Below are 144,179 nucleotides of genomic sequence, written 5' to 3'. Positions count from 1 at the left end.
TGTGGGATATTTTGTCTTTTGTCCAGTTTGCAATTAGCAAGTTACCAAGGGTTACTATGACCATGATTATAGTTGACGGTTTTTCACACAAAACTCCTCTTACCAACACTTGAACCAAGGAAAGATTTCCCATTACCACCCACAAAGTTTGACTGACAAGCTTTAACTAATGTGAAGTGCAGTAATACAAAGAGTTTGAAAGAAAAAAGAAATGACAACACTAAAAAAGGGTGAAAAAATAATAATAAAAACAACTATTCATTTACCATTTGAAAAACAAATTTGAATTTGAAAGAAAACATTGTGTAGGAGCCATGAATTTTCTCTAACTTATTATTTAGTCTCTTGGCTCTTTACCATTCAATCCATTGCTTTGAATCACTTTTACATGTGTGTCTGAGAAGAGCAACAGAGGACCCACAAACAAAGCACTAACTGAAGACAAATGGTGCTTGTCATGTGTGAGAGTGTGTGTGGAGAGTTTCTGTGTGAACAAGCAGTGGGGAAAGTGTGGGCGTCGGAGCTTGAGGGGAGTGGGCCAACTTTCCAGGGGAGTGCACCGAGGTTTAGAAGCAGAACAGAAAACAAGGGCAGGAGTAAAGGAGTAGAAGATACACAAAGGAGGGGGTCAGGGAGTTGGATCAGGGATGTGGATTTGAAGGTAAGAGGGGGGAAAAAATGAGGGAAAACTGGATCTGCAGATCTAAATGTAAATATTGAGGCAAAGCATAAACTTGTGCGGGGGCGCCAGGGTTGAAGTTGACTATGATTAGAGTCATGAAGGGAAGAAAAGAAGCAGAAAAAGAAAGTTAGAAGTGCTTATTATAAAAACAGGTCATGTCCTTATTTTCTGGTCTCTATCACACACACACACACACACACACACACACACATGGAAGTAGAATAAGATAACACAGCTCTGAAAGTTACCACAAACTGGCTTTGTATTCTTTTGGTCCCCCTCTCCCTCTATTTAACACACAGATTTCATGCCACACGCCTCCTCTCAGTGGGCCGCACACAACCACATGCTGCGCACACATGGACAGCAAGAATCCAGATTTCAAGCCGTCCACCTATACGCACAAACAAAACACACACACTCATATCGCACAAACACTCTAAGTAAAACACTTAGAAATACCTCAGCCACTAACGCAAGCACCTAACTACACATACCATTTGCCAAGGTCAACAACCACAACCGGCCTTACACGCAGACACATACGCACACCTCCGCACACACTAAGCTTATGCACATATTTGCACTGAAGCTCGGTTTGTGGATGAGGGGATTTCCAGTCTGATGCAGCACAGCTGCAAGACAGCACCCAGCGTGCTGCCAACCTGACGCAGAGTGATGACCTCATCAGATGGGAGTGACTGAGAAAACAAATCGCACACGTTCAGAAGCAGAACTTTGACTTCATACTCTAAAGACAAATAGAGCATGCAGCATGTAAGGTCCACTTAAGAAGAAAAACAGAGAAATGTTACGATGCTTTTAGGTTTGTTATTTTTATTGACATTCCATTTCTCAAATCCCATATTTTTTTTTTTTACTCATTGAACTTTTAGCAAACTAGCTCCCTCCTGCATTTTGTTACCTTTTGTGTGCAAAGGTGAATCATGGGCACCTAACATCATCCTGACACATTGCTAATATAGGCCACTCAATAGACAACAACTTCATTTGGTTTTTAAAGTATAATACATTTTGTTTACTTTCTTCTTCATAATTTAAACTGATTGTGGCAGTATGAGGTGAGGAAGTGCAGTATTAACCAATCAGCGGAAGGGGGCGACGTATTTAAGCAGGCGAGGAGCCAGTCTTGGACAGGGTTCGTCTGGTTGGCAGATCGCCTGACTTCCGGCTGATTGGTTAATACTGCACTTCCTCACCTCATACTGCCACATCATCATGTTGCCTTTCTACATGCAGTCCATCTGAAAGATGCACTACAGAAATTTGGCAGATTTCCTCAGCGAGGCACCTTCTAACAACAGTTAATACAGCATCCATCTTGCGTCTTACCTGAAATCTAAACTCTCTCCAGTCAAAAGTCAATCTGACGTTAACTCTTGTCTTATCTCTTGCTCTGTCCCTTTTCTCTTTCCTTTCTCCTCTTCATCCAATTTTTATAAAACTTTTTATGAAACAATGCTTGTTCCAAATGGTCATTGTGTTGATATCCAGTTGCTGCCGTGTGATGCAGTATGAAACCTAGCTGTAACGTGGTGCAGTGCCCTGAAAGCAAGAGTTGTGAAGTGCAGTTTCTCAACCTCCGAATGCTGCTGAGCAAAAATGGCTCCAAGAATGTCCACAACAAATGTCAGTCTGCCATCAAAATTACTCAGAGATGCATATTGTTAAGGTCAGAAAGTTACACGGTGCTACTTTAACAAAGTTAACTTTACCCTTGTGCCCTCCTCACATTTGGCACCCTCTGGTGACCCTCATGGCAAAAAATGTCCACGCACAAAAACTGCTATAAAATCATCATGCATCAGTATTTTTTTAATACTTTTCTTTCACAAAACGTTTAAACAACTTCCGTCCTACTTAAAACTACCAAACATTCAGTCATTCATAGAATTACCCTCTAAATACCAGTTTTAATATTTGAATTACTGCTTCTTTCATTACAAAAATACATAAAAACTGAATGACTGAAAGATGATTCTTTAGACACATACATATGTCAAAGAGTAGCAACAAAACTGATTTGATTGCATTGTTATTTTTATGTAATGCCAGAAACTTCCTCTAAGGACCCCCATGGCAAAAATGTACCAACACAAAAACAGCTATAAAATCATCATACATCCATATTTTTCTGCAGGTATGCCAGGGGGGTGCAGCAAGGTTAAATAAAACTTAAAGTTTTTGCACTGCTAGCAACATAGGGTCAAATTTGTGAAAGTACCAATGGGCAAATGATGATGAATTAACAACAGACATTTCAACTTCCAAAAGACAAGACAAGAAAATATAATGAGGCATATCTTGGCCTAGGCTTGGCCAGGTAATGGTCAAGTAATGGTAAGGGTCAATGGTGGGTAATGAAGACAGACCACAGTGTGTTGCATGTCTCAAGATTTCAGCATCTGACAATATGAAGCCAAACAAGTTGTAACCCCACTTTGGAACTTCTCATCCTGAACACAAAGAAAAACCTGTTGACAACTTTAGAAACAGATTACCTAACTGCTGTTTTACTAAAGCAGCATCTGTCTCACCAAATGCTCAACTTACCTAAGGTATTTCCTGGGGATAAGGTTTCCTGGTTTAAACACCTCACACTATTGCAGTGGAACTGATCAATTCCCCTGTGGCTGACATGGTTTTAATTATAATTAATGAAGTAGAAGCCAATAAACTAAAGACTGTTTTGTGGCACATTTCGTTGTAAGTATTGGGGTGGGTGTGATAGTGGGATTTGGGAGGGCTTGACATTATTTTTGTTGATGAAAACGGGGCCCTGCAGAAATAGTTTAGGAACCACTGCTGTAGTGTGACAATCAAAATAAAATAAAATAAAATAAAATAAAATAAAATAACATAAAATAAAATAGTCCTGGTTTGTAAGATCCATGGTGTATTGTACCCCTTTGGGAAGAGTTTGCAAGACATTACATAACACTTATAAGTGAGAGTACTGTAGTAAAATAAGGCCCCTAATGAAGGAATAACAAAGAAAAGTACAATTATTGCTGCAGGACATTGTGCATAGTGTTAAGAGTGCCACAAAGGCCCATGGATTAGTCCCTGCTGTGATTCCCTCCTTTCTGCAAAGCATTACAGATGGTGCAAAGAAAGTATTCAGAAGTAGTAAAACGCAGCAACAAATAGCAAATATTACTGGGGCTGCAACTAGGCAAGGCAGTTTATTTGTATAGCACATTTCATGTACAGGGCAATTCAAAGTGCTTTACATAAAACAAAGGCATTACAGATATTTAGAAATAGTAAAAGTCATAATCAACACATAATCACAATAAAATAATAAATTACATTAAAATGATTAAAAGCAAGATAAGTTAAAAAGTTTCTGTGCAGATTTCATGCATAGGCGCATGAGAAAAGAAATGTTTTTAACCTGGATTTAAAAATGTCTACATTTGGTGAAAGTTTAATCTCCACTGGCAGTTTGTTCCACTTGTTTGCAGCATAACAGCTAAATGCTGCTTCTCCATGTTTAGTCTGGACTCTGGTTTGGACAAATTGACCAGAGTCTTTGGACCTAAGAGCTCTGCTAGATTTATATTCTCTGAACATATCACAAATGTATTCTGGGCCTAAAACATTCTGGGATTTGTAAACAATCAGAAGGGTTTTAAAATCTATTCTGTGACTGACTGGAAGCCAGTGTAAAGATTTTAAAACTGGTGTGATGTGTTCAGATCTCTTAGTCCTGGTTAAAACTCTTGTAGCAGCGTTTTGGATGAGCTGAAGATGTTTAATGCTCTTTTTAGGAAGTCCTGTTAAAAGACCATTACAGTAATCCAGCCTACTGGAGATGAATGCATGGATGGGTTTCTCTTGGTCTTTCTGGGAGACTAAACTTTTAATTCTGTTGATTTTTCTGAGCTGGTAAAAAGCTGTCTTAGTGGCAGCTTTGATGTGGCTGCTGAAAGTCAGGTCTGAGTCTATCAACACTCCAAGGTTACGAACTTGGTTGGTGATTTTAAGAGCCCGAGTCTCCAGATGTTTGCCAATGCTGACCCTCTTCTCTTTGCTACCAAACAGAATAATCTCAGTTTTGCCTTCATTTAATTGTAGAAAATTCTCCTTCATCCAGGTGTTTAATTGCTCCAGACACTGACACAATAAGTCTATTGGACTGCAGTCGTCTGGTGACAGAGACACATAAAGTTGGATATCATCAGCATAGCTTTTATAATTAATGCTATAGTTCTGTAATATTTGACCCAAAGGGAGCATATACAAGTTGAACAGAAGAGGTCCAAGGTCATGGCCACTCGCTCGGATTCATAGCTGCCCGTCATGGTTGCAGAACTGCACTGCAGAGCTGCAACCAAGCTCATCTCCTATACCTGCCCTGATTGTTCATTCTCCTCACCTGCTCCCCGCCCTTCTTATACACTCTCCACTCTCTGCTTCCCTGCCAGATGGTCAGCAGTATTACCTTGTTGAGATTACCTTGGATAAGTAACCTCACTCTGCCAAACTGTGTATGAACATTGCCTGCCCTGACTACGCCTTTTGGATCTGTGGACTTATTTTCATGTCTGGAGTTCATCTCAGGATTCTTCACTCATAGCCCCAGGATTGCCTGACCCTCCCTACGGACTACAGCTGGTTTCTTCACATTCACCTCCTGGTTCTAATAAACCTCATTCTATCCAAACCTACTATCTGTGTGTGGCTGAATTTCCGGGTCTTCAGGAGTAAAACATTACAGTTGCCGATCGTAACAAAATAGCTCCGGCCTTCTAAATAGGACCTGAACCAGTTAAGGACCGCTCCAGAAAGTCCAACCCAGTTTTCCAGCCTGTTGCAACAGGATTCTGTGATCTACAGTATCAAACGCAGCACTGAGATCCAACAGAACCAGGACTGATACTTGACCAGAATCAGTATTCAACCTATTGTCATTTAACACTTTAACCAGAGCTGTTTCAGTGCTGTGATGAGGTCAGAAGCCGGACTGAAATTTATCAAGATTTCCACTTTCATTTAAAAAGTCATTAAGCTGGTGAAATATAACTTTCTCAATAATCTTGGAAATAAAAGAGAGGTTAGACTAATGACTATTCTAATAGTCGATTAGTCACCGACTATTAAAACGACTAGTCGACCAATCAGGATTATGTATCTATGTATAAATTGATCTTATTTCACTTTCAGCTTTTTAATCTTACATGAGGTTCTTATGTAAGTCCAACGTTCCTCATCTTTAAATGTTCGAGCATTGTAGATGTACTTCCGTGATATGCAAGGTCCGCTTTACAAATCTCACATGTATTTAATTTATTTTGTAAGTTTAATTGAGAAGTTATCCCAGACTTTTGATGTCCTCTGCCGCCATTTTGCTCCCTGAACAGCCGCCATATTGTTCCCCTGGCGGACTTTATTGCACATGTGCAACTCTCAGCAGACATAAGAAAAGAAGATGATGCCTCACTCTCTAGTTTTTTTACCGACAATAGTCGACGGGTAAAGTCATTGTCAACTATTTTTATTGTCGACTAGCTCTGCTAGGTTTATATTCTCTGAACATATCACAGATGTACTCTGGGCCTAAACGGTTCTGGGATTTTAATTAATCAGAAGGATTTTAAAATCTATTTAATAACTGACTGGAAGCCAATGAAAATATTTCAAACCTTCTGTGATGTGTTCAGATCTCTTAGTCCTGGTTTACACTCTAGCAGCAGCAATTTGGATGAGCTACAGATGTTTAATGCTCTTTTTAGGAAGTCCTGTTAAAAGTCTTAGTGACAGCTTTGATGTGGCTGCTGAAAGACAGCATGACTGATCAGATGTGCTGGCTCTGTGGTGGGGTTAGAGCTGGAGTCTGTCGTGGCGGGTGCAGAGAGGAGGACATTGGACAAGCTTCAGACCATCATCAATGTCAGACACCCACTGCATCCTCTGCGTGCCACCATCACAGCACAGAGGACCTTGTTCACCCTGCTGTCACTGAGCTGTAGACTCAGGAAATCTCTGTTGCTGTCAGTTACAAACTTGACTTGTATACTGTTTACTTATTGTTAACTTATTTAGATACATCCTTATTTTTAAGGATCTATCTATCTATCTATCTATCTATCTATCTATCTATCTATCTATCTATCTATCTATCTATCTATCTATCTATCTATCTATCTATCTATCTATCTATCTATCTGTCTGTCTGTCTGTCTGTCTGTCTGTCTGTCTGTCTGTCTGTCTATCTATCTATCTATGGGAGTATGGCCAACCCTACTCTAACTAATGTGAAGAATAGATGTCATCACATACAAAAATGTAGGCGCCCTCGTCCAAGCCTTTAGTTATTTATTCCTTCCTGGAAACTTTAGTTACTGCTTACCTACCTTGCAAAGTTTCCTACATCAATAAAGATAAAATTTGTGTTGTGAAATGGAAATGCTACAGTCAGAATTATTATCCAAATGTGGCAGCAGAAATAGCCAAATGCCTCCCTTGTCGGCCTTAATTCCTGACCATTTGGTTTTCTCTCGGAGGTTGTGTAGAGGAATTCTCAACAGCCACATAAACTGCTAGCTGTGCCATTTGAAATGGATTTTCTTCACTGATAACTGAGAATGATGGATGAATGGCTGAAATACAGTGATAACAAAAATTTGGAGAGTTCATGAGTACAATCTGGGATCTGACTCAAGTTGAAGATGTTAAGAAATATGACAGAGGAAGGAGCAGAGTGAGAGTATACCTTTTGAGTAGGACTTAATAGATAAAAAGAGAAGATAAAAGGCTCACCTATTTAGTGATAAAGAAAACAAACATTGAAGCACTAGTAAAAAATTCCAGTGAAAAAAAAGAAAACAAAAAACTTCACCTCTCAAGTTCCATTTTGGCCAGTCAGTTTCCTTTTTAGTTCTTATCTTGCACAAGCCAATGCTTCTTGGACTTACTCAGCATGTTTTCATGAAGTCTGTCATTTGCTGCTCTGCTGTTTTGTTTTCAGGCACTGCACTCAAAGAGCTGCCAGAAACAATTTAAGTACTCACATATGTTTTACACTGGCTCAACGTGTCCACCTCTCACTGTGAGTTGCCTAACCATTTTACAGTGTGTGCAAATCACATCACATCCCCATCTGTTTGTATTAGCTTTTTCTGTACTAATTCAACAAATACATGCCTTTGATTAAGATCTTTCAGGTCTAGGGGTAGACATGTAAAAATACAAGGGAACGTGTTAATCAGCAGTTCATTGAGAAAGTTTTATATTAACCATTGGCAACATTATTACTTGAGGTGAATACTAGGTTTGATTATTGTACAAAATTTCCCAAAAAATATTTTTTCAGGCTTTTTACTCATGGATGTAGGTTTTTGTTAACCGCAGATTTTTTTTTTTATATGTTTGCACATTTCATTTATGCATTCTCAGCAATGGGGGTTGATAAAACTCAAGATTTGATGTAATGTGTTGGTGTTCTTAGCTAAGCTATTATTTTTTTATGTACTAGCTTGTATAACTACTAATTGGCTCACAAAGAATTGGCTCAAATTGATTTGTTTGCAAAGTGCCCTGAGATGTCAATATTGTAAAGTGGTGCTATACAAATGAAGCTAAATTGAATTGAATTGAATTGAATTGAATTGAATTGAATTGAATTGAATTGAAGTGATTTGAATTGAATTGAATTGAATTCAACTGAATTGAATTGAATTGAATTGAATTGAATTGAATTGAATTGAACTGAATTGAATTGAATTCAACTGAATTGAATTGAATTGAATTGAAAATGCAGATTTGGGCACTGAAATTAAATATTTTCAGTAAAAATCTTCCAATATGAAGATTTTCGCTGACTCTCACTATATCATTTATGTTTTCAGTGAAAAACCAGAGTTTTTGTCTTGCAACTTTAGGTTGTGCACCAATATTTCCTTAATCTAATGTACAAAAATGCGCAAGTGGCAACAGCTGACTCGCTGCTTCTGACCTTGCTAACAGGACCTTTTACATGTTTGCATATAAACTTCAAGTTACCAGACAATTGTATCAAAGAACAATCAATCAACAAACAATACTAATGCATTATGGTGCACACTGTTACTTAAGCAACACTCCAATGACGCAGAACCCAACGCCAACATTTTCAGTTTTGGTCCAGGTCCAGCTATATACTATGAGCAACAACTCTGAGACTGAATTGTTTTTTCCTCGGAGAGGTTCCATTAAAGCCTGCATTAATTGGGCAGTGCCCAGGAGACAAGGTAAGGTTGCAGGGTATTGCCATCCCCTGCAACCTGGACACGGGCTCGCAGGCAACCTTGTTTAGTCAGTTTTTGTGTCAGCGTCACATAAAGCAATGGCGGGTTCACTGTGCCGCAGATATTCCCTGGCTGTCCTTAAGATAGGCCAGTGGGCTTAACTTGCCAAATGTTGGCTACACCCTGTTGGACTTTGAGATCTGGGAGGTGATGGTGAAAGGAGTGGGATTATAGTGGAGGACCAGAGTGTCCAGGCAAACTATGGGATCCTGGGGATGAATGTTATTAGTCACTGCTGGGAGGCATTATTCCAGAATGGACCCCCTGGGCTGGCGGCCTTTAAGTCCACTTTGTACAGCATGGAGGGCAAGGCCTTGGAAAGAGCCTTCGGGATGTGCCATCTTGTGCAGGTTGTGTGGCCTCCCCAGGATTTTTAGGGAACTGCCTGGTTGCGGGCCCAGGATAAGGCTGTTTTGACTCTCCAGGCAGAATCATTAATATGGGCCTGGGATCACCAGGTGGCAAGGCTGCCTGGTGGACGATTTGGAAAATAGCTCTAGTGAGTTAAGGGTCAGAAGGACAGTGGTGATTGATGTTTCTCAAAAAATCTGTTTGCACATTTACACAAGTTCACTTACCAAAGTTTTTTGTACGATAGAGGAAATCACCATCTTTAAGTAGAAACAGATACAGGAGGTTGAAAAGTGGTTGCCCCAAAAAGGTTAATTATACAAACACTTACAAAGTGGCTGTTGGAATCAGTGATGTATGATGTTTCAAGAGTCTGCCGAAATTGAATATAAACTCCATCTATATACTGTATGTTAAACTCCAGTCTCTGCAGAAGGGCAATTTAGTGGCCAAGACTGTGGCTGTACTGGGGAACTCCCAAGTGCCAAAAGCAGGAAGATACTAAGATAAATAAATAAAAATACATGCAAAAACATGAACTACAAAACAAGGTCATTGTACAACACACGTTTCTCCTCTAAACTGCTTGTGCTGCAGCACAGATCAAACTGCTGGCTAAATGCCAAAAGTTTTCCATGCCACTGCATTTAGTAGCCATTAGAACTGGCCACTGCAATGATGAAAGGATTATTGGGGAGGCTTGTGGGGTAAATTGTTGGCTTTGGCTTGGAGTTTTACAGCAAGCTGAGACTAATGTTCAGTCTGGAGAAACCATTACCGGTCAGCAACCACAGGAGCAAGTGAGCAGAGAGTGAGCTGACTCAGAAAAATACCAGGTTTGTGCATGTTTTGTTTTTTTTTCAAAAGGCGGGAAAACTATATTACATCAAACATGAATACAGGAGAAAGAATATGAATAAACACTGAAAAAATGGGGACATTAAGAAATGCTTAGAAGTAAACTAGAAAGTTACGCTTTAACAATTTTAATGTGTAATTTACTGTCTACCTCAAAACCTTATTGGAAAGAGACATGTTTTGAACAAATAGGGCAATAGTGCAATTTAGGGGTCATTGAAGGTGGAATAATGAAAGTCAGAATAACTCTTATACTATAACACAGGGTTAAAGGCTAAAAGCATTGGTAAACTAGCAAGCCTAAGTGTTATTTGCAACATTACTTTTCCTGTCATAATAATTTACTGCAGTCACAGTGTCATTGTGTGAACATTTTGCTTTAGGTTTTTGTAGTCTTGTCATGTTTACCATTGTCACGTTTCATCAATAATCACGTGGCTTGCATGTCGACAACATTAGTGGGTGTCAAAAAGATAAACAAAGCAGGCATACTGCTTTGGGGTTCAGGTCCACAGCCAGCTTGTCACGTAAAAAAAAACAAACAAACAAAAAAAGCAAAAACAAAAAACAATATACTGTATTGGTACATCCATCTCGTGCCTTTGAATGTTCTAATTGACATCCCAAGACTGGGATTTTAATTTGCAGCCTGTCTGCTGACCCTGAACGACAGGCTAAGTGGGTTGTTTCCTTCAAGTGAGATAACTGGAAACTGTAAAAAAAGCTCAGCTTTGTAGCGAGCTGTCAGTTTATTGAAAATTTTGTTTCATATGTTTTCCAAGTCTACTTATGGTGGGCTGCTGGGACATGTTAAACAGTCCCAGCAACAGACAAATTAAACGTCTCAAATGTTTTCTCACAGTAATTGTTAGTAATGTTAACTCCTAAACCAGGATTCCCTAATTTTTACAGGGTGTTATTTGGAACTGCTGTTTTCTTACTCAGCTTTGACATAAAGTGGAAATACTTTGTTTAGGGCACTTTCCACAGCTGAAGATCTGATACCAATACTGCCACAAAATATTAATAAGCCTCTAATCTGACTTGTTGCTTTTAATTCTTCCCCTGTGAAGTGGGACTGTCGATTGACTATGTAGTTGTAAATGTCAAGGTAAGGTATATCAAGTAGCAATATCTTCATAAATTGGTCATTTTTGAGTTTTTTTTAACCAGGAATTTGGAACATCATATGGATTTTCAGCACCAAATGCATGTTTTGTTTTTTGTTTTTTTAAACTATCACTGTCTGACCTGACCACAGTGCTGAACCGGTTTGGAAAGTGGTAAGTCCGCTAGCGCCATCCCTGATGAGAAACAGTTAATAGTCACTATAGTGGTGAGAATGGTCCATACTCGAGTGTAGGGTAACAGCGTCATGTTGCAGTTTCTTTTCTGGATCTGCAGGTGGCAGAATGGCTGGTATCGGCTGGTAGATCCACAGGGTGGAGTTTCTTTAATGGTTCTCTTCAGTTCCGGTAAGTATTTACTGTTTTAGAACAGTGGTGACCAACATGGTGCAGTGTCTTCGAGAGATCGTGGAAGCAGACTTCAAAATGATCCATCTGGTGAACATTTTAAAAGTCAAATGAATGAGAAGAAGAAGGAGCCAAGCCAACTTTATTTACAAAGCACTTTAAATCAGTAATAACTGACCAAAGTGCTGAACAGTAAGAATAGTAAGAATACATAAAACATTTCAAAAAGACATAAAATAAATGTAAAATCATAATTAAACAATGTAAAATAAGACCACGACTAAAATAATAAAAACAATGTAAAATATATAAAAACAAAAAATAATATTAAAATAATGACAAAATCAACTTTCCTGCTGGGTCACAGACTAAAACAAATAAATGGGTTTTAAGCAGAGATTTAAAAATGGATAGAGGGGATGCCTGTCTAACATGCAGCGGCAGCAAGTTCCATAACCGAGAAACTGCCACTGCAAAAGCTCTGTTCCCTCTGAGCTAATGTCCCGTCCTTGGCACATCCAAGAGCAGCTGATCAGCTGACCTGAGTGACAGGGAGGGGGAGTGGACATGCAACAGCTCAGAGAAGTAGGAAGGGGCAAGACAAATCAATGTCTTAAAAACAAATAAAAATTTTTTTTAATGAAACCTAAAAGCAGTGAAGCTAAAAACAGGAGAAATATGCTCTCTCCTCCATGTACCTGTTAAAAGAGGTGCAGCAGAGATTTGCAACAGCTGGAGATGGGATAAAGATGACTGGGAAAGACCAACGTAAACTGAGTTGCACTAATCCAGTCGTGTTGTAATGAAAACATGGATAAATGTCTCAAAATCTGTTTTGCGAAAGGATATGTTTGATCTTAAATGATAAAAGCTGCTTTTCACCATTGCACAGACCTGCCTGTCTATATTTAGGGGATGTTGCTCTGCAGCAAGAAGATCCAAAAATCTAGAAACACATAATGGCAAACTGACCAATCACTATGGATTACTTCTGTGTCACTGCGTTCGTGTAGCTGAAGCCTCTGTGGACCTACATAGAGCCTTTGGCGGTGACGGCATAACCGTCCTGACGCAGATGCTGCACGAGCATAACTAAGCCTTTAGTTGTGAGAAACTGCCTGTTTAGCTGTGAATGTTTTTGCCACCAGCTTTAGCAATAAACACCACACAGCTTTTCTAGTTACAGCAGAGTCCTGTGTCTGCTTCACCACTGCTGGGTTAAAGTAAAGGGAGTTCATCCGAAGTTAACTGCAGCTTTGCTCTCCCCGTGGAGCAGAAACGGCATCAGGCTATGTAGCCTGAGCAGATGAGATGAAGATCTCATCATTATCCTTGTCCTCCTCCGATATGAGGAGCTCAAAGGTTATGTCTATGACAGTGTATAAGTGGGTGAATAAAGACAGCAGCCTAGCAGCCTTATTATCACCAGGTTACTATCTGTTTCTTAATTCAGGCACAGTGTGGAGGACAAAGCTGTGACACAGTAATAACAGTCTGTTGCTAAATCAGCTGATTAAAAAAAAAAAAACTAAATGACATTTTTATACAAGACAGAGCTAATAGTATAAATATGATAAAGTTTTGTTTTGGTAGTCCAAAGCAGGTTTTTCCTGATGATGTAATGCTGATCCACCATTCCGTTTGTTAGGAAAAATTTGGCCACAAGCCAAATTTAGTTGGACACACTCTCCCGTGCTACATGTCTTTTTTTTACATTGTAGTTCAGCCAGGCCAGATATTGGTGTTGTAGAAAATTATTATGTCTGCAGAAGTGCATTTCATAATGTGTGTCATATGTTTGTCTTCAGTCGCATTTACAGGATGTGTGACGGTTCATTTAATAGATGAATGGACAGATTGTCTCTAGTTCTATATTGATCACTTGTAAAATGTTAGAGACTCTTGTAGATTTTGCTGCTTTGACCTTTTGTTTAATCTTCTGTAATTTAATAATCTTATGACTGAGAGCGTGCAGCTGTCAGATGATAGTCAGGCTACATAAATACAGACTGTAGAAATTAAAACACTGATACAATGAAGTCTTGAATTTGAAAAAGCTGTGTTGTCTTAGTTCCCATTTTGGTAATTAAAAGAAAAACATATATGTTGGGGGTTTAGATCAAGTTATTGATTCTGGATTTTCTTTCGCTGTTTAGAAAATAACTTGCTTGAAAATGGCCGATGAAGCGTGGCAAGGTTGTTTTTTTAAAATGTGTTTTGTAGTGAGGTTGGCTCTTGTGTAGCAAATAGTTTCACATATCCCTACCTCATAGCAAAATCCATAAAGAAATTTAAAATAATACTGCAGTTCAAAGCATTTTTTCCTGAATGTAGAGAGGAGGGATAATATGCTGCAATTTAGTGCAAGATCACCAACTGTCCTGCAGGCTTAAGATGTTTCCCCACTCCAACACACCTGATTCAAATCAAATCATCATCAAATCAATCTTCATTTATATAGTACGTTTCATGCAGGACTGCAACACACAGTGCTTCACATAATGCTTCACATAATTGGAAAACAACAGTTTTTGCATCCTAAAAACATGAGCAGTCATACACCAAAGTTTATCACAAAAACAAATCAAAGCACACGTGCAGCTAAACACACTCTCTCACGCACACACAGATTAAATCAGGGATGTCAAACTCAAATACACAAAATGAAAAAATTGGAACAAGTTGAAGGCTCTCGGAGCCCTGAAGTTCCTTGCAATGGACAAGGGCCCTCTGCAATGTTTTCATTAAGCGAGCTGTGGTCATTCAGCTCCACTCCGTTCTGGGCACCAGTATGAGACAGGAGGTCTTCCACTGCACCAGATATTTTTCCATCTGAAGGCTCATATCGAAAAGCCTTTGAAGAGGGACTACTAGTTGCCCTGCACAGTCCTTTAAAAGCTTTGGACATACTCCATCTGGACCAAAAGCTATTCCTGGCCAAAGTTTCCTGAGCTCAGCTCCCACCTCTTCTGTTGTTATAGATAGGTGGAGCAGCCCAAGATGCAGTGGAGGGGGACAGGAGAGGTGGTGTTGGTGTCTATCACAGAGATAGAGGGTGCAGTCGCAGAGGTGAATGTACAGGGAGCAGCCACAGAGGTGAAGTAAGCATCCGCATAGGTGGAGGGAGCAGCCACAAGCGTGAAGGTTGAGGGACCTGGCAAACGTGGAGATAGAGGAAGCAGCTGCAAGATATGGAGAAAACCGCCACATAGGTGGAGGTGGGGGAAGCAGCCACTAAGGTAAAGGTGGCGGGAGCAGCAGTAAAGGTACCAGAAGCTCTACTGTCAAACCTGACGTAGTTAGGTGTTGGCTCTGTCTACATCATATCCCACAGATCACTGTTCTTTAGTTCGTAGCTATTGATGGTCAATGGTCTGCATTCTCCTTTACACCTCCCTGGTATCTTTGTTCTGTACTTCACCTTTACATCTCCTTTCTTGCTCTCATTGCACACTCCTCTGCTTTCCCTCATCCTTTTCCTGGAATGTCATCTAGCTAGTTAGCTGGAGCTTTTCCCAGCTGCTATCAGGGAAGCGGCAGGAACACTCTGAATTGGTTGTCATTCCATTGCAGTTCCAACATAAAGGCAAATAGGACAAGCAGCCACTCCCACTTATGCCAAAGGTCAATTTATAATCACCATCAGAGTTAACATGCATATTTCTGGACTGTTGGAGAAAGCTGGAGTACCCAGAGAGAACCTATACACAGGGTGAAGGCTGAAAGCCCCCAGATAAGATCCAAACCAGGAACCGTCTTGCTATTTACCCCACTGCCTTGCAGGCCATCATTAAAAATGCCCCCCAAAAAAATGTTTACCCTTGAACCTTTCTTTTTGTCCCCCGTTACCCAAACTTTTGCTTATTACAGAAGAAAATATTTCCAGGTTCAGAAATATAAACTTCAAGCATATCCATTATTTTCTAAGGCTTAAAATAGTATTTGATTGACTATGGTTGCCTTGGCTTACAGCACTTTTTGTTGGACTGCTTTATTATATTATTGTTTACATAAATGTGTAGTTGTACATAATGCACAGAAAAAGGCAGAATCTTTTAAAGCCTGCTAAAGCCAGCCTGGAATACACTGGATTTTGTTCTTCTTTATACTTACAGGAAATAAAAACACAGACATGTTGATGTATATGGCACATTTTGTAAAAGAAAAAGAAAGACCACATTTGACATGTTGAAAGGAATCCAAGTTAAACAACATGGGTGGTCTTTTAATTAGGTTTCATATATTGGGATGGAGAAGACTTGTTTCAACCCAGTACAAAGATAAAAGAAACTTCACCTACTGTCATATCCCAAGGCTACAGCGTATTTGCACATCTTTGTTTAGAAGTTGAAAAGAGAAAGAAAAAAACAGATAATCCAGAAGGAGATGGTGACAGATAAAATTCATCTGTCAGATTTGAGAAACACACTTCATCTGCACTGAAGAAGATAGAGCATAAGATACAGTTATTTTTTAGTCAATGGTATCAATGCTCTTAAAGAATCAGCCAATGTGGCTAGTAGATGCTAAAAATGAAAGTCTGAACAACTGAATAACATTTAAATGCAGCCAGATGCTGCTTGTGTTTCAGTGTATTAATTTCTTTACTTTTTATGGCATGCTTGCATTTAAATCCAGCTACCCAGTCATTCTCTGCCACTTTGTGAGACTGGCCTGTAACAAGGCAAGGCCTTTGCATAGAACATTTCATGTACAAGACAAAGTGCTTTACATAAAACATTACTGCAGGGGGCAGAAAGCAATACAAGTGCATTAAGAAAACGAAGATTAAAAGAAATAAAATTAATTAACAAAAGCAGAAGGAAAAGACTAAAATAAAATAGATAAATTGCAAGAAATAAAGTTCCAGTGTGGGGAAAGACAGCATTAAAACATGATCAAGTTTAAAGATTCCAGCTTAAAAGAACCAGATGCAGATCTGGACTTCTAAACAAATACAATTGAAATACAGCAGAGAACAGGTGGGTCTTTAACTTGGATTTAAATAAATTGAGTGTTTCAGCTGATCTGAGGCTTTCTGGGAGTTTGTTCCAGACATGTGGAGCATAGAAGCTGAATGCAACTTCTCCATGTCTGGTTCTGACTCTGGGAACTGATAAGAGACCAGATCCAGGTGACCTGAGGGTTCTGGTAGGTTTATACTGTGTCAAGAGGTCACTGATGTATTTTGGTCCTAAACCATTCAGAGCTTTATAGACCAGCAGCAGAACTTTCAAATTTATTCTCTGACGAACAGGCAGCCAGTGCAAAGACATCAGAGCTGGACTGATGTGGTCCACTTTCTTGGTCTTAGTGAGGGCTCAAGCAGCAGAGTTCTGAATGAGCTGCAGGTGCATAGATGATTTTTTAGGTTGACCTGTAAAAACACCGTTACAATAATCAAGCCTACTAAAGATGAAAGCATGGGCTAGTTTTTCCAGGTCCTGCTGAGGAATCAGATCTTTCACCCTTGATATATTCTTAAGGTGATAGTAGGCTGACTTTGTAATTCCCTTAATGTGTTTCTCATAGTGAGGTAGGAGGCAGGGTTTTATGTGGTGGAGGACCAGTTTCTCAAAACATTTCATGTTTACAGGGGTAAGTGCAATTTGTCTTCAGTGGCTGACCTTTCCTTTTTGAGGACCGGAATGAATGATGGTAGCAGATTTTAAACAGGATGGTACCACAGTTAGTGCAATAGAGATGTTGAAGATTTGTGTGAGAACTCCAGCGAGTTGGGCAGCACATGCTTGCAGAGCTTTACTGTGAATCCCATCTGGTCCAGAAGCCTTCCTGTATTTGATTGATCTCAGCACCCATCTCACATCTTGTTCATGCAGCTCTAGAAGGGGGTTCTGGTGTTGGTTGGAGGTGCATACACTGTAGTTGGAGTCCTGTTAGCCTCAAACCTTGCAAAAAAAAAAACGATTTAGCTCCTCAGCCAGGGAGGTATCAGTGAGCGCAAGGCTATCAGGTCTGCCTTTGTAGTTGGTGATGTGCTGCAGGACCTGCCACACCCTCCGAGTGTTGTTGTCTATTTTATTTTTTTGCAGGCCATTTACCTTCCTTTAGTAGATCAGAAAACCGTAACGCCCTGCTCTCTGGTCTTCCCAAGAAGTCCCTTTCGAACCTACAGCTACTTCAAAACTCGGCAGCACGAGTTCTGACGAGGACCAAACACATTACACCAGTCTTACAATCGCTGCACTGGCTCCCCGTGCGTTTCAGGATTGATTTTAAAGTTCTTTTAGTAGTTTATAAATGTCTTAATGGTTTTGGGCCCTCTTATTTATCCGACTTGCTTTTAGATTATGAACACTCACGGACCCTGAGGTCCTCTGGTAGCGGTTTATTAGTTGTCCCAAGGGTGAGGACCAAGACATATGGTGAGGCCTCTTTCCGTTGTTACGGCCCTCGTCTGTGGAACGGCCTGCCAGAGAACCTCAGGGCTGCAGAGACTGTTGATGTTTTTAAAAAAGAGGCTTTGTGTGTATATACATGCATGTTCCTGTGTGCAACTGTAACTTTTTTTTCCTGTTATGTAGTTTCTTTTTGTTTTAATATGCATAAATTGATTTTTCATGTAAAGCACTTTGTGTTGCTCCAGCATGAAAAGTGCTTTATAAATAAAGTTTGATTGAAACAAATCCTATTGAATGTTATCTAAACAGTCCTGGAGCTGCGATGCAGCCCCCTTGGGCCATGTTGTGATGGTAGTTATAGTTAGCTATTCTTTTACATAATACTATAATCCACCATTCCTAACACATGATTAGCCGCATGGTGTGTTCATCAAGCTAAAGTCCTGCTAAGCAGCAGTGGCTGTAGATGCAGCTTTCTTTGATGGGATTTGGCTCTTCTCGTTGGCTGCTTTACTCGGGCTTTACTCATTCATCACCTGCCAGAATGGCTAGTAAGTTTTTACTTATGCCAGACAAATTGAATTTTCAACACAAATTTGGTGTGTTGATGGGTGTTAATTTACAGCCCTGGATGGCATTTGCTATTAAAATTAGGTCTGGGCAATACTGCATATTTTGGTATTGATCAGATATCAAGTAATTCCAAGGAAAGTATTGCAGTAACTGATATGATACCAGTACTTTTTGGTTGAAATTTCCCAATCATTTAATGGTTTTAATTATTGATTTCTTTATGATCATAAAAAAAACACAGAACACATTTTTTTAAATACATTTAATAACAAACAGAATGACAGTAATGAGAAATTTTAATTCAAGCTTTTTTGTTTGTAAATAATAAAAATAATTATTACACACAATTGTTAAAGGTCCCATATTATGCAAAATTCACTTTTTAATGGTTTTGGAACAGTCATACTGGTCCCCCCGCATGTGTAGGAGACCCGTAAGTGTGAAACTCTTTCAGGCGCTCTCTCTCCCCCCTGCTCCACCTCTAGGGAAGTAAGCGCTGAAATGAGCTTGTTTGAAAGCGTATACGTTATGACGTCATAAGGGACAATAACCACTCCCCACAGAGCGATGGACCCGTCTACCGGCTCTCAAAGCCCGCCCTCTAAAAATCACCTAGCGCCCAGTGTTTTTCCCTCTTCGGCAACCCTCGTTAGCGGACATGGCTAAGCGACAGAAGCACTGTTCTGTTTGTGGCTGCATAAATGAACACGAAAACGTTTTTTTACTTCCATCCACTGAACCCACGAGGACTGAGTGGATTAATTTTATTTTTGGAGGAAATGTACCCGGAAAACTTCCAAAGGTTTTGCATGTCTGTGGCCAGCATTTCAAAGAGGACTGTTTTCACAACATGGGTGCATGGAAAGCAGGCTTCGCCAACCGTTTGAAGCTGAAGCCAGGTTCAATACCAACTGTCCGTGACACAGCTGGAGAGGTAAGAGCTGGTAGTTATTTTATCGTTTCGGCCTTATTAGTCTGAATGGGTTCCGGTGTTCCGGCGTTTGTTTATCCTTCACTACGCTGTAATCAGCGTCTAGTAACCGCTAAGGCCTAACCTGTCAATCACCTCATGACGGGCGATGCGATGGGCGGAGCCAACAGCTGAGCTGCTCCACCAGGGTTCCGCCCACCATAAACGGCACATTTCTGAAGCTGCTAAAAAGAGGGAGGTGAAGAGAAGCCGCTGCACTCAAACTGAGGGTCGATTTGTCCATACCATGGCGGAAATATTTCATTTAGATATTAATGAATGGTCTCAGATTGGGAATAAAGTGTATAATATGGGACCTTTAAGAAAGTCAACAGGTCTAATTAGATAAACAAAAGCAAAACTTATTGTTAGTTGGCTGTCATTCATATTCTTTGGCTTTTTGCCTGAAAAGCCTTCTGCAAGAAAAATATCGATCTCATCACACTGGTTTTGAACGATACTTTTGATATCAATCTGAGATATTAGCCATTCATGCACAAAAGTGGAGATGCTTTAGAAATGCTAGCCATATTTCTTGGAGCTGTAAGTGTTGGATCTTAATAAAATAATTATGAAAGGTTTAGATTTTTTTTTCTTGTTTTTTGTTCAGTTTTAAAAAGTTAAATGTTAGTATTTTATTTGTATTCATCTTCCATAAAGCCACGATAACTTCTTTTATTATATTTTTGCTAATGCATTAGTCTGTAATATTTTGGCTACCATTTTAGGAAAAAAAAAAACATAGAAAAATACTATAAACTGCAGGTAGGAACAACTTTTGGGTATAAATGGATTTTGGTACAGATTAAACTTGTAGTTTTTTTATATGATAGGAGCATATTTATTAATCTTAAATAAATCCATGTCCATCTCTGGGTTTTCTGAAGCAAGCAAAGCAAAGAAATTGGCCAGTGGAGAAGGACAGAGCATTTGTCAGTTAAAGCAAATGATATGTGTGGTAACAAAATGCTGCAAAGGTAAGTATATCTTTTAAATTCTTTGGCAGTGTTCTAAAGAGACCATCATTCATTCAACTTTATAGTCATCTGGACTTTGTAATGTAAAACTTTTCTGCATTATGACAGAATTTTCCAATATTTTGCTTAGCTATAAATGACAAGTAGTCATTTCTATTTTGTTTATAGTCACCTAAAACTGTTCAAATTGGAAATGGACAACTGTGTTCCTTCCAATATTTTTACGAGGCAATATTGCAGGTTTTTCTCCTGTATACATTTTGGTAATGAAGATTTGCCTTTGTGGTTTAGATTTAGATTTGGATTTAATAAGCTTAAGGTTGAGAAAGGAGCATATACACTGTGGTTAATATTGAATTTATGGTTAGGAGTGCTCACAAGTACAAAAACGTGCGTGTTTCTCTATGTCACATCTTTTCTCTTAAAAATTTAAAGTAATAAGACACAAAATCGCCAAAGTATGCTGTGAACAGAGTACCATCACATAACTAATAAACTGCATTAAATGGTTTAGCAGGGTTTAAAATTTAATTCATCACATAACTAATAAACTGCATTAAATGGTTTAGCAGGGTTTAAAATTTAATTCAATCAAGACTGAGAAAATTACAATTTGCAGATGTGTTTTCCCTACATAATGTTCAGTTTGGTGCCTGTGAGACTGAGCATCATAATTTCCACCGCAGCATATTTTAAAACTTTGGAGAAGCGTCGACCATATACAATTAAAATGTGTGGTTAAACTAAACAGCATGCTGACTTGGCACAAAAAGAAAAAAAGAAGTCTGAATTGATTACCTCACAGAATTTGAAATAAGATTTCATTTACTGTAGAGACAGTCTTGGTTATAGTTTGAAGAACAAAGTATTGAAATGTGAGCAAACTTGAAGCAGATACAAGATATATTAGTTTTTTTCCATTCCTGCATGGCTGTAGTTAGTATTAATCTTGTTTAGTGATGAAAAATGAGATGAAGACAGAGCGGACGAGACAGATCCAAGACTGAAGTCTGACATCAATTTATTAGTTTTCATGGAACACGTGGACACTCAAGAATTTCCTTTCCTCTGATTTTCTTCCAGTTGGTTGACACAAAAGGATAAATTCACCCCTGCAACAGAAATGAATTAAACCCTGAAAGAACTCTTCTAAGCTTAATATCATTAAGCTTTGAAAATCACACACAGTGTAGTGACTGTTCAGAGAGCAAGCAGCATTTGAACTCTTAATGTGGTACTGCTTTTCCATTTAGGTCTTACAGAGAGTCTTAAAGTAACCAAGATATTCAAAAAACCTCTGTGTTACCTTGGTTTTCTAATAACAATCTATCCCTTTATCAATATTCTGTGCCCACTTTTTGCTGTGGAGGGGTCCCCCAGCTATCATTGGGAGGCAGGGCATGTCCTGAATACAGTAGTTCACCATCCTCCTAATTTCCACTAATCACAAATTATAGCTAAAGCTTAGAGGAATAGTATTAGTTTGTCAGATTTTTGGTCTTTAATAAAAGTACTCTGAAGCTTTTGGCTAGATGTGTATTGAATAATAATAATAATTTAAACTTTATTAACAGCAGTTGGGACAATTCTTTCTCTGCATTTAACCCGCTGCTTGCATTACCAATCTGTGGACTTGAACCTGGCCCTTCCAAGTCATTCTAGGGACAATGGAACATGTATAACTAATGATATTTGCAGTAGACTTCTACTGAAGTTGTACGGTACAGTTTTCAGTAGTGGTAGGAGTGACAAAAGTACAGTTTCTTATCCAGTTGTTGTTAATTCTTTCAATTTTCTTGAAATGAAATTAGCTAATAGTGTCTAGTCAAAGAGTAGAAGACATGAGATATCTGGGCTTCCAAATATTTAAAAAATATATTCGTCCTCAACCACTTTTAAGAAAACTGCATACACGAGTGAGCCAGTTGATACTCTAAACAAGTGTTTCTCAGTCCTGGTCCTCAGGGGCCACTGCCCTGCTTGTTTTAACTCCAGTATACCTGATTCAGATTAACTGAACTGCTTTTCAAGTTTTTTGCAAGCCTGCTAACGAGCCATTCATTTGAGTCAGGTGTATTAAAGATGCACACCTCTAAAACATGCAGGGCACTGGTCCCCAAGGACCAGGATTGAGAAACACTGCTCTAAACAGAATGTGTGCTGAAAATATTATAACCATCATTTTTTTAAACACAGTATGTAACTCACCTATTTGTGGAAATGACCAACAGTGTGCACAGAGGAATAACCCTTCTTAACACTTTATTCCACCATTGTGGAACGTCATCAGAGAACAGTCTGGATTGGCTCTGAACTGTGCTACCAGATTATATTCCTGAGCGTGGATGAGGAGCAAGTCTGCATGGGGCTGAATTGAAATAGCTTGGTGCAGACCCCTCAGCCATTCTGTGCATTAGTGATTTTGTTAGAGTGCGATGTGTATCATAATAGACAATCTCTGCATGCATGTGGGTGAGTTCTTGCTTTCTGCCAGTTAAAAATAAAACTAGTGGAACCTCTTTTCTCTGGCAGTCGAGTGTTAGCAGCTTAACTGAGCAGGAGTGAAGGAGCACCATGCAGCAATCAGCGCGTTATGAGCATAGCCTGTCTCCTGTGTGCTTTATGTGTGAATGACAAGGAGTCATATATATATATGTATGACAGGGCTGGACTGGGACAAAAAGTCAGACCGGGAGACATTGACTCACTAGTAGGCCACCCCTACTCATATACTGCACACATATGCACACATATATGTATGCACAACCACAAATCCGTGCACCCACATATGGGTGAGTAATCATCAAAAGCCCCTTTTTCAAATTCATCCAAAGGTTCAGTACAACAGCACAGCAGGATTCCTGATGAGCTAAACATAACTTTTATTTTTTGTTCATTCTTTCTATGCCAGATTACTATGATAGATTCAATAGAAAATGAAAAAGTTGACTCAACTTAAAAAGATAAGACACAGTCCAACCTTATTAAGGGTTCCCAAACTTTTCAGGCCATGTTTGGTTCAGCAGAACCCACCAAATATTTCGTGACGTAAAACAAGCAATTTCATTGAAGAGTAATGTGAATATTTATTTGTGATCATACACCTTTTAAGTTCTTTAAATATACAATTTAATGATCAAATGGGACAAGTCCATGCTACTTAACCTCATGCAAAGTTCAGTGAGATTTTTAAACAATGAAACAAAAAAATTTCCACACAGTCACACATATTTTTGACTTAGCAGGTTAGCAGGTGACGTATCTTAGGTACAGAAATAAACAAGCAACTGGTAATATTGAAAATAAAGTGCTTTGTATGTAAAATAAAATATACATAACTTAACTAAACTTGGATCTCTAGCTTTATAAATATACATGCCACGAATAATACATACATAAAAGGCTCATGGAGAATCTCAACCAGTGGTCATCATAAAAGTTTGCTCCCAAACAACATGCTGCCCCCCCTGCATCTGTCATTTATTAAACGTTAACTCGCGACTGGTCACCACTGCTGGTGAAGGATTTGAAAGATTTCGGAAATTTTCCGGCATTTCCCTTTTCCTCTTCTGCTCCCCTTTCCTTTTTTTCCATCAGTCCATCAGTATCTACCAGCACCATGCTCCTCTTTCTCTATTGGTCCGCCTCCACGCGCTCTCATAATGAAAATAAAACTTGACTACTGATGTTTTTAATCAATCGCCAGTTAGTGAAGGTGAAAACTGATGAACACAAATCATTTTATTGGTGGGCGGGTGCCAGTTTCTGTAGACCAATGTAGTTTGCCATGATTCTTTTTTTTTTAAAGAGCCCAGGCCACCGGGAACAGTCCTACTGCTCCCAACGGCCAGTCCGGGCCTGATGTATGAGGAATGTTCACAGAGAATATGGGAAAGAGATCTCGGATCCAAGCTGACACACCCACTGCAAGTCTGCCAACAGATTTAAATTTGATTTGGCTACAAGAATATATATATGTATATATCTGAATGACATGATAATGTTGCTTGTTCAAGCAGCAGATGGGCTGTCACACTTTAAACCAGCTGTAAGGGCTTCACTTTACAAAGAGGACTGGGTCAGATTTTTTTTATTTTATTTTTTTTAATTAATTTTTCTTTTGTGAAGAGGCAAGCAACGTGATGAATAAACAGATCTAACATGATCAGAGCATGGTAATCTGTCATGATCTCTGGGTTCCTTATGTTTATTAAACAAGCTTTAAAATGATATGTTGAGAGAAATTAAGCTAATATTATTTTATCTATGGATATGTCAGAGAGACAAGCTGAGATTTGGGTGGAAATTATCAGTCATCTGGTGGGAATTACAAGGTACAGTTGGCTATTATCTGCATAGCTTTTATATGAAAAGCCACGTGTGTACAGCAAGGTTGTAAAAGATATGATTTGAACCAATGAACACTTGCTTAGGGGTCTGGGTTTTGATGCCACTCACCAACCCCCAGATTACCACTGGAGGGCTGTTTCTCCACATGGACACACTTCTAGTAGATAACAAGACATGATTGAGAAATTTGAGTTCCTGTGTCATTCTATAGTTATATATTCTTTAGTATATATCCAGTATATATTAAATCAAATGTTTAATAGTAAGATGTAGTTCTGAAAAACAGCTGATCATTCCTCATGAAAGGAGATCTTTTGACAGTATGCGGGTACACCAAGTGGAACTGACCAACCAAAGGGGGAAAGACCATCTGAGTGATGAAAGTGGTGATGGATGCAGCTTTGGGGTGTATGTTGAGGAGAGAGACAGACCTGTGACCTCCTGTGTGTGGGAAGGAGAGCATGTTACAGTCTCACCGCAGTAAAATAACATTCTGATGCAGATCAAGCATGAAAGGACTGACAGCAGTGGGAGCCGTCGTTATTAACAGCAACTAATAAAAACTCAACTTCATTTCTGTTTACTCCTGTAGGCTTTTTATGTAACATTGCCATTGGGGATTCTGAATGACATGATTGGTGTGAAAATAATTGCTCGGGTTAAGTCATCTGATCTCCACATCCATAGATTACCAAGGTAACAAAACTTTGACTTAGAATTCATGTTGCACACATTATTGTATTCATTAACAGGAATAACATGAGAGTCACAGTTGATTTTGTTACACTATAAGAACTTATATAGTAATAATGACACTAATAGCAAAGTTGTTTTCACTACTCATCCCAACCGATAAAGCAGATTCTTTGAGTCTCATTGTGTTAGAAGTTCATTCTGTAAAAAAAAGAAAAAGAAAATAGTTTTTTCTTTTTTTTTTCCAAGTGTTCAGCAAAATTTTTCAGATGTTGTCTGTACTTATAGAACCTACACATGCCTGCTCACATATCCATATAAATACATTTTAAAATGCCCACACAAACACATGCTTTCAGTTTTGTACATGTTAACTCCAACAAGGAAGCTGGTGGTGGTATGCTATAGGGGTCTGACCTTTTAAAGGGGGTGACCTGTATGGAGGTCCTGTCAAAAACAGGACTGAGGTGCAATTAGAGGTGAGGGTCGGTCTGGTTGTCACACTGCCTGCCTGATTAAGCCTGTCAGGGTTATGTGATGGCTTGACCTGGCTGTTTGCCTTGACAGGGTTTACTGGGGATTGATGCTGTCTCAGACCAAAATTGACCAACGCTTCTGTAATCATTGCCTGGAAATGAAGCAATGAATGTCTTTCTTCTTCACACACACATACACAGAGACAACACAGACTGAAATACACAAGAATCTGCACTTTTGGCTCTCACTGGCCAGACTCAACCTTCCCCCCTCATCCTTGTAGACTCACATTTCTCTTTACTATAATATATATATATATATATATATATATATATATATATATATTATTTACACCTTCCCACTGATGCTTCGGGGTGAGGCGTGATCACAGCCCCCTTACAAACACACATTTCTTCCTTGTTGCATGACCACACACGCACGTTCACACGTGCATGCTCACAAATGTGCTTGTCTCTCAATCTGCTTCTGACTAGATGTTGCTGATGTTTGTGTGTTGGTACGTTTCTCTGCAGGTATGTTTAATGACTACTGTACTTTTTCATATCATAATTATCCTATTTTTCTTTATGTATCATGTAGTACTGTGGTAGTTTATATTGTTTTTGTTTTTTTTTTGTTTTTTTTGTGGTGTGTTTAGGTAGCCTAGACAACTATTATTTACACCTTTTAATCCATTTAATCCACATTTAAGTCCTTTTCTCCCTTTTTTTTTCTTCACTATTCCTCTATCTCCCTGTCAGGTTCGGCACTGACATTTAAAGACTAAAGAAAATACGATTACAATAAAAATAATAAAAATATCAAGGGCAGCCATGTATATAACATGTCTCCCTTGGTAGAGCAAATCTGTCAAGCAAAATATGGCACACAGACCACCGTTCTGTATGTTAGGATGCTGGACAGGACAGGGTAAAAAAAAAAACAAATGGCTGCAAATAGCTGCAGAGGCCACAGCACAGCTGTATTGCGGCGCATACGCACCCTGTGGAAATTGTGGATAATACCTGGTTGATTGGTTACCTAATTTTGACTTTTGCACTGTCAGAAAACCAGACTGCTGGATTTTAATTGGAGCCTGTACTGTGTCATTAAACTCCTTGTTCATGTACTGTAAATAGAATGACAGTTTTAAGATGAAAATATATAAATTCACAGCCTGTTTACACCTTTTTCTTAAAGCATTGTAAGAAAATATGGTTTTTAGTAACTCCTGAAGGCTTGAATATTTTTGATTAGTAAGATGGAAAAATGAATTATTCCTAGCAGGGAAAATGCCTAACCTAAAGAAGTTCAACAAGACTGACAGAACATGAAGGAAATAGGAATAAGAACTTTAAATTATGGGGTAAAAATTGAACATATGAACAGACCCAACAATTATTTTGTCACACCTGAAAAAAGCATTAGATGAACAAATTATAAAAAGAGGTTTGGGTTTATTGGCAGTTAATACATCAGTTTTTTTTTTTTGTTTTTTTTTTTGTTTGTTTGTTTGTTTTTTTACCTTAGATTTACAGCAGAAACACACAGAGGAAAAATGCTTCATATTACAGTTTTATGTATCGTCACTTTCCAAATTAGGAAGTCAAGGAAAGCTATAACAGGTTTAGTCATTTAGTTTTCCACAGATCACACAGTTACACCTTCAAGTTTTTTGTTTTCCTCGAAATCCTCACAAGATTAAAAAAGAAGAAGAATATCCATCACCTGTGCTCATAATGCCTCACAAATAGGTTTTCATTAGTTGAGTTGGCATCGAGACATAGAAGAAAAGCTTAATGAGTATAAAATTCTGTGCTCAGCATTCTCATTTCCCTGTTTGGACTTAGATAAATCCAGCAGAATTTGGACTGCATTCTCCACATATTTGTAGTCCTCTCTGTTAGATGGCACAATGGTTAAATTTTCTATGTTCTATTTTATGTAGCTGGTGTCAGATGGCAGTGAAGCAAGATGTTTGTTTATTTCTTCTGTCAAACCTTCAAATGGAAGCAAAGTGTGTTTTACCAAAATGTTGGCCATCGTGAAAATCAGAGAGAGGTTTTACTGTACTGAACAGACTTTACTGTTTTTTTTGAGTAGGAGTAGAACTGATGACAGAAAAGAAGAGATGTGTGCAGGACACATGACAATCTTACCAGCTGGAAATTATACAAAAGTGTGTGACAGCTACATATATTTGTATGATTGTTAGACTACCAGGTATCATAAGAAGTCATTACTGACAATGAATAAACTGACCATAATTTATTACAATAATCCTAAAATCCTACATGTCGAACTTGATGAATATATGGAACAGCTTGGTCACCTATAGAAAATGCACCATCCATTTAACTCAACTCTATCTTACCTTTTACTCCCTCTTTATTTTATCTGGTAAATACCCTTGCTGTACCATTTTCCCATGAACCCCTGCCATGTATTTATTAAGACCTGCAACAATGGACGACACCCAAAGAATAATGGCTGATCATTTTCTGCAGAGCAAAGCTGGTCTGACTTGACAAGCTCAGAGGGGAGAGACAGCCAAAGAGAAAGGAATGATATTGGGAAGCTTGTAATATAATTTTCAAAAGGGAGTTTGATTTCATCTTGAAAGTATTTGGAAAGAAGAAAAGGAGACAGGCTCAAGGGATAAGGCTCTCCTTTGTGTAAACTTTCTGCTGTATGAAAAAGGGCTGCTTTAATTTCTGTTTGAGTATGCAGGAGGAGCTCTGGTGGAAAAGTTGGGGGCAAGTGCCGGGCATGGTTTTGATTAAAAGTTATGAGGTACTGCAGGAAGGTTTGCCAGAGTTTTTGCACATTTGTAATTCCGGCCGTCAGTCAGCATTCAGTCTGCCTTAGAGACCTCGTAGAGGCAAAGACAAAGACACCAAATGAGAAAAGCAGATCTGAGATTAGGTAGAGAAACATTACTCACATAGTAAATTAATCTCACTGGTGAACTTAAACTCTAGTAGAACAAAAAGCTGGAAAAGTACAAAATACTGAACACTACTTTCTGAGTTTGAAAATAATAAGAAAATATATACATTTGTGATACTGTCCTAAAGTAGTGAAAAAGATTATATTACACCATGTATTTATGGCATAAATTAATTGTGGGCTTTTTACATAGCACTTTTATGACAGGACAGATGTGTCTCTGTTGTGACATGCCTTGTTATATGTGAGTAAAAATTCCATGTAAATTATCTAAAGAGCTGCAAAAGTTCAGTGTCTAGACAAATGCATAGTTTTGCACCAATATTGTGTATAAATGACTAAAGAGAGCTGAGAGGAGGGAAGGTGATCTGGTATCACACATGTCAAATCATGCAAATAGACAATATTTTGTGACATTTTATTACTTTAAAATGGAATTTTTCTTCCTGCCTTGTGATTTCTTCCTTAAAGATGGCGTGGGGTTTGTCACCAACCTTACATTACAGCAGTGACAGGCCGTGTATTTTGTACCTGGGCCTTCAGTGGGGACTTAGCCGACTCAGTCAACTTCTCAATACCACCACTTTCACGTCTCAATTATAGAAACCATCAATAATATACAAAAACACAATATACCAAACCGTTGTATTACAGAAAGACGCAATTCGAGTAATGAGATTAAAACAATTATCAATAAAGCAAGAAACCATGTTTAGTCAACTACAAACCTCTACACTACAACCGCAGCTGTGCCATGTACATCATTTGGAGCAGTTCAGAATTAATATTGATCTTATAGAATGACAAAAACATTTTTTTAAATGAATAAAATACATCACACTCACCAGAGATGATTATTTATAAACATCTTCCTTATAAAAATCCATCCTTCTTTCTTTGCACAGGAAGTCAATGACTGTTGTAGAGTTGATCTCTGTATTTCAGCTCCTTCAGTCACTCCTTTTTTATAGCCATGGAGGACAAAGCTGCGAGTCGACTGCCCAGTCGTATTCCTAGCATACGTTTTTATTCTTTTGAGGGTAGAGAATGTCCGCTCGACACTGGCAGTGGATATAGGGATAGTCACAGTCCGATATGAAGGGCCGTTTGAGACACAGTCAGAATTACCCTCTCACAGACACGTGAAATTTAAGTCATTCACACATTATAGTAAAACCTCTCATACACTATACTGAAACTGCCTCTTATATGCTATACTGAAATTTCCTCTCACATACTATACTGAAATGCTCTCACATACTATACTGAAATACTCTCGCATACAATAATGAAATACTCTCACATATTATACTGAAATACTCTCGCATACAATACTGAAATCTGCTCTCATATGCTATAATGAAATCTGCTCTTATATACTATACTGAAATGCTCTTAAACACTACACTAGCCACCTAGCACAACTCGGCCATTGGGATATACAGTGCTGTAAAACGAAGACCTGTACAGCACTGTGAGGCATATCCTGGAGAATACTCCAAACGCAGGTGAAAAGTATGTTGTCCAGTGCCATCCAGGTCTTCCTTTGACAGCACTGCATATCTTAAGGGCTGAGTTATGCTAGGTGGCTAGTTAGCGTGTCCTCATTCAGACTTGCTACTGTCAGTTATCCGGTTGCTGTCGTGTTAGACCTAATCCTTCTAATAGTATCTGCTGAGGCCAGTATAGTATTGAAGAAGCCAGCTGCTTCACTTAGTCATTATAAACTCATGACCACATCAATAGAAATAAACAATCCCTCTGCCATTGAACAGAAGCTACACCTGCTATACTTTCTGCTGACAAGTTGAAAATGTCCGTGTCCCGGCCACAAATTTTAATATAACCGTTTTAATACAACCACACAGTTACTATCTGAGTTACATAAGCAGGGTGCTTCAACACTGACGAATGAAAACAGTAACATAGGGTTGAGAACTTCCTTTATCAAACACTGAGTCAAGGATGAGACAGGGAGCTGCATTTCAGTATAGTATGTGAGAGCTTTTCAGTATAGTGTATAAGAGCATTTCAGTATAGCATAAGAGAGGGAATTTCAGTATAGTATATAAGAGGCAGTTTCAGTATAGTGTATGAGAGGTTTTACTGTATAAAGTGTGAATGACTCAAATTTCACATGTCTGTGAGAGGGTAATTCTGAATAATGTCTCAAACGGCCTCTCATAGTCAGACATGCCAATCTGTACAGTTGTGGTATGCTCTCACTCAGATTTTTTTGGTGTAGGAAATCGAAGAAATCAGTGGGAGATTTCCCCTTAAAGTCTGTCATGCGTACATCACAATCAGCTCTGTTTTTAAACAGGACAGATCAAATAGTGTTCCATGGCTCTGCGTCAAGCTGGAGAATGCAGTATGTGGGAACTTTTTTTGATATGTCTGAAACTGCTGGTGGTCGAGGAGAGAGAGAAACATTAATTGTTCGTGATCTTGAAATCGATTCTGTATCTGGCAGCTCTGTTTTTAAACAGGACAGATCAAATAGTGTTCCATGGCTCTGCGTCAAGCTGGAGAATGCAGTATGTGGGAACTTTTTTTGATATGTCTGAAACGGCTGGTGGTCGAGGAGAGAGAGAAACATTAATTGTTCGTGATCTTGAAATCGATTCTGTATCTGGCAAAGAATGTTGTCCAGAAAACTGTTATGAAGTTTCTGGTAGTGACCGTGAACATCTCCTTGCGCTGGCCCTCTCCATGCACTCGGAGCACCTGAAATGCGCTCACTGGAGACGTAAATGGCACCAAACCGGCCACTCTCTCGTTCAATGGTGTCACAAAACTCCTTCACTCTTGTCAGACAAAACTGTACATTCAGTGATTTGTTCTGTAGCATTTAAAAAAAAAACACATCAGAATGCTCAAAAATCCTGTTTAATGCATGCAGCAAAAAACAAAATTCAAAGTCATTAAGTCCATCAGCACAAAACACGGAGTCATCATCATTTTCGTCGAGATGTTCTAGAATGTGGTTGAACACCTCTTTGAGGGCATCTCTCTTCTCAAAAACTGCATTAACCAGTCTTGAGGTGTACTGCCAACGAGTTGGTGCAACACGAGGAAGATGATTCTGGCAAATATCATCAGCTACCCCATTGAGATGGGAAAAAAAGATCTTGCATTCTTTAATCTTTGAGACCCCTTGAGTCAGAACTAAATTCAGTCGATGTGCATAGTGAATGAATAAAGCCATAGGTGCCCTCTATTTAATTTTGGCCTGCACTCCATTTAATCCAGATGACATCACTGCTGCACCATCAAAAAACTGTGCCACAACTTTATCCAGGCATTCTTATTCCTCCATGAAACAGATGATAAGTCTAGCAATGTCATCAGCTCACCTGCCACTTGTAATGTCCTCATACATGACAAACCGCTCCTTGACACCTGCCTCCGTCACATAGCGCAGGACTAGGGTGAGCTGCGCAGTGTTACTCATATCTGTCGTGTCTTTCACCGTAGCAGCGACAAAGGGTGCTTTTTGAACCTCATTTTTTATTTCCTCTCTCACCACGTCACCAATGGCATGGATTAGATCATTTTGTATTCTCCCTGATGTCCCACAAAACACTTTGTTCGTGGAAGTCTGCATTGTTTTCAGCTAGAAAAGAAGCTCCACATAATTCCCTCTATTTGTGGATCCAGGGCTTTCATCATGTCCCCTGAATGAAAGTTCCTGTTAACCCAAAAATATAACGCAATCTATCAATCTTTTCAATATTTCCCTATTTTTCTGCACCCTTTTGTTGTGGAGCACTTGTTCGTTCAGTTGGAGATTAACTCTGGCTTCCCCAAATGTTTTCAAAAGCACTGCAGCCTGCAAGTGGCTTGGTGTCGCCTCGCTGTCTTGGTCAGACAGCTCAAGTTTGCAAACCCTCTGTGACTCCAAACACAAAGTTGGTCACTTGCAAATAACAAACATTCCCAGCAGTATAATTTGCTAAGGTCTTTGGAGGCTGTAAGCCAGTGGTACCGCTCGTAGGCACTGGTTTGGAAGGAAACCCTTTCCCGGGCTGAGATAAGTTAGCTAGCTTCGGGGTTGGGCCACCTCTCCTCACAATGTCTAGTTTTTCTGGAAAAGTCCACCTTGAGAATGGATTTTTTAATATGTCCAAGACCAATTCAGTTTCTCCTCCTCCATCAGCCAATGTGGCCATGAAAACATTAACTCATATGTATTACTTACACAAGCCGATACGCTCCAGCACGCTACACGTTCTGCTAGTCAAACTTTACCGTAAAGGATTTACTCTAACCTACCAATCAGAGGATGGAAAAATACTGACGTTATTGTGGGCCAGCTAGCTGGCCCTGTGAGGCAAATTTGAAATCTGATTGGTTAAAGAAAAAATCCAATTTCTAATATAGTTTAAGTTATATTGGCCAGCACTAAAGAGGTTCATTTGTAAACTAGTGACAAAGAAAAAAAAATCAAATGTATAGTACTTAAATTAAGTGCAGAGACTAAATGGCACTAATTAAAACAAAAAAGAGGATATTTTTACCTGATGGTGTTTTTGACTGAAAGCATCACAAATGTGAGCATGTCTCCTCATGCTTATTGGATGTCGTGTGGTAAAGTCTTTGCCACAGTACCTGGGTTATTTCCATAATACTCAGCCATGGGGGCCTTAAAATGAGTGTGTCATGGCAGTTTTAATTTGAACTCAGTTTCCTGTTTGACCACATCAGTTTCTTCCACTGTCTGTCAGAGCAGAGTTGGCTGTATAAAATGACAAAAGACCGGTGGAAATTTTTTCTGTGGACATTTAACTGTATTCATGTGAGTTATGAAATCCAAAATGCAGCAAGATTTAACCTAATGGAGGTTCCTCTTAATGATTTTAATTAAATCAAACAGTAAAACAAAACAACAACAAAAAATCCCATATACCCCCAACCCTTTCACATTTCTCCCTTCTCAATGACGTATCTGTCTCATTGCTGTGTTTCCTGTTTCAACAGTTTAAACATCTTTGGCTGGTTTGTCCCAGACAACCAATCAATGCTGTTGTTGTTCTCAGTGTGATATTTTCTAATATATCCTCTCAGTGGGCTCCACATGATGTGCTACTGAGTTTTAATATTCAATCTCCCACCTGCCAGCTTTTCAGTGTTCACACAGCTCACAGATGAACTATACAAGCACATCTCATAATCTCTTTGAGATCTGTGTTGGGGGCCAACCTTTGATTGTATGTGTCAACTCTTCCACCAGCTATTACAAAAGGCATGGCATATCCTGCTCATTACACGTGAAAACTTTTTTAATTTTAAAAGAAATAGTCCTCAGGCAACAAAGTCAACTATTTTACATGTTTTAGTATTTAGGATAATGTGGTAACCATCCATTTCATTGTTGTGCTTAGTAGAATGACAAAAAAAAGCATTGGAAAACATATAAATATGGTTAACAGAAGCACAGTCAGATTTTGCTTCATTGTCACATACTAAAGGGCAGAGGAGCAAAGAACAGCTTGAATGATGATAATGTGTAAATTCAGTCTTTGAGTGTGTTTCTCTCACAGTGGAATGGTTGACCTTGTCTGTTCAGTCTCCAAGGTGAAATCATTGTGTCTTAGTCAGAGTGCACCTGCTAACTAAATCTCTGCAAGGCAGCATCTAACAAGATTAAATATTTCATCACAATCATTTCAGAAGAGATGAAAAAAGCGTTTTTTTGTTTGAGCAGGAAAGTCTCATATCTGAGAGGGTTACTCCTTTATTTAGAGGCCCTTGAGGACCTATGTGAAAGGAAATGAACTGGTGTCTGTCTGTCAACAAGCTTAAAGTAGCCAAACATGACTGAAGTGCAGATGTAAAAAGGGTAAAGTAATATGCCAATAAAGTGAAGGGAACAATATGGGTTTTATGAAATATTGGAGCCATGAGACAGACTCCACCCAGTATGAAACCAGGCATTTCCTCCTATTGTTAAAAGTAAACTTAAAAACAGTCTGCACAGAACACACTATACTGACCTATGATTCAGGCTAATCTTTTATTCCACTAAATTTAGTAAAAGTATCACTCATCTATTTGTCATTTCCCTCCTCACTTCTACATACCATCACTCACGGAGGGTGCAAAAGTGGCTCAGAAATCTGTAGTAGGAAAGAGTGAACAATAAAGGTAAGCCAAAAGTTTGGTTACAGAAGCCACACTGAATAAATATTACTCTCCCTGGATTAAAAGAAAGAAAGAAAGAAAGAAAGAAAGAAAGAAAGAAAGAAAGAAAGAAAGAAAGAAAGAAAGAAAAAGAAAGAAAGAAAGAAAGAAAGAAAGAAAGAAAGAAAGAAAGAAAGAAAGAAAGAAAGAAAGAAAGAAAAGGATTATGGTGAGTGACCATCACAAAAGCCACTGGAAAGTCCAGAGTATGTAACTCAACAGTATTTCATGCTATTTTGTGGCAGGTTATTTTTTTAAGGTTGAATAAAGGAAAGTGGATTTGTTTTTAATGGTTACTGAACACATCTTACAGGCTTCTTCAGGTTAAACATTTTTAAGAACCAAGAAAAACAAGTCCAGTTGCCTCAGATCTAGATGAGAAACAAGTCTACACCAATATATCGCCGTTAAAGAATTTTGGGTGAAAATGTGTTCTTCTGTAGGTATTTATGGACAATATATAAGATTGTTGGTTTTGGGCCTGGAGCATGGAGGCAGGTGAGCTTGGGGAGAAATTTTCTGTTGACTGTCATCTAACTGCACTGTTTTGACATATCTTTGCACATCTTGAAGATCATCGATTGAAGTAAGTGCTTGTTTCTTCTAACTGTGATATGGATATGAAGCAATAAAACATCTGGTTTAGTGAGACGTGTCTTCAGTGTAAATCCTCATAAATTTGCCTGCCACAGCATTTGGATAAAAATTTAAGTGGGCACGCCGCAATAATGCGGGTTTCTCATCATATTCTTTCATTTACGTTTTAATTGGTTTAATGTTTAATGTAAAGCACTTTTAATTATCTTCTACATGAAAGGTGCATTACAAATAAACTTGCCTGCCTAGCAGATACAGAGACACTGTTTCTAAACTTTGTTCAGGAACAGTTTTCATTGGATCTATCATTTCTCACGTCTGTTCTTTCTATTTTCTTTCTCCTTCAAACACAAAGTACAGTGTAATGAATCCAGTTCTAATATTCATCACTGTGCTAGAATTTAGATTCTTATTTTATTAACAAGTACACTTTTTATAAGTATTGATCGTGTTTACTCCCACTGGCAACTCACTGCATGGTTTTAGTGGTTTATAAGAAGTTGCACAATTGATATTCACATTTGACGGAGTGCAATGATTAGTGATGTGTATGATCATATACGGGCCGGTCTGGGCCAAAACGCCAGGGCCAATTTGTTGTCCTTATTCGCCCCTGGACTCAAGACGAACCTGTAGCTGGTAAACCTTGGATTTCCCAGCAGTTCAACACTGGAGGACACTTTCAGCTTTGGATCCATTTGTATTTAATTACATTCATTTCTTGTTTCAGTTCTGCTTTTGGATTGCTGAGAGAAGATAAAAGGAAATTATACTCAATTAAACCAGCAGAGGTTTATTGGCAGGAGTGTTAATGCAAAAAAGAACTAAAAGTCAATTGGAAAACTTTCAAATGGAAAGATGACATAATAAAGTGTCGCCTATTAGTAATTTAGCTTTTTCTTTGCTATCAATCAAATTTACACTGTAGAGCTGGATTTGTTCAAATAAAGAGTTTGTTGTCCTTGATATGAGAATTTTAACTTGTTTTAAAGGATGTGTTGAATCAAGAAAGATTTACAAATGTATCTATTTCAACTAAAGATTAATTTTATTAATGAAACACAATCAAAGGTGCATACCCTCTGTTTGTCTTGAAGACACCCACGAAAATGTTAATATTGTGACCCTACTCTGAAATTTTCCCAGCAATTAGTGTAATGTGAGCCAAATTACCCTGCCATAAAAGAAATCAACATTTCTACATCATTCGCCCCTCCTTGCCATCCCCTTCTTCCCCCTTCCTGTTTTCCTTCCTGCTAGGTCATGTTAAAACCTGCTTCACATCTGGCCTGAAAACACCAATAAAACAGGGCTCTTTGTAATGGAAGGCAATTCAATAACTCCATTGGCATGAGTTTGGTGAGAGGAGGGAACAAGCCCAGAGGCTTGCCACACATTTCTTTATACTAAGGAGGAAGAGTCAATGAGGGAGATGGAAATTATAAATTTTGAAAATAAAGAGGGCAGAAATTAACTTTTGGTTTAACTTATGTTTCCCAGAGAAATTATAAGTATCAAAGAGAAAGGAATAAAAAACAGGCAATCAAACAAGTCAACATGCTGAGTTGAAATAAGGACCAGAATAATAAATTCAAAGCAGAAGCAGAAAAGAGAGATAGAAGAATGAAAGACGTCAGTAATTGAAGCCGACAAGGAGATGAAATGTGTTACCAAAAATAGCTAAACTCTACAAACACACCCTTTCTTGTATAAGTGGACATAAAGAGGCTGGTCATGGCCTGTTCCTGCTGAGGGTCAAAGGTCACCTGTTAAAAGGTGAAAGGTCAAGGGGAACAAGCCCTCCAGCATAGAAGCATTTAGACAGGATATTTGTGTAGTAAAACTGAGATGAAGCATTAAAGGTTGCTATAACATCCAAATACTAAATGCTGAACCTTATGGCAATAAACTAACAAACTGACTACTGTTCACTGAATACTTATGGGCTACAGTCAGTAAAGGAATTTTAAGGGCTGAATACACTTCAATAAACTGTTGGAGGAATGGTTGGAGAAGCCTTCCAAATGCCATTACCTCATATTATACACAACAGCTGTTTAACGGTTAACAAATTGCTCCAAAACTGGTGTAAAGTTGAGATCCACTGATTTTGAAGATACTAGCATAATTCACATTATATCCATTAAACCATTCAATGATCCCCACTCATATGGGTGGGGGCCTTTTCATCCTGGAAGAGTCTACTCCCATTAGGATAGAAATTCTAGTCATTTAGGAAAAACTTGTTCATGTGGCCCAACACACACGCACACACACACACCATTACTAAGCTACAAAATCTCCTCGGTGCCTCCCATCTGTGATTTCATATAATTTTGTTATTTCAAAATTATCAAAAAAATCCCTTACCTTCTCCTTTTGATGTTTCTTTTGAACGGATGTGTGGAGCTGTCACCCAAATATAAAAATTTGGGACCTTATCACAATATATGTGATAATGTTATTGTAAAAAAATAAATGTGTCATGTTATAGTGTGATACGTTTTATAAGAACATAAATCAAAGGAGCCTGTACTGTATGCAGATGTTGTTGCGACCTATATTGAAATAAATGACATTTTTTTTGGAAAATATTCTCATCAAGCAGAAACATTTCAGTTTTTTTTGTCAATGATTAATTGTTCTACTCTGATTTATTGTTTTACACACAGAACTTTTAGGCAGTGACAGCTCTACGCTTCTTGCTGAAGTGCTTTTAATGTTTTATTTTAAGGCTTTTTGAGTTGTCTTGTAAAATGAAATGTAGTAAACAAATACACTTAGATTAAGAAAAGAGATCTCCCAGTCATTGGTTTGTCACTGTAGATCACTGGGAGCTTTCTTAATTCTTATCCTCTCCAACTGGCTTTTGAGCGACACTTTGGGGGAGTGAAAAATAAGTTAAACCAATTAGCCCATAAACTCTGAATCATCTTTTGCAGAGCAGTAAAAATGTGTGTTTACTTAAGAAGACTTGGTTATGTTAACTCCTAAATCCATGTCATTTTTATGCTGAAAATTAAATGGATATTGGTGAATCTGTTTTCTGTGAGCAGGAAATCACATATTTAACATTTTATTTCACCAGTTTTTATCATCTCTGTAATTGGTCTCTATACGTGTTTCCTATATGTCTGCATGCATGATTGGGACTTTTCCATGCTCATGCATGATTTATGTCGTTTGCACATCATATGTTTGTGAGCATGTGGTTTATAGACACGGATGCCTGAGCGTGGTGTAGTATTAGTCTTGCCTGTTGTGCTTTTTAGACAAGGCCTGAAAAAGTGCAAGCCCCTAGTAATCCCAACTCTGTGCAGTCATGTCATCTCCTATCATAACATGACCCTGCCTGGCCCTGAGGGCCTATTGTTGTGTCACAAAAATACCAGAGCTCAATAAGCCCTGAGCTGCTGCTCCAAGGTCCAACTAGACGTAACTTCTATCCTTATTACCGGCAGGTTATCTCTGCATGCACTATCCTTTCTTTTGGTTTTTATTGTGCATGGTTTTAACTTCAATTCTCTTGCTGTAATGAATTTGTTTTCTATTTTTCAACAAATCTGGACATCTTATGCAGTGTAAAATCATAAATACATTTTTAGGATTAAATGAAAAAGAAACCACAGAAACCTTCTAATAAACTTTTCTTCTGTTATTTATCCTGTTTTCTTCAGCATCATGATTACGTTTCCTCCTGTTACAGCATAGATGCCCAAACACTCCAGTCTGTATACTTTTAGAAAAAGCAATTAAGTGACACATTAAAGATTTTAGCCAAACAGGGGATCTCAGGTGGTCCAGAAGATGCTGTATGTTAGACTTCAATTTCACCTTCTGCTTCAGAAAGCATGGAAATCATTAGAGTTCAATGTAACAGGAGACTTTGAGTTATTTGGGTAGAAGAATAGCAATTAAAGCTAATTTAATTAAACCTTGTTCTGCAGTTCAAAAAGTAAAACACCCATTTGCAGATTTATCCATTGAGCTTTTCTCATGAGAATAAGAAATGTGAGCTCTCAACCCAGACGGTGTGGGAAAGCATTTTGGTGAGAACTACAAAGTCACTCATTTGGTATGAAAGCACAGATGTAAGGACACAGAATCTTTTTTGTTATTTACTTAAATTCCAGTCCTAATAAAATGTCAATGCTCTTTAAGACCATTTAAATCCAAATTAAAATTCAGAATAATGTTCAGGTATGTTTTTTGTTTTTCGTGCGACAATCTAATGACTTTTCCTCTGGCACCAAAGCAAGGTCTATACAGTGTATGTGGGCTTTGGTTAAAAAATCTCTACAACTTTCTGATGGATTACCATTGAGCTGTGCTCAAATATGGCCCCAAAAAGCTTCTATTACATCTTTATTTATGAAAAATTACAATCTTCTACAACAGATTATATTTCACTACATCGGTTTACCAACATGTTCTGACCATTTTTATCTATGAACAGTGAGTATTGTCTCACCAGTGAGACAAAGAAAGTCAGGACCAATTTCAAGTCAAGCTTCAGAATTTCTCAAATCTAAAATAAATGTGTAAATCTGTCTTAAACTGGAAGACATAAAAGAATGAATGAAGCATAATTTATTTAAACCTTCTGGCTATAATAACTTTACATAGAAACTCAAGGCCACACAACATTAATCCTCTCCTACCTGGCGCTACTTGTGCTGAATACTGCAGGAGAAGAAGTTACACTTTAACTTGTTAATCCTTGGTGGAGTGCTAAACCCAAAATCCAACAACTGCAGAAATACAAGAAAAGAATGGCACATCTCAACATCCAAATGAAGGAGAACAAAAGAACTCACATTTAATTAATTTATTTGGACATTAAAATGTAATTGTTCCTGTATTTTTTTGCAATAAAAACTTAACAGTTTTTCAGGGATTCAGCATCATCAGGATAAACAGCAAATTGCTACAAGCTTGTTAAAATTATTTTACAGTTTTGATGAGCAAAAAAAGGTGCAAAATTATAATTAGATTATAACTAAACTAAAAATGTCCATCCATCCATCCATCCATCCATCCATCCATCCATCCATCCATCCATAACTTAACCCTAAAACTTACCCTAAACCCATTGGCAGGGGAGATGTGGGAGGAGACAGGACCTAGAGAGAAGAAGGTAGGGAATAAAAGAAGAGAACAGAATAGGTGGAGAAAAGAGACAGGACATGAGAGAGAGGGAGTAGTTTGTGTGAAATATAATTTGCTTCCATTTAAAATAGATTTTATGCTTCATTTTGGTCTCTTGAGATGTGTGGGCCATAATGGTTAGAGTACCTCAGCATTTCTAAAACCCTGGCTAGGGCCCTGGCCTTGCGAGTATAAATCCAACTTTACTGTAATCACCACATACACTTCATTGTAATTGGTAATGTCTTTAACTAAGAAAGTGTGTCTTCATTTTTTTTTTCCACTGGATCTGTTCTCAGCAACTAGCAGAAAAAAGTGAAAATGACCTCTACCCACAAACCAACAGATCGCAGAGTAATCATGCTGTGGTTGAAGTTAGATGTGTGCATATAATGAGGAACTGAGGAGATACAGGCCATGTGAAATCAGTGTCTGTTAAAGGAAATCTTTAAAGTTGTTTAACATTGCTTTTAATGCAAAACTGTGATTCTCAAGTGGGTCAAAATCCCTCATACTCACAAAGAAGGAAAGTTTTTTTGCTAGTGATCAATTCAACTTGTGTAAAGCTGTACCATAAAAAAAATTTATCAAAGACAAAGCCACACACACATTATCTTTAAGGCATTTAATACTTGTCTTTTCTCAGCATTGTTTTTTCTAGTAAAATCTACACAGAAAACATATTCACAAACTACCAGTCGGCAATAAGAAAAAAGACAATGTAGTGTAACAAGCATGTTGAAAATGTTTCAAACATTTCCTGCCATTCACACTGGCCAAAGAAATACAATTTTCCAGTTACAGAAATAACAAAAGGAAAGCAGACTTCGTGTACTGGTATCTGTGACCATGTTTACAGAGTAATAACTAAGAAAGTGAATGGCGACTTGATTATAAATGGTGCTGGAACAGGAAAAACGGACACACACACACACACACACACACATTCTGTTTGTCCACACATACACACAAAAACAAAGTCTTCTGAGCTTCCAGCTGACCAAGCATGAAGAAAACTCTTTCTTTAAACTAAAATGGCTAAAATACATTTCACATTTCTTCATTTATACTTTGTAATGTGATTTAAAAGCTGTGTTTGGCGAGGCAACATAAAGGCCCTTTTGTTCTTGAAATGCAAATCGGTATGTAACGTAACACTAAAAAATGTGAGTAAGACTTTGTACCAATGTTGCTGAAGCATGTCTCTGTAAACCTATTCTACTCACTGATTTTTATTTTTCAGTAAAAATATACTCAAAAGAACAGAAACACAAAAAGGTTTGTCACAGTCCCAGACAGAAAGAATACATCAGACCGCTTCATTAGCCAGTACTTTTCACAGTCTGGTTGACATAAAATAAGCAAAACAATCTCCAAGCACACATCTAATAATCCCTGTAAACCAAAGACAGAAAGGCTTATTAAAGAGACAGAACAAGTAGTAGCTAAAACTGATGTTTTCAATCTTTTTGAAGTCACTTTTATTTCTTGGCAAGTGTGTGTTGCTTTATGGGAGTGAACTCTGTAGCAAAAAGGCTTCTGAACACAGTTTTGGTAGTTTTGGTGTTAGACAGTCTGAGGCTTTTCTTTACCATGAGTTTATGGAGAGTCAGCAGACAAGCAGTGAGAATAAAGTGTCTGACAGTTACATTCACTTAGTGAGTTACTCCGAAACATGCAGATATGAGCTATCTACTCTGCAGGTAAATATGACGGGTTGATGATTGTTTTGGTCTTTCAGGACATTAAGTTGCTATTTATTTCTGTATTGTGCAAATAGTGTAACAGGAAATTTTTAGCTTTGTGACCTTGATAGAAAGAGAAAACTAAGAATATCATGGTGATGACTGCTGTATTTTTGGGTGTTTGTTTTTTAAGCAGGAACAGATGCTGTTTCAACTCACATAAAAGCAATACTGAATGATCATTTACAACAAAAGTAACAAAAGAAACATAGTAACAAAAATAAAATACAAAAATACATGACAAAAGAATATCATGGTATCAACTATTAACACAGCCCGTCTGTCATGGTACAGAATAACACAGGCAAAGTCCACATTGATTTTTCTTTTTCACAGCTAATTTCATTTTAAAGAAGTCAAAGGCTATGCGTTGTGAGAGAACTATGGTAGATATGTTGAAACTGGATAACATCAATGGCAAAATGAGGGATTTATACAGCTTTTATGGTCACTAACCTATCACTAAGCTTCTAGATTGGGACACTTGAGAGAAAAAGAAAATTATTTTCAGTGCAAGTTCTTCTATAACTTCTACGGTGACACTGAAGTTGGCTGAAACTCCATTTGCTTGATCCATTCTTCATTTGCATTATTTGAACCACTGTCAGTTCTCCAGTTCTGTGGCCCAAAACCTGCATCACCTTGTCAATGTCATATTTCTCAAATACAGCAACAGGATTTGAGCTCTTTCATTTTGATTCTTTGATATACACAAAGAATATAAAAAAATTCAACAGGGCACTCCTGTTTTCTGTCCACTAATGAGACCCTTCTCATTGATTGCACTTAATTTAATCACTTGGCTAGGTTTTACCACCACCAAACTCTGATGGCTTCAAACCACATCCTCTTCATTGTCCCACAGTGGTTAAGCTCCTTTCCAATATACTGTGATCTTAAATCCATCATTTAATGTCTCTTAAATAGATCATCCATTCTATTCTGTCATTAAGTAGAAAAATACAGAATAGTAAGTGCCCTTTCTCAAATTATGGACATCTGATATTGGAATGAAACTTAGAACTAAACCACTAAGTGAGTTAAAGCAGGATCAGGAAGTCCTTTATGGGAACTCTTTACAAAATATGCGTATGCGTCAGAAATAAGATGGTTTCAGAGATGCTAAATTGTTATTTGATGGGCAGTGACCTTGCATTAATGGTGTTTCATAATCCAAACCACCATTCTGTTGCAACAATAGAGGTGGCTGAGGGGTTTGACAAAGATCAGTCTCAGGCTGCTTAAGGGGCATTGTACCATTTAACCCATTCTCCAGGCAAGCTTTTATACCCTCCAACTCCATGGGGTCAGGATCAGCTGGGCCCAGCTCTTGCTCCATTCCTGCATTTGCCTGCCGTCTCTTCCGTAGACAGATGATCGTTCCAGCCACCACCGCCAATCCCAGTACAAGTGCAAGGGCAGCCAGAGCTGAGATGAGAGTGTAGGTCACAGAGGTCTTTGTCTCCACCCATGGCTCTAACAATGTCAAAGGAACCCCCTCAGTGCGAGCCTCTGTACATGACCCTATTTCCACGGAGTTATTACTCCTAGAAGTAATTCTTTCTCCAAGGGGACTGGCACAGACAGAGTAGGTACAGTTGGGTCTTAAACCGCGCAAAGTGTATTCAGGGTAGGACGTTGGTAAACTCAGTATCATGGGACGGCGGTCTGGCCCTGAGAGGTTACGGTAGGTCAACCTGATGCCACGGATATGTGGCCGTGTCTCAATAAAGCGGTGCAGGTCAAGAAGGATTGATGTGGAGGTCACCTGCCGTGAGCTGATGGCATCATGTTGATCAGGCATAACAGGGACAGCTACTGAAACATCTGTTGCTGAGGGTTGTGGTGGTTCAGGAACCTCATCCACAGTTTCACAATAAGGACCAGATGTTCCCAAGGGACACAAACAGCTGAGTTGTCCCAGAGGGTCAAAATTACAAGTACCTCCATTGAGACAGATGTTTGGTGGGCAGAAATGCTGTTCATACTCCCCACTATTTGAGCTAGGAGAGACTGGAGGTTCTGGTGGAAGTGGGTAGTTATCTGTTTTTGATAAGATGGTTTCCTCACTGGGTGGTGGAGGGGGAGGAATAGCATTGGTATGGGTAGTTTCTGGCGATGTAGATGGAATCTGTGGAACAAGTGTATTTGTGATGGGGGAGCCAATTGATTCTGTTGTTGTTGGTGGGCATCCAAAGTCTTTGTGCTCCAGTGCTGAAAGCATCTTCCCAGCATTGACTAAAGGGAAGTGACATCTGGTTTCCTCAGGCCTCCCAAGATTCACTCCTTTCTCTTTTAGCCAAACAGGGAACCAGGCTAATGGACATAGGCAGTTGAATGGGTTTTCAGCAGCTGTCAGATGCATCAGCTTTGGGAAAGTCTTGAAAAAGCTCTCTGGAAACCCCTGTAGATTAAGTCCACTGAGATCCAGTTCTTGAAGTCCAACCAGTTTTTGGAAGTCCATCACTCTCAGCTCAGGCAATGGGTTGGCAGCCAGGCTTAGTTTGGTCAGCCCCTTAAGGGAGTCCTGCTTCAGGGCCTGAGGAACTTCATGTAACTTGTTTAGTGATATATCAAGCTCATGGAGGTTCCTCAGAGACGGTATGAGTGCCTCATCCACAGATGTAAGTCCTAGGGAAGCCAACTTAAGAGCCTCTAAATGGGGAGTCTGAAGATCTGAGGGTCCCAGGGTTGGGATGTTATTGTTGCTAAGGTCCAAAAGAAGAAGCCTGGGGAAATTAAGTGTTGGCAAGGAAATAAGCTGGTTCCCTTGCAGCTTGAGTTCCAGTAACATCTCTAAACCTTCAAAAGCTTCCAAATGAATGCTCTGAATCAGATTTGCATGGAGGTACAGCCTTTCTAACTGGACCAACCCCGAGAAACTGTCCTTTGAAATGTGGGTAATACGGTTGGAAGACAGGTCTAAGTTCTTCAGTTTTGACAGCATCTGAAATATCCCATCTGGAATTTCTACCAAGACATTCTGGCTCAGATCTAGCATCTCCAGCTCCACAAGACCTCTAAAGTCATCTTGAGATAAGGTGGAAATACCATTTTGAAAGATGTAGAGCTGTTGAGTGGTTATAGGGACATTGGGCACAGTGCTGGAGTGTCTATGAATGCAGAATATTGAATTCCCATTCTGGCAGGAGCAGTCTTCTGGGCAGTCAAAGGACAACACCACACCAGAGGCGAGGAAGAGGAGCATGAAGCAAAGTAACATGATGATAATGACAAACTTGCAGCTCTGAAAAACATAAGAAAAGAGAGAAAAGGATGGGTGTTAATCACAATCTGCTTGATGACCTGGTTATATTTAAACTATGAAATATTAATTAAATGTACAACTTGAAATGAGGTTAAAGACTTTAAATGCTGTAATGCCTGAAGTCTTGTATATACTCAATTTTTTTCTTCATCTTTTAAATAAACATATGCATGTGATTAGAGTCAAGCAAACAAGAAAATGGAAATACAACATAATACAACTGCATGGGTACATACACAGATTTTACTTTCTTAAAATTACAATCTACAGGACAAGCAAGAGGTTACATTAACCCACCCTGGTTGACTCTTAATGGGTCAATGTGTAGGCTATTCAGCCATTTCCCTGCATTTATGGCAAACTCTGTAGCTTGTGAAACTCAGTCTGAAGTAAAGCAGCAGGACACCCAAAACCATAGGGCATCCAAATACATCAAAAAATGCCACCTACAGATTTGCAAAAATATCACTGTTGACATTTGGAGTATAAAAAAACATTAAATATAACTTGACACCTTCCTACCTGTTTCACCAGATTTCCAAAGGATTCTATGAAGGAAATGTATGCACTAAAGTGGGCCTTTAATCTCCAACCCTGCACTCATTTTTAAACTGTGTCCCTTGATAAAAGAAAACTGTGATTATATTTTCTGCTTTGGGCTAATCAGGGGGACTTTCTTGATGCAATAACCCTTGTGATGCAATTTATAATAACAATAACAATAATACCTAATCCTAGCCAGACATCAAAACAACATTTTTAATACACTACAGGCTAACATGTGCTAGCAGTATTTCTCTCAAAATGATGGACAGAAACAGTTTTATGAAAGTGCTGCGTATCTGACAGCTATTTGACATCACCACTAATACCAATTGCTTTTCACATGGGGAGAGAAGATGCATTAGTCTTAAAAATGATGCCATAAAAGTAGCTTCCCATTAAATTAAAATTTCCTTGTTTAAATTATTCAGCTTTGGTTAGAACAGGTTGTAAATGATTATATATTCATGTAACACTGCTGTGTGTTTAGCCACTGGAGATTAATAAAGTTGTCTTATCTTATCTTATCTTATCCTATAGACTAGATGGGGTATAGAAATTATGAGCCACCTTTGGATTTTAGGTTTTATTTAAGCAAACTTAGGGATCATTGTATTGTCAAGCTGTCGAAAACCATTATTTTGCACAGACTGTAGCCTTGAAATGTTCTGGTCATTATCTAGAGGGGCTGCATGTAAAAAACACCAATATCATCACATCAAGCTGTTGGGGAAGGCTGTCAACTTCCCACTATTTCCTGGGTCACTGACTACCTGACTGGCAGACCACAGTTTGTCCATGTGGTAGGGCTGGACGATATGAACTAAATCTTATATCTTGATATTTTTTACCTGAATCACGATATATAATATATATCTCGATATATATATACATATATATATATATATTTTTTTTTTTTTTTTTTTTTTTCAAGTAACCAAAGAGACAGTTCTAATTTACAGCCTTCGGCGCTAAATATACTTTTATTAAGGATCAGCAGCACATGTGCATTAAAACAGCTGACTGAAATTAAAGTACCTTTATATTAAATTAAATGCTCCTAAAACAAAATAAATTAAAAATTCTTTTCAATGGCCATAACAGAAATACAGCTGTGCAAAATGCAAAAGAGAAGATGCTTTTAACTCAAAACAAGCTATCTCGATATAAACGATATTCCCTCCTTCTATATTGTGTCTGATAAAGTTTTGATATATTTGAAAATCTTGATATATTGCTCATCCCTACTGTGTGGGCAACGCACTGTCTGGGAGGGTGGTGAGTGATGTAGGAGTTCCACAAGGGACTGTGCTGTCACCCTTCCCATTCCCACTCTGTTTTTTTTCCTTCTTTTTATCTTACCACACTGCACCTTTGTTTAAGCACTTGAATCCCATATTTTTCACTATTCATTTTTAACCTGGATATTTATTTGTGAATTGTAAATTGTAAATAATATATTTATATTTTTTGACACACAATAATTCAAGTGGGTAATTGTGTCCCAACTTTTGGCTGGCAGTGTATCTTTTTGACCTGGATATTTGTAAAGTTTTTTCTATATATAATATTTTTTCATCATATGGTTTAATTTTTCTCACATTATCTTTCTTATTCCAATATGCTGGGGTAACACTGTGATTTTCCAGTCTAAACATATGGACTTGAGTCTGCAGACTTTACCCTGCCAGTTCAACAAATTTTATCTGAATTGGTCACATGAATGGGTAGTCATTTTAAGTGATCACATAGTTGGGAATTATTGTCAATATTTCTACCGGTGTCTATCCCTCACCACAGATTTGCCTTTGATTCTTCCTCTTTTACTTCATCCCTTATCCCTCCCCTCTCTTTCTCTGACCTGGTTTGTGTTAGTTAACTCTTGCATCTCTGCAACTTCCAAGACTCCCAAGGTGGAGGTTGAAGAGAAACCCAAGATGTTTTATTAAATTTAGCAACACACCTCTGGCGCCATGCCTTTTGTTTCATTTCTGGCCTGTGTCTTCTTAATTTTTTCCCCCTTCTTCTAATAACACATGCCTGTCAACATGGCAGGAATTTGCAATATTCCCTGAAAAACTGTCTTGATGAAGGGGCAAAAAAAGAAAGGACCGTAAAAGGAAGGAAAACAGAAAGGTTAAAGAAGTAACCGCGAACAAAATGTCCCAGCCAACGACAGAAGTTTAAATGAAAAAAATCTTTCTTTTGACATTTTAAGGTTTAAATATGTGCTGCTTAAATAAACCAAAAGTGGCCAAAGCTCGTAGTTTTGTAGTAGGATCAAACCTCAATAACTCGCTATTGCCATGACTCTGACACAAAACAAACAGATACACTTTCATTAGCTGGCCAATACCAGTTGCCAGCATGTTTCTAATGCTTTCTTGTGTTTTATGAAAGGTGGCAACAAGACAATAACACAAACTGCAAGTAACAGCAGGTAAAAGTTAGATGGGGTGTATTTGCCATAAACCTCACTGTCTGTAATGTCCTGTTGTAAACCACAAACAGATGGTTTCTGACAGGCCCTCAGGTTTAAATCTATCATAAATCTCTATAAACATACATTTTTCTGTTCCTGTTTGTAAGTCTCTGTTTGTTTGGACCAAATGCGAAAATGACAAAAAATAAATCTGCTTTAGATAAATGGGGAGGTCAAAAACTGACAAGATCTTTTTCTATGACAAACGTTTTTCTTTCCTTTTAAACTCTTGAATTGTAGAAGAGTTTAGAGCCAAAACATAAAAAGTTCAACACTAACGTGTGAAGTCACCTAACTAGTCTGTCACATCAACCAGGAGGAAAACAGAAGCTGTCAACAGCATTATATTTAGACATGAGGCTACAAACACAAACTATTCAAATGAACACAATGAAAATGTCTAGCCATATGCTCCAACAATAGCTAAATATTTCCGCTATGACGGGGCTTATGGTTGCTTTGTTTCAGGTAGACGTCTTGGTGTAAAGACAACTACTCTGGAATTCAGATTTTTCTTTTTGTACGTTTACTTACTGTTTTTAGAGTAGTGGAGCTGCTTGTCAGTCCTTTAAAGGCTCTAGAGTACTGCTAGTACACTGGCTAAGTTAATGATCTGATGACAGGAGAGGAGTGGAATGATAATTGTGTATGGTGTCAAACAGAATGAGCAAGAAAAGAAACTAATCATATCAGACAGCGTGGCATCATGAGATGGCACATGAATACTTCTACTGTAAGATCACAAGTTTTCTTTTTATGTCATTTCACACTTTGTGTCTTTACCAACAACACCCAACCCTGACCTTAACCTGACCCGAACCAGTCTGCATGTCACTTAGGACCATAAAATGCTGTGCTTTAATGGACACCCATGAAATTTTAACAAATTTCCCAGTATCATACTAATCAATAATATAATTTCTTAAAAAAAAAAATCAAACTCCATACCAGAGTGTTTATGTGGTCTTTAAAGTTTGTTGATGTTGAGTGATCAGTATCAATACAGAAACTGTTAAGTCCTAACAGACTGTTAGGAGCTCAACTGATGAAACCTGTCATGAAGATTTTGCTTTGCTCTTCAGACAGCTCATTTCCCTGAACTGTCTGAAATCTATTAAATCCACAGCAGTTGATTATGTCAGATACTCTGACTGTATGAATTTCCAACTAATACTTCCAAAATGATAACTAAAAGTGATCATTATTATTGTGGGTGATAATGTTTTGTGTAGAAGAGTGGTTGTATTTTTTATTACGATTCAGCCCTTCATATAATTTTTAGAACAAATGGGTGTGAAATGAGGAAAGCTTATAGGTTAATCTGTTCATGACTATTTTAGGAACCGCATGCCTCTCTTTTAAACAGTCTGGATTTGCTCTTGATTGATAATGACTAGGTGCCCACATCATCCAGCCAAGAACCTGCCATGTATCACAATAACCACAGCCATGAAAACAGAGGGTGGACTTACACTCTGCGTGTCTGTCCTGCGTGACAGAGCAATCTTATAACTTGGAGTTGCAAAACAAGTTCATTTAGCTTTTTTTACAAGTTCATGGTTAACTCTGACAGTTTTTTCAGCTACAGTAAAACTTCACAGCACCGTATATGCTCTGCTATTTGTGTATGGATTAAAGAGAAATGTCATTGTCAAGATGACAAGAAACAGTTCCACACACACCAGCAACCTGCACAGCACACATTCATCAACGCACACACATTCCTTCACATGTTCACACCAGCAGACACCCACTCAAACACAGAATCTACAACACAGCTGGATTTTGTTACCCACAATACACTGCAGCCATCCCTCACTGTGAGACAGAATGAGAGGCCCACATAAACCTTCATCCTCTAGTGTTAAGCGGAAGGTAGCAAGAGCTTGAAAGTATGAGGAGAGTGTGAGAGGGAATGTGAAAGAGGGAATGACAAAACAAAAAAGATGCAAAGGTGACTATTTATTCACAATCTACTGTTAACCCCCCCATAAAACCCAAAATGCATGACAGAATCTAGATATGACAGTGTTGGGTGTTTTCTCAAAGTGTGCTCAAGGGACTCCTTATAATCTTGTAACACAACTGCTGCTACTTATACTGTTACTTTAAGACTGCTGCTATATTTCTTTTTCTTTCCTTACTTTCAGTGTGCTATAGATTGTTGAGCATGCAAAGGTTCTGTAAAGTTACAATGTCGGGAGTTCTTCCTTCCTACCAAAGACAATGCTCTTTAACTGTCTGAAACCATGTCTGTAGTCACGTGTGCTGAAGTTGACATCTATTGCTTACCCACATCACCACATATATTTGCAAGTAGCTGGTTAAATTACAATGAGCCACTACTTCCACCACTTCATTTTTGTGCAGTCAGCTGACCAAACATAGCAGAATGAATGCTGGTTGGATCTCATCATCAAGTGTTTAACCACTGACATGTTGGAGGGTTTAATGCTGTTCAAAGTAAAGCATTTCTGGGGACTGACTTTAGTTTCCAGAATCTTAAAGGAGTCAATTTTGCTAATGATGCTATTTACTTTGATTAAGTTCCCTGGTTGATTGACTGAAAAAGACTAAATTTCTCTCCGCATTCTTGCCTGTGGGACTTGGGTCAGTATTCTTAGTTTTTTGTATCTCCTGGCCAGGAAAAAAAAAGAAATATTCCACTGTGTCCAAAGTACTGAGATTTAGTCTCATTCTGTCACAGAATTAACCATTAAAAGTTTGATGGTGAGTTGACCAAGTGACTCTTTGCAAAGTTAGGTAAGCTTCTCCTTAGTCTAGGTTCATAGACATTGATCTAGTATTCACTAAAGTGCATGGCTTGACATGTTAAAAAAATGGTTTAGATTTGATTTTATTGACCACTTTAGCAACTTCAAAAGAATTAAAACCAACCAATAAAGATTTCTAATATTATCAATGTAGGGGATAATTGAAGCAGAGATGAAAGAGGGAGATTTAGAGATGAAGGTTAAGAAATGCAGCGCTTGTATAGAAGTTTACTTTGTTTCCCTTCAGAAAAAAAGGGAGGACGTGAAATAGTTGCACCAACTCCTACACACATCCAAAAATCCTGTTACCTCATGCCTGGAAAGCTTACCAGCAAAATCTGTTCAGCTTCAATCTTTATAAAACTCTTAGTGCCCCCAACCCCCAAAACAAGGTGTTGTGTAAGCAGATCAAGTGTATCATGAATACTTGTGTTGTTGCATAGGAATGTGTACACACATGCAAAAACAGGTATGAGTGTAGATATTACAATAACACATTACTGGGCTCGCAGAGTAAACAGAACTCATACACTTGATCATGAGCTTGATGAAGGGTGAGGTTAGGGATCACTGGAGTCATCGCAAACTATTGTCTCGGAACTACAAATGTCTGTATGAAACTTATTGTTCATCCATCAGGTCTATGTTTAGATATCTTCAATAAAAACCTGATAATGTGTAAAATTGTGGCAAACCATCAAGCGGTTGTTAAGATATTGTATTTTAGAGCAGTCCAAAATAGTTATCCAGCTGGTTGAATTAAAAAAATAAACCAATAAATAAATAATATATATATATATATATATATATATCTCAGGAATTACTTCACTGATGTTACTAAGAAATTGATGGATCATGTGTTTACGCTCAGTGTTCTCATTTCAGTGTACGAGTAGACAGTATTAGTGAGCCAAACCCTCTTTGTATGTGGTGATTTGTTGATGATCAAGTCTTGCAGCTCAGTTTACACAGTGCACAAATAACACAGTAAGGTGCAGGCATCCCAAGGTGTGGTCCCTGCAAAGTTGTTAAATATTTTTGGCATCCATCAGTTTGTTTCCTCATGGTTTTCATTCACTGAGGACAAGAAGAAATACAACATTACACATCCTACAAATTGCTGGTGGGCATGCTTCCATCCCAAATAATCTAAAGCTCTGTTTTGACTGGAAACGAATAATTAAGGCAAGGCAAGGCAAGGCAGTTTATTTGTATAGCACATTTCATGTACAGGACAATTCAAAGTGCTTTACATAAAACAAAGACATTACAGATATTTAAGCCATCTATATCAGGGCTACTCAATTTGGTCCTGCAAGAGCCGCAGTCCTGCAGGTTTTCAATGCTTCCCGGATCCAATACTACATCCTCCAAACTTTTCAGTAGATTGCTGTCACTCTAACACCTTCTCTGTCTCGATGATCTCTCTAATATTACTTCATTATTGCGCATATTATAATTGTATTATTACTGCAAGTCTTCTGCAGTTTATGAACAGGCAGTCCTGAATTGTTTTGTAGATGTGGTTTCAGATAAACTGATAAGATGAAGTTGAGATAATTAAATGGAAGATATGATAGAGGCAGCAAAATGCTATGAATAGTCCTTCTATGTATGACAGTGATCTGAGCCAGTTAAGTGGGTAGTTAGGACTCACTGATAGTGTCAGCCTGTATGCCAGGTATGGCAAAGATGCTGTTTTGCTTCGGCTCCTATGACAAAAATGCAGAGAGGAATTTAGGTGTGCTGTTGTTATTTATTTGTAAGTAGTGCTTGACTACAGCTTTAGATAATGTTGATAAATGTATATCTTCACAGAATACTGCCTATCTATTGCCTATTTATGGGTTAGAGAAAATATATTCTCTAGAAAGGGATTCAAAACAAAGTTGCACTAAGATTTAAAGATACAAATGAGGCGTTGTGATTTTTGAGTGTGTTCCTTTACACATCTTCAGTGCAAATTAAAGGCACTAAGGTTTGTTCTTTTTTAGTCAAAGGCCTGTTTGTGTAAGGACCCCATCAGGCATGGACCCTCCATGTCTGATTAAAATAACTCCACTCAACAAAGGGCCACTAGTAGTTACAAATTTAATGGGTACAAAGGCTTGTCACTGGGGTGGCTCCCTCAAGGGTACTGCTGTTTTTTTCATAACAGATGGTACTTATTTGTACCATTTGCAGTTTGTATACCTTATGAGGGCCAGTATTGTACCTGTGGTGACCATCTTGTACCCTAACTGAAAACTATAATCTTTTTTTTTTCTTTTCTCAGGAGGAAGAACAGTGCAAAAGTCCGGGTTTATTTTATATGAACAGAAAATGAATGTGGAGGCATCTATAATTATTGGTTGCTAACAGACAAACCAACGTCATCAAAAACATAACTTCTGCCTTGGTGGAGGTAATAAATGCCTGCAATGAGGTAGCACCAGGACAGTCAACCATCCTGCATTAACAGCTACACCAGCCAAAAAGTATTGGATATGAAGACTGGATGTGTGTCTGTGTATTTGCTTTCACCCTTCCGTGGCTCCAAGCCTTTCCTGTCTGTCAACAGTTAGAAATAAGCATTTCAGCTGTAGTCAGCTTAACACAGGTGTGCTAGCAGGCAACTGGCAACTGACACAAACATGTTAAACTTGTATACTCCTCTTTTTTTTACACCCTTTCTTACTATTTGCTTGTACAAATTTGTCAAATCCTCCCAGGATAGTAAGAAATCTTGCATATGCTTAAACTTCTTTGTAGTGTATCGAATGAGGTTTATGTTGCAGTGTTCTGGGCCATCACTCCATTGAAATGAGTGAATTAAATTATTATACATGTGACAGCTTTATTGTCAAATATGCAATCATGACTTTCTATTTCTAAATCTGGAGTTAAGTAAGTGTATAGTAAATAATTTTTACGTGCCAGTCTGTGTCAAAGTTTTTGCTTGATTAAAACTCTTGAAGATGTATGGTGACTGTTCACCCTAAAGCGATGAAGTCTGTTATTAGTCCTCAATCAGCCCCATCACATCTGTCAGTTCCTAGCCAGCCATCACTTGTTGCTTATCTTAATGTGCTATTCACATCTGAGAAGCTTACATACTGACTGAAATCACAGGAGCAATGAAGCAAACCTTCACTATTGGCATTGTTTTCATAGCATTGGCATTATTGTTGTGTTATTTAAGCTCTTAATGTCAAATACACCTCGTTCATCACTGCTATTAATCAATCTCCTGATTATTTACATTTACCCATCTATCCTTTACTCCACCTCCTGGACTATTTACTGACTGATAATTGCCTGGGGGAACCTTACCCAACAGCGGCCCTTTCATGCTTGTTAAGCCTAACTGTCAGTTTTCAAATTCTGGCCTTTAGCAGCATACAGGTTTGGCCGGGGGGTGCTAGATGTCTCCCTTCTGGGACTATACATGTCTAAGCATATGCTGCAGAACAATGGCCTGCCTCTATTTTAACAAGAAATCAATGCAAAGTTCTGGTTCTGACTGATATCTTTTTATTCTACTTTTCATCCCTAAATACATACACACATTTCAGAAAACAAAACACAACACTGAATTTTAACTTTACTGGCCCTTTCCTGGTCTGCAACACAGTCTGCAAGCACACAGCATGAGTCAATTAAGCAGAGTGTAAATGTCCATGTCTAATTTTGGACCAGATCCATACATGTGCTCACAGAAGTCAGGTCACAGCAGTAATCAGAGACTCTGTTTGCGTACACACTACTGACTTGAATTACTATAAACCCATCAATGCACATAGCAGGACAGTAACCAGACTTCTCATTTACCCTCAGGATTCTCTTGGAAGCTGGAGTTGTGCTCACACTTATGTGCAGTAGAGACAGACTGATACAGCCCTCATCTCTTTATATTTGGCTTCCAAACAGCCAGACTGTCCTCTAATTCTTTAAGTCATCTTGAGCAATAGTTCCCCAGGCTTTCTAAAATTCTTTCAAAGTTTTTCTGTGGATATTTTTCCTCAATTTCTCTCTTTTCTTCTATGAGTTTAACAGGACTAAAAAAAGCATTTGTTTTTTTTTTTTTTACCAACAGATAGATAGATAGATAGATAGATAGATAGATAGATAGATAGATAGATAGATAGATAGATAGATAGATAGATAGATAGATAGATAGATAGATAGATAGATAGATAGATAGATAGATAGATAGATAGTACATTTTAATCACATTTTATAATTTCCCTGCAGAGAAAAGTCATATGTGAAATGTGAGCTATAAATGTCCTTAAAACCTGGTTTGGATTTCACCACAGGCTCATCCACAGCAACAGACTGGGGCTTGGAATTATCATGGGATTTCTGTATTCACTAAGAACTTACTAAGTAATTTGCAGTGGAAATTTAAACGCATGGCAGACTTGCTCCAGAAAATCAGCAACAATCAGTGCTGTTACTGACAATCGTACATCTCAAAATTCAATTTGCACCGTGCAAACATGACTTTACACCAAAAGGAATGCTGTGACTGCTACACTCCTTGCATACACACACACACACACAAAGAAAGTAAAACAGACCCAAAGGGCTCTACCATCGTCCCCTGCAGCTGGATCACCTCATTAACCCAGTGTGTGGAAGGATTTACTGCTGAGAAACCTCATAGGAACTGCCAGAAAGTGCACTCACACATATATACACACACACACACACTCACACACCATTATGATTAGATTATAATTGAAAACTGAATTCACCTTCTAAAATCAGTGAACCGAGTTGATGTTTGAGTGGAGAAATATATCCCTGTAGAAGGATGTTGTTTTGGCATGTGTGTGGGATGGGTGTTTACTTTGTCACTTATCTATTTACTTTGACTCCTGACAGATCCTTTAAAGTAAACAGACACACACACACAGGCTCATTCTTGTCTCTGCTGGAAGGGAAATCAATTAGTGCAAACTGAACTGCATGTGTGTTTGTTTGGCTCGGTTAAAGCCACTGACCTTGACTGGTTCATGACCCAGAAACAAAGGCTGTATTATTCACAAGAACAGAAAATCACATTTTTAACTCTTTGTGGTGCCGCACCATGCCGTCTGCTCCAACAGGTTTACAGGACCAGGCCTGTTCCCTGACATTATTTTCACAGTATGAAAGCAGCTACAGGCAGGTAAAATGTGTCTTGGGAGGTTGACTCTGTTCAGAATGTTTTGTGTCTACAAGGAAAGTAAATACGGAACATTTATGTCTAAAGAAAGTTTATCCTGCTCTAGCTGAAAAATGTGTCATTGCCAGAAAAAAATAATCTTTCAACGTTACAGAACCTAGACTGACAAATTTCCCCCAAACATTTCCCCACAGCATGTTTACTGAAACTCATGAAGCTTGAATCGAGACTGATGACATCATACATAAACACACACACACAAGTCAGAATGCTTATCTCTCCTACAGAACATTAATCATGACAGAAGCCAGACTCTCACCCTGCTTGGCACTTGCTATACTAATTATCATAATTCACTTTGTTATAAAAAAATAAAGAAATTTAAAAAGAAAAAAAAAGAGAACGTTGTTGGGCTGCACTGCTGTTGTGGTTAGGGGTGTTAGAAAGTTTGATTTCAATCATGACTCAGGCCTCTCTGTTTAGAGTTTACACGTACTCTCAGGTTTTCTTCTGTAGTCCAAAGAACATGCATGTAAAGTTTGCTAATTCTAAAATGACCCTAAGAGGGAGGCTGCATGGTTGTTTGTTTCTGTGATGGGAGGCTAATTCCCCGGCAACCCTGATTTTGATGTGGTGGGCATGTAGAATGAATGAAATGTTCTAGAAATTATTTAGTCTCTTAAGGTTAAAGGTCATGCTAACACTGCCTGCATTACACTGTTTCTTTTTTTTGTCTCTGTTCGGACGCGATGGAGGTTCAACTGGAAACTACACAAAGTGCAGAGTGGCTGTTTAGTCAGAGAAAACTCAACAGATTTAGGCTGAATACCATTTTTTCCCCTTAGCCCTCCCCCTATGTTTTGGGCGTTCACTTTAGGGAAAGGCCCATCTCGATTTTCTTTTGAATGAAGTGGAAGGGGTAAGGGTGAGGGCCACACAACCCTCCAAACGAAGACAACCCAGGACAGCACTTCAAACGAAGGGGTATAAAAATTTCCTGACGGACACCACAGGTGTGTCCCAATTTGGGGTCTGCACACTTAGAAGTGCAGATTTGTGATGCATCCTTCGCGGCCTCTTTTCTCTCAGAATTCATTGCGCAAAGACGGGGGCTGAATGAACAACCGAGGTCAGAAGAGTATGTTTTAGGTTTTAATAAAGTTTTGTTTAAAAAAAAAAAAAAAAGGAGTACTTTTTTTAAACTACACTTTAGAGGAAATATTACAAAACCAAGTACATTAAAAGCATGTTTGTTAAACTGTTACATTAAAATTCTGTAATATTTTATATTTATGGATTTTTAAAGTGTTAATGAAGTGTGTACCGGCTGGAAAACAACACAGCCTTACTGTCGGTGTTACTGGTCGGTGTTAACGTTCACTGAAGTGTCCTGTGAGCAATTTCAGAGGTTAAAGTGATTCAACGTCCTGTGTTGTTGCAATGGGAAATTCTTGTTGGCTAGGTAGGCTGCCCCATTTCATGAACGTTAAGCGGAATTCGAAGTGTGTAGACTACAGATGACACTCTGTAGCCTACGCAGTCTGCACACTTCGAAGGGTGGAGACCCTGAATTGGGACACACCTCATGTACAATGGCAAAAATGGTGACAGAAGGAAGACAGAGCACTCAAATATATATTCAGCATCAGTAAGGATGTAAAAAATATTTTAAAATTGTGTTCAATCTTGTGGCCATTTATTTATGATATCATTCATATCAAAACCGCTAATTTAGCTTTAACTGATAATCAATAATGTTCATTAATATTAGCATTAGCTAGTTTGCTAATGTCGCTAACAGTTGTCAGCATAGCATAGATTGTGTATCATAACAATATAACGTCTTCTTTCGTTTATTCATCTTATAGAAGAAAAACGCAAAAATATGCCAACAGCCCAGGCAACTGAAATGATACAGCATTGTTTGTTGCCATTAGTTTGTTGCCATTCGGTTGTCATAGATACCTGTCGCTTCATCTGACGCAGCAAGTCGCAACGACTTATGATGATAAATGACGGTAACGTTGGGGTACCTCGTTTCCTAGGGGAATGTTTTCACCACTCACCACACAGGGGCAAGGGGTAGAGGAAGGGGAAGGGGTAAAAAAGAGAAATGGGATTTCACCCCAAATTAGTCATAATATCACATTTTAAAGGCAGTAATGACATTGAGCAGCTACAGAAGCTGCTATTTAAAAAGGTTTCTTATTATACATCAAAATTTACATTAAATTGAGTCATTTAGTAAAAATTATTGCTAATAGAAACAGCTAGTTTGTATCTTTCCTTTTTTAAACAACAACCTAATTTGTTCAAGGAGTGTCACAACAATTATTACAGGATGAGATAAAATCATTGGAGCTAAAATTGTGGCTGTTTGGACAACCAGCAGGACTGCTTTTGATGGCCACCACACACAAAAAAAAGTGTTATTACACAGTAAAGTCATTAGCCTGAGCTAAAAATATGAACACTGCATTCAATCACATGATGCAGATAAGAAATACCAGACATCACTGCAGCTACTGGAGAATTATGAATCATGTTGCAATAACTCTTTGGCACTTTAGAAACTCCACTGATGCAACCTTGTCTGTGACAAAGCCCGTCCATTGCTCCTTTTTTATCACAAACACACCATTCCATATGTTTGTAGTTAAATCACAAGGCTCGCTGCACACTGTGTGGTGAAACTGGACTCCGCGGTAAAGACACATGAAGGAATGGCAACGACACGCTCCACTGCAGACCAGGCGCTGACACACGACTCTGAAAAAAGCCTTGGGGGTTTGCAGGGATGTTTGGAGGGAATGTGGAGAAAAATGGTGTTGTGTTTATGCTGATGGATGGAGTGTGTATACACACATGCATACTAACGCACCAGGGAAGCAAGCTGAGAGCTCACTGTTAGCATAAATAATGCCCAGAGCATGGGTGATTTGACTATCTGATATATTTTGGAGCCACTTTTATTTAAAAATTGTCATCACAATAAAAAAGAAAGTAAGAGTCAAACTGAGAGGACATTGAAAACATATAAATAGGATATTTTTTGTTTTCTTTTGTTTTAAACTTCCTACAACAGCTGCATATAATTTGAACATCTGAAGCCCTATTTTTAAAATGAAATTCCTTTTATGGAAGCTAAAATTGGCCAGAGAAAGTTATGTCAAACTTATTTTAATTTGCTTTAAAGATATCTTCTAAATGTGACACTTTCAACAAATCATGGACCATACAGAGACTCTGCTGAATAAAAGAAACATGACTACTAAAACCAAGGTAGTGTTCCTGTGCATTTACGGTTTGGGACAATTTCCTCACATAATATCTAAGTAAACAGACAAGTATGCTTGGAGAGAACAGGGATCTTTCGCATTAGTGAAGGAGACTAAAGATTGTTTATACTTTTACCAAGATATCCACTGGTGTCTATCTCACATGTGAGCACATGTGAAGTCCTCCAAAAACCTGACAGCTTTTCACACTGGTTGAATGCTGATTTATTGAAAGTTAGCACAGCCCAGCTGGGGCTAGAAAGAGATGACAAAAGCTGGTTTCATAAGAAAAAGAATGAAACACCACATAAACTACCATGAGGTAAAGGTCAAAAGCACAGAGAACAAGTTTAATTTTAGTTAGTTTTACACTTTATTTCAGCACAAAGCAGATTTTTGTACAATTTGACTTGTGTCTTTTTAAAAGCAGAGCACAGGTAAAGCACCAATGCAAGTAAAAACAATCTATACCTTAGACATTTCTGAGTTTGCCCCCAAGCAGTAACAAAACACTTTATACACAGAAAATCCATGAAAGTAGGTCCAAGGCTTTAAAGCTTGCCAAAAAGTTTACTTCCTGTGGAGCAGTCACAGCCCATCCACAAGCTTTTTATATTAGACTACAAGAGGCCAATCTACTTGATTCTTAGCATATTTAAAATGATTTGCCTTTTTCATTTCATTTCAAATGTTATTTTCTTTTTAGACATTTAAGATCCCAGCTGGGGCTCCCAATATTGTTTCTAAGTTTAGACGCATTTAGCAAACATTAGCTCAACACTGTTCCACAGGTCCTGATCAGACCAAGACCACATCTGCAATGAATTAGCTTTGTCTTTAACATGCAGTAACTGTAAGCACATTGTGCAGGAGCATGGTTGGAACAAAGGACTGTACAGCATTTTTATTTTATTATTATTTTATTCACTTGTTTTTCTAACTAATTATCAAAGTATTGAGCATACGTTTCCAGTGTAGACCACACCGACTCACCAGCTTTATAGGTTATACTATGTCTGTTGTTTTTTGCTTATTTAACTGTCATGTCTGCAAATCCTCCAGCACTGACTCACAGCAATCTATAGGAACAATCCTTTCTGCCAAATTTATTCTACATGACAAATTTCAATATTCTTGGCTCTGTTTCTGTTCTCCCATTGGTTTCAAATATAAGGGGTCCAGCTGGATATAGATGAAGTCACATGTTTTGATGACCCAATCACTGCAGTAGTTGTTTAAGAGCATTTGCTTTAAAACTCCCTTGCCTTCACTGGATTCCTTGCTGGATTTGGCACCATCTGAGACCTCTCCAAAGAAAAATAAAAAAACAACATGAAAAGAAAATAATAATAAAAACATTGTATATGCATGTATTTTGGGGGGGAAACATGAATTCTTCTATAATAAAGTTAATATTTCACAGTGCAGCCATTGATCAAGCACACATATCTATCCATTTGAATAATAGTTGCAGTTAAATTTTGATGAGCATGATTGAATTGTGACCTACCCATCAAAATCAATCAAGACTCAAAAAAGATGTAATAAGTTAATTTTATGTTTGAGTCTGAGAATGCTCCATCAATTCCTGCTACCTTAATGAGTCTAATTTATCTCATCTGTTTTACTGACAGCAGTGTGGTGTGTTTTGGCCTCATCAGAGGTATGGAGTAACATTTCTGTAGTTGTCTGACCCGCTGACTGCTTGTTTTGGACTTGTAGTGGTCTGTCTGTATTTATGGAGTGTGTTGCTTTAGCCAGCAGCAATTGCTAATGCACTGATACCAAGCACATTGCTGACAGAAATTAATAAATACTGTCTCAGTTTTAGAACTGTGAAAGAAAAACTGATAGGTAGCTGAGTCCTTAAAAAATATTTTGGCTTCAGAGACGACAGACTTTGGCTACACAGATGAAAATGTGTATTTTTGTGGAAATAGATTATGGCACAGAATCAGTTCTTCCTGAAAAGGGTTTGCTGAATTTTATTTATTTTCTGGTTTTTGCAATGGTGTGAATCCTAAGTCAAATAATTTCAATTTTCCATTGGCATATTTTATTTATTTATTGTGTGTTTGGGGGGGGGGTATGTTGGTTGCCTTAATGTCTGAATTTGGCTTTTATAGAGCATATAAAAAAATGTTCCCCATCTATGTTTTCTACCAGTTTTTCAGCACAATCTTAACATGATTTAATCATTTTCTTTCCACTTTAACTGGCTTCATTAACATATTGGGCCCAAAATACACAAAAATAATAAAATCTTAATCATAAAAATGTTCATATCACAATAAAAATCTACAAACATAACTTTTTTCTGTTTAGTACAAATAATAAAAAAATAACATCAAAAGAAACCGCACCTGTCCATCCCAGTGTTACAATAGGATAAATATTTAAATTTAATAAAGTCAAACTATCATATCTCTGGATCTATATGGTGCGTCAGCATTAAACAAAAACTGGGAGAGAGATTCAGATCTGAACTTTCCAGTGAAGCTTTATCAGGTCATTTAAACAATCTAATTTATTCTACAAATAAAGTTACTTAAAAAATCATGCTAACAGCAACTTAACAAAAAGTAGAGCTGAAATGTCCTCTGGAACGTGCACTAGTCATAATTAAGGATAGCTAGTTAGCTAGCAATATGATAGCTAGTTAAATAGAAATGTTGTGTAAGCCAGAATGATAGTCATCCTTTTAGTTTCCAAATATGATTCCTTACAGTTTGCTTTTCTTCTGAACAAACAGTTTTTTTTCAGAAATTTACAATCCATTACATCTTGTTGGTCTGACAGAACTGTTCTAGTCAAACTTTTAGTACCCTCTCCATCTCTTTGAAGTGGCATTTGGATCCAAATTAAAAATACCACAGACGTGCCCATGACAGCAGCAGCCTGCAACAGGCTCAGCAGGGCAATGATGTTTAAAGTAAGCCTGATGAAAATTATGCATCAAGTCACAAAAGACAATATTAAATCTAATTCTGGATTCAATAATAATTAACAGAAGTTACCACCTTTTACAGAGAAAGCTGGATGTATTTGTCTATGAGTGTGTTTTCTCAATATACCTAATTACTCAGGACAAACTTATATTTAAAGTTGATCATTTATCCTTAAAGAACTTAAAATAATCTATGACCTGCTGATGCAAACCTGAGAGAAGTTTTACACATATAAATTTCTTGGTAAGGTTATTTTCAGCTTTCTGCTCATTTGAATATTCTAAATCTGTTTTAAAATGCACTTAAATCTACAATGTGATCCACAAACAAGCACAATTGTCCTGCCTTTGCTGTGTTTTGCTTATAAATCAGACAAGCTCTTTGACTTTAAGAAACCCTTTCACAGCAGCTACATTTGGATACTTGTAACTATAGGGATCATTTGCTCTGCCCTTTTGATCTTTTTCCTTGTTTCCTGACACGTTATCACTCCTTGTAAAACAGTAATACCACTGAGGAAAGAATAAAGTCAAGTATGCTGCAGATTAGACATTTCTTAACAGGCAAAATAACAAGTTAATTATGCTTTTCTTTTTTAAAAGTTAAAGAAACAAATTCATTGAGTGTTTAAAAAGCACACTCTCCACAAAAGCTATATATTAACATTTAATGAATGACTCTTATCTGAATAAAAATATGATGTATTCTGCATGCTCCAATTCTACTCTAACTTTGATGAAAATGAGCTTTTTCAGCTGTTTTATCACCTACCTATTTTTTCTTGTTGTCATCAGACAGTGTGCTTCAGGTTAAATGTAAACACGGAGACTCAAAGTGTACTTGAAGTTTTGCCACTTCTTGTATTATTCTTATTTTATTTAGATAATCTGGATTGTAAGTTTGACTCTGATTCAAAACTCCCTCTGTACATGTTTGTGCCTGTGTTTCTTCTGCTTCATCACGTTCTCGCCCTGCTCTGTGGGTTGACTGGTTCACCTTTTGACTCCTGACCTTTAAATCCTCCCCTACAAGCTGCATAGAGGCCTCCAAGAAGGACTCTGAGTGTGCACATGTGTGTGTTTGAGTGTGACTGGTGGAGAAGAAGAGTTTATGCAAAACATCAAACTGTTTAAAGGTGCAGTATGACAGCAGATAATACAATATCCTCGCTCCCCTTAAAAGCCACCATAATCTAGAAGTGATATTTTTCTCTTCTTGACACATCATGAGTTAGTGTGGATGGGTCAGTGTGCATAACACTGAACCTCCCAGCACCAGTGTGACAGAAGACTGCATGAGGGACTGTGTCAGTTAAATAATGAGCCACACAGAGTTACAACATAGCACAGTATGGCACAGCTGAATGAACAAAAACTGCTCCCAAATCTCTGGAAAGTAAACTTAGGACTATTCTTTAGCAAACTCAAGATAATCTTTATTTTCATAAACTTTTAATGTGTGTGGAATTTGTTAAAAAACAAGTGTTTCACTTAAAGCTTTTGCTTATATATTTGCTCTGTTGCACAAATTCTGTTAGTCCATTAAATGTGTTCAATTAACACAAGCTGTCAAAAAGCAATGAATCTAACAATCAGTCACTTTCATCCTCTGACATTTGAAATGGATGAATCTTCGCTTTGTTCATTTCTGGTACTACTAGCTACCAGTAAACAAGCTGGTCTTAATGATCTACATTTATGTTGTTTTATAGCCTCCTATCGCAGCGATGAGTGAAATCTAAATGTAGCCATTTCTTCACAATAATTATCACATCTCTATTTGGCACAACTAAACTTTTATTCAGATTCACAACAAACTGGTGTTTGCGTCAATTTTGTGAAATTTAATATGCAAGATTTGAAAGTGGTTGTGCTAAGATAACTTTTGATCCTTTTTTTCTGATAAAAATCTACAAAAATATGTTATTGTTCACTTCAGCTATTGTTTATTAAAGACAAGATTAAATCCAGAGCAAACAACACCTGAGGAGAGTTAACAGCACACAGAGACGTCCCTTCTGATCATCTTGAGACAGTTATTAGTTCTAGACTATGACTTTGGCTCTTTTGGTTTAAGTTGTTCACCTTTAAAGACTTATGCTGTGATAAAAGAGTCAAAATTCAGATTAGAAGTCAGTCAGAAGAAAGTTTATACTTATTATAATACTGGAAGTATTATCCCTGTCGAAGCCAGCTGATTGGCCAATAATAGGCCAGCAGAGGTTACTGAGGCAGGGGTAAAAATTAAAGCTGCATCTCACTGAGTTTAGTAAATCTAACACAGTAGCTCAGATTGTTTTACTGTTTCAGCTGAACATTAGCACGTCTAGACTGGCTATCACACATGATCATCAGCCTGTTTAAGCTGGCAACTAGCATGCCAAGGCTAGCAGCCAACTCAGCTTTCAGCAGCTTTGTTTACTAATATGCTGAAGCTAGATTAACCAGTCAAGTTGGTCTTCTTCTTATATTGAGATTGCACAATACATTACTGCTGCAAACTGCTGCTGCTGCCACCATGAACTTCACATTAATTACTAGATTTCTTTTGCTATTTTATTAGTTACTGAATGATTGCCACACAAAGCTACAGATCGCACTCCCAACTCATCCCATACTGGGCTGAACTGAACCATTGCCTTCTAACATGCTGGGGAAAACATTTACATCATTTTTAACACTCTGGGAACTCAGCTATAGTTGCATTTTGCCAAATGAGAATCTAAAGTGAGACCTAATAAAATCACCCACTAGGAGAGCTGTGTTCAAGCCCTGTGACTGGATCACAGGTGCCCTTTACTGATTTCCCTAAATTTTCATGTCATGTTGGTTTAGCCATCAATATTACTTCATTTGTTTTTTTGGAGCTCATGACTGGACTAGCTTTACTTCCACAGAACATCACCTTCTTAACTCAAGATTATTCCTATAAAAAGAAGATCAAATATTAGACTTTGTTGATATACCGTGACATCCAGTCAATTTTAAAACAAAATCTTACACTTACACACACACACACACGCACACACACACTCTCTCTCTCTCTGTTTGTCAAACTGCATCTCTTCTTACCTCTTGTACCTTTGAATTGTTCAAAATTTCTTAGGTTCAGACTCCGTGCTTTGAAGTGCTTTGTGAGGCCCTGCAACCCCCCCACTTACAATGTGTGTGCATCTGTGTTTGCAGGGGACTGTTGAATAGAGGAAAAAAATGCGGCAGATGTGTGTACATCCAGACTGTGTGTCCTTAGGATAAAGGGGGGTTAAGAAAAGGGGGATGGAAGGGTTTACTTGGATTTATTACAACCTCTCCCTCCTATATTGCCATACACACAGACACAAACACCCTCAAGTAGTAGTACGGCTGCTGTCGATGGATTGGTGTGTGCTGTGTTATTTCTGTGTTACCTCAGAAAGATTAGTAATTTTTTCATAAAAAAATAATAATAAAAAATAAACTTTCCTTACATACAGTGCCATCCCTGCTTCTCTTAGCTGTCACACAGGAAGAAAAACATCTGATATCTGGTTTGACTTTCATATTCCTAGATAAATATATATTTTTATGTTTTTTGAAAGCTTAATTATTTCTGTAATCTCACACTGGAATTTCTGCATTGGCTAATCTGACCATAGATCAGCCTTTGGAGGCATCTTTCTCTCCTGGTGTCTCCTGGTACCACAGAGGAATGTTACAAGGAATATGTTTGCCACACTCTCTCTTCGTACTGAGCCACTGTGTTTATACAACACCCTGTGAGGATGATGGGGGGAGGTGCTTAAGGACACGCTTCATGGGTTAGTAAAGAAGTAACAACCCCTAAACCATGCTTGGGGGCGTAGAAGGGATGAAGCAGGGTGGGAGCTCTAGGAAAGTAGAGGTTCCCCTCAGGTGAGCATGTTAAGTCTTAACCTGCTGTATGATGTTTAGGTCTAAACCTTCTCCAATGTCAAGGAAGCTTGTAAAGATGTAAGGTAGGCTGTTTTATGGCGTGGAAAACAGAAACCAAATTTAGCTTCATCTAAGCTCATTTACACCACACTATATTCAGTAAATCCATGTAAATACTGCTCTCAGGCAGAATAATCAGCAGAGGACAATATCAACAATCCTTGTTCACACCTCTACAGCAATCTAGCTTTCCTTTGTCGTAGGCCGTTGAAAATGTGACTGGAGTCAAACTTCCACTGACATCTCTACACACGTCTAACAATAAATGTTTCAGATCAGTTGTACCAAATAAGATAGAAACATGCATCTGTCTGCTAAAGAAGCGGATGGAACAAATTTTGAGAGCAATAATGACTAAACTGAGCAGAATGATTTATCAGCAGTCGGAGGCTCGATGCTGGATGTCTGCTCCAGCTGCGAGGTCCCTGCTTCCTTAAACGTTCCCAAATGAGATGACAAACAGCTTAGTCTACCCCACCTATACAACTGCACAGTGGAAATATGGAGATATTGTGATTTATTATATCTTTTTATAAATGGCTTGAGCTCTAAAACAGAAATCGAGACTCCAGAAAAGAAAAAAGTCACGCTTTAATGTATGGCTGAGGTTAAGAAATAGCATACAGATCATTTTTTTAAACTTCATTTTTCCCGTTCAAAGCTACTGTGTATAGATTTAATAATAATAATAAAAAAAAAAAACAACACATTCTTTTGTGTTTGCAGAAAAATAAAACACTTCCAGTAATATGCGCCTCTAATAAAGTCATTAGCACAACTGATCTCTGGACAGTGTCCATGAATCAGATACAGATGCTCTGGAATCCTCACATGCAGCACGCAGCATGCCAGGCACTTTCTCACAACTTCAAATGCTCTGCTCAGATTAAGTAAGGAAAGGTAAGAGAATTAAAATGAAAGTGGCAGGACAGGGTTCAGAATAGGAGCTGCAATCATGTAGCCTGTTTGTGATCTGACTATAACTACAACTTAAGCTATTGCTTGAGTTTTCAGACAATTTGTGTGATAGTCCGCTCCCCTACTACTGCAACTACACCCTGGACAGGTCGCCAGGCCAACACAGACAGTAGCAGCGAGAAGCTTCCAGTGGGAATATTAAAAATAACATCTTAAAACTAAAATGGAAAGAAGACAAAAGAGCACAAGGATGAGGTGAGGCTGGAAATAAGTGATTTAAAAAAAAAAGTCATGTGAAACATAGTATTTGCAGTACAGAAAAGTACACAAAGAAAGAAATAGAAGCGAAGCAGAAATGGCCTGGAAAAGTAGAGAAAAGTAGAGAAGGGAGACACTTTTTATCTGTAAAAAAACAAGAAGAACTTTGATGGTTGGTGGTTGGCATCAGTGCTTAAAAAGTTATAATAATAATAAAAATCTTTTTAGCCTGTGATACAGTGACGAAAATCTGACCTGAAGCAAAGAGTAAGCTTATATATGAGTGGAATGGTGTGTAGAAACAGAGCACCACAGGGGTACACTTAAAACCCAAATAGAGGAGGGGCTTTTAGTTGGTGTGGCTGATAACGATTGAAATCTCTCTCTCACACACACACATACACAAATACACTTGCCAATCCAGAACTTTATCCTCTTCACCTTGTACCTCTTAACTTCCCTCATGGGGTTATTAACTCCCTGATTGGTGAACTTTCCTTCAGGTTTCATCCTGTTTAGTTGTCATGGTGGCATGACCTAAACACTTATTAGCTGACCCTTGGGATTAGTCCAACTTTGAAAAGAGGGGGAGAGTTTGGGTTAAGCCTTCACCTCGAGGTGCTGGCTGCAGCATCTCCCAAAAACCTTAATTAAATTGCTGAGCCACCGAAGCAGGAATGTTTGCTTTGCTCTCCCTCTCTACCAAACATACTCTGGACCATCCCTCTCGTCTCCACCTTTCTTTGCTTTTCCCATACTCATGCCCCACGCTGAGTTAGTTTTAGTGCCTCAAACTCCTCTCAGAGCAGACAGTGAAGGTGGCAAGTTGCAAGGTAAAAGCAACAGGTCATGATCTGCATATTCATGTCTAGTTTAATTAAATGAATGGCTTAGCTATGCAACACAGACATTCCTTTGATATTATTCTGATTTACTACCAGTAAAATACCCAGTAAAATCTTATGTTGCTGTAACTATGTAGTTCACGATTATCCAGAAATCAATGTTTCTCATAAATAAGAAGTGTGCAGGCAAAAACAACTAAAACTAATTTGTGTTTAAAAAAAAAAGTATTCGTTTTTAATCACTCAAGTGGTAGAAACACTAAAATTACCCGTAACGTTTTCCAGAACCCATAGTGACATGTTCAGTTTCATTGTTTTGTGATAAAATACAAATAAATTTAGTTTAAAGATATGAAAAGAATCAACTAATCAACTAATACATTGGGCAAAGATTCAAAAGTATGGATATAGTGATCAACAAACAAATATAAGCAGGAATTCCTTCTAAAAAAATATCCTAGTTTGAGGTTTTTTAATATTTCTGGAGTATTTATGATGTCACTTAGCTGTCAAGATGTCACAATATTGGACAACCATCCAAATTTACAACTATACAGGCTGAAATGTATTCAGATGCAAAGCAATATACAACTTACGTATTTTAAAGTCAAACTACATAAAGTCAAAAAATGTCTTAACTGCTGGGGGCCACAAACTTATCACGCTGATAAAAACTTCCAAATGAGGTGATAACAAACAGTCTGAGGGGGGATTTAAGCTGTGGAGGGACAGATGACGACCTCTAGTCCTCAGCATTCGACACTAATGCGATCTGAAGAAGCGATAAATATAAAAGATAATCTTGTTTCCACAAATCTCTGCAGGAAACTCTGCTATCGGTATCTGTCTTATTCGCGCGCCCCACTGAGCGCGTCTGTTCCGCGGATCCTGACCGAGATGCTGACCCGTGGCCCCGGTGGAGGAATGCAAGCACACACTGACAAAGTCACTTCCCCGGAGGGAACGCTTTGACATGTGAAGCAGGCTGGGTAAAGGCACGAGGAGCCGACGCTGGATCGGTTTTCAGATCCTCTCAGAGCGGTGGAGAATAGCTGGTTAAGTCTCGATCTAATCGATATTACAGAATCTGAAAGATTCCATATATTTACAGGATCTTTCGACTGCTATACAAGTTTGGGAAACTTCATTGATTTCAAATAACGAACCCCAGTTACCCTGCCGCTCAAATGCAGGAAAGTCGCCCTGATCGTTTCAAAATTACATTAAAAGCGCACGAGAAGCTTACCTTGGCAAAGTAATCCAGATTCCAAGGGAGTGCGTTCAAGCAGCCTCTGTCCAAGTGCACCAATTTATTAGTGTGTCTGCGGATGCAAAATGTGAAAACTAAAAATAAACAGTAAGGAAAACACTTCGTCTTTGAACGCACAGTTGAGTTTGCGTTCACGCAAAGTTCAACTTAAAAAATGTGTATCACTACAGCGCACCCGCTCTGCTTGGAGACTCAGGTCCAGGCTTTAAGAGCGCACAGACTTTTCAACAATAGTGCTCGTTGAAGTTAAGAAGGCGAGCACTTAAACAAGCTGGGAAGTGGGAGGTACAGTCCGGAGGTGGGGCGCACAGCGACGCGCGTCCCCGACACAGACTACACCTGCAAAAAATAAAAAATAAAAAAAAAAAAAATTAAACGAAAAAAATCTCAAGAAAATGAACTTGTCTTCCTCTTCGTACACATTTTGAGTTCTGATATACAGTTCTGTCACTGAAGTGTAATATAGCCGAAATGGCACCTTTTTGGTGTAGTACATCAAGCTTACAGCATTTAAACAGACCTGAGTTTCTGTCTGTTACATTTATCCACCTCTTTCTGAGGGAAATGTCAGGTTTTAATCTTCTAAATGCATCTTTTTTTAAAAATAAAGAATATGGGAGTATTGGTAATATATTATAGAAGTGTATTGAGAAACAAAGGCACCAACCCATCTAAAAAAAAAAAAAAAGTAGGGATGGAGCCATGTTTACCACCGTTTATCAGCCCTGGGTCTTCTTTGTTGCATCTTGCATGTCTTGATGCTCCACATATTTTTATCTGGTGAATAATCTGGACTAAAGGCAGGTCAGTCAAATTCTTGTACTCTACTATTCTACTATTAAGCCATGCCATTGGGGTAGATGAAGTATAGAATTAACTTGATGAAATATGCAAAACCTTCCCTGCATAAATATGTCTTCTGGATAGGAGGATGCTGCTCTAAGACACGTGTTGGGGGTAACGATATTATTTTTTGGGTAATGAAGTAAAGTAGTGCATTACACTTAAAATGTAACGAAATTACTTTGCTGGACTACAGTAACGTGTTTTTCTGTGTTACTTAAGCCGTGTTTGCCTATGTGTAAAGTTCTGATCTGTTTTAAGTGGTTTGCACATGCTCCTGCGTTGCCAAAGAGATCGATTTGTATGACGTAGCTGATTGTGCCTCAAATATGGAGCTGGAGATGGACCGGCTTTTGGTCAGTGGTGATATTCGCATTATTTTTAGTTCAGTCCAGTTTCAGTCCAAAGTTGTGGCGAAAGATCCTGCTCGCCGATCAGGGGAAGGAGGCCTTCAGCAGCTGACCCTCTTGAACAAGTAGAGCTTTTTTCAACATTTCCCGGAGCTCAGCAGCCGGTAAGACAGAAATTAACTAGCTAGTTGCAGGGTTCATTGTAGGAACATGCTCCCCCTGTCGACTATTGAATCACCCAGGTTTAGAAAAATACTAGATAAAATGATGAGATAAGTGTGGCCATTTCTTCCCACAGACAGGGATGTTGTTCTTATGGTTTTAAAGCCATTTTGTTTACAATATAAAGTAAACACTATGCAGACAGGCAGTGATGATTCGGCTGTGATGTTTGTCCATGTCTACACAGTGAATTAAGAAATGGTAAAGTAATAAGTAGTGACGTTACTTTTAAAATGCAGCAACGAGTAAAGTAATTTCATTACAATTTAAAGAACCAATGATTAACTAGTAACTAATTACTTTTTTAGAGTAACTACCTCAACACTAAGACCTATACCTTTTAACATTGATGAAACCTTTCCACAGTTGCCAGTGCTCCTCGTGCTACCAGAGACGCAGACTTTTGAAGCCACTGATAGCAAGCCACATACAGTACTCTCTCTCTTCGTAGATTGAACAATGTGGCATTCGTGATTTCTTAAAAGAATTTGAAGTTTCAAATCTTCTGGCTACAAAACTGTTTTCCACCTACCTCAGTCCATTTTAAATGAGCTTTGTTTCAAAGACAGTGGAGTTTCTGGATTATGCTCACATATGGCTTCTTCTTCGCACAATAGCGCTTTAACCTGTTTTGTGGATGGCGCAGTGAACTGTGTTCACAGACAGGGATTTTGGAAAGAGTTCCTAAGCCATTACAATGATTTCTATGACAGAATAATACTTGTTTTTAATACACTGCTGCAGACATTTAATAATAATTTTCAACCATGTCCCTTTGGCAAAGATGTCCCTAAAAGTATCAAAAACGTTCAGTAGATGATAGAAAATCCTAATTCTTTGTAATTTTATGTTGAGAAACACAGTTCAGAAAATGCTCCACAATATCTTTGCAGATTGGGTACATGGGTACAACTTACATATTTTACAGTTCATAGGCTGAATTCTTTTTATGCTACCTGAACACTAAATATTTGCGGGGCATTTCACAGCTTACCACTAAGGACTGTAACACTTTCATACTTTGGACATGTTGACAAAGGTGTCTTAAGCATGTTTTCCATAGAAAGTGGTCAGTAAAAAGTCAACAAAATCTCTCAGACCCTATTTACACAACAATGCTAAGACAGTAAAAGGCTAAAATTTTGCTGAGTTCTGACCTCTCGTTTCCACGGTAATAGGGAGGATAAAACCGCAAAGGTTTTGACAACGGCCTCTAGAGTGAAATTTTGTTTCAACGCAAGGCAAATTCTGTCTGCAAACTGTAACTGGAATCTTTTGCCGACCATGATATCTTTCACATAATCTTGCACTTGTACTATCAGACCCTCCTTTACCCACAAACAGCACAACAACAATGGCTGACCTCCTTGTCATGCTTGTGATGCTGTATCTTTTTAATTTATTTTATCTGTTGAAGCAAAACCTGTTTCTGGTAGAGTATTTATGCCGTCAGTGAAGACGCATAGGTTACATGCACCAGGTAACTAGCGGCTGACATGTAAAGCTTGTTACATACTCTGCGAGAAGCGTTCTTGTTCTTGAGGCTGCAAGAACAAGAAAAAAGTTGGTATTGGTCCTGTCATTCATACTCGCAAAGCTTTATCCACGATGGGGAGGGGAGAACTGCAGGGGGGATTTCTGTGATTTTATTTGCAATAAACAGCAGACTGGGTTACTTCATATTGAATGAGAACTTTGTCCGTGGCTGGGCTGGGTTGTGGATACGTTGGTGTCTGTGTCTTTAAATCACCACCTCAATCATATGCTCATTAAAACTATCCGTTCGGCCTCACTTCAGTGGAAATACGGAAGCCACAATTTTCCACTCCGTTCTTTCCCGCATTGACAACGCCCACCTCAGATGTCCGGTCTTATTAGGTTTTGATCACACCTGGGTGTGTTGTTTCACAGTTTCACTGCCCACTAGAGGCCTGGCATGCACATTACATTGTTTCTGGTCCTATTTGCAGTTTTCCTGCTGTTTTCATGCTACTGCTGTGTAAGTGCACTTTTTTTTTTTTTAATACGCACAAGAAAAGGTTTTGCTTTTCGCGTAGAAACGCTGTGGTGTAAACTGGGCCTTAGAATAAATCCTTGCACAGTACATGAATTGGTGTGTCTACTTAGACAATGAAAGCTCTGAGACAACCTGAGCATTCACACAGTTCCCCTTATGCCAGCAAATAATTTCAACACCTTGTGTGTGTATTTTACATCTTTTGGTAATGAGTTTATTCCCATGGACTCTATCAACATATTAAGTTTCATTCACAAGTTCTGTTTAACAAAAAGCTGCATTGCCATGTAATAATTCATGTGCGCTAAGTACTAACTACTATTTCAATTTGCGTGGATGCACTGTTGTGCAGGTACAGCGAACTGGCTTATTAGCTCTTTAAAGCCTACATATTTATATTACAGACAAATCGGAATAAAAGTGAGGCACCATGACACTCTCATTACACCTGCTTCTCTCGTTTAAACATCGTCAAACCAGCTGTATTATGAAAGTTCTTCCACCTGTCACATTTTATTTTATATATAGAACAGTCTGCACGTTTACATTTCCATTTTAAGCACATTTATTTATACACAGCCTTGGGAAAGTTGGTGCAGGTGCACCACTAACCAAATACTTCCTCCTGTCAACTAAGCTATAAACGTGCTGTGGATGGAGACAGTAAATTCAAGCGCTGGTCTGTGCTGTGTGTACATTAACACACTGAAACATGAAACTGTCATCCTTTTCAGCAGCTCTCACTAACACTGACAGATAACCATACTCACTGGTTTCTCCCATACCCAAACACAGCTACACAGACAATAATAAACCACCACATAAAGAGATAACCAAACACATGCACGTGAACTGTTGTATTTAAATACATGCATGAGACTTGTTTGAGCGGCTGCATCAGCCTGCTCACAGATGCCAACATGACTGAAACCAAAGAGTCTAAAATAGGCAGGCCAAGACATGCATCAGTACTGTCTGGATGAAATCATAAAACTACTAACAATAAAGGAAACAAGGACAATGTCAGTTTTATAGAGAAAAAAGTTTATTGTTTTGCTTTTTCTTTTCGTTTCCTTTTGATGTGAAGCTACTGCAGCCGGATTTCTGTTCTTTAGTTGTGGAAGTTTGCATGATTTTGATTCATTGTGTTCATCTCAAAACATGCTTCATAGCTAAAGTTGCATATATTTTAAATCAAAACAAAATGATGAACATTTTAGTCATTTCCGGTTTGATTGACCTTTAATAACAACTTTTGATAATTAGGAAAACTGGTGATATTATTCTTTGAAGTTTTACTCTAATGTGACAAAAAGTGGTGATTCTCTGTGAGGTTTGTGGTGACAAACTGGAAAGAAAGGTTTCATTTAAAAGCTCACTTGCAAAATCAAGAAATTGGACTTTTTAAAGGAATGATGTGACATTCAAATACTGAATCTTTCAACAGACGAACACCAGCTACAGTGTGTCGACGCTACAACACAGTCATCAAGGTCAGCTGGACTGTGGGATCAGAGTTGCTTTGTGTTGGGTGCGTTTGTTCCAGCAAGTGTGTGTCTGTGTGAGAAAGAGGAACAGATTTTGACAGGAGTGTGATAAAACAAACACAGCAATCCTGACCCTTCACAGCTATGTTTGATCTGCTGTTTTACAATAAAACACTAAAGTGGGAATTTCTCATGGGAAGAAATCAATATACTATGACCATGTCCGAAGCTGGTTCAGGTGTGAAAACGGTGGTGGAAACTAGGAGACAGGCTTCACCATCACCATGAAACTGCTGTAGTACATACTACAAGGCTGTGGGGGGCGCTATGATGATTAAAAAGTAACACACCAAAGCTAGAACAAGACATCGCGCATGTGCAGATAAAGGCTCACTATATGTTGCAGGCAGTTCACTTGGAAGAAGAGAAGATGGCTGACATTTGTTTGGACTGATGAAGAAGTCAAGCTTCTTTTTTGAGGAACACTGGCCTACGAAGCATAAAAAAATTGAGGAAGGCGTGGATTGAGGCTTGTTCATCACATTGACGTCAGATCCTCCAGTTGTGCGGCTTCGCTGTCCTCACAGAGCACAGACGGTAGAGGACTCCAACCTATCCACCTTGGTACCTGGTTTCAGACATGATCAGTTTCATGGAGGCCAATCCCTGGTTTCATGGGGAAGAAAAAGTGGATTGCTAAAATACTTATGCAGTTTTACTGCAATTTGGCTCCGTGGGGACGGCCTCCAAAATGAAGACCTCATTCTAATAGTCTATTAGCTCAAACACAAAAACAAAGCTTTACCATGCTGTCAAAATTTCACAAAACATTAAGAGTTCTGGTTTATGAGTAATGGTTTGCTTATCAAAATCAGTTTGGTCAGTGTGGTAACTATGGCTTAACCTGAAAAAACCTTTAAATAATATCTTCTTTACTTTTGAGAGGGCTTTCTTACATGATGTTATTAGGTGATCTTGAAGTATTGGGGATATTAAAACCATTAAGTATTAAAAATTTGCATACTTGTTGCAGGATGTCTGTAAACGGACATAACATTCATTATAAGAACTACAAAACGCTTCTGTACTACTGCACAAAGTGGTGTGTAATAGGGTAAGTGTGGATCCTGCTGTGAAAGCACAGAGTGGGAGTGTTTCAGTCAGTGTTTATATGATTCACACAGCCAGGGCTGTGGAAGGCTTGACCCTTCACAGACCTCCCCAACACAGCGGAAATGACTTCTTTCTCTGTACAGCCCTCTCCTTTCGCCTTCAGTCCCTCTCAAACTCCTCAATTTGTAGTTTTAAAGGTATGTAAACAAAAAAAAAAAAACAAAAACAAAGTGGAAGTAGTGTTGCTATGTGCATGTGTTTGCATAGTCTCCAGCATACAGCAAGCTTACATGTGTTAATTTGTGCATATGGAAACCCTTCTGCATGTGCTTGTATTCCATACATTAGCTCCCTGCACAGTGTTTTACAACACTGTAGTAACTGGTTAGGGTCCTTTAATGACGACTGGTACACAGAGAAAAAAAAATGTTGCGGCAGAAAGGAAAACACAAAATAACACAAAGGAATTCAAGCCTGGAGTTACTCTCCCCATGGGAGGCAGTTAGATTCAGTGTTTGGGTTGGAGCCAGGAACTCTAAAGGAAGAGGCTAATGTTTTTTACAATTCCTGTATGTCTGAACTGATCTGTGTTGCTGCCTCCTTCTGATTCTATGGGAATTCTGTTCAATTGGTAATACTATCACTAACCACGTCGTGTGTGTGTGTGTGTGTGTGTGCGCGTACTTCTATCTTGGTATATTAATAGCACTTTTCTCCAGAGACGTTGAGTTGCAACCTGTACTCTGGTACACAACACACATGCACACATTTGTGCATGTGTGTATGCAGAAGGACAGCTTAGGGCAGGGCTACTCAATTCGGTCCTACGAGGGCAGGTTTTCCAGCAGGTTTTCCATGTGTCCCTGCACCAACACACCTGAGTCAAATTAATGTCATTGTGTAGAACCTGATTGGCTGTTAGAACCACCTAATTTGACTCAGGTGTGTTGGTGCAGGGATACATGGAAAACCTGCTGGATTGCGGCCCTCGTAGGACCGAATTGAGTAGCCCTGGCTTTGGGTAACTTTCAGGTCATTTCATTGCATAGAAGCCATTGTACTCCATACTGTATAGCTGCGAGGCACTTATATAGTCTTTAGAAGACTCCTTTATATTAGTATTATGCTTTCTTCTTTCTGTATTCCTCATAGGAAGGTATACAAAGTGAAGACTGTAAACATCATACATTTTATTAACATATCAAAATAAATGCTCTTCCTGAAAGTTAAAATCAGCTGATCTTCCAGAGGTTTTAATACAAAATATGGTAAATGGTCTGTATTTTTATAGCACTTTACTGTACCTGGAATGATAGCCAAAGCACTTCACATTATTCACCCCATTCACACACACATTGTCACGCTCAATCACGACCCATCAGGAGCAATTTGGGGTTAGATGTCTTGCTCAGGGACACCTTGAAATGAACTTGACAGGCTGAGGATCGAACCAGCAACCTTCAGGCTATAAGACAGTCACTCTACCCACTGAGCCACACCACCCTATCCTAAGAAGACTGGAGCAAATAGGGCAGCCAGTTACATCAACACGTAACATAACGCTGGAACATCTACAAAAATCACAAGATATTATATTATATGTTATTTCTCTTGATTGAAATAGCTGTTAATGTTTGACTAATTCAAAAACAATTTTCCTGTCAAGAAATGGACACATGGAGTGACTGCATCCTTGGCAGAAAGCAAAGTCAATCTTGTGATGCTGCTCTCACAACTGCAATCTGAATCAATTGTTCCAGAAATTGTACACACTTCACTCTGCCAGCTCCCTAGTTATGAGACATTAAGCTCACGATCCAAAATTTTACAGAGTTTACAGAAAACATATGTCTTTGCCTTACACATATCAATAAACATTGAACAGAAGGAGTGTCATTTTACAAAAAGGCAGTAATGAAATGTCAACTGAAGAAATAAAAGAAACACATCAAAATATATATTACCACAAAAGATTAATTCAATATGTCTCCCTCCAATAGTTATGAAATAACATTACATTAAAGTGGCAAATTTTTAAGGACAGAAGGGTTGGAGAATGGAGCTAAAAGTTTAAACTTTCAAGTGTCATTGTAGGATTTGGTGGCTGTTTCATTGCTATAATTTAATACAAACTACTTGGTAAAGGTACAGAAAACATGGGTTCTGTTGAAACATTTCAATGATATGTTGCATTAAAATATCTTTTTTATAGACTACTGGCTGTCACGTTCTGTCCCTTTGGTTAAACACACTTAATGTGTTGGACACAATAGACCGGCATCTTATTAAAATGCATTAGACTACTTTGAAATTTTCACAGGAAAAAAAAACCCACATCCACACATTTTCACGTGCATCAGCATAAATACAAAGTTTCTGTTTCGTGCTTGTTTACAGGTTCTTCCAGGGATAAATAACAAAACTCTAAACATTTTGTTGGTAAGCATCAAAGCTGCCATCTGTAAAGTTTGGGGAATGTCGAAAATCTGAAAAGATGTTAATGACCAAATTGCTTGATGCATGCATGGCTTGATTCCAACACAGAAATCTTAGAAAGTCTTTGCATCAAAACCCAGCTATTAGAATAATCTTCCTCTTTCAAGAGCAGTGATGCTGACAGAGGAAAGAAGGGAAGGTTGTAAAAGAAAAAAAGACAACAGAAAGAGTGAGAATGAACAGGAAGGCAAAAGTGATTTAACAGGAGTTTGTAGGTAGAAAAACACAGGAGAATAAGGTAAAGATAAAGACAGTGTGAGATTTAATGATGGACACTGAGTGGGAAGTAGGGAGGAAGGAAAACAACAGGGAAGAAGGAGGGTAACATTGGGCATAGGGAGGGGGATGACACAGTCATGGGAATCCATGTTTGGTCACTGCTCCAGACTCTGCAGTTGTTAGCCTCTTCAGTGTTGTTTTGTTTTCACATAGCCTTTAACCTTGCTGCGTGGACCACAAACAGATGTTAATGATGTTTCTCACTGCAGTTTCTGCTCAAAGTCATCAGTTCTACCACATGTAATGAGCTGTGGTGACACACTTTGTGAGGATGGACGCCACTGCAAAAGAAACGTTGCATTACTAAAAATACAAAAACATTCAGGAAAAAAAAGCTAAAGGGAATGTGCAGTCCAAGAGTAAATGTAATTTTAATAAAGTCAGTTTGCACTACAACAGCATATTCTACAGGCATGAGTACTAAAGCCTGCACACCAACCAGTTCACACACCCCCACCTAATAGACACAGCTGACAGTCAGTGTGGAAACAGGTGGGAATGCATTCCACTCAGCCTGGCTATAGTAACAGTTATCGTATGAAACATATAATTAACAGTCCTTAAATAGTCCCATGTTTTACAATTATAGACAGGTGAAAAAGAGAGAAGTGCCTTAGTAAGGTGCTGCGTTATTACAAGAAGCCACTCTAACTTTAGAGCTCCTGTCACTGATTCTCTTACCAGGATAGTGCTGGTTTATTTCAGTCTAGGGTATTTGTCATGAGTACAGCTAATATGGCTTAGAGATTGTGGGAAACAAAGAATTACATTACATGGCAGACTCTCTTCTCGATAAGAAACGAGACACTAAGTTGTTTGATGTTTAAAAGCAATTGAGACAATACGGTGAATTCATCGCCCAGCCACCTGTCACAATGTCTAACATACAGATAACATGAAAATGAGCTTTTCATAAGCAAGTATTTTTGTTATCAGAACTTCATAAAATTAAACTAAGGTCCAAAAATAAATTAAAATCAAGTTACCCAAAGAAGGACATTCAGTTGTTCTGAGCTCAGGTCTCCTGCTTCTGAGCTCATGATGGTGTGCACACCAGTGTCATTTCAGAAAGTCTTGTGTGAGTATGTTTGTGAAGCACACCTGTATACCACAATGTTTCAGATGTTTATTTTTACTTTTATACTGATGATTTTCAGTTTCTTGTGCGTGTGATGTGGTGCTGTAAAACAAAACACAGCTGTCATGTGATGCTCCCAACACAAAGTTGTAAAGTGTTGTTTCACAATGGCGGCCCCAGGAACATGCAAAATGAGTGTAAGCGTTACATCAAATTAGCCAGATACATGTAGTTTTAAGGTTCAAAACCTATGTAGTATTGCTTTAAATCCTCAAAAAATTAAAATAATTCTCAACACTATTGAGTTTGTAACGTAACGATATCTTTTAATTTACTATAAATATGTAATATTACTCCTTATGTTTTACAAATTATAGCCCAAGCAGTGTATTTTTACATCTGTGCTTGATAATAATGATATTATTTACATTAAAACACATTCACCAAAAAATCAACAAATATTAAATTCATATCACTATTCATCTGTACAGACCACAAGAGCCCTTGTGGTCTGAAAGAAAGACTTTGTACCTCTCTCTCGCTCCACACATTGGCATTATGTTTAGTTGTTTTAATGACAAAAATAAATAATGTTACATCACAATTACACTATAGCTGCTGCAGCTCTGCTCTCTTTGGAGGTTGATAAAGATCCCTGACAAAAATTCAGTGGTCTTTTAAAGTTTTAACAAGCCCTCTTCTGTTTACCAAAGTTTCATATATATTTGTTTGATTCTCACTCTCTCTCTCTCCATATGTATATACATATATATATATATATACATGTAATGACTTATGACAAGTCTTGTGTTTTTGTTGTTGTCTGTGGTTGCATGCGCAGAGGGAGTGGATCACAGTGTGGGGCCTCCAGCCGGGGCTGCCGTTAGTTCTCACAGTCCACAGAGTGACACTTTGACAGGGATCGTGAGAACCTGAGTGGCAGGGGTCCTAATGCTGGACAGAAATTCAACAAAATATAAAGAAAAGGAAAACATATGTGTTCATTGAGATCAAAAGAAAAACTTATTACATAGTAATCTCTATATAAAGCTGCAAACACAATATAGATACATTTTTTTTACCCCTTTTTTCTTTAGATGTTGAATTACCTGTGAACTATCTTCAGATTTTTAAGGGTTATGTATGTGAAAAAAAAATGCTTTTCTAACTAAAGGAAATTAGCTATTATAATATTCTTAGTTTGAGATCCACAGCCTCATTAATTTTTGCTTTTTGCCTTTTCCAGTAACATCTGAACTATCTCCTTGGTTCCCATAACTCAGAACCAGCAGGACATCTGGATTTCTCTCAAGTTCCCACACCTGTCTTCTCTCTCTGGACTGCTCCTTCTGTTCATCACACGACACCAACTCCTCTCTGTCTTTTTCCTTCCATACTTCCAACACTGCAGCTTCTCTATGGTGACAGTGTCTGTGTGATTATTTACAGGCTGATGAATGGAGGGAGACAGTATGAGACCCAGAGCTTGGCCTCTACCCTCCCTCTGTCTGCTACCCCTAAATCACCACCGTGCCTAGCTTACTTTCATATTAATGGCATCTAAGATGTTTGTGTGTGTGAGTGAGAGAGAGAGAGGGAAGAGTGTGTTTGTGTGATAGACACTGACCATAAAACACAATTTACACTGCCTGAACAAAAAAAAAAACAGTCACCACCAAAAAAGAAGGTGGCACACTGTACTATTCCATTAGCCCGCCTTAAGCATTGATTACAGAACGCACACGCTGTGGCATTGTTTCAATAAGCTTCTGTAATGTCACAAGATTTATTTCCATCCAGTGCTGCAGAAATTTTTCAACATCTTGTCCTGATGATGGGAGCGTCAGCAGCAGAAGACTGCAGTCCCGTTGACAGACAGTGTATAGGGACAGATCTTTGAAGTGGAGTGTATGTGTGAGTTCCTGTGAACAAAGCATGGCCCTGTAGTACAATGTGTTTTCTCGGGGTGACAGAGAGGACAGTTGATCTGCAGGGGGCAGAAGAGAGGGTTTACTTTACAGCAACTCTTGGGTCCAGATGAAACCGAGATCAGTAAGTTTAGAGCAAAGTATCTTTAAAGCTAAAAAGAAAAGAAATTGTCAGAGAAGAACAAAAAATGTCCATCTGCTTAAAGACTATATCAGAGCTATGGGGGAGGAAAGATTAAAAATTATTCTAAACATGGATTCTTCCTTTTTTCTTTAACAAATATGTTGCAAACTGTATGTCTGTAGGCATCTTTCTCCAAGCCCAACATTCATGTTCAAGCGTACCTGTTCTCATTTCAAATTTCATTTTATTTTAGCCAAAGTAATTGTTAGTTAGGAAAAACAAATAATTTAACTTTAGCCACATATTTTTAATAAAAACTTCTTATATTCCAGTGTCAAATCAGTACACAAGCTCTTTCATTTTAGGGAAAAGAAAGTAAATCCCCAACTAGCTACACGCACACACACATGCTCACACACAGATATGGCAGAATATCAACTCAATCCTGGCTCAAAGTACCAAAGGAAGGGGAAAGGATGAGCAATTTCCTCTGTTGTGTATATAAATTGAAAAGTCTGTGTGGTCTCTGCGAGGGTTTGTGTTTTTGGCTACCTGAAACAGTGAAATAATTAAGAGGCCTAGCAACACACACACTCAAGCAACACACATCCAAAAATCCACTAAAAGTGGGTGAAAAAAAATCTGAACTTCTGAAAAAAAAAATAAAGTGCAAGCAAGAGGAACCTGGTGGCTCAGCAGTTGTTGAACTGCAACTTTCCCCCAAGTTTGAGATCAATAACGACAATATTCCCTAAACTAAAGCAAGCCACAAAACTCCAAATGATGCGCACTACACACAATAAAGCATCAGGGAAAGGACACACACACAAAACAATTTAAGTTTAAGTCATTTTGCTATAATGTCAAACATGACTTGAAGAGTAACGTAGCAAACAGTTTTCTGTCTTCAAACTCAAGTGTATTTAAACTAGTCGTCTTCATTTCTGCCTACATTTAAAAAACTATTAGACCCAAGTGTGTGTTAGGTGTAAACTGTTAGTAAAGATTGAACTCACAATACAAAAAGAAATCTAGCATTTTTTATAGGTAGTTCTCAATCAAGTCCTACTTTTCATCACATATTTCACCACCATCTACAGTTTTGCAAGCAAACTTGCAAAATTTGGTCATTTATGTCAGAGGAAAGAAATGATGGTTCTTAAGATAAACGAACCGTTAAATGAAAATAAATTAAAATCAAGTTGTCCTCCAAAGAGAGGGGTGGTGGTGGGCTGAAAAAAAAACTTTCATCTGATATTATCCTGCCCCCTCCTGGTGTAATGACAAACTACAAGTATACAAGTAAAGACTTCTAGTGATGAACTTGCCTATCACTGAACAAACTAACAAAACAGTTACATTTTACAAAAACAAAAATGCTTAAGCACATCTTTGACCTGTTTCTTTCATACGGCAACATTTCCCATCTTTGTCCTGGCTTTTTAATTTTTACTGGAGGAGCATGAACCCATTAACTCTACCTGATTTTTAATTGTTACATGTGACCTAACAGACTTTTGTTCATATGCTGCATTACTAAAAAACTGAGCAGATACATGTGAAGAAAAAAAATTCTACTCAAACCTTAAACATTATATTATTTAGCTAACCATGCAGAGATGGTTTTAGAAACACTGAATGGAAAGAAAAATAATTACCCCATACAATGCTGATCTAAAGAAAGAGAGAATAAACCACAAAACTATAACCAAGACACTAATATGAGCAAGCAGCTCAGGCTAAGAAAGACACGTGTAGTGGGTTGCACCTTTGGTCACTGTCATAATGTAACTTGGCTTGTTTTTGCTGACCCGTGTGTCCTACAGATATACAAATACAGTGTTGTCATAAATGTAACATAAATAGTAAACGTCAAGTGCAAAACTTTTCAAATTTAAAAATACATTTTCATTTTACAAACAAACAAAACCCTTTTTTAAATATTTTAACTGTATACATGATAAAAACCAAGGGTCCCACAATTAGAAAGTTTATGTAAAGTTTATGATGAAGTTAAGCACTGAGCTCCCTGTATGATCCTCTTCCAGTACCACAGCATATGTGAAGTGCTTTTTGTTGTCACAGCAATCACTTTTGAGAGCCTACAATTGCTCAGAGAAAACAAAGGGTTAATAACAAACATAGATTTTTTAGGAGGGTCAGTAGGAGAAAGACCCAGACGTTTTAAACACATGCCCAGGTAGGCATCTTCAATGTAGACAGGTTTAATTTGAGGTGACACATCCAAGATTTTCTTTGGGAGGTCCATAGACATGACATAGGCCATGCCCAGAGCATATGGGGGGTATTCTGGCTCATGAATGATAAATCTTGGCATGTAGAACTTTCTGAATGGGTTTCTAACAACTGGGCTATGCCACCATATCAAACCTGTCATGTAATTTTTTTTGGCTGTTCTGGGATCTAACAACAATTTAACCAGATTCTGGACGTGAAGTAATATATCCGAGTCAATCTTTAAAACATAAGAAGTCTTGGCACAGTGCTGAGCCACCCACTTCAGTATGACCATGGTCTTGATGGTCAAATTGTGATAGCTGTCCTTGAAATTTCCTTGAATGAGGTCGTGATGTTTCGCATTCTCCTGTTTGAGTTGCTCCTGCTGCTGCTCAGCATCATTTCCTCCAGGTAAACCCAATACAAACAGAGTCTCAACCAGCCGACCAAGAACAACTTTCTTCTTTCCCCATGTATTTCGGATGGCATCACGGGCAGGAACGTCACTTGGTGCAACAGGAACCATCAGGATCAGGAAAGGAGTTGTGGTCTTACATGTCAGGGTTTCATCCATGATAAATGTATAATTCCTTGGATAGGCCACAAAATAACGTTCTGACAATTTTAAGAATCGGGATTGTCCGTTAGGATGCAAATACCAGAACTCTGATTGTACGTTAAGATTAAGACATATGTTGACGACTGTCACCGCAACCATGATGCAGACCATGAAGCTTTTTAGATGTTTCCTGTAAACCATTTTACCTACAGAGAGAAGAAACATCTGTTAGCATGATAGTAAAACGTTTCGAGGAATATGTGTGTGTTAAGTGATATCCTATCACTACCTACAGAGAACATGCTGACTTTCTGTATATTAGCCTTTTAATGGCCATTTTTTTACATGCACAAACATACAAGACAAATTAGATCAAGAAAAAATGAACTCACAATTTTTACTATTTTATATAATGAATTTGAACTTATAGCTCAGATTCTAAAGTTAAGGTTTTGAGAGAGCTCTGTCGTTCCCATTAATCGGTCATAAGAAGTCATCATAAGGACATCATTTGTACTTGGAAACTGCTGTGAACCCATAATGTGAACTCAAAGGAGTCGTCAGTGGAGATTTATCAATCCAATTTAGGGCAAACACAGAACACTAAAGAACACACAGGTGACTTCTACAACATAAAAAGGCCTGGAGGTCACTTTTTGTTAATATTTGCACAATCATCTTCATTTTAAGGTGATACAGTCATAAATCATGTCATGTGAAAAACACTCAAACAAGTCAGTATGCAAGAGGTTTCTTCTGTGATTATAGGTAGTTTTTCTTCATCATTTCCACTGATACCAAGTTCTCAAAAAGAATTGATTGTTTTTTCTATATATTAAAGGCTATGGGATGGCTTTAGTTTATAGGTTCCATCTATCCATTTTCTATACCCAGTTCATCCAATTCAGGTTTGTGGTATGCGGCTGGAGCATATCCTAGCTGCTTTACCAGGGTACACCCTGCCTCTGGGGCAAGGTGTGTCAAATGCCTTTGGGCACTCTGGACCCAAAGAAAAATGTCATAAAAATTACAGAACTAATGTCAGTGTCAACATATTTCTGGACCCAGCATATGCCACAGTGTACATACCTGTGTCTTCATGGACAGTAGATTCTCCAGCAAAACCTTGTGAAAAACTGCCCACTGTTCCTAGAAAATTAAAAATGAAACATTAAATTCAGATGGATGTGAAGTCTTGTCAAAACAGAACATGTTAAACAGTAATACATAAAACTGAAAGCTTATTAAAACGTTTGTATGTTTTTAGACAATAAGGATGCCACAGTAGAGTAATTCATGCAATATCATTCCACATTTTAAGATAAACACATTTTATCACAAACGCTGTCACCATTGCCATTAAATATTTTTTAAATATACATGTTTATGACATTTTTCAATATGAAGACATTCACAGTGATTTCTGAAATAATCATAACTAAACAAGGAGGTCATGATTATCCAACTGCTTGTATTCATTGATGATGAAAGTAGCAATGTGCAGTAATAATGAAAATTGAGGATGCAACACATAATGATGCATCATGATGCATCGTTGAATTGAATCAAATGAGACCAGTGAAGATGTGGCAATCTTCAAGCCAGAATAAGTGCACACAATGAGGGGGCCTTCTATGTGCACTGCAAAACACACTGTCTCTGTCTTGTCCTAGTGGAAGCATCAAAGTCCAACAACTATTTTGTTACATTCTTTAACCTTGTGGAGAAATTGTATGCTTTTTGCACTTTTTGACCCCCAAAGTGCCATGCTGTCTGGGTGAAATGGCAGGAGTCACTGTATCCTGGACAGTATGTGATGAAGCTCCAGCAGAAGTCAGGCTTGCAGAGAGAAAGCACTGAAGACCCTCCAGAGAAAACTGAAAGCTATTTTGAAACTCTTTGATGACTTCAGTGACAGCGATCCACCTAACCTGGCCCGAGGTGATGCTCAGATGTACAGAAATGCCATCAACTTTGTGTTTATTCTCTGCCTGGAAATCATCACCCCAGTGTTTGAAGTCACTGCTGTGGCATCGGATTCTCTGCAGGAAGAACGTTTGGACCATTCAACAGCCTACAAGGTAACTGATGGTGTGCTTCACACATTGCAAACCATGAGATCTGAGGAGAAGTTTGGGGAAGTATTTGGATGTTCATCAGAGAAGGCAGATAGTCTCAACATTCCAGTACTGTAGTGCCTGGTCAGGAGAGGGAATGGAAAGTTTCAGTGCATTTTCCAACAAAACCCAACAGTGTTGGGCCAAGGAAGCTGTCCACTTTCTCTATGGCTGTGCCCGAATATGCACCCTACTCCCTACATAGTGCCCTATTTAGGGGTCAAGCCATTTTGTCGGAGTGTCCGAATGTCCAGAAAGAAAAAAGTAGGGCACTCAAAATTACCCACAATGCATCTTGAAAAGTAGTGCACATCGATGGTCACTAGACGGGTCAATATATGCATTGCGGGCAGAAGCTCAACATGGCACAAGGAAGCGAAAAAAATTGAGCTGCACGAAATTATCTATAAGCAAACAAACAAAGAATAAAATACAACATAAGGAATAAGAATATTTACACACAACTTTGGATTGGATTTGGAATTACATCATGACACGGGTTGTGGTTGCCGTGGTGACGCCGGTAGTCACGGTTTGCGGCGAGGAAAAAATAGGCAGCTTTGTGTCCGGATCGCCAAGAGAATGAGTCACTCTGTAGTGTGCTATGTAGTGCAGCCCTATGTAGTGAACGAGGGGTTAGGGAGTAGGGTGGACATTCGGACACAGCCAATGATTTCTATGGAGAAGACGAGGACCAGCTGAAGACAGAACTCAAAGTCTTCAACTCCAGCGTTCCTGCAAGACCTAGCAAGATATCAACAGCTGCAGCAACCACAGGTGCATGTGTCCCATCTTCTCCTTTTCCTCTGGAGGCATCATCTGCAGCTGGATAAAACCCAGTCCAACTCATCCTTACTGCAGTAAGTGGAGTAAGTCGCAAGTACATGTTTAGTATGTCCGTTTTTTGTCTGCTGCATCTGTTTCCTGATGTTTTACATAGCTGAAGTTGCACACAATTAAACAGAACCAGTTTGGTTGAACTCTAGTTGCCTTTCTCTAAGACAAACATAATATGTTTTACATATTTACATATTATGTATATTATGTAGTAGCTTATTGTGTTCCACCACAGTTCCTCTTTGGCTGGGATGTGGTAGTTGTGGAAGATGAAAACGTCTGTGTTTTGCTAAACATTTATGTTGTTTTGTACTAAATTTAGTCCATCTGAATGTCTCTCACATAAAGTTGCTGTTTAGTTTTTTGATTTACTGATTTCAACCTGTCTGTCATTTAATTCTAAAGTCTGAATATTAGTTGAAATGACTCGATTTACTTTGTTATTCATAGATTAAATGTTCTATTTTCTGTTAAATCTGTCCTGTTACATCTGATATCTGCTGACTCTGCTTTTAGTGTCTGCAAAAGTTTTTGGTTTTTTTCCCCCCAATAGTAGAAGAAAAAAAAAACTTCTTTTAAATTGTATTCTACACCTAATCTCCTTTGACATGGGTGGATTGAATTGTTAAACTGGAATTTGTCCTCTTATAAAGTCAAAATTCATTTGATAATTTGGGCCCACCCACAGCGATCAATGTGTTATTTCTAATGGTTATTTGTTTATTTAATGTCATTTACAATGATACAAAGGCTTATTAATCTGTTGCACTTGAGTTCACAATCTGCGGTTGCTAGTTTGGGATAATATGCTATAATTTTTAACATATTTAAATACAATTGCAATTTTGTAAAACTTTTTTCTTTTTTATCTCACTGCTATAATAAGGCAGCCGGTGGTTCCACACACTGCACAAGGTTCTTCACTGACCCCTTGACCCCAAATTATCTTTGCACGCCACTGCCGATCGCAGTTCAGCCCACACGAGCGCCTCCGATCACTGACAAATACATTTCCAGAAGCTGCACTTTCATCTGCTGTCTCAGGTGAGCCCACCTGAACGCTGAGCAACAACACACACAAAGAACACCGCAGCTGCAGACACCAGCGACGGCGCAGACGTGCAAGGACAAACTTGGGAACGTGAGCCCTGTGAAACTTTACCACCACGGAGCTGATCTCGTGAAGGACTGCGGAAGCCAAGTTGATAATGAAACTACAAAAATTATTGGTCCCTTTTCCCACAAGTCTATATTAAGACTCTTCTCGTCACAGTAGAGTTTATTTCATGGTGAATTTAAAAATAAAATATATTTACGTTCGTTATGACCCTGTAACTGCCAACCTGCGGCGTGTACTGTGATGTTAGTGAGCCAATATCTCGGCAAAGTAAAATTTTGTTTACCTAAAACACGCCAAGTTGCCAAACAGAGTCGTGAAGGTTGAGCTGCGGAAACGCGATACGGAAACGTTTTCCTTTCCTCTCACTTACCTATGTTTTCTTTTCTAGCAGTTCGACGGGACGTTTTCTCTCAATTGTCTTTTGTGAGCCAGATAAATTTCCTGAACTCATGTTCCTGTTCATTTCATGACCATTTCAGGTAGCACGTCTACCCATCGAGACGTGCTGCCTGTGCCTTTTGCGCATGCGTACAACGCGAAAAGTTCACAGACGTGTGTGTTGACGACACGTCCATGCCACCCTCAACTAGATCAGCTTCTTGTTGGGACTCCACGAATTTTTACCCGATCATCTCACGGTTTCGTTTGTTACAAACAGCAGAGATGCAGTTTTGATGCATCTTTGAACGTAATTTATTACACAAAAAAGGAGAAAAAGACTTAAAAAAATGAAAATAGCCTAATAAATTTATTCACCTCCTAAACTGTTGAGATTTGAAGCATTTTTATCAGCCGGTGACGAAGATTGCAATCAAATTATCATGAAACCATTGCTGTGTTTGAGTATGGGAATAAATATGCATCCATCTGTTTTGCATGATTTAGACTACAAATCCCTACATTTCCTGCAATTCCATTGAAACTTCAAAGACAGATTAATAAAATGGAAAGGAATAATTTGTTGGTCCTAAAATTTTGCTAATATAACTACAATGGCTGATAACGACTTTTTAATTACAAAAACAGCTATTTAAGTTGCTCGCTGTTTATTAAAAGATACATGTGGTATGGTTTCAATTAACTATGGGTGGATTTTAAAGATTGATCAACACCATGTCTCTACTGTAATAAGCTTCCTCCGCCACTAGATGTCCCACTATGCTCAGTGTTAACAGCACATCAATTTCCAAAATATTTTCCACATAAGTATAAATTTCATAATATATTTTGTGACTGATCTAATTTTAGCCTTGCACCAGAGGTAAGTGTGAGAATAAGTAAACATCCTAACATATGCATGCTTGTATGTACCATGTGTTCTCTTTGGAGGTGGTCATGCAGAAACATGCAGCTGTTTCCTAACAACATAACATGTGGTTATGCAACACCCTCAGTGTTGTTTGGCCTGTGGTATTCTAAGTTTGATAAGAGAAGTAATGTAATGTAATGTAATTTCAGTTATGTAAGCTAGTCAAATTCAAACATTAGTTCTTTAAAGACAATCTTTCTGTGTTTTCTTAACTGTTTTATCTACAGTAATCTTTTATTTAGTCTCCCCCACAGTTGACATTCATAATTTCATGTCACAATGTGAATATAAGCAGAGTGGACCTTTAGAAAGTAGAAAGTCCTTCCAATGTTTTTTTTTTCTTTTTTTTACACCAAACCCTGCCAAAGTAATATAGATGCATGGCATCTAAATAACTTTTTTGTGTAAATAAATATATACTTACACAGTGCTGAGCAGACAAAACACAAAATATTTTCTCAAATCATTTGCATGTTATTTCCTTTTCTTCATCCTTCTTCTCATCAGTAGTGAATGAGGAGCAACACAAAATGCAAATGGTATGTAGATGTTGAGTGTAACACAAAATCACTCAAAATAAGAAAAAAGAAAGAAAAAAAGAAAACAAAAACTAAAAGGACTGACCTCCTCACCTCCTGCTTTCAGAGGATTAAAAAGATTTGTTGCTTGAAAAAAAATAATTGTAGGGACACTTTGCAATTTTGTTATGACTGTACAACATTCATCCATTTGACTTCTACTTTCTTTTTTTTCTTTTTTTTTTTAACAAGGTTAGGTTGTGGAACCAACAAGTTCAGGAAGGACTTCCAAATATCTCTCTCCCCAGCAACACTCTCCTGCTCTTCCTTGGGGAATCCAAGGCATTATCAGGCCAGAAGAGATAATCCTTCCTACCAGAAGGTCCTGGGTCTGTCACAGGGTCTCCTCCCAGTGAGATGTGCTAAGATAACATTCATGAGGAGGCAACCAGGGAAATCCTATAGATGCCTGAACCACCTCAGCTGGGTCCTTCCTATACAGAGGAGCAGCAGCTCTACTCTAAGCTCCCTCTGAATGTATGAGCTCCTCACTCAATCTCTTAGGTTGAGCCACAGCCACCTTCTGAAGGACGGTCATTTCAGCAGCTTGGATCCGCCATTTCATTCTTTCAGCCCATACTCAAATCTCATTACCGTAGTATAGGGTTGGAACATAGATTGATCAGTAAACTGAAAGCTTTGGCTTTTGGTTTAGCTCACCACAACAGACTGGATCAAAGCCCTCATTAATGATGACAAAGCCCCAATCCACCAGCTAATCCAGCTAATCTCTCATTTCATCCTACCATCAGTCAATCAATAAAACATTTCAGTAGGCACTAGCTCCTCATAATTTTACAGTTAATTTTTTAGTTTTACATTTTGCTCCAGAAGTCATAAAAGTTTTAAAAACAAAAAAAAAAGAAAATCAAATCTAGTAACCCTGACAGGCCTTTTACAGTAAAAGTGAAAAGTAGATTTAACTACCCAGGGCAATTTCTTAGTGCTTCTATATAGTATATCATCCTAACAGTGTGGTCCAGGCTTCTTGAAATCTCTCCAATAGTTCACCAACTCTTGTGGAGATCCAAGAATGTATGTGACAGCCAACACAATAAAACATTTTTCTAGCACACGATTCCTGGAAATGATTTTATTAGACCTTATATTGTTCAGTTGATGTCATTGTTTCAATGATGGAAGCTGCTTTTGTGCATAATGTTTAAAAACATTAGAACACAAAAAGGGATATAACCATGAAAACTATTTAATTTTTTTTCCAGAAGCCAGGAAAGAGTTTTAAACACAAAAACAACTTAAAAAGATAAAGTTTTGTTTTTGCACTACAGTGCATTTTGATCATCTTAAAAATCCTGTAACTATAATAAATGGCTCCTTCGCTGTGAACTCTATAGATAAACCAGCCCCTTCAATCAACTTCTCAGTGCTTCTATATAATTTTATTATCCTAACAGTGTGGTCCAGGCTTCTTTAAATCTGTCCAATAGTTCACCAACTCTTGTGGAGATCCAAGAATGTAGGTGATTATCTGCGAGTACTCACAGCGGTTGTACTTTGTGTTATAAGTCTTGAACTGGGAAGGATTGGGTGGAGGTGTGAGTTCAAGTCCTAGCTTTTTCATGCACATTCCAATATAAGCATCCTCTATGTTAAAGGGTTTTATCATTTTTGAGACTTTTACAAATTTCTCTGGAAGATCATTGGAAAAGATATATCCCATACCCATAGTGTATGTTGGGTATTTAGAATCAGGAAACATCTCCTCTGGAACATACCACTTTGAATCCTTTGAACGGATTACTGGGATGTTCCACATAATATTCCCTGTCAGGTATTCCTTCGTGGGGATTTCTGCTTTTTTAAGCATGATCACCAGATTGTCGATGTTCAGAAACATGTCAGAGTCAACCTTCATGGCGTAGGTTGCCTTACGGCAGCGTGTGGTCAACCAGTCCATGATCACCATGGTTTTGATGGTCAGATTAACATACGTGTCCATGAAGTCACTCTGGATCAAGTCATGATGCTGTAAATTCTCCTGTTTCAGCTTCTCAGAATCATCTTCACCAGATCGACCCAACATGAACAAAGTGACCACCAACTGCCCCTGAACCAGGCTTTTTTTTCCCCATGTTTGCCGGATTGCATCCCGAGCTTGAACGTTACTTGGTTCTACTGGAACCATCAGGACCAGGAAAGGGGTTTCTTTTTGGCAAACCTCTGGGTTATCCATAATAAAACGGTAGTTGCGTGGATAGGCTTGGTGGTACTGGATACCTTTAGGTCGCACAGCAGGAGGGCCTGTGGTTTTTTCAGGAAAGACAGCTTTGTGCTTTGGATGAACTTTATAAGGTGGTACGTTAACTTGATTGGACTTGTTGAAAAGCCATTTGTAGAGTCTGTGCAGTGGAAATCTCTCCCACCATGACAAAGAGCGGTTGGACAGATCAAAACACAAAATGAAGACCAGGAGACAAAGCAGAAGCAGGAACTTGAACCAGAAGTGGAGCGGAGGCTTCTTCTGACAGCACAGGCTCTCAACAGATTGCCTAAAAAGAGAAAAAAATATAAAAAATGGTGAGTATATCACTAATACTCATTTCCCCCCAATATTGTTATGTTACAATAGGCAAGGCAAGTTAATTTGTATAGCACATGTCATGTACAACACAATTCAGAGTGCTTTCCATAAAACATTAAAAGCTTTACAGACAGTGAAAAGAAAGCATTAAAATGAGGCTAAAGGCAGCAACAGATCCAATAAAATCATATATAAAATTGAAGTGATTAAAAGTAAGATAAATTAAAAAGTTACTGTGCAGATTTCATGCATAGGTGCATGAGAAAATAAACGTTTTTAACCTGGATTTAAAAATGTCTACATTTGGTGAAAGTTTAATCTCCACTGGCAGTTTGTTCCACTTGTTTGCAGCATAACAGCTAAATGCTGCTTCTCCATGTTTATTCTGGACTTTGGCCTGGACTAGTTGACCAGAGCTCTGCTAGGTTTATATTCTCTGAACATATCACAGATGTATTGTGGGGCTGAAACCATTCTGTGATTTGTAAACGATCAGAAGGGTTTTAAAATCTATTCTGACTGACTGAAAGCCAGTGAAAAGATTTTAGAACTGATGTGATGTGTTCAGGGGTCATATTTCACTTCAGAGTCCACTGAATTAACCAATCACTGAATGGAATCATTTATCTAAGAATATCGAAAAATCTTACAGAGACATCTCAGTCAATCGTTAAATGGACAATGGGAGTGTATATTTTGACAATATTCAACAAAATTATACAAAATACATAAAATGTCGATGATTAAAAAAATAATAATTCCTAATTTAACTCCTTTAAAAATATATTGGACAGACCAACATGGAATAAAAAAAAAAGAAACACAAAACAAAACAAACTGGAAAGAGGAGGAGATACTTCCACTTGTAGAGTTAGTTGACCACAGAAAAGACATCATAAAAGGGAAATTTAGCTAAATGATTAGAAGCCATGATAAAAGAAACCAACTAAATACGTCTCTAACTTTAACCTGACACAAATTAAATGAATCCAACAGCCTATTAAGTTTTGTGCAATGACTGATTAATTTGAGTCAGGTGTGTTAGAGCAGAGAGACATTGGTCCTTGTGGGACCGAGGCAACTCCTAACCTCTGGAGGTCTCTAAAATGTTTGGAGGAGTAGGAATGATTCTTAGACTTGAGAAAGCTGATAAATAGCTTTTACTCTTAAGTTTAAGAGTAGGACTAATTTCCACATATTCTTTGCATAGTCTAAAAAGGCACTCTAAGACACTTGACAAATACAGATCTCTTAAGGCCCATTTATGCTTGACCCAGAAGACGTATATGGAGACGTATGGACAGTTTCCGTCCATCTTCTGTGTTTGTTATGTGAGTAGTTTGGTCTGTTTTCAGGGAGCTTAGCTATCCGTCGCTTGGCACAAAAGACGGAGCAGTACCACTGGAAATCGTGGGGGCATTGCTTAGCACAATAGCTAACATGTGACCAGGGTAAGAAAGAAACTAGAGAAGAACTAGAGAATCACGGAAGGAACAAAAAATGAGAAGAAAAATGAAGACGGGCACAACAACTGTTGAATTTCTTTTGAAGAAAGACTATATGCGAGTGATTAGGGCGTGTTGGGTGGTTGGAAACAACTTTAGAGCGATACATTACCACTGCCAAACGGTGTCTGAAACGATGTCGGCTCGCGGGAGTGAACTTAGCACTGCCCACTAGTGGAAGAATGGACTCAACAACCATGGCAATGCAAAACATGCATGGAATTACGAGGATGGCGACATATGACAATATTTGACGTCGCTATTTATGCAAGTAAGGGAGCATAAATGGGCCTTTAGTCTGTAGCAGTTAGTCCTGGATGAGCTACATATGTTTAATGCTCTTTTTAGTGTTACCAGGGGAAAGTGTGTAACGTAAATTTAATAAAGAATAAACAATGTAAAGTTTTAAGTCAGTTTATTAATAACATACACTTAGGGGGTCATCCCCATCTGCTCCTCCTGTCGTCTAACCCGGAACCTGCCTACTCCCACCTGACTAGAACCGCACACCACAAAGGCGGAGAACCCGCTTAGGTAACCGGCCCTATAGCGGGCAAAACCAAAACCACACACGATTGCACTGCAACCCACTGCAAACTAACACCCATGTCTGCATGCACAAGAGTCGGATGTAGAACGGTTCCGGGTGGCTACTGACAGGAGGACTAAACTCATTCGCAGGGGAGTGCCCAAACAAACAAAACAAACAAACAAAAGGTTAAACAGTTAGTCCGCTCGTACAATCAGCACCATCAGAGACAACTCGGACCAGGAGCGGACTAACTTTAAAACAAAAAACCTTAAAAGGACAGCAGGCAATGGTACCCAACAGCTGCAGCGTTGAATTCCCTTACTCAGTCAACACTCTTTTCCCAGGATCAACATCACTCAGATCCCAGCCCTGATGCTGCTAAAATCACCTTGCACCAAGACTGACATGGCCCAGCAACGTCCTGGCAACTCCAACAGGAAACTGGCACTCCCTACTACAGTGCCACTTCCCCTTTTATAGAGGAACAGCCCCCACCGACACAGCGACACCCTATGGTGCCAACCGCTACATTCGGAAGTCCTGTTTGAAGACCATTACATTAATCCAGTCTACTAAAGATGAATGCATTGATGAGTTTCTCCTGGTCTTTCTGGGAAACTGAACTGTTACGGCCGCCTGCTTGCCGGCTCGGCGACCAGCAGGACTGCAGCCTGGTGACAGCTGAGCTGACTGACAGGGTGCATCATGTGGCACCGCCCCACCCCCTCACCTGGCACCTGGATTGGCCGGCTCGTTATCGGAAGGCGGGCTGTTCGTCATTGGAGCCCTACATAGCCTCATCAGCAGCATCATTCGGGGCAGCTGTGGACAGTGGGACACATGCCTGCCAGGCTGAGAGAATTGTGGACTATTGTGTGTGAATTTGGCGAGTTAAAGAATAACATTAAGGACTTTAAGTTGATGTGTGTGGTGTTCCCTACCCTGAGTGAGGTGAAGTTCATTTTGGTTTTGTTTGGTATATCTAATTCCGCCTTTGTGCGTGTTTCCCGTTTTGTGGACATTTTCTTTTGGTTATTATCCTAGTCTTTTGTGATACCCTTTAACGGGACACTTTAAGTTGATTACCCTGTTTTTTGTGGACATTCCCTTTTGATTATTATAGTGCTTGTGTTACCCTGTAACGGGACACTTTAAGTTGATTAACCATTTCGTTTTGTTTTGTGTGGCCGATACCAGAGCGGTGTCTGGACCCATTTTGTTGAAATAAATTGTCTTTTCGTTTAACTCTGGTATTCGGCTCTCTTTGTGTTCCGTCCTCCTTACCCCTAGAGCACGAGGACGTAACATGAACTTTTAATTCTGTTGTTTTACTTTAATTAGTAAAAAGGTGTCTTAGTGCATTAAGGAAGCCACTCATTGCTGCCACCTGAGGCTCATCTGGTATGCAAACACCAGCTCCTGTTCCATGTGTCTGAGTGGCTGAACCCGACACACCTCTGTCTTCTCCCCTCGAGTTGGCCAAGCACCCAACCAATTACGACGCAAGATACCCACCACCCGGAAATAAAGCACAGCGGCTGTGATCATTCAGGAGGGAGAAGCTGTTTGGCTCAGACGGTTTTCCCCTCAGTTCGCCGGTTTAGTGGTGGCTTGGTGACTGTCAGTGTTGGGGGTAACGCGTTACAAAGGTAACTCGTTACTCTAATATACTACGTTTGGCAGTAACGAAGTAATACAACGCGTTACTAACTATATTTTGGTAATATTATTACAGTAAATGAGTCCGGTAATGCGTTACAATCCCAACTGTCAGTATAAACATCAGACAAATAAATAATAAAACAACCATCACGCAACAGCCGAAAATAAATATGAAGTAGAAGAAGAAGAAGAAGAGGAAGAAGAAGAAGACGAGGGCGGCGGCTTTAAATTAACAGAAGAAGAAGAAGAAAAGGACGAGGAATGATGGCAACCGACTCGACATTTTCTAAGTGGGTTTACTCTCACTATTTTGAATACATCAGAGAAATCGAAAAGAACAATGAGGTGTAGAACAAGAGTTTGTATCACATCATGTCGTTTAATTCTTCCATATCATTACATTATTGTAATTCAGCAGTTCATATTAACAACTACTTTCTGATGCAACCTCATTAGACTTTGTTGCCACACACATACTATAATAATGAGGAACTACATTTAAATGAGAACTATTCACCATGACAAAATATTGCGCACCTTCATTGCATAATGCCTTGTCCTAAATGCTTATTTTGGTGAAAAGTAACTGAAAAGTAATATGTTACTTATTACTTTATACAGAGAGTAATATTGTAAAGAAATGTATTACTTAAAATTGAAAGTAACTGGTAATGTGAAATATATTACACTTGGGAAGTAACTTTCCCAACACTGGTGACTGTGTGTGCATTCTGTGGCCTGGTGGTGGTAAATATTGTATAGCTTAGTGTGTGGTTTCAGCAGGGTTAAACCTGACTGTGTGATTTGTTTGTAGAGTTAAACGAGTAGTCTCGGATTTAAGTTTGGTTTTGGAATTAGATTGTGCTCAGCTCTTTAGGCTGCTCTTTAAGTTTCCTTTTGTTTTGTGTGGTTACTTGTGTTATTAGAATAAGGTTAGCATGTGTTGGGATAGGATAGTGTAAATTGTTTTGGGTTAAGAATAACCTTTTTAAGTTTATTGGAACTGCTGCATTTGCTTAGATAATTGTGAGTAAGATGCCAATTCAAGTCCCTATAGTTTCTTATGTTTTGTGTGGTGGGACTTTCCTTTGTTATAATTTCCATTATATTTTCATTCTTTTCATATTAATTTTTATCCATCTTTTTTCTGAGTATGCACTTATGTATTTTTCGGCCTGAGAGACTCTGACCCTGGACTGGGGACACTGTGCTTCTCAAAAGAGACACTGGGTTGCATGAAGACAGGACATCTGCAAGATAAGATAGATTGTTATGAGAGAGAAGCAGACCGTCTTATCTGGTCATTCAGGCCACCCTGACAACACGGGGTAGAAAACAGCTTTCTTTGTCTTTGCACTTCAAAGCCTCCTTTGACCACCTGTACAAGTCTTTATTTTTCTTTTCTATAATAAACTTTATTAAACCTTACTCATCCAGACTTCTGATAGCAAGGGCCTGTGTTTTCAGGTGTTTACCAATGGTGACCCTCTTCTCTTTTTACTACCAAACAGAATAATCTCAGTTTTGACTTCATTTAATTTTAAAAAATTCTCTTTTATCCAGCTTTTTATTAAATTTTCTCCAGACACTGGCATGATAAGTCTATTGTTTTTTTCACTACTGACAAAACTTTATCCCAGTTGGTACTCTGTTTAAACCAGGGTTCTTTAACTCTGGATCTTGAGGGCCACGGCCATGCAGGTTTTAGTTGTTTTCTTGTTTTAACACACCTGATTCAAATGAAGCAGATTTTGCTCTTGGGTTCTGTACAACTTGGTAATGAGCCCTGAACTTGGGCCAGCTGAGTAACATGTAAAGTTGTCAAGTTTCCTTGTAATTAATTAATCGTAATTAAAGCATTAAAGTCCCACCCCTAATATATATATATATATATATATATATATGTATACACGTGTGTATTTGTGTGTGTGTGCATGTGTGTCATGGTCATAAATGCTCATAATATAAATGCTCACAAGATGAATCTCACTAAAGGAAATGAGACATGCTCATATTCTTTTATAATCTATATTTACAGTGAAAAATAATAGTACACATATATACAAATATGAAATATGTTCACTATAGATTTAATTGTGAAAACAGTTAAAAATATATTCAAAGCCCAATGCACTAGTATAATATGTATCTGTAATTGGTTTTCTTTGTAGTTCTCTCACACCTAAGGACACACTTTATTTCACACGCTGGTGGGAGGAAGTTTAAAGGCCTTTGGCTCCTTGTTAGACGCTTTGGTTTGTCTTACAAATCCAACCCAATTTCACATGTTATTCATCACAAACCTATTGTTTTGTGTATTTCAATGACATGATCACAAATTTTTTATCCATTGTTATATATGAGTTGCTCAGAATAAAAACACTTACTGAGTTGTTAGTGCAGCTCTTGATACTTAGTGTGTTGAGTACTTCTGAGCAGTTCTGGTGTATGATGAACTAGGACTTACGTCCAAATATAAGGATGACAGGTAGTCGTCACAATAATAATTTTTTCCTGTTTGAAAAATATAAATTACAGAATAATTTCTGAGCATATTTGTTGTTCTGTTCGAGTTATAAGCATTTGCCTTGTAAGTAATTATCTGCACACTGGCTACAATACATCCTCTTTATAAAATGCAACAGTCACCATCACGTTCCCTTTTTTTCTCCTTTTCTCAGAGACAGTTGAAAGTATCTTGACAGGAAATGGGCTAAGAATGAGCAGGAAATGACACTCAGCAAAGGGTGCTAAGCCGATACTTGAACGTGTGCCAGTTGCATTGAGGACATTGTTACTGTGTACATGAGGCAGCTACTAAATCAGTGTTTCTGAAACTTTTTTTCACATTTTGAAGTTGAAGTTAAATTTGAAGTTGATTTAAATCCCCCTGACCCAACTGACATTATGCCAAATACGTTATAAATCATAAAGAGAATTTGTGCATTAACAAAACATTTTTATTCTCAGTTAAACATCCTCTTAACATAACTATTTCAAATAGATAGACATTTGATAAATCACAACTTTTTAAATTCATCTATTGTTGACTATTTTCATATGAACCTACATTTTTCACATTTTTTTTTTAATTTTTGTTATATGTAGGTTCTGTAACACCAACAATTTGTGGACTAAATTATGAAATTGATTGAGCTTATCAGGCTGCAAGATAGCTGGAATCTCATGTCTTGACTTACAAGTGAGGAGTATACATGACTATCAACTTATTATACTGGCTTTTAGGTCAGAGAAAGTTGAATATCTGATGACCATCATAACAAAAGCATTGCACTGCAGGGATCAACTCCATTAGCAGAGAAAAAATCCCTGCAACTCCAAATTCAATAAATATACTCATGTATTTAGTCTGTAATCTGTGTGCACAGATAGTCATAATTTCTAGTGTAAATTGTGTGTTGGACATTCAGATGAGTTATTTACACCCACTTCCTGATCAACCAAAACTCTCTTAAGTGTTTCAACTTCATTATATGGTACTGATTTGAAATTAATTATTCAGAATTAAAAAATTCAGAATTATAGTATTCTCCATTACATTTACATGGAAATAGTAATTCCGAATTCAGGTTTACATGGAAAACGTGTTTATCGCCCTTTATTCTATTCCCCTTAAGATTTCGGGGTTGGGAAGGGTTCTGATTGGACAGGGGGCAGACATGGCGTATTTACATCTACCATAAGAAAACAACCTCCACTCCAGATCCTGCTTCTTTTCTTTTCGGCTGCAACATGGAAGACCACATAATAAGAACCATTTTCGCTTTGATTTTGATTATAGTTTAGAAGCAGCAGCTCGACACTAGCATACTACTTCACTTTTGTCAGCTGAGGAGGAGAAGGGAGGTAGAGCACCGCATGCGTCATCGCGATGTGACAAGGGAGTGAGTAAGAGCAATGAAAACCCAAACAAAAGTGAGTCAAACTGAACTGTACTGTATTGTACCATTTGATGAAAATTATTACAGGCTTGTCTCCTGGGAGGTAGTGACCACCTGTGGCTCTTGGAACAGTTAGGGCAAAGATACTATTACTGGAAAAAAAAAAGAAAAAAAAAGAAAGAAAAACAGCATATACCAGCGAGAGGGATACTTCATGGGCAGTTAGATTTCAGTAGGGCCAGTGCCTCTCTGTCCACACTCCTGCATCCACCCATGTTGTGGAGGTTAAAGCAATACAACCTGTTTTGATGACACATTGAGATTCATAATGGACACCATTAAAATGCCATGACCCAAAGCTAAGAACCTGCACTTGAAAACCTTTTCAGCCTGGGGCTTCATGTGACAGCTAAGTTTGATTTATGGCTCGTTTGTCACCCACCAGCAACTGGATGAGATAAGATTCATCAATCCAGAAGGAAATTCTGTGACACCAGTTGCTTAGACAAAATAAAACCTCCAATCAATAAACAAAAAGTATAAAAAATTAAATCAATTGAGTGAAATTAATAAAAAGACAATAAATTCAACAAATAGATTTAAACATTTCACTATAATTCATTAAATATGTACACTTTTTTTTTAATCACTCTGCCTTTGGGTCTACCACAATTGCACTTTTACCTACCAGTTCTCTCTACCTGACAACCTCCTCCTCTGCCATGGCTTCAAACGTGTCAACAAGGCAGCAGCTAATGATCCTGTGTATGTCTAAAAGACAGGTCCTGGGATATTATTTCATCCTTTCCTGACAAATCACACAAAGAATTGCTTTCAAAAGTTAGGTGACGAATCAAACATTTCATAAAAGGGTCACTCCAGTTTGCACCTGTTTTTAACAATTATTATATAAAGTCTTGCAAAAGCAAAATAAAACACATAAAAAGGCAACTTGCCATTAATAACATGAACATGGAGAGGACTAACTATTCAAAAATGTGACCAACTATCTTTTGTTTCAGTTATATGGCAAATGTGAAGATTTTGTCTTAAAATCTAAACTGAAAAATTTTCACTTTGAGATAATTAAGATGAACTTTGAGCAACAAAAAATGAACTCATAAAATACTGAATATAATTGGTTCTTCTCAGACTGTTTGCTTGTGGGCATTTCATGATTGTAAAACCGATTTTTAGTTTGTGACTGTTGGGGAGACCCAGGAGGAATTAAGGACTTGCTTGCTTTCATCAAGGTCAAATCTAAACATGGAGAAGCAGCATTCAGCTTTAATGCTCCTTTAATGTGGAACAAACTCTGCAGAAAACTGCAGGTCTGCTGAATCTTTGCTATTTACTGACTTATATAAAAACAATAATTTTCTTACACTGAAAATTTTATTTATATTCATTCATTCTCTGTACCGCTTAGTCTTATTGTGGGTCGCGGGTAAGCTGGAGCCTATCCCAGTATTAACCGGTGAGAGGCAGGGAACACCCTGGACAGGTCACCAGTCCATCGCAGGGCCAACACATAGGGGACAAACAACCATTCACACTCACTCCTAGAGAGAATTTAGAGTCATCAGTTAACCTAACATGCAAACTCCACACAGAAAGGCCACCTCCCTCAAGGTTCGAACCTCCCCCAGCCGAAGTTTAAACCAGCGACTTTCTTCCTGTAAGGCTGCGGTGCTAACCACCACACCACTGTGCAGCCCATTTTATTCATAAATTTGATCTATTTTATTTAATTTACTTCTCTTTGTATTTTTATACATTTTATTTTTTTTAAGTTTGGTTTTAATGTGCTTTTTAATGCTTCCTGCACCTGCTGTAGTACCTTTAATGTTTTAAGGAAAGCACCTTGAATAGTCTTATACATGAAATGTTCAAATAAAACTTGCCTTTGCTTGCTGATTTTTTTTTTTTTTTTTTTTTTTTTTTTTGTAATTGTGGAATAATCAAGAAAATACCCTTGCAAACTTTTGCAAAGTCATTATGTTGAGCCGTAAATTTGGTATGTGCACTGTTGCAGTGAAGATTGGACTATATGAAGCATATAGCATTACAATATAGGCTTTACTGCCCATTTGTGGAGGAGCTTCAGAGAATGAGGCATGTGGAAAGTTACTGTAGAGTACAATGATGGAATGATGATCAAGATGCCAAGATAGAAGAGTGAAATGATTGTTAGTGTTGGTCTACCCATTTGTCAGGCTAGGTTGTGTAATTTCATGTTTAGATGTGCAGGTTAAAGGACTTTACAAACATCATAATTTCTATTATATTTATATAATGATATAAATATATAATTATATCTTTTTTTTACTTTCTTCTTTATTTTTCAATATGGGCAATATACATAAATATATATATATATATATATATATATATATATATAGCTACTTTGGGGCTTGTTATCTAGCACGGTCTATCAACATTGGCTGTAATCAACACTTTCTTAGGCAAAACCATTCAACTGATGACTGTGCTTCTAAATTTTTGCAGAAATAAACCACTGTTTGTTCCTGTTTTTGAACTTTTTTTTTTTTTTTTTAATAAGAACTAACTAAAATGCCCAGTATATTTTCAATATGACTAAGTAGTTAAGTAACATGTCTTCAACCATGAACATTCTACAGAAATGACACACTGCAGATGTCCACGTTTAAGAGAGTTTGGTACAATAAATAGGCTTATTTTATAAAAATTTAATGTATTGCAATTTTTTTTTTCACTCACATCTGAAATGTAATGAATATTTTTTTCATTTAGTGTGTTTTTCAAGAGAGAAAATGGCTGATTTGCTTAATTTAATGTGGACTACTTTTAACATGCAGCAAGTAGCTGAAACATGTTGAAACTCACCCTGACACTGAAGGAAATCGCAACAGCTGCCCCTCCCTTCACCACCACACATACCTACTTTAAAAAATACTGCAAACTGAACGCTTGATGTCAAAAGAAGCTAAAAGTGTGATCCTTCACTCCGCCCTCTTCCTTATTGGGCCTACTGATAGTCTTCATTTTAGATTTGCAGCTATTTTTATGTAGAACACGATCTTCACCAGATTATCGCCAAATGTCGCTCAATTTATTTTACACCAAAGCACATTGTTTTAAATCCATATCACGCAGAGGCTTTGCCTTTTTGCAATAAACACACGCTCCCAAATTTATTTTTCATTTATGTTTGGCCGTGTTAAAAACCGATGTTTCCTTTATTATATTATATTAATTTATACGTGCTCTCTGGCAGAAATAGCGAATATTATACTGTATAATTGAAAGGGAAATAAATACCCATGTGGACATTTCGCACCATTGTGGCATTTTCTTCACATGAAAATAAGTAACGGTAACACGCATTTCTGCGCATCCTCATCTTCCCCTTACTGGGAACACAAATGCAACCAACTTAATTTAACCAAGCTGAAGTTTACAATTATGTCCCCACTAGGAGCTATTGATGTATGTAATAGCAAATAGCAATACAAGACAATAAAAGGAACTCAAAGTGAACTTTCGAGTGGGCTAATGAGAGAAGATGTGTCTTTTGGATGATTCTAAAAGTCTGCTTGATTGCAGGAGTTTAAATTATTTGAAACTCTTACCTTTTCAGTCCATTTCCACCTGAGCCTGTCTTTTGAGCTCTCATGACTGCCGCGACCTCCCTTTTCTTGTTAACTATTCCTTATTAGCCCTGCACTGCCATGAAAGCCACTATCTGATCATCCATTTAACAGAATCAATACAAATTTTAACTAACTTTCACGTTTCGCATTTCCTAAGTTACAGCCTTGGCTTCGCCTAACGAGGGAGAGAAGAGGAAGAGAGGGAGGGCGGACTCCGATTGGGAGGTGACTTAAGATGAAAGTGCGTGCGAACCCCATCCAGTGACTTTAAAGGAACGAGATTCGAAATGAAGTGTGTTTCTGTCGTTTTGCAAAGTTGTGCTTTTGGTAAAAAAAAAAAACAAAAAAAAAAAACGATATAACAGAATTCTGAAATCTATGGACTTTCAGAACAGGAAGTTGTGTGAACTAACAGAATTTCAAGAATCTTAAAAAAAAAAAAAAAACTGTGCATGACTCTTTCTTACACAAGTGCTGTGTTGACACCGGAATGTTTTCTGAAACTAATGAGGAATTAATCAAATAATGGAGGTTGTGTTTTCAGCAGTACTGGTCTGTTAGCAACATAACTCAAACGTTATTAAAGTATTATGAAGTATTACATTTTCAGGAAATGTCAGAAATAGAATAAGGAACAAATGATCAGATTTTGTGCGTATTTTAACAACAAAGACATGTCTGAAAAGTGCTGCAAATTAACATCAACAATACTGTTGGGATTTGTGTTTGGGTCCTCTTTCCACCTAGCTCTCCTGAGTGGCTGATTACTGGACACAGGTGCTCCTTATTTGGCTCCAGCATAACACCTGAGATTGCGGTATAGTATGGCTACGGCCACCCAACAAGTGAGTTCTTTTTATTTTTTCCCTTCAAGTGATTTTGTCTGTTTTTGTCCCTCTCAGTTCAGTTTAAGCCAACTGCCTGATCTTTTGTTCCCTGGATTCAGCCACCTGAGTTTCTGCACATTGGAAGATCCCCAGCCACTCTGCATTGCCACAGTCCTTCTGGACCTGGTCTTATTTCTGGATTTTTGACATTAAAACTATTTTTGCTTTTCACTCATCTATTTGTTTCTGTGAGGTTCCTGCCATCCACCTATTTGTTAAGCTGCCACCACCGTACAGATTAAAAACAAAAAAAGATAGATAAAATAAAAAGTGAAAAATTAATTAATTAAAACAATTCAAACAAACAAGTGAAAAGATAAAATAAATAAAACGGCACAGAAGACCACACAACTCATGGGGTGTTAAAACCCAGAGAGTAAAAGTGGGTCTTCAGACAAGACTTAAAGCACTGCCCTGTGGGGGCAGATGGGACATGGAGGGCTAGAGCGTTCCAGAGTCTGGGGCAGACTACGGAGAAGGCCCCATGTCCCCTCTAGTTTTAAGTCTCGTCTTAAGCACCACGAGCTGGAACTGGCCATCTGACTTCAGAGTGTGCACTGGAGTGTAAATTAGGAGGCAGTTGGTAATGTATTTAGAGGGCCAGTCCATTTTAAAGCTTTAATACAATAAAATCTTAAAGTCAATTCTAAAACATACAGGCATTAGTATTAAGGTAGGTACGCTTCGACAGTATAAATTAATGAAAGTTTCTATTATTAGGCTTTTATAAAAGTGAAGAGCTTAAAATACTTTAAATGTAGGCCTATAATTTCAATGAAAAATACATATAATACATATATAAAATGAAAGTTGTTTTTTTTTTTTTTTCATGAGATACAGCTGACAGAAGCCTCAAAACAAGTACAGCTGTTAGACACCAACTTGAAGGTAGGATGGATTTATGGACGTGTTCTTTCTGCACACTGAAATGACATTTTCGTGTTGTGTGCATGCGTGGAGTGAGCTGTGGAAAAATGCTGCTCAGACACAAATCAGTGCCTGATCAACCCCGGCTGGGTCGCCCATGTGAGGGTGTATGATGTTTCGACCTGAAACAGCTGATGACCCTGGAAAACATCACTGATGATGTATCTGAGTGCATCAGAAGATGTGTTCTATAAACATTAAGTAAGGTGCTGCAACTGGTATTTAACTAATAGTTAAAATAACTAAAGTACCTAAATAATATTCTATAAGATGGCAGACCTGTTTATTAATTAATTTAAATAAACCAAAATATTTAAACAATGACTAAGATTACAGTAGCATAACAACATGGATGGCTATGGGTGACCTAAAGTTGTCCTAAGCTTTATCTAAAAGGAACGTTTTAAGCCTAAAATCATTAGACAAGTTTCCAACAGGTTTACTGATATAAGAACATTGATTTGAAATGAAACAAAAACCTACAATAAAAATACACCATCCTGATTATCACATGTTTATCCTAATGCTTTTCAGTCTCTTATTGTCATAGACTGAACGGAAAACACAAAATATTGCAAATATAAAAGTGTTTCCCGGCCAGCATGCTTATCAAAACAATGACACAAACATCAACAGCCTTGTGGTAAATTAATAAAACATTTTCAGCTGACAAATGATATATTTCCAAATAGACTATCAGCACCATCTGTAACAAAAGACAGAAAAAAAGACCTAATTCCAATTTACTGTGAAACAGGTATGTCCCAAAAAGTTTGACTGTTTTTATAAAACACACAAATACAGACATTTAATCCGTTATTTCTTTTTGTCTTTTTAAAGATGAAGGAATCTGCTGCTGTCTCAGGGGCTGACCCAGAAGCCTGCATATACAGAAGCTACTGTATGTAATTAGTCTAATAGTTTATGTTAAAATAGATTCTGGTTCAATTTAATACACTTGTTTATCCTGGATTTTTAATAACTAATTTAATGTACTGACAGGAAATCATGATAACATCACAAGTCAGTTCCAGGCTCTTTTTAGACCTAAGTTCAATTTGAAACTGATGTATATTTGTGAGCACTGTCCTTTTTATGAAGTTCATGGAAAACACCACTCAAACCAGACTCACTCAAGCAGTGTTCATTTATCTCATATCATATATTTTATCTCAAATTCTCTTTTTTGGAGAGAAATCTGCAAAATTATAAGACCTGGAGTGTCAAAGAGCTGGATTTTATAAGTTTTATTCATTGCAAGATGTTTCCATCTGCAGAAAACAAAGAAAACACTTACTGCAGTGCATCATTTGTAAAGATAGACAAGGTGAATCAAGTCATCTGAAGAACTGAATGTAAGAACAACTTGAGCATAGAAAGGATATCATCCAGAGTAAAGTTCTAGCACAGACGCACTCATCAGCAGTGCAGAGACACAACATAGAAAATCAAGGAAAATTCACAGTTAAGTGATACAGTCTCATGGCTCCTCGCTCATGGTCATTCACTTTGTAATTAAAGCTTAAGTATTTTACCACAATTCAACAGGGCGTTAATACAGATTAAATGTATTACCATAAAGGAAAAAACAAAGCAAAACTAAAGTGTCCAGAATTACAAACAGCAGAAAAATAAAACAAATGACTTGAACCAGAGGATGCATATTTCAGAAGCATCTGCATTTCCTCAGCAGTGAATTTGTGAAAAAGAGAGGTTCCCAACATTTCACATCTGTGAAGGGATCTTTATGACCCTAAATAGTCTTCTTTGTCACCATAGCCACAGTCAACACTGAAGTCTTCATGTGTACAGAAGAACTCATTGTCAAATTGTATGGATATAGTTATTAATCCATCTAAAACTACAACAATGAATACAGATACAATAACATGATCAAACTAAAAATAATTCTAATTATTAATTTATAATTGTTGTAATTGCAGAAACTGCTGCAATTACCAGCGTCATGGTAATTTTAAATGACCATGAATGTACTGTATATATACACGAGTATGTATTCTTCAACTCTGTCCAAAGTTGAAGAAAATTAGATAATAAATATCTTAAGTTAATGCAAAAATAAGACATCAACAGACTAGAATGAAATTGACATGGCAATACTCAAAAAGGCTATGCTATGAATTTCTAAATGGTTAACACGTATCTGCAATTTATCATCTCAAACTGTCACATTTCCAAGTAAAATGAAAATTGCAAAAGTTACACTATTTTTCAAAATAGGAGACTAACACCAATTTACAAATTACAGGCTCGTTTCATTGCTGTCACAGTTTTCTAAAATCTTGGAAAAGTTATTTATTAAAAGATTGGATAAATTTATTGACAAACATGATATTTTATCAAACTGTCAGTATAGATGTAGAAAAAACAGATCAACATCTTTGGTGATGATGCATGTAATATAGGAAATAACTAACTGTATAGATCAGGAACTTTTTGCAGCAGGAGTATTTATTAACCTCAAAAACACTTTTGACACTATTGGCCATGGTATTTTGATGAATAAATTGAAGCAGTATGTGGTGAGAAGGGTTGTGCTGAAATGAATATGGAGCTATTTAACAAAGAAGCAACAGTATGTGAGGATTAGTGAACACAAGTCAGATTGTTTGGACATTGTTTGTGGAGTCACCCAGGGTTCAGTGTTGGGGCCAATAGTTTTTATTCTCTACATAAATGATATTTGGAAAGTTTCTGATATTTTAAAATCTGCCCTATTTGCAGATGGTACCAATGTTCTATGCACTGGAGAAGACTTGCATCAGGTTCTAGGAAAAATCACACAGGAAATAAAGTAATAAATTTTCAGTCAATTTAAATGAAACAAAAATCATGTTATTTGGAAACTGTAGTACAGATATTGGGAGACAAGTAAAGATAGAGGATGTAATAATTGAAAGGGTATATGATTACAAACTTCTTTGTGTGATTATCAACCACAGAATATGCTGGAAATCATTTCAAGTTTGTTCAGACAAAAATGAATGAAGAAACATTCCATCCATCATTTGTCTGCCGCTTATCTGGAGTCGGGTTGTGGGGGCAGCTGCCTAAGCAGGGAAACCCAGACTTTCCTCTCCCTGGCAGATGTGAAGCCTCTGAGGCTGCAGTAACAATGGTGTGCCGAGTGCCAAGAATACAGTGATCATTTTCCTGTTATTCCTCAATATAACCTGCTGTTAATAGCTGGAAGTCATTGGATCCTTCACTGGGTTTGAGTTTGGTACTGTACTGATTAATCCCCCTTGTGACAAGACTTCCCCCACCCAGCATGCCCATAACTCAAATACTGTAATGTAAATCTAAAACTGATAGAGACATAAATACTGTGATGAAGCAGAATGCATCCCATACAGTAGGCATTAATTTAGCTTAATATCAGAAGTTTGTGTTTGTTTTCACATTTTTAATGTCTCTCTTTTCTGTGAGATAATTCCTGCTGCTTCTCATACAGACATTAAAGATGGGTTGATTTCAAAAGATCATGTATGTGGATGTAACATATAGTCCTCCAGGGCTGAAGTAAATTTCCATTTTAAATTATCTGATTTCAGCTACTTCCAGTATGATCACACTGCTGAACAAAGTCCAGATTTTTTTCTTATCTGAACCTTAACTGTGGCTTAACAAATGAACTACAGACCAAATTCACCATCAGAGGGCTGTTTATCTGCACAGAAAGGCATGGCTGGAATATAATGAATTGCAAGCAAATATTAAGTGTAAACTAACTGTTTACACTTTGCAGTGTTTCAGGTGTTGGGAAGACCCTCTTCTACATTATTCCACTTCAGCAGGACCTTGATCTTACTCCACTGCCTTCTGATGCAACTGAATTTAAAAAAATGCCAAACGCTGCATGCTATGTCTACATAAGACATAATGGCCATACAATACCACTTAAAAGTTTGGATCTACTCCATCCATCCATCCATCCATTCATCCATCTTCTATACTGCTTAGTCCAATTCAGGGTCACTGGGAAGCTGGAGCCTATCCCAGCAGTTTACAGGTGAGAAGCAGAGTACACCCTGGACAGCTCGCCAGTTCATTGTAGGGTATAGAGAGACAAATAACCAATTAGGCAAGGGCAAGGCAGTTTATTTGTATAGCACATTTCATGTACAGGACGATTCAAAGTGGTTTACATAAAACAAATATTTAGAACAGTAAAAGGCATCAACACATAATCAATGCACAAATACAATAAAATAATAAATTACATTAAAATGATTAAAAGCAAGATAAGTTAAAAAAGTTACCGTGCAGGTTTCATGCATAGGCGCATGAGAAAAGAAATGTTTTTAACCTGGATTTAAAAATGTCTACATTTGGGGAAAGTTTAATCTCCACTGGCAGTTTGTTCCATTTGTTTGCAGCATAACAGCTAAATGCTGCTTCTCCATGTTTAGTCTGTACTCTGGTCTGGACTAGTTGACCAGAGTCTTTGGATCTAAGAGCTCTGCTAGGTTTATATTCTCTGAACATATCACAGATGTATTCTGGGCCTAAACCATTTTGGGATTTGTAAACAATGAGAAGGGTTTTAAAATCTATTCTGTGACTGACTGGAAGCCAGTGTAAAGATTTCAAAACTGGTGTGATGTGTTCAGATTAGCCTAATATACGTCTTTGGACGATGGGAGTAAGCCAGAGTACCCATAGAGAACCCACGCATACATGGGGAAAACATGCAAACGCTGCACAGAGAGGCCACTGTTCAAACCCCTCAAGTTTGGATATACTCATTAACAGTGTTGGGGGTAACGCGTTACAAAGGTAACTCGTTACTCTAATATACTACGTTTGGCAGTAACGAAGTAATACAACGCGTTACTAACTATATTTTGGTAATATTATTACAGTAAATGAGTCCGGTAATGCGTTACAATCCCAACTGTCAGTATAAACATCAGACAAATAAATAATAAAACAACCATCGCGCAACAGCCGAAAATAAATATGAAGTAGAAGAAGAAGAAGAAGAGGAAGAAGAAGAAGACGAGGGCGGCGGCTTTAAATTAACAGAAGAAGAAGAAGAAAAGGACGAGGAATGATGGCAACCGACTCGACATTTTCTAAGTGGGTTTACTCTCACTATTTTGAATACATCAGAGAAATCGAAAAGAACAATGAGGTGTAGAACAAGAGTTTGTATCACATCATGTCGTTTAATTCTTCCATATCATTACATTATTGTAATTCAGCAGTTCATATTAACAACTACTTTCTGATGCAACCTCATTAGACTTTGTTGCCACACACATACTATAATAATGAGGAACTACATTTAAATGAGAACTATTCACCATGACAAAATATTGCGCACCTTCATTGCGTAATGCCTTGTCCTAAATGCTTATTTTGGTGAAAAGTAACTGAAAAGTAATATGTTACTTATTACTTTATACAGAGAGTAATATTGTAAAGAAATGTATTACTTAAAATTGAAAGTAACTGGTAATGTGAAATATATTACACTTGGGAAGTAACTTTCCCAACACTGCTCATTAAGAAATTGTTAGGTGTGTCCAAACCTTTGACCGGTACTGTATATAATTTTGTAATTTTTCTGACTTGAACACAGTCTAAATAAGAAAACATGTAAGGCTTAGCTGCTAGAAAAAAACATGTCAAATACTTGTGCTTTCAATAATATATAACAAACAAACAAACAAAAATACATTAGATTATATACAACATTGCTATAGTTTCTAAAAAAGCCCATCAGAAAAAGTGCCAATGTCTTTCTGAAGGTGTTTCACGAAAACGTATGGAGCACAGAGTAAGAGTAGACTGTTCGAGGAATCTAGTAGGCAGTCTTCTTCAACACTGTGAAGCAGCTGTAATAAACTTTTATTACGGCCATCCAGGTGTTACTCCACAAGCACTCAGCTGCAACATTAACAATATCAACCGAAAATAAGAAAAACAATCACTTTTAGAACTGCACTTGTTTAATTATTTTAGATAACTATTCAATTAAAAATGGCAAAAGCAAAGACTTAATAATTTCAGGTGGTTTTGACTAAAGCTGAAACCTGCAAAATTTGATGGTTATATTTTATGAATGATTGTTTATTAATAAAATATTCATTAATACACCATTTGTGAACAAAGAGTCCAGCGACCTGAAATGGGAATTATCAAATATGGACAATCATTCTGCAGTTTTATATACTTCCCAAATGATTTATCGAGGTGATTTTAATACCTGCCATTTTAGCACTACTTGTGTTTTCTTCAGGTATTCCTTACTTTCCAGTTTAGCAACTTCTTTTCTTTTTTTCCCTGTTTGCATTAGTGAAGATGGTGTGCTACAGAGGCTTGCAGGACAGGTAGATACAAGTAGAGATTTTATTATATGCCTCACCAGAAATGACCTTGTTCAGAGAAGCTTCCTTTACGACGACAGAAGAAGGCCTCCCCAGCTTACAAACTCCATGTGACTTTAATTGGAGAGGCTGGATTTGATACTGGTGCCTTAAGCAAAGAGTTTTTGACTGGTAATGTCATGTAATATGTAACAAGCTCACATACTGAACACTAATGATCTGTTTTGTGTGTATTATAAACCTGTATTATATATCATCCTGTTTCGTGTAAATAATTAATGGTATGAGTGATGACTGTTTCAGGGATGTGGAAAAAGGGAAAATGTTCTATCTATGTTCAATCCAAAATAGCTAAACAATACACAGTGTATATCAGACTTAACACAATAATTAGATGTTTTTTCTTTCCTTTTAGTGGACCTGCACTGAGCAGAGCTGACAGGAAGTGCCTTTTTTTAAAGTTCCTTTCTGTTTTTAAGCAGGAAGTTACTGGCAGGGTGGAATTTTAGAGGAGTGTGAACAATGGTCAGAGGGTTGTTTGCTGCCCTCTGCCTTTCTTGGAAAAGATTGTCATTTTCTGCTGCCAAAGACGATCTAAATCGATTCTACAAATCTCCTTTCACATAACAAGTTTTATGGTTGACTTTTCTTGATAATGTATCAGTTTGTTGTCAGATTGCTGGTTAAATATTTTGGGGTTGGCCCCATCAACATTCATCATCATTCACAGATGCCAATGGATGTTTTTGAATAACTTAGATGAGCTGACCTTGTGAACTTTCACAAGGTCAGCTTGCTGAACAAGTAGTTTCAATTTTAAATCAATTTCTTTTTATTTTATCATAGCCCTTTTAAATATTTTTTGGTATTTGTGTATTTGTGACTGATTGTTTTTACTGCTGGCTGTACAGCAATTTACCCTCATGGGATAATAATGATTCCTTAAACCTTGAACTTTCAAACAGCTAAATCTTTGCAAAGCTCTGTACTTCTCAGTTATCACAAGACTGGAATGACTACTATTCTTTGTTTTGGCCCTGAAGCTGGCGGTAGCAGAAAGCATGTTTACTTGTTAAGTACATTTCACGTACAAGACATTTCAAAGTGCTTTACGTGAATAGTGTGTACCACGAGGCCCTGAGATTCATCACCAACTACGATCCCCTTACACACCATTGTATACTCTATTCTAAGATTAACTAGACGTTTTTATGTGCTTAATGCCTCGGTCACTGGGATGTGTTTATTTACAAAAACATTCTGGTTATCATTCTGTCCTATTTGTTTTGTTTTTTAACGAAACAAGGAAGTCACAATATATGGTGTTGTAGAAAAATTACCAAGAGTCTGGAATGAGTAAAAGTATATAAGGTTTATTTACAGGAGAAGTATTGAATAAAGAATTACTTGCAAGTAATGCGAGTGGTCATCCCAACTCGCGTGAAGTCGGGAGAGACTCTGGGGATTCATCAAAGAAAAACAGTTTTATTCAGCTGGTCCCCAGATGAAGGTCAAACAGTAAAATAATAAATGAGGAATAGAAGATTGAGTGGCAGCACTTTCTTCCAGTTTTCAGACAAAGCCCGCATACCACAACAAGCTGATATCCCAAACAACAATTGCTATCTAGCAGGTGCGACAACCAGTCTCAACTCTGCCATATCAGAGCTCTGGGAAGAAAGTGGTCAGTCTGACCTCACACACGCATACACAATGAAAACTGTAACTTCAGTATTCTGTAAAATGAGAATACACAATATGAAAATGTAATAGTGAATGGATTAACAATAATAAATTAATAAAGAAAACTGTACATGTGATTATTATATGAGCATATATGAGTGATTACCATATACAGCAAAATTTCTTTCACAATGGATGCTTTGCAATTTGTTGAAATAGGCAATAAAGCATTTTTCAGCACCTAATACTTGGAATAAAATTTGCTTCTGTTCTTAGAATTACTGTGTATAGATTTTATCTTCCATTATTATGCAGCACTGTGCTTGTTGAGACGACTCACCTCTTGCCAAACAGCTTCAAAGCTTTTCTTGGCATCTTCTTCTGGTTGCTCATAGCAGTAAATTATTCAGTAAGAATAAGACAAGTCACAGTTGTTAAAGTCGGATGTCACTTTAGTGTATTAGTGTATTAGTATTGAAAACCACTGAATAAAGCAATAATACATTTTGATACATTTGACATTATTTAAAGCAGGGATCACCAACTCCGGACCTCTTGAGCCAGTGTCCTGCAGGTTTTCACTGCATCCCTGCTGCAACACACCTGGTTCAAATGAAACAGTCAATAGTCAAGGTCTACACCAGCCTCTTAACGACCCATTATTTGAGTCAGGTGTGCTGTAGTATGGAGAGATTGAAAACCTGCAGGACACTGGCTCAAGAGGTCCAGAGTTGGTGATCCCTGATCTAAAGGCATACTATACTGTCAAATCTTCCTCCTCATTGTACACTGGAACAAAAACAAAGCAAAAAAAACAAATAAAGAAAAAAAATTGAAGATGCATAGTTCTGGTTCCCTAACAAGCCTGTACATGTCCTCCAGGGATCCATCCCACATAGCTGCTGTGTAGTCAGTGCTGCCAGATCTTGCAAAAAAACAAACAAACAACCAGCTCGATTAAAACATGCCCCAAAAAAGCCCTGCTGGCCACCTCCAAAAATAAATGAATATACCCTCATGTGGCCTGTGGACAGTAGTTCCTGATAAAAAAGACTGTTGCATTTATGTTTCCTGATCTGCAGCAAGGGGTTATTGCTTTATTGCAGAGTGCTGAGAAAGGGGGGCTTTATAAAGGAACCAGGACAAGCCCAAAAAAGCAACTACAACCAGAGACTGACGATACTTCTAAGTGACTTTATAGAAAAACAAACCCAAAGTAGCCTATAACAAGTGGACGTGGCAACACTGTGTAATAGTCTCCTGCACCAGCAGAGATGTAAGCCTTGGACTCTGGTTTTACACTCGTAGGGAAAACGGTCTCTAAGCTGTGTTGCAGAAGATTAGCTTCACTTACCTCAAGAGTAAGCTGTTATTTTTTTAAATAAACATAGATGATCTATCTATCTATCTATCTATCTATCTATCTATCTATCTATCTATCTATCTATCTATCTATCTATCTATCTATCTATCTATCTATCTATCTATCTATCTATCTATTAGGTGTCATTGTTTCAATGATGGAAGCTGCTTTTGTACATAATGTTTAAAAACATTAGAACACAAAAAGGGATATAACCATGAAAACTATTCCCATTTTTCTCCAGAAGTCAGGAAAGAGTTTTAAACACAAAAACAACTTTAAAAAGATAAAGTTTTCTTTTTGTACTACAGTACATTCTGTTCACCTTCAAAATCCTGGAACCCCAATAAATGGCTCCTTTACAGTGAAATCTATAGATAAACTAACCCCTTCATTTAATTTCTCAGTGCTTCTGTATAATATATCATCCTAACAGTGCGGTCCAGGCTTCTTTAAATCTGTCCAATAGTTCACCAACTCTTGTGGAGATCCAAGAATGTAGGTGATTATCTGCGAGTACTCACAGCGGTTGTACTTTGTGTTATAAGTCTTGAACTGGGACGGATTGGGTGGAGGTGTGAGTTCAAGTTCTAGCTTTTTCATGCACATTCCAATATAAGCATCCTCTATGTTAAAGGGTTTTATCATTTTTGAGACCTCTACAAATTTCTCTGGAAGATCATTGGAAAAGATATATCCCATACCCATAGTGTATGTTGGGTATTTAGAATCAGGAAACATCTCCTCTGGAACATACCACTTTGAATCCTTTGAACGGATTACTGGGATGTTCCACATAATATTCCCTGTCAGGTATTCCTTCGTGGGGATTTCTGCTTTTTTTAGCATGATCACCAGATTGTCAATGTTCAGAAACATGTCAGAGTCAACCTTCATGGTGTAGGTTGCATTACGGCAGCGTGTGGTCAACCAGTCCATGATCACCATGGTTTTGATGGTCAGATTAACATACGTGTCCATGAAGTCACTCTGGATCAAGTCATGATGCTGTAAATTCTCCTGTTTCAGCTTCTCAGAATCATCTTCACCAGATCGACCCAACATGAACAAAGTGGCCACCAACTGCCCCTGAACCAGGCTTTCATTTCCCCATGTCTGCCGGATTGCATCCCAAGCTTGAACGTTACTTGGTTCTACTGGAACCATCAGGACCAGGAAAGGGGTTTCTTTTTGGCAAGTCTCTGGGTTATCAATAATAAAACGGTAGTTGCGTGGATAGGCTTGGTGGTACTGGATACCTTCAGGATGCACAGTAGGAGGGCCTGTGGTTTTGTAGATTTCAGGAATGACAGCTTTGTGCTTTGGATGAACTTTATAAGCTGATACATTAACTTGATTGGACTTATTGAAGAACCATTGTTGTCTGTGCAGTAGAAATTTCTCCTGCCATGACAAAGTGAGGTTGAACAGGTAAAAACACAAAATGAAGACCAGGAGACAAAGCAGAAGCAGGAACTGGAACCAGAAGTGGAGCGAAGGCTTCTTCTGATAGCACAGGCTCTCAACAGATTGTCTAAAAATAGAAAAAAATAAAAAATAGTGAGTGTATCACTAATGCTCTTTTTTCCCCCAATATTATGTTAATAGGCAACGCAAGTTTATTTGTATAGCCCATTTCATGTACAACACAATTCAAAGTGCCTTTCATAAGACATTAAAAGCTTTACAGATGGTGCAAAGAAAACATTAAAAAGAAAAGGCAGCAACAGATAGCAAAAGTTTATGCATAAGAAAAGAAATGTTTTTGACCTGGATTTTGTTATGCATGAACTCCTCAGAGACAGAATGAACAAGACTTTATTAAACAGACAGAGATAAGATGAATGAGCTTTACTCCTAGAGGAAAACTGTTGGAACAGACAGAGGCACAGGAATCACAGAGCTGAGCTGGGGAAGAGGATAAGTCCATGCAGTGCATCGGTTAAGGCCAATGGGAGAAAGGTGTGACTGGTTAGGCTCGATTGGAGTGAGGGGATCAGGCACAGGTGTGAAGGATCAGGGGAGTGCTGACGGAGGATTTGCAGGACAGGCTGAGACAGATTTAAAAATGTCTACATTTGGAGAAAGTTTAATCTCCACTGGCAGTTTGTTCCACTTGTTTGCAGCATAACAGCTAAATGCTGCTTCTCCATGTTTATTCTGGACTCTGGTCTGGACTAGTTGACCAGAGCTCTGCTAGGTTTATATTCTCTGAACATATCACAGATGTATTGTGGTCCTAAACTGTTCTGAGATTTATAAACAATCAGAGGGGTTTTAAAATCTATTCTGACTGACTGTAAGCCAGTGAAAAGATTTTAGAACTGGTGTGATGTGTTCAGGGGTCGTATTTATCAAACTTCTTAAAATTACTCCTAAGAACACTGTTGACATTTGGATAAAAAAAACTTCCTCGCTAAAAGCTGCACTTAAAAGTTACTTATCTAGTAACTTTTTAGCGAAGTGTAGGACTTAATCTTAAGTGTCAGTCTCAGAGCGGGATTACGACAGTACCAGGTGCCATAAAGGAAATTCTAGATGACGTCACTTCAAAGTCTACTGAATTAACCAATCACCGAATGGAACCATTTAACCATTGATACAAAATAATCAGATTGTTGATGATTAAAGAATACATTTTTCCTAATTTAACTCCTTTAAAAAATATATTATACAATTTTTATTTCCAATGTAATTTTTTTATTGTACTTTATGTCTTTCTGTGCTGCATTTGCTGCTTTTACTTGATGTACGTTTCATGTAAAGCACTTTGAGTTGCCTAGTTGTTTAAATGTGCTAAAGATAAATTTGCCTTTCCTTTCCTTTCCTTTCCAATTCATTAATTAGGCGACTAACTTGAACCTAGTGTGCAGTTAATTCATCTGCTCTAATTCTACTGCAGTCACAGTAACATAGCTGAAGCCAACATGAAATCAAAAAGAAAACCAAACTGGAAAAGAGGAAGAGATACTCCTACTTATAGAATTAGTTGACCAAAGAAAGGACATCATAAAAGGGAAATTTAGCAAAATGCTTAGAAGCCGAGATAAAAGAAACCAACTAAATGCATCTCAAGCCTTCTGCTCTAGCTCACCTGCAGCCTATGAAGGCTATAAATCCAGCAGCCTATGAAGTTCTGTGCAATGAATGATTAATTTGAGTCGGGTGTGTTATCTGGAGTAAAAACCAACAAGCATCCATCCATCCATCCATCCATCCATCATCATACATATCAGAAAATCTGACAAGGACCATTTCATTACTTGTAAATACTTTTGACACTCAAATAGCTAATTATACAGTTTTATACTACTATAGCTGGATCTCAGGAGAACGAGCAGACCAGGGCCGGATCTCAGGAGGACGACCCGGGCAGCAAGCAGACCAGGGCCGGATCTCTGGAGGACGACCCGGACAGCGAGCAGACCAGGGCCGGATCTCAGGAGGATGACCCGGACGGCGAGCAGACCAGGGCCGGGTCTCAGGAGGACGACCCGGACTGTGAGCGGACCAGGGCCAGAACTCAGGAGGACGACCTGGATGGTGAGCGGACCTGGACCAGATCTCTGGAGGAAGACCCGGAGGACGAGCAGACCTGGACCGGATCTCTGGAGGAGGACCCGGAGGACGAGCAGACCTGGGCCGGGTCATGGAAGGAGGACCCGCAGGACGAGCAAACCAGGGCCTGGTCTTTGAAGGAGGACCCGGAGGACGAACAGACCTGGACCGGATCTCTGGAAGAGGACCCGGAGGACAGGCAGACTTGGACCGGATCTCTGGAGGAGGACCCGGAGGATGGGCAGACTTGGACCGGATCTCTGGAGGAGGACCCGGAGGACGAGCAGATCTGGGCCGGGTCATGGAAGGAGGACCCGCAGGACGAGCAAACCAGGGCCGGGTCATGGAAGGAGGACCCGGAGGACAGGCAGACTTGGACCGGATCTCTGGAGGAGGACCCGGAGGACGGGCAGACTTGGACCGGATCTCTGGAGGAGGACCCGGAGGATGGGCAGACTTGGACCGGATCTCTGGAGGAGGACCCGGAGGATGGGCACACCTGGACCGGATCTCTGGCAGACAGCCAGAGGGATGCGCAGAGTGGAGCTGGATCTCTGGCGGATGGCCAGAGGGCTGAACAGAGAGGTGCTGGATTTCTGGCGGACAGCCAGAGGGCTGTGCTGACAGGAGCTGGATCTCTGGCAGGCACGCTGACAGGAGCTGGATCTCTGGCAGGCGCGCTGACCGGAGCTGGATCTCTGGCAGGCACGCTGAATGGAGCTGGATCTCTGGCAGGCGCGCTTACTGGAGCTGGATCTCTGGCAGGCGAGATGACTGGGTCTGAAGCGCGGGAAGACGCACTGACTGGAGCTGGAGCACCAGGAGGCGTGCTGACTGGAGCACCGGTAGGCGAGCTGACTGAATCTCTGGAAGACAGATAAACTTTAATAATACGTCTGGTGGGTGGCCGGGAAGTCGCACAGACAGGAGCTGAATCTCAGGGATGCGCGCTGACAGGAGCTGGATCTCAGGGATGCGCGCTGACTGTAGCTTGAGCACAGGAAGGCACGCTGACTGGAGCTTGAGTGCAGGAAGGCGCGCTGACTGGAGCTTGAGCGCAGGAAGGCGCGCTGACTGGAGCTTGAATACTGGAAGACAGGCACAATTTATTAGTTCTGGCTGGCGACCGGGAGGTCGCACTGACAGGAGCAAAGTCTCTGGTGGGCGACCGGGAGGTCACATTGACAGGAGCAAAGTCTCTGGCGGGCGACCGGGTGGCTGGACAGACGGGAGCTCTGGGAAACTCAGTGTCCACCGCAAAGCGAGCCTAGGTGCCGGAGGCCGCAGAGAAGCCATCTTCTCGGCAGGTGGCACCATGGGCCCCCGAAGAGGAGAGTCTCCCGCAGAGAACCCCTTGGGGCCAGAAACCAATGGACAGGGCTGAGCCAGCGGCTGGAGAGGAGCATCGTTACCACAGACCTCCTCGGAGACAGGAACCAACAGACAGGAAGGAACCAGAGGCTGGAGAGGAGCGTCCCGCTCGGAGACCCCCTTGGAGACTGGAGCCACTGGCTGGAGAGGAGCGTCGTTACCACAGACCTCCTCGGAGACAGGAACCAACAGACAGGAAAGAACCAGAGGCTGGAGAGGAGCGTCCCGCTCGGAGACCCCCTTGGAGACTGGAGCCACTGGCTGGAGAGGAGCGTCGTTACCACAGACCTCCTCGGAGACAGGAACCAACAGACAGGAAAGAACCAGAGGCTGGAGAGGAGCGTCCCGCTCGGAGACCCCCTTGGAGACTGGAGCCACTGGCTGGAGAGGAGCGTCGTTACCATAGACCTCCTCGGAGACAGGAACCAACAGACAGGAAAGAACCAGAGGCTGGAGAGGAGCATCCCGCTCGGAGACCCCCTTGGAGACTGGAGCCACTGGCTGGAGAGGAGCGTCGTTACAATAGACCTCCTCTGAGACAGGAACCAACACACAGGAAAGAACCAGAGGCTGGAGAGGAGCGTCCTGCTCGGAGACCCCCTTGGAGACTGGAGCCACTGGCTGGAGAGGAGCGTCGTTACCATAGACCTCCTCGGAGACAGGAACCAACAGACAGGAAAGAACCAGAGGCTGGAGAGGAGCGTCCCGCTCGGACACCCCCTTGGAGACTGGAGCCACTGGCTGGAGAGGAGCGTCGTTACCATAGACCTCCTCGGAGACAGGAACCAACAGACAGGAAAGAACCAGAGGCTGGAGAGGAGCGTCCCGCTCGGAGACCCCCTTGGAGACTGGAGCCACTGGCTGGAGAGGAGCGTCGTTACCACAGACCTCCTCGGAGACAGGAACCAACAGACAGGAAAGAACCAGAGGCTGGAGAGGAGCGTCCCGCTCGGAGACCCCTTGGAGACTGGAGCCACTGGCTGGAGAGGAGCGTCGTTACCATAGACCTCCTCGGAGACAGGAACCAAGAGACAGGAAAGAACCAGAGGCTGGAGAGGAGCGTCCCGCTCGGAGACCCCCTTGGAGACTGGAGCCACTGGCTGGAGAGGAGCGTCGTTACCATAGACCTCCTCGGAGACAGGAACCAACAGACAGGGAAGCGCCGGACTGGACCGTTGCGCTGTCGTCGGAGGCCAAGCTGGAACAGACCGTGTTACACTGGACTCCAAGGAGACAAGGGCAGATTAAAGATCCTATATTAACTGACAGGATATTTAGGAAGAGGTCTTACAGTGACAGAACTGAAGGCCTAGATCGGAGGGACAGGAACCATGGAATGGAGTAGGAGTGAGTCCGCAGTGTGTTGATCATAAAGGTCCAACAGGGAGTGAGTGTGGTGCTGGGAAATATAAGGGCTAGTGAGTCCAAAGGAAACAGGTGTGACAGGTTGACTTTATTGGAGTGTGAGGATCAGGGACAGGTGTGTAGGATCAGGGAACTGCAGGTGGAGGAGTGGCATCACAGGCTGTATGTGGCATGACAGGATGTAACACCGTGGCATTGGCATCAGACGTGGGAGAGCCGGGTAGGCTCGGGGAGCAGGCGTCAGAGGCTGCGAATCTAGACAGGACTGGGGCCCAGGCATGGAAGACTGCAGGACCAGAACTGACCGTGGCTGTGGTGTCGGATGCTGTAGAGCCGGAACTGACCGTTGCTGTGGTGTCGGACGCTGTAGAGCCGGCTGGACTGGTGAGCAGGCGTAGGAGGCTGCTGGACAGTTACTGACCACGGCTGTGGCGTTGGACGCTGTAGAGCCGGAACTGACCGTTGCTGTGGCGTCGGACACTGTAGAGCCAGGCAGGACTGGGGAGCAGGCGTCGGCTCAGGGGATGTGAGCCTGGGAGCAGGAGCCTTCTTGGAGTGTGGAGCCCGAAGAGACACAGGAGACACTGGCGTGGAAGCGGGAGGAGACGCTGGAGACATGAGCCTGGGAGTTGGAGTTCTCCGGATAGCCAGTCTGGAGCCCTGGAATGGAGACCAGCCAGGGAGACTCTCCTGAAGGGCTATCATTTGATTCAGCCAACAATTCATCTCAGCCTCACTTGTAAACATTGGGCCTGCAGGGGGGAATTCTTTCCTCCTTACGCGATTCGTACTGCTATGTCAGACCTTCTGTTACATATGGACTCCACGGAGACAAGGTCAGGTTAACAATACTTTATTAGTAAGACGGAAACACAAGGTACAGGTATTGGAGAGCCGGGATCAGGGACAGGTGTGGAGGATCAGGGAAGTGCTGGAGGAGTGGCAGGACAGACTGTGACAGCAGCACAGGATTCTGTGTGTAACAACACAACTCGGGAAAGCTACACTTGCTTGACAAAGCGCATCACATTCCATGCTTTTGTAAACGATTTAGGAGTCATGTATGATGCACTGTAAGAACTGTTGGAGCTGTCTCTCAAGCTCCAAAATCGAGAATCCAATATCATAATGACACATAAAACCACTGGCTGACAGATCAGGGTGTTCGAGGCCATCTCTGAGCTGCCCAGTCGACACTGCCTACTGAGCCAGCCCGGGGTCAAGGAAAACTCTTTCCAAGGTGCCAGCAGTTTTGCATCAATGGCTCACGAAATGTAATCAGGGCATTCAGGGAATACTGGGAAAATGATGGGGAATTGATCCCAGATGGACTGAAAGACCTCTTGGTTCCGGTAAACACTGTCCCCATCTCAAGTGCAGAGTGTGAAAGATGCTTTTCCCAGATGAACTTAATCTGTACAGAAAACAGGGTCTCTTCTCCCATCTACCATCTCCTCCTTACTCTTTCTGTGCGTCATCGGCCCACCGCTTACCCGATTCCATATGTGAGGTCATGGATTGCAAAAGGACATAGAACTGCAAAGGACACTAGGAGTAGAGAAAGAAGCAGGGGAAAGGAGTCTGGGGGCTCCATGGATGCTGTATGGGCTGTTTTGGATAAATAGACTAAAAATGATGGTAAGAAGACCTCGCAATTATTCTCTGCTGTGTTTTTGTTGCCTTTGAATTTTAGATCTTTGCAGTATACTGAGCAAGAAAACTTAGTTAATGTAGACTACTCTCATGGTTACTCAAAATAACCGCAAAACAGAATGGTTTGATGAAACGTGCATGCATGTGCACGCACTAGTAATATATTTGATTAATAATTACCCGCAGTTTTATTTTCTGGTCTGTTGCTCTGTATCAATCAATCAATCAAACTTTATTTATAAAGCACTTTTCATGCTGGGGCAACACAAAGTGCTTTACATGAAAAATCAACTTATGCATATTAAAACAAAAAGAAATTACATAACAGAAAAAAAAGTTACAGTTGTACGCACAAACATGCATATATACACAAAAAGCCGATACCCCCCCACGTACACACACACACACACACCCCACCCCCATTCGGAACATGGATCCTTGATTTCTTTCTCTGTACTAAAAGTAGTATAAAACACTAAAAGTGATAACCATCTGGCTTGATGTTGCTGTGAGGAAACAATATCATGGGGATCCATCCACACCAGGAGCCAGTCCACCCATGTCCTACAGAGGCTGCCATCACGACAACCACCCTGATCAGGGCAGACCGGGGCCCACACCACAGCCATAAGGCTGCAGTATAGGGCCCCAGCCACCCAGACAAGGGCGATTACCGCAGCAACAACCCCCAAACTGAGCAGGCAGAGCCCCCGGCGTGGAGGATCCCCATGAGAAAAACACTGGAGTTAAAATAAATATTAAATAACCTTAAGAAACAATAAGCTAAGAGTAAGTAAATAAATAAATAAAAAATAAATAAAATAAATACCGTTGAAAATAATGAAAATAAAATAACAATATATAAAATTTAAAAATAGTTCAAATAAAATGTAGTTAAAAACTAAGCTAAAAAGGTAGGTCTTAAGCCTCTTTTTTAAAAACATCAACAGTCTCTGCAGCCCTGAGGTTCTCTGGCAGGCCATTCCACACACGAGGGCCGTAACAACGGAAAGAGGCCTCACCATATGTCTTGGTCCTCACCCTTGGAACAACTAATAGACCGCTACCAGAGGACCTCAGGGTCCGCGAGGATTCATAATCTAAAAGCAAGTCGGATAAATAAGAGGGCCCAAAACCATTAAGATGTTTATAAACTACTAAAAGAATTTTAAAATCAATCCTGAAACGCACAGAGAGCCAGTGCAGCGATTGTAAGACTGGTGTAATGTGTTTCTGCCCTCTGGTCCTCATCAGAACTCGTACCGCCGAGTTTGAACAAACTCCTTCTGATGTAATTTTAACAGGTTGTGGAAAAATTGCACACTTCAATAACTATCAACTTCTTATACTGAATGAGTTTGCAACTGGCTTTTAGTTCAGAGAAAGTTGATTATATGATGAATATCAAAACAACTGAGCACTGCAGGACTCAACTCCATCAGCAGAGAAGAAAAATATATGAATCCAAATTCAACAAATGTGCTTGTGTATTTAGTGTACAATTTGTCTGCACAGATATTTCTAATTTTTACTGTAAATTGTGTGGCCTTTGGAACAGTTAGGGCAAAAATATTATGTCACAGAGAGGGAGATTTCACCAGGTCACAATGTTATGCAAGACAATACGCACATATGGTCCCGATGGTCCCACTCGCAAAGCACGCAAACCGTCTCGTCTACCTGTTGTTGTTCTTCACATGGCCAGCAGCATGCATTGATCTACATGCTGGAAATCTGGATTTTGTGATCATGAAAAACATGATTTTGGATCAGGGTGATTCAATCCTATTTTGCTTTGAATAACTGGGGTAAACGTAAGCCGGATGACGTGATCCGCCGTCCCGAAGAAATGGATTACCAAATCTGGATAGCTTTTATCTGGATTAAAATTTTTGAACAACAGGCTCGAGGAAATTATCAGACAAAGCAAGGAAAGGAAAGAGAGAACTTTACAGAGCCAGTGATAAGACAAGCATCAACAATGGACTGATTTGATAAGATAAGATAAAATAAGACGGGATTTTTCAATCCAGAAGGAAATTCTGTGACACCAGCTGCTTAGACAAACTAAAACCTTTAATCAATAAATAAATTGTATAAAAAAGGAAATCAGTTGAGTAAAATTGATAAAAAGAGAATAAATTCAATAAATAGATTTAAACATTTCATTATAATTTATTAAAAATGTACACTTTATGAGTACTCTGCTTTAGGGTCTACTTAGTCCACAATTGCACCTTCCAGTTCTCTCTACTGATACCCCCCCTCCTCTGCCATGGCATCAAAAGTGTCAGCAAGGCAGCAGCTAATGATCCTGTGTATGTCTAAAAGACAAGTCTTGGAATATTATTTGATCCTTTACTAACAACAAATAACACAAATAAGTGCTTCAAAGAGTTAGGTGAGGAATCAAATATTTCATAAATAGTTCACTCCAATTTGCACCTTTATTTAGCAATTATTTGAATAGTCATGCAAAAATAAAACAAAAAGCATAAAAAGACAACTTGCCATTAATAACATGAGCATAGAGAGAAATAATCATTAAAAAATGTGAACATGACTAAGATTTCAAATATGCAGCTAATACAATTCAAATTCAGTTCTTCACAGAATTCATATACAGGACAAAGGATGTTCAGGATGGGTCTGCCACAATCAAATATCTGCTCACACTGACAGCATGACTGACAACTACTTTCATGCCTTGTGGTCGTTCTATTATTGTTATTATGTATTCAGCAGTTTAGGAATCTCTTATCAGACCACATGAGTATTGAAACAATGTCTGCCTCCTCAAAGACTGAATTTCACTCAGACTGAATTGATTACCTCCATCACTTAGTGTAGGTAGAGGATTGTCACCTCGTCACTTTGGGGGTTGGATGTTGGCAGGGGATGTCTGGTGGCTGTGTGTCCTTGGTGGTTTCCTGCAGTGGGGATCTGGGCTGCTCTGCAGTGGGGACGGCTCTGTGTCCAGCCCTGTCGGGGGCTGTGGGGGTTCTGCAATTGGGTCGCCTTGTGGCAGTGGGGCGTGGCCATTGGTGGGGCCTGGGTCAGTGGGTGTCAGCCCTGGGCTGGTTGGTTGAACTGTGCTGGGGCGGGCTGGGCGGGAGTTCTGGGTTCTGGTGCCAGGGGGTGGCCCCCTCTCTTTGGTTGGAGAGGTTGATGGGTCTGGACCTGCCCTGGTTTGCGACCATGCCCTGGTGTCTGGTTTCGGGACCGGGACCCAGGGTATGGTCAGGGGGCAGGAGGGGTATAGGGGTTTGAAGGGGGGCTGAGTGGGTGATATGGGAATATCTAATTTGTGTCCTAAAATGACCATCTGTATACTATTGGTGTTATATAACTGCTTGTTTTGTCCCAAGTGACCACCTGTATACTGTTTTTGTTATATTATTCTGCTTGTTTTGGTGCCTGTGTAACTGCCTATCTTTGGAAGGGTGAGAAAAGGGTGTCTTGTAAATATGTTTACAAGACAGGATCTCAGGACTCATCCTCGCCTGTGGGAAAGGACCGGCCATCCTCTCTCTCATGCGATGTTGTGTTTTTCTAAATAAGTATAAAGACGGGGAAATCCCACATCTCGGTAGAGTCTGCTGCGGGTTACGTACGAACGCCCAGCCGGGGTTTTCTAAGCCACTCTACCGGGATTGTTGGCTCTCCAGTCCGTGTCAAAGGTAGGGCAAGCTATGCTATGCTATGCTATGCTTATAAGGCTGAACCCATTGAGATGTAACGATGAGTGTCATGAGCTGCGGGGAATAAACCTGACACATTTATTCTAGCACTCTGACTTTGTGTGTTTCATCTGCCGACCACCACGAACCTCTAAAAATCACACATTACATTATTGGCGTCACGAACAATTAATAAATTGTAATTGATATTATTTGGTGGCTGCAGAAATGTTTAAGAAACAGAATAGGAAGTCTCCCGCCGTGGAGCAATCTGATGTGCCAGGTTGGACTGGCGAATGGAGTGAAGTTGCGCTCTGTCTGCGGGACGGCGGTGGTCGTCCCGAGCCGTGGGGAGATGTTGTAAAGGATGGCTCTCTAGCGGCTGCATTGCCTGCGCTAAAAGAAATTGTTGTTCCTCCGAAATCCCCGTTGGGGGGGGTTCAGAGGCGTGCGTGGTTTTGTGCATCAGCATGGCGTGTATCGCAGGAGAAAAAAGAACAGTTGGAAACATAGCTGTCTTTAGCCAGGCAAGAAGTAATGAAAATACAGGCAGAGAAAGAAGCACTGAATCAATGTTTGAACAAAGCTTTGGTGGGTTTGGCTCAGACTCGGCGGCAAATGCGGAGGAGACCGCCCCGCCGTACTGACCCTGCCAAAGTCCGTACCCTGGCTGCACGGGTACGGGAGGATGCTAGTTGGGATCCCATGAAATGGGATGAGGATGTCTGGGACGAGGCTGAAGGGTTAGACTGGTATCGGGCAAATCCAGTGACCCGTCGTCGCCAGACTGAGAATATGGGTCCTGCAGCCCCTGTTCAGGCTGTAGACGGGCTGGGTGACCTCATGTTCGATGAAAATGGGCAGCCCGTTATGGTGCAACCACGACCCCCTGCAGCACTGTTTCAGAGAATTACAGAGGATTATACTGCAGAGGAGGTGTCACATCTGGGGAGAAAATTCAGGCAGGGGGTGGAGGAGCCCCTGGATTCATGGCTGGTAAGATTGTTGGATGAAGGGGCCCATCAAACTGATGTGGATCAGGGGGATGCACATAAATTTGTCAGTTTATCCAGAAACCCTGATGTTAATGCCGCATACAGGGATGCAATGACGGATTTGCGTGGAGCCACGGCATCAGTGTTTTCTTTGTACGCCCTTGCAACCGGAACTGTGTTCCGCCTGCCCGGTGATTGGGCACCAATTACCCGGCCCTGGTATACTATCAGAGATGCTGTGCAACGGGTGGCTCAGTTAATGATGAGGGAAGGAGTGTTTCTGGGAACGGCTGATGCATGGGCTGATATGCATGTGCCCAAATCAGTACGGGATCATCTGATAAAAACCAGTCCTCCACATTACAGATCCCTGGTGTTAACATTAATGTTAAATTCTGTAGACAGACCTGCTTCTGCTGTACAAGGGATGATAAGAGAATTAGAAAATCTGGCACAGTGGGATGACATGAATGTTCGTCCTCAACCGTCTCAACAGAGGGGAGACAGACCAAAATTCACCCCGAGACCTAAGCAGGCATTTCAGCCACAAGCTGGTGGCCCCACACGCCGAGATTACTGGAATGCTCTAGTGAAAGCTGGGGTTCCTGTGTCACAGATAGATGGTAAACCCACGAGTGAATTAAGAGAAATTGTGTCTAAAAAGGGACTTAAAGTGTCATGTGTGTCTGGTCTGGATGGATGGAGAGAAATGAAAGAAATGCTGTCGGACTTGGTGCGTGAAAGGCGTGCAGAGCCGGAGCCTGAGGAGAGCTCCGAGGAGGAGGAGGAGGAGGAAGGAGAACTCTGTCAAATAGCACGAGTGAAGAAAACCAAAGCTCAGAAGAAGAAGGAGAAAAAGGATAAAAAAGATAAGAGGCGCTCTCGCCTATATCCTGGTCTACCTGAAAATTATTACTAGGAAACTGGCCGAGCCCCTCCAATTCGGCTAGTTAATTGGGCTGCTAATGATATACGCCCACATGTGATGTTGGGTATACATTGGCGAAATTCTACACAAACAGTGGAAGCTCTGGTAGATACGGGGGCGGAGGCCACCCTTATATATGGTAATCCACATAAATTTAAAGGTTTAGTTGCTACATTGAGTGGTTTAGGTGGTGGAGTTGTTCAAGGAAAAATAGTTAAGCTCTCTCTCACTATCGGCACGTTACCTCCACATATTTATCAAGTTATAATCACTCCCATTAAAGAATACATTATTGGAATGGATATTTTGACAGGTATGACTCTCCATCTGAGAGGGGGCAGATTCTCATTTGGAGTTAAAGAACTCCGCTCACTAAGTGTGTGTGCTGTACGGGTTGGAAAAGTGCATATGGCACCGTTCCCAATCCCTCTGGCTGAAAAAGTGATATCACAAAAGCAGTACAGAATACCAGGAGGACATGATGAGATAACTGTGACAATATCTGATTATTTAGAAGCTGGAGTGTTGAAAACAATCTCCACTGCTTGGAATAATCCTTTGTGGCCGGTCAGAAAATCAGATGGCAGCTGGAGGATGACTGTGGATTATCGGGGGTTAAACAAACACACTCCCCCGTTAACTGCTGCAGTACCTGACTCACTTACCATAATAGAACGGGTTCAACATCATCCCGGTGTATGGTATGCAGTGCTTGATCTGGCTAATGCTTTCTTCACTATTCCTATCCCAGAGGATAGGATGGAACAGTTTGCATTTACCTGGGAGGGGCGACAGTACACGTTTACTCACCTTCCACAGGGCTACGTGCATAGTCCTACTATTTGTCATCGCATAGTGGCTGAACATCTTGCTGAAATGCAATTACCATCGGGAATAATGATTTCCCATTACATCGATGACATAATGATCCAGGGGATCAATAAGGACGAAGTGGCTGCAGTATTGCAACAAGTGATGACTCACATGCAGTCACATGGATGGGAAATAAACCCTGCTAAAGTGCAGGGCCCAGCACAACAAGTGAAGTTCTTAGGAATAAACTGGAACAGAGGAGAAAGAGAGATAACTGAGAAGGCCAAAGGAAAAATATTGACATTTGCCGTCCCACACACACAGGCTGACCTGCAGAGGTTTATTGGTTTGTTTGGATTCTGGAGACATCATATTCCACACTTGGGACAGATCCTGAAACCTCTCTATGCAATAACAAGGAAAAAGGCTGTGTTTGAATGGACAGGTGTACATCAGACTGCATTTGAGTTAGCTAAAGACGCTATACAGCAGGCTGTGTCATTGGGAAAGCTGATATCTGGTCCAGTAGAACTGCAGGTGTCTGCTTCAGCAGATTATGCCAATTGGAGCTTGTGGCAGAAGCAAGGGCGGGTCAGAAAGCCCATGGGGTTCTGGTCCCGGAAACTGCCGCCTGCAGGTGAAAGATACACACCATTTGAAAAACAATTGCTGGCTTGTTATTGGAGTTTAATAGAAACAGAAGCTCAGACAGTGGGGCATGAGGTCATTATGCGCCCACAAATACCTATAATGTCATGGATTTTGAGTAATCCAACTACTCATAGAATAGGAACAGCACAAGAAAGCAGTGTTATTAAATGGAAATGGTATTTATCTGAACGGGTAAAACCCGGAGAAAAAGGTGTGTCTACTCTGCATGAACAGGTTGCAGATGCTCCTGCAGCAGATGAAGCCAGGTTCCTGGTGACTGAAATGGATGCGTCTCCAGTCCGGCCAGGACAGGCTTATGGAAGTTTGACATCTGAACAGCAGGCTCAGTCATGGTTTACAGATGGTTCTGCTAAGTGGACAGCAGGCAAGCAGAAGTGGAAAGCTGTGGCTTATAATCCAGCCATAGGACAGACCCTGGAACAAACAGGGGATGGAAAGAGTAGCCAGTGGGCAGAATTAAAAGCAGTACATATGGTATTGCAACAGGTAGGAATACAACAAGCAAGAATTTATTCTGATTCCTGGTCAGTAGTAAATGGTATGTTAACATGGATGCCTACGTGGAAGAAGAATAACTGGATGATACAATCAAAGGAAGTATGGGGGCAGGAATTGTGGAAAGATATTTGGGAAAAAGCTCAAGCCATAACTATATATGTTGTTCATGTGGATGCACATACCACTAATAATAGTGCAGAAGCACTGCATAATAAACATGCTGATGAAATTGCTAGAACCATGGTGGTTGCTAGAGAGTCCACAGAAGGGTTGGCAAGATGGGCTCATCAGAAAAGCGGTCACTGGGGTATTAAAGGAACCCTGCAATGGGCTCAGGACAGAGGAATCGATCTAAAACAGGATGATGTAAAAACTGCCATAGAACAATGTGAACAGTGTCAACATCAGAGGCGTGGCAAGCCTCAACATCTACAGGGTCATATTCAGAGAGGAAAAAGTCCTGCTCAAGTCTGGCAGATGGATTTTGTAGGACCGTTGCCAGTCTCACAGAACTGTAAATATGCATGTACTGCTGTAGATACATATTCTGGAGTATTGATAGTTCATCCCTGTAAATTTAGTAATCAAAAGGCAACGTTAAAATGTTTGGACATGATTGAACAATATTATGGCATGCCTGTACAAATTCAAACTGATAATGGATCACATTTCACAGGTCACATGGTAAGGAAATGGGCGGATGAAAACCATGTAGAATGGATTTATCACATTCCGTATCACCCACAAGCAGCAGGGTTAATTGAAAGACTAAATGGATTATTGAAATCCTCACTGAGGAAAGCCTCAGGTGATAATAGTTTAAATAATTGGAAGCGCAATTTACCAGAGGTGGTTAAACAAATTAATAACAGACCTCTTGCAGAAGGAGTGACACCACTCACTCGAATGGTCATGGTGCATGCTACCCCAGCAGATGAAAGTGTTAAAATGTGGAAATTACACAATGATGCTAAAATTCCACTGCGTGCCACACCTGGCTCAGCGGGTTTAGACCTGACGAGTCTACAAACAGTAACGCTCCCTAGTCATACCCCAACGGTTGTGAAAACCGGTTTAGGGTTACAATGCCCGCCGGGCATGTACGGACATATCCTGCCTAGATCAGGACTGTCTCTGAAAGGAATCACTGTTATGGCAGGAGTAATTGATGCTGATTACCAGGGAGAACTGGGTGTAGTGCTATTAAATATAGCTGCTGAACCGTTTGTGGTCACTAAAGGTGACAAAATAGCTCAGCTGGTAATAAAACCATGTAATATGACAATGGTGCAAGAAATAACAACACCACAGGTGTTTACTACTAGAGGTCAAGGGGGATTTGGATTTAAAAGACTAATGCTGTGTGCTATATTCTTCTGAAGTCATGTGTCTCTTTCAGCCTGGTGTGCCTGGTGGATGTCTGAGTGGGAGTGGAGGAGGTTGATCGGAAGATCCAATAAGGAGGGGACGCAGAAGGATCCTCGCTAGGGCCCGCCTGAGACCTGGTGGTGCTGCCTGCTGGGGCATGCTGCTAGCTGCCCTCACTGTCACTGCGATGACCCCCCCCCCCCACCAGTCGATGGAGGAAGTGGTTCAGTTTCGAATGGGCTGGAGGAACGCAACAACAATGAGGCCTGTTACATTGCCAATTTATCAGTTAAGAAATGCTACAACCATAGATAATCGGACTAACCCTTTTATTTACCCAGTGGACGCATTGCCAAAGGAACTAGTAATTAAAAATCATACAGCTCCACTGGTGACGACCTGCCAGGAAAAAGCACACGCTGTGGTTCGAACAGGAGAAATCACTTGGACAATGTTGTCCAACACTGGAAATAAAGCTAGCCAGGCCGTTCATCGCCTGGGGAACTGGATGCCGGTCCCTATAGGACCACAAAAAGAGACTGCAATCATTTTACAACAACAGTTGAAATGGCAAACTAGATTGTTTAATGACACTGCCGATGTTTTAATAAATGTAACCAAAGCTATTGATGCAACTGTGTGTGGTTTACAGGTGATATATTCCCGACTACAGGAGGAGAGGTTTGTACGGGTAATAACTACACCTAACCCAAATGAATGGAGACGATTGTTTGATATATCTGATGCTTTATGGTTACAAATGAAACCTGAACAGACTCGATGTAATATGACCATGTGTACAGTAAGTTGGATACAGTGGAATGTTACTCAAGTAATCACCATCTGTAAGTTTCAGGTATTACCATTGATCGTACATAATAAGTATATGTTTTTGAGAACTCACGGTGAATGGTTTAGTCCCCAAACCAATCACACGTATGACCTGACGGACTGTGAAAGTACTGATCGAGGCCAAGCCTGCCTCTTATCTAAAGGGTATAGAAATCCATGCTTTACAGGAGACACTGCACTGTGTGAATGGTTTATAGAACCAGCTAGCGACATGCTATGGCAAGTGGGCCCCAACACCCTTTGCGTAGCTACTACTCACAACCATACTCAGTTGCCTACTGTACCGTTCTCAGGTTGTTTAAAAGGTTTACACCTATGGAATTGGCACAATGTAACAATGTTACCCGTGCCTTAGCAACAACTCTAGTTAACCGGGAACAGGTTTTGCATGCAGCAAGGATGGTGGAGATGGACAGTGCTCATCACTGGTGGGACATTTTTTCAGGAATGTCTGTCACCGCTAGAACATATGTAGCTCCACCATTATTGATTCTTGTGGCTATTTTATGTGTATTGACGCTATGCAATGTATTAACATGCCTTTATATACGCCGCATTGTGTGTTATAATCTGACCGTAGATAATCAAAATCACTGGGGGCATGTGCAGGTTTTTGATGGAATTATTGGATGTCATGTGGGAAGGTGGAGGTTTTATGGATTAATGGCATTTTAGGCCAGAGGTGGTATGATATGAGAATATCTAATTTGTGTCCTAAAATGCCCACCTGTATGCTATTGGGGTTATATAACTGCTTGTTTTGGAAGGTTTTATGAATTAAGGCCATTTTAGGCCAGAGGTGGAATGATATGGGAATATCTAATTTGTGTCCTAAAATGACCATCTGTATACTATTGGTGTTATATAACTGCTTGTTTTGTCCCAAGTGACCACCTGTATACTGTTTTTGTTATATTATTCTGCTTGTTTTGGTGCCTGTGTAACTGCCTATCTTTGGAAGGGTGAGAAAAGGGTGTCTTGTAAATATGTTTACAAGACAGGATCTCAGGACTCATCCTCGCCTGTGGGAAAGGACCGGCCATCCTCTCTCTCATGCGATGTTGTGTTTTTCTAAATAAGTATAAAGACGGGGAAATCCCACATCTCGGTAGAGTCTGCTGCGGGTTACGTACGAACGCCCAGCCGGGGTTTTCTAAGCCACTCTACCGGGATTGTTGGCTCTCCAGTCCGTGTCAAAGGTAGGGCAAGCTATGCTATGCTATGCTATGCTTATAAGGCTGAACCCATTGAGATGTAACGATGAGTGTCATGAGCTGCGGGGAATAAACCTGACACATTTATTCTAGCACTCTGACTTTGTGTGTTTCATCTGCCGACCACCACGAACCTCTAAAAATCACACATTACAGTGGGGCTTCGGTGGTTGCAAGGGATGGTACTGGGGTGTGTTTAGGGGTGAGACTGAGAGGTGTGTAGTCACTTCTCTGGGGCTTGTTTTCATCAAGCGAATTGTTTGTTTCCTTGTAAGATCTGTCAACACTGGCTATAATCATGTTTCTCAAGCAAAGCCCGTTTCCGTTTCTGTGCTTCTACATTTTTGCCAGAAGAGTCATTATTTTGTTCCTGTTCCCTCTTTCCTTAAAAGAACCAACTACAATCCCCGGAATATTTTTAATACATATGTGGTTATGACTGACAAGTTAAGTAAGATGTCTTCAATCTGGAACATTCTACAGAAATGACACATTGCAGATGTCCACATTTAAGACATAGTTTGGTAAAATAAATATGATTATTTTATGAAGTTTATTGTATTACACATTTTTAGCCCCCATCTGAACACCATTTTATGCTATTTATCTTATAAACGACCTAACAGCTACTCATAGTATTGTAAAGTAATGAATATTTTCATTATGAAAACACCAGAGATTGAGTAGAATTGACGATTCATTGTTTAGCCAGCAAAAAGAAAGCAATACATATCTCTTAAGAGGAGGTCCGTCTTAGCCTTAGCTGCCGAGCTCTAGTACAGGAAGTGCAGAGTCCTCAGGTTCAGCCAGAAAGACCCGCCTACCTCAGCTATCCTCCTCATTTTATACCGATACAATGCATGTGGCTATGTGCGTGCATGTTGTGCACGTTCATGTGAATGTGTATTTTTGCAAAGTGTGTTGCTCCTCTTCTTCACTTTTCTTCCAGGCTTCTCTTTCCCACAGTCTTTGGGTGAGATCTGCAAAACAATTTTGATCCTCCCTATGCATATTTCCTTATCACACTCCCTTGCTGGGCACCCAGAACAGTTTTAAGGTCCCTTGGTATTTTTTCAATATGTGAATGTTTGACTCAGTAACCCTGTGTGAGTTTGTGTCCTGCTCATGTGAGTGCACTGGCTGTAAGCTGTGAAGCAATAATAATAATTAAGCTGTTTCACCTCAGCAGCACTATAGTAATGTAGCTCCATTAATTAAAAGCAGAGCCTGATAAATGTCACTAGAATATAAAGATAAAATGTAAAGTAAGTAAGAATGTTTATAAAATATATAAAATGTAAATGAGTAAATGAATAAGAATGTTTATAAAAAATATTTACAACAATATATATACACATATATACATATATATACAAATATGCGCCATTTTATTTGAAGGTGCAAATATTAATCATATGCTAACTTTATAATTGAAAGGGATAGAAATAACCATGTGGATATTTTTTCATCATTGTGGCAGTATTTTCTTGACATGGAAATAAGTAACAGTAACATGAGCACTTCTGTGTATCCTCATCTTCCCCTGACACCCACTGAGAACACAAATGCAACCAACTTAATTTAACCAAGCTGAAGTTTACAGTCATGCTCCTGCCGCTATTACCTACATCAAACACTATATCGGCAACAAATACGAGACAATATTAGGAACTTAAAGTCAACTTTAAGCTAAAGAGAGAGGAGGCTATTGATTTCAACAACACTAAAAGTCTGTTTGCATGCAGGAGTTTAAATTATTTCAAGTTCTTACCTTTTCAGTCTTTTTCCACCTGAGCCTGTCTTTTGATCCCCCATGGCAACCAAGACCCACTCTTCGCTTTAAATACAAATTTGAAGGATAACTTTCGCATTTCATATTTACCAAATTATAGCCTAAACTTTGCCCCATGAGAGAGCACGTGGAGGGAGTACTTTGAGAGGGAGGGAACTTTAGGGTGTGTGTGAACCAGTCCATCCACTGACATTTACAGAAAGTTCTCTGAAGGTCAAAATGAAATGTGTTTTTAGCGAAGCATGTGGAAATTCACTGTAGAGTACAATGATGGACTGATGATCAAGATGGCAAGATAGGACAGTGCAGGCCAAATATTTATTAACTGTTGAACTTGTCAGGCTAGAGAACAGTGTCAGATGAAGCATCCAAGTCAGATGCGGATCTTCCAGAGTATTTCTACCTGACTCATTATGAAGAGATTTTGTACCAATCATTTTAGTTCCACTATCCAAAGAGCTTTGGAAAAATGCTGTCTTTATGTATCTGAACACAGGGTCATTGGTCTTTGTGAGGTCTTTCTTCACAAGCTGCAATTTTGCCAATGCACCCACGATAAAATCAACAAGCTTTTCTTTAGGTTGACCAGAGGAGAGGTTGGTCTGTTGAAGACTTTGTGCAACGCAGACTTTTGGAACGGTGATGTGTGAAGCCGTGGACATTTTTGGGAGCTGGTGGAAACATGTATGATAATAATTCTTTATATATTTTTAACAGAAAACAAAGGAAATTTAAAAAATAAATAAATAAAATAATAATGGGCAACTACTGTCTAAAGTCTGCAACCTATGTGCAAGAACACCTTGTCATATGTCAGTTAATTAGCATTTTGGATCAAGTGATTACAAACAAAACGAGCGGGAAACAAGCCATCAACAGAGATGTTGAAACGTTTCAGTTGGAAAGGAGGCTGAATCTGGTACGAGGTCATGCTGTTCTCATACCTTGGGAACTGATTGTAAACAATGTTTTGCAGCTCATACACAAACAGTCACTGTCTTATACATTTAGCAAAATTGTTCAAGAGATGAATCCTTTTCAAGCGAGTCAATGGGACCTCTCACACCCCTGTTTCCTGGGGCACCGCCGAGGGAGGGCAGGGGGAGGTGGCTGCCCCAGGGGCTGGGACCCTGAGTGGCTGCACTGATGGGGGGCTTCTGATCCTGGCGGATGCCCAGTCGGCCGCATCTGGGTGGGAGGTAATGGGGGGTGGTGGTGGAGGCTGTTAAATAAATTTTATTTCTTTTAATCTTTGTTTTTTTATGCACTTGTATTGTTTTCTGCACCCTGCTGTAATGTTTTATGTAAAAGACTTTGAATTGTGCTGTACATGAAATGTGCTATACAAATAAATTTGCCTTGCCATGTTAATAGGGAATGGGAACATGACGTCAAGTCACAAGCCTCATGGTGGCACCGCCATAGACATGGTGAGAACTTGCTGTGCAGCGGGTTGCATTCTCTGTGCACAAGATCGACAGGGGAAACAAATTTTTTTTCTCTGTTTTCTACTTGGAAACAAAATCAAGGGTGTGTTGTGTCTGATGTAACAAGGAGGAGACGAATGATGTGGATATCTGCCGTGAGAAGCATGTGCATACACTTTGCTAATATCCCAAGCTCAATGAAAGTGAGCTCCAGACATTTTCATTCTGGTAAGTGTTAACATTTCGCTTAGTGACATAATTGTGGGATTGTTATCTTTCGTTTCTGAGGAAATTACCTTTAGCACCTAGCACCTATCGACATTGCAGCATAGCAAGTAAATAGGCAAAGGAAGGTAGTTCAAACATTGTGCAATGAATATTTGTATAATTTATTGGCATATCAATTTGTTTAGTGAGCCATTTTTATGTTTCTGTATTAATTAATTTTGGCAGTTTCAGTCCTCCATATAAAAAAAACACAAATTAATAAATTAAAAATGAAAGAAAAAGACAAAAAATAAAAGAATAGAAATTCAGTTAAAAGCTAAGCTAAAAAGGTGGATCTTGACCCTCTTTTTAAAAACATCAACAGCCTGGTACTGTCCACTAAAAGGCTAGATCTAGAGTATCAGTACCAGTACCTTGGGGTCTGCGAGGGCTCATAATTTAAAAGCAGATCAGATAAAGAAGAACCCATTAAGACATTTATAAACTACTAAACCTTAAAATCAAGCTGTCACAAATTTTCTTGAACTTAAATTACATTGCATTTACATCCACACACTTAGGGCTTTGGGGAGCATCCATGTTGCACGGGGTGGGGTGGAGGAGGCCTCAGTGGCTGCTTCTCCTACACCCTGATATGGCTTGCTTCTCAGTTTTAACCACACTTAGTCATCTTTACATTAAAACAATGATACTACAAAAACACATACACACAAGGCTTTTGGGGGCGAGCTGTGTGGTATATGGTGGGCGGGCCTCTTTGGGTGGTCTTCCTGGGAGCTACACAGTTGTCTGCCCCTCAGTGTTTTTCAATTTGAACTGCTTTATGGGGTAAAGTTTGGAGAAGTGAAACAGTTTAGCGGAAGGTGGGATGGGTTGGGCCGTGTTCTGAGGTGTGAATTTTAGAGGGCCGGCTGCAGCCTTCCTATGCCTCCTTCTGTCCAGAAGACACATTGCCGTTCCTGTGGTGGGCTGTCTTGGTTCTGTTTTCTGTGGTGGCTGCTGGTTGTACGTGGCTTGGGACCCTCTCAGTCTGCCTTTGATCCTTGGAAGTAGCATGATTGCATTTGCATGATCACTCAGCACAACTCACCTCTAATGCTTATTACACACACTTACATTCACATCCACATCCCTTCACAAAGACACATACACACTTAAACTAGTTTCTATTGTGTTTGTTGGTGTTCTTGGATTTTACAGTTTTTCTTCTCACAGACGCTCCTATAGTTTGTCTGTTGTGTTCTCTTAGAAGCCTTTAGGAGGTTTACTGTTTCTTTACAGGCGTAGCAGCTGTTTAGTTTCTCTGTTTAGCTTCAAGTACAGTTGTGGTTTGTGTTCTACTTTTTGTTTTGTTCTCTCTTTTTTTCTTCCTATTTCTCCTCTATTCACCTTTTTCCTTCTGTTTGTCCAGTCCAGTTACAAGAAAAACATATTTTAAAATAATAATAAAGAATAACATGGAAGATTCAAGGGAAGTCCCATATCCAAAAGGCTCCTCTTGGCTGAGTAAATTTGTTCAGCACAATTCAGCCAGACCATCGTTCTGCTGTCATGATGCTGGACAAGACAGGTTAAAGAAATAAATGAATAAATAAATATTAATTTACATAATACATTGTATGTAGGGGTCATCTTCAACCCAAAATAGCTAAAGAATGCACAGTGTATATCAGGCTTAACACAATAATTAGATTTTTTTTTTCTTTCCTTTTGCTGGACCTGCACTAAGCAGATCTGAAAGGAAGTGCCTTTCTTTAAAGTTCCTTCCTGTTTGTACTGGCAGGGTGGAACTTTAGAGGAGTGTTAACAATGGTCAAAGGTAGATCCATCCATCTATCCATCCATCCATCCATCCATCCACCCATCCATCCATCCATCCATCCATCCATCCATCTATGTTTACTTGTGTAGTACATTTCATGTACAAGACATTTCAAAGTGCTTTAGATTCATTACCAACTGCGACCCCCTTACACACCATTGTATACTCTATTCTAAGATTAATTAGATGTTTTTATGTGTTTGATGCCTCAGTCACAGGATGTGTTTATTTACAAAAACATTCTGGTTATCATTCTGTCCTCTTTTGTTTTTTAGCCACAAAACAAGGAAGTCACATTAAATGGATGCTCTGCAATTTGTTGAACTGGGCAACAAAGCATATTTCAGCACCTAATAATTGGAATAAAATTTGCTTCTGTTCTTAGAATTACTGTGTATAGCTTTTATCTTCCATGTTATTCCACGTTATGTAGCACTGTGCGTCTTGCCAAACAGCTTCAAAGCTTTTCTTGGCATCTTTTTCTGGTTGGTCATAGCAGTAAATTATACAGTAAGAATAAGACAAGTCACAGTTGTTAAAGTCGGATGTCACTTTAGTGTATTAGTATTGAAAACCACTGAATAAAGCAATAATACATTTTTAAAATATGAACAGCGTTTTAAAGGTACATGCATTATCTAAAGGCATACTATACTGTCAAATCTTACTCCTCATTGTACACTGGAACAAAAACAAAGCAAAAAAAAAAAAAGAAAAAAAAACTGAAGATGCATAGTTCTGGTTACCTAACAAGCCTGTACATGTCCTCCAGGTATCCACCCCACATAGCTGCTGTGTAGCATTGTCCCATACGAATTGGCTGATTACTATGGAAAATGTCCATTCAAACATGTGAGAATGTCTTAGATGGGAACCCATTCAATGCGAGTGCCTCATTGGTTGTTCAGCATTCAACTATTCTTGTTATTACCAATATTAGTGGTGAATTAATTAGCACTGTAGGAGACTGCTGCCTTATCAGTGTCTCTTACACACCCGAGTGTTTCTTTCTTTCTTACTTATCGTTTCATTCCTTATTATATATATATATATATATATATATATCCTATTGAATATTTTGAACTCTGGCATGGCACTTGCACGTCGTCTTGTTTATTCAAGAGAGGAACTTTTTGCATGGAAGACTAATGTAGGAATGCAGCACAACGTACCGACAGAGCTGAGGAGGAAGTACAGAGTCTGCAAGTCAGGATCTAAGCTAAAGGCTTCTCGACGATGTTTTAAGCCAGTGATCCCCTCTGTACTAATGGGGAACGTCTACTCACTACCTAACAAGATGGATGAGCTGTTGGCACTGAACAATCAACGGAGTTATCGCCAGTGCAGCTTATACATCTTCACAGAGACATGGCTCACTGATGCGATACCGGATGCTAACGTGGATCTACCGGGTTTCACTGCTGTGAGAGCTGACAGAGACATGAACGCCTGCGGTAAGAGCAGAGGTGGGGGGCTCATCATATATGTGAACAAACGTGGCTGTTGCCCAGGACATGTCTCAGTGAAAAAGGAACTGTGTTGCCAGGACGTGGAACTGTTGCCCGTTAGTCTGCGGCCATATTACTTGCCGAGGGAACTTAGTCATGTGATCGTGCTTTGTGTTTACATCCCGCCGAGCGCAGAAGCATCAGCTGCCTGTGAGAAGATACACACAGTAACAGCAAGGCTGCAGACAAAGCACCCCGAGGCGTTTATGGTCATATCTGGGGATTTTAATCATGCTTCCCTGGACCCTACCTTGGCCTCCTTCTACCAGGCTGTGGACTGTCCCACAAGGAACAACAGAACAATAGACCTGCTGTACTCCAATGTGAAGGATGCCTACAGAGCCACCCCCCTCCACCCACTTGGAAAGTCTGACTACAACCTGGTTCACCTACAGCCACAGTACACCCCCTGGTCAAAAGGATGTCTAAAACCACACGCTCAGGAAGTGGTCACCTGAGGCAGAGGATGCTCTGAGAGACTGCTTTGACATCACTGACTGGGATGTACTGCTGAGACAACATGGTGAGGACATAGAGGAGCAGACTCACTGTCTGAGAGACTACATCAACTTCTCGCTGGACGTAGTCTCCCCCAATAAGACTGTCCGTTGTTATCCAAATAACAAACCTTGGATAACACAAGATGTCAAAGCTGCCCTCAACAGGAAGAAGGTGGCTTTCATGAACCATGACAGGGAGGCTGTTACGGCCACTGCCGATTGCTGGCAGCTGCGGCTCATTCTGCCGCTGATTGCCTGAGTCAGAGCTCTGTCTGGATTGGCTGGATTCCAACACACCCCAGTCTCCTCCCCTCTGATTGACTGAACGAGCAGTCAATCAGGCTGCAGCTTAGTGGAAGCAAACATTGAAAAGGCTGCTGCAGAGTTCAGTCGGGAGGGGAAGCCGGAATGGCACAGGCCGCTTCCCCTCACTTTATTTACTGTGTGTGTTCAGGTTGTAGGAGCGAGGCTGGTCAGCGCAGGTGGCCTCGGCTCCGAGTTTGGCAGGAAATTGGTAGCATGGTTTACTGGGTGTCCGCTGTGCTATTTTGGTTGTCTGTTTGGTGTTGGACTGTTCGAGTGAGTGCAGCAGGACAAATCCTGGCTGCTTGTGTGTTCCTAGTGGGGGACGGTAGAACAGTCCATTTAGTCTGGACTTACCTGTTTGTTTTACACTCAGTTTTAGTTCAACCTTTGCTACATCTTTGTGTTCTGCCATTGTGGTTATCTTTTGTTTAGTTTGGTGTTGGGCTAGTTTAGTATTTTGTTTGGGACGATGTCACATTAGTTTATGGAACTGCTGCTCTTTTGTTTTTTTTGGTTTTCACACTGAGTTCTGTACATTCTTTTGGTTTCACTCGGTGGGTTTTATACAGGGTTTTGTTCATTCCTTTGTATTTATTTCAGCAGTTTCTCTAACCCCAACACTTGGTTATTTCTTTTACAGGTTTTATTCGGCGTTTCACTGCTGTGCCAATAAAATGGGCTGATTATAATTTTACATCTGTCCCAATGTTATCTTTTTTTGTTACGCCCAATCATACCCCTACTTTGGGTCGTAACAGAGGCAATGCAATTAGCACAGCAGGAGGTGAAACAATGCCTGAAGGTGGCGAGGGACACCTACAGAAGGAAGGTGGAGGATAAACTGAGTGAGAGCCGTATGAAGGAGGTCTGGGATGGTGTCAACACCATCACAGGCTTCAGATCAAAGGCCATAACAGCGGGGGGGGACAGTGGAAGAAGCAAAAAGGCTGAACATCTTCTTTAACTGCTTTGACCAGCCCACGGTCCCCCCTCCCCCACTGCAGTACACAACCTCCCTGACTTCATCCCCTGTGCAGCCCCCCTGCCAACCTTTACCCCTCCCCCCATCTCAACACCCTCCACACATAACAGCAGAACAGGTGAGGGGAGAATTGAGGAAGCTCCACCCATGGCAAGCAGCAGGCCCTGACAGAGTGCCTCCTCGTCTGCTTAGGACCTGCACTGCTGAACTGGGGGAACCACTCCAGCATGTCTTCAACCACAGTCTACAGCTGGGGAAAGTGCCTACCTTGTGGAAAACATCCTGTATTGTTCCAGTTCCAAAGAAAAACCGCCCTGGTGAGCTGAACGATTACAGACCGGTGGCAATTACATCCCAGCTGATGAATACGATGGAGCGGCTCATCCTCAATCTCCTCAAGCCCCAAGTGCAACAGGCCCAGGACCCCCTACAGTTTGCCTATCGCGCAGGTGTGGGTGTGGAGGATGCTATTCTCTACCTCCTACACCGTGTCCAAGTACATCTGGATAAGGGGAGGGGCACACTGAGGATTCTCTTCTTGGATTTTTCAAGTGCCTTCAACACAATCCA

At 39.4% G+C, this 144,179-nt stretch overlaps 5 protein-coding genes across 7 annotated transcripts; 1 reads left to right on the top strand and 4 right to left on the bottom strand.

Moving 5' to 3' along the window:
* Positions 1-40,699: 40,699 nt before the first annotated feature.
* On the bottom strand, positions 40,700-70,603 carry LOC121638698 (vasorin-like). The gene is made up of 2 exons (XM_041983632.1): positions 70,365-70,603; positions 40,700-45,949 (listed from the first exon to the last, which is right to left on the bottom strand). The coding sequence occupies exon 2, from the start codon at positions 45,923-45,925 to the stop codon at positions 43,799-43,801; it is 2,127 nt and encodes a 708-aa protein (XP_041839566.1). The 5' UTR covers positions 45,926-45,949; positions 70,365-70,603; the 3' UTR covers positions 40,700-43,798.
* A 13,173-nt stretch (positions 70,604-83,776) lies between these two features.
* LOC121638564 (beta-1,3-galactosyltransferase 5-like) lies at positions 83,777-97,122 on the bottom strand. The gene is made up of 4 exons (XM_041983409.1): positions 97,118-97,122; positions 95,296-95,301; positions 86,212-86,247; positions 83,777-85,328 (listed from the first exon to the last, which is right to left on the bottom strand). The coding sequence occupies exon 4, from the start codon at positions 85,321-85,323 to the stop codon at positions 84,328-84,330; it is 996 nt and encodes a 331-aa protein (XP_041839343.1). The 5' UTR covers positions 85,324-85,328; positions 86,212-86,247; positions 95,296-95,301; positions 97,118-97,122; the 3' UTR covers positions 83,777-84,327.
* LOC121638563 (beta-1,3-galactosyltransferase 1-like) lies at positions 90,719-105,070 on the bottom strand. Its single transcript, XM_041983408.1, has 2 exons — positions 104,841-105,070; positions 90,719-93,593 (listed from the first exon to the last, which is right to left on the bottom strand). Exons 1-2 carry the CDS (start codon positions 104,882-104,884, stop codon positions 92,492-92,494), a joined length of 1,146 nt encoding a protein of 381 aa, XP_041839342.1. The 5' UTR covers positions 104,885-105,070; the 3' UTR covers positions 90,719-92,491.
* Positions 105,071-116,316: 11,246 nt separating this feature from the next.
* LOC121638945 (beta-1,3-galactosyltransferase 2-like) lies at positions 116,317-136,859 on the bottom strand. Its single transcript, XM_041984059.1, has 3 exons — positions 136,816-136,859; positions 116,473-117,611; positions 116,317-116,427 (listed from the first exon to the last, which is right to left on the bottom strand). The coding sequence occupies exons 1-2, from the start codon at positions 136,857-136,859 to the stop codon at positions 116,507-116,509; spliced, it is 1,149 nt and encodes a 382-aa protein (XP_041839993.1). The 3' UTR covers positions 116,317-116,427; positions 116,473-116,506.
* On the top strand, positions 127,654-134,592 carry LOC121638944. 3 transcript variants are annotated; one of them, XM_041984057.1, is made up of 2 exons: positions 127,654-127,704; positions 133,010-134,592. In XM_041984057.1, exon 2 carries the CDS (start codon positions 133,136-133,138, stop codon positions 134,183-134,185), a length of 1,050 nt encoding a protein of 349 aa, XP_041839991.1. In that variant the 5' UTR covers positions 127,654-127,704; positions 133,010-133,135; the 3' UTR covers positions 134,186-134,592. The 3 variants fall into 3 exon arrangements, with proteins under 3 accessions (XP_041839991.1, XP_041839990.1, XP_041839992.1); XM_041984056.1 differs by lacking the exon at positions 127,654-127,704 and adding an exon at positions 128,552-128,700; XM_041984058.1 differs by lacking the exon at positions 127,654-127,704 and adding an exon at positions 132,267-132,294.
* Positions 136,860-144,179: the final 7,320 nt, after the last annotated feature.

This window comes from Melanotaenia boesemani, chromosome 4 (genome assembly GCF_017639745.1).
Source record: "Melanotaenia boesemani isolate fMelBoe1 chromosome 4, fMelBoe1.pri, whole genome shotgun sequence".
NCBI classification, from domain to species: domain Eukaryota; kingdom Metazoa; phylum Chordata; class Actinopteri; order Atheriniformes; family Melanotaeniidae; genus Melanotaenia; species Melanotaenia boesemani.
Note: the sequence above shows the minus strand (reverse complement) of the source record. Positions and strands in the feature narration are given on the sequence as shown.

Bases quoted from the DNA above. Each gene is read 5' to 3' on its own strand.
- LOC121638564 (XM_041983409.1), bottom strand. From the start codon at position 85,323: ATGGTTTACAGGAAACATCTAAAAAGCTTCATGGTCTGCATCATGGTT.
- LOC121638944 (XM_041984057.1), top strand. From the start codon at position 133,136: ATGCTGCTAGCTGCCCTCACTGTCACTGCGATGACCCCCCCCCCCCAC.
- LOC121638698 (XM_041983632.1), bottom strand. From the start codon at position 45,925: ATGTTACTTTGCTTCATGCTCCTCTTCCTCGCCTCTGGTGTGGTGTTG.
- LOC121638945 (XM_041984059.1), bottom strand. From the start codon at position 136,859: ATGGGGGATCAAAAGACAGGCTCAGGTGGAAAAAGACTGAAAAG. The intron at 117,612-136,815 runs GTAAGAACTTGA...TTCTATTTTTAG, and splicing joins GGTGGAAAAAGACTGAAAAG to ACAATCTGTTGAGAGCCTGT.
- LOC121638563 (XM_041983408.1), bottom strand. From the start codon at position 104,884: ATGAGAGCTCAAAAGACAGGCTCAGGTGGAAATGGACTGAAAAG. The intron at 93,594-104,840 runs GTAAGAGTTTCA...TTCTCTTTTTAG, and splicing joins GGTGGAAATGGACTGAAAAG to GCAATCTGTTGAGAGCCTGT.